General features: G+C 32.3%; 6 protein-coding genes across 10 annotated transcripts; 4 read left to right on the forward strand and 2 right to left on the reverse strand.

The window, feature by feature from the left end:
- The first annotated feature begins 20,141 nt into the window (after positions 1-20,141).
- On the forward strand, positions 20,142-24,195 carry LOC129883050 (aspartic proteinase-like). 2 transcript variants are annotated; one of them, XM_055957597.1, is made up of 14 exons: positions 20,142-20,228; positions 20,785-21,144; positions 21,224-21,284; positions 21,382-21,476; positions 21,553-21,665; positions 21,747-21,915; positions 22,004-22,043; positions 22,128-22,192; positions 22,277-22,390; positions 22,467-22,531; positions 22,619-22,757; positions 22,857-22,973; positions 23,548-23,633; positions 23,832-24,195. In XM_055957597.1, the coding sequence occupies exons 2-14, from the start codon at positions 20,809-20,811 to the stop codon at positions 23,914-23,916; spliced, it is 1,485 nt and encodes a 494-aa protein (XP_055813572.1). In that variant the 5' UTR covers positions 20,142-20,228; positions 20,785-20,808; the 3' UTR covers positions 23,917-24,195. The 2 variants fall into 2 exon arrangements, with proteins under 2 accessions (XP_055813572.1, XP_055813573.1); XM_055957598.1 differs by having other exon boundaries at positions 20,149-20,228; positions 20,789-21,144.
- A 6,263-nt stretch (positions 24,196-30,458) lies between these two features.
- On the forward strand, positions 30,459-34,800 carry LOC129883051 (transmembrane emp24 domain-containing protein p24beta3). The gene is made up of 4 exons (XM_055957599.1): positions 30,459-30,825; positions 33,062-33,248; positions 33,567-33,674; positions 34,504-34,800. Exons 1-4 carry the CDS (start codon positions 30,598-30,600, stop codon positions 34,635-34,637), a joined length of 657 nt encoding a protein of 218 aa, XP_055813574.1. The 5' UTR covers positions 30,459-30,597; the 3' UTR covers positions 34,638-34,800.
- A 4,337-nt stretch (positions 34,801-39,137) lies between these two features.
- LOC129883053 (stem-specific protein TSJT1-like) lies at positions 39,138-42,190 on the forward strand. Its single transcript, XM_055957603.1, has 4 exons — positions 39,138-39,423; positions 40,627-40,867; positions 40,983-41,103; positions 41,744-42,190. Exons 1-4 carry the CDS (start codon positions 39,221-39,223, stop codon positions 41,932-41,934), a joined length of 756 nt encoding a protein of 251 aa, XP_055813578.1. The 5' UTR covers positions 39,138-39,220; the 3' UTR covers positions 41,935-42,190.
- Positions 42,191-42,594: 404 nt separating this feature from the next.
- LOC129883052 (meiotic recombination protein DMC1 homolog) lies at positions 42,595-46,520 on the reverse strand. Of its 3 annotated transcripts, XM_055957602.1 has the most exons (15): positions 46,438-46,520; positions 46,264-46,340; positions 45,092-45,183; positions 44,915-44,986; positions 44,785-44,823; positions 44,504-44,561; positions 44,357-44,402; positions 44,221-44,266; positions 44,018-44,079; positions 43,810-43,876; positions 43,604-43,696; positions 43,453-43,521; positions 43,235-43,313; positions 42,790-42,974; positions 42,595-42,648 (listed from the first exon to the last, which is right to left on the reverse strand). In XM_055957602.1, exons 1-15 carry the CDS (start codon positions 46,449-46,451, stop codon positions 42,595-42,597), a joined length of 1,053 nt encoding a protein of 350 aa, XP_055813577.1. In that variant the 5' UTR covers positions 46,452-46,520. The 3 variants fall into 3 exon arrangements, with proteins under 3 accessions (XP_055813577.1, XP_055813575.1, XP_055813576.1); XM_055957600.1 differs by lacking the exon at positions 42,595-42,648 and having other exon boundaries at positions 42,728-42,974; XM_055957601.1 differs by lacking the exons at positions 42,595-42,648; positions 46,264-46,340; positions 46,438-46,520 and adding an exon at positions 45,458-45,548 and having other exon boundaries at positions 42,728-42,974.
- Positions 46,521-54,426: 7,906 nt separating this feature from the next.
- LOC129883054 (uncharacterized) lies at positions 54,427-63,297 on the forward strand. Its single transcript, XM_055957604.1, has 11 exons — positions 54,427-55,138; positions 57,239-57,503; positions 57,748-57,907; positions 58,067-58,766; positions 58,874-59,303; positions 59,397-59,578; positions 59,820-59,976; positions 60,529-60,756; positions 60,899-61,249; positions 62,229-62,330; positions 62,682-63,297. Exons 1-11 carry the CDS (start codon positions 54,624-54,626, stop codon positions 62,940-62,942), a joined length of 3,351 nt encoding a protein of 1,116 aa, XP_055813579.1. The 5' UTR covers positions 54,427-54,623; the 3' UTR covers positions 62,943-63,297.
- A 27,875-nt stretch (positions 63,298-91,172) lies between these two features.
- Positions 91,173-99,569, reverse strand: LOC129883057 (protein argonaute 10-like). 2 transcript variants are annotated; one of them, XM_055957605.1, is made up of 22 exons: positions 99,366-99,552; positions 97,769-98,377; positions 97,083-97,279; positions 96,304-96,453; positions 96,088-96,221; positions 95,850-95,959; positions 95,613-95,719; positions 95,397-95,535; positions 95,191-95,307; positions 94,880-94,987; positions 94,717-94,788; positions 94,218-94,340; positions 93,946-94,105; positions 93,734-93,855; positions 93,510-93,647; positions 93,275-93,417; positions 93,115-93,177; positions 92,734-92,797; positions 92,511-92,646; positions 92,354-92,427; positions 91,940-92,066; positions 91,173-91,662 (listed from the first exon to the last, which is right to left on the reverse strand). In XM_055957605.1, the coding sequence occupies exons 2-22, from the start codon at positions 98,231-98,233 to the stop codon at positions 91,481-91,483; spliced, it is 2,931 nt and encodes a 976-aa protein (XP_055813580.1). In that variant the 5' UTR covers positions 98,234-98,377; positions 99,366-99,552; the 3' UTR covers positions 91,173-91,480. The 2 variants fall into 2 exon arrangements, 1 of the variants encoding a protein (XP_055813580.1); XR_008765870.1 differs by lacking the exons at positions 91,173-91,662; positions 91,940-92,066; positions 92,354-92,427 and having other exon boundaries at positions 92,576-92,646; positions 93,038-93,177; positions 99,366-99,569.
- Between the last annotated feature and the right edge of the window lie 44,610 nt (positions 99,570-144,179).

Below are 144,179 nucleotides of genomic sequence, written 5' to 3' on the forward strand. Positions count from 1 at the left end.
TCCGTGTCATATATACTAGGGAGTAATAAAAATTGGACTGGATTATTGACTATATGATTGACCTAAAAAAAAATGGAGATGAGGGGTAGAAAAATGGTGATCTAATGACATGTATTGGTGGAATTGATATGTTATGATTGTGGATTTATTTTGGACATGTGAAATGACTATGTTGATGTGAGATTGTGAAAAATTATGGTTGTTGTCATATTATTATCGTGAATTATATGAACATGAATTGATTGCATTGGTTCTGACATATTGTGTTGAGATTGAAAATGATATGAAACAAAGGGGTCGGGCCACACGCTCCGTGGCAGGTATTATGAAACAAAGGGGTCGGGCCACACGCTCCGTGGCAGGTATTATGAAATAAAGGGGTCGGGCCACACGCTCCGTGGCAGGTATTATGAAACAAAGGGGTCGGGCCACACGCTCCGTGGCAGGTATTATGAAATAAAGGGGTCGGGCCACACGCTCCGTGGCAGGATATATGTATTGAGGGGTCGGGCCACACGCTCCGTGGCAGGTTACATGGACAGAAATGTCCCCCATGGGTTCCGGACTGTGATTCAGCGGATGTGTACCGATAGGACAGACATGCATTATTTTATTGCACTGCATTGCACCTTTCTGATATTTGTGACTTTGTGCTTACCCCCATATTGCTCTGTGTGCTGAACTTGACTTGATATGATTCATTGACGAGACTATTGATGAGTATTTGTGGACTATATTACTGTTGTTATTGTACAAGTGTAGAGTTGGGCTGATTTTATGCAGGTTGTTAGTTAAGGAGGTTCGGTTGGGAGGACAGGAGTACTTGTATCTATTAAGCTTTGCTTAGTTTTAGTTATCCACTTGCTGAGTACCGTGTTGTTTGGTACTCACCCCTTGCTTCCACACTTGTGTAGGTTGTGAGGCCGGACTTGTTTGATCTCCTAATGTTTCCACCACATCTGAGGCTATAATTTCGAGTGTTGAGGTAGCTGTTACATCCATCTAGCGGACACCTCTTACTCTTTTATTATGTTTTAGTCCTACTCTAGTGACAAAGACATTATGACTGTATTTTCTTTCGTACTTCGGTAATTTATTAGTGGCTTGTATACGTAACAACCAGTCTTGGGGGATTTTGAGATTATTTATTTATTTTTGACTAAGTTAAACCTTGCTTTATCTCAATTACTTCTGCATTTAATTTCCGTTGGTTATTAGGCTGACTTATCTCGGTGGGTTGAGATGAGTGCCATCACACCCAGATTCGGGTCGTGACAAAGATGGTATCAGAGCCCCGGGTTCATAGGTCTCACGTGTATACAAGCCGAGTCTATGTAGAGTTTTGAGGATCGGTACGGAGACGTCTGTACTTATCTTTGAGAGGCTATGAAGACTTTTAGGAAATATCTTCACTTTTTGATTCTATGTGCGTGTAGTTTAAATACCATCACGTGGTCTAGATCTAATTTGGAAGTGGAAGTAATAAACTTATGAAAAGGGTGTATGGTGAAACTTGTAATGCACGGTGATTTTAAAAGAGTAAGTAAGGTTATGGTTCAATAATGTAATTTGAGGATATGGTATAGGAAGAGGAACAATGGTATGGAGGATTATATGAGTCTTATATTTCTGGATAGTGGTTAAGAATTGAGAATGATGCTTGTTTGGCCTACCTGATATTTGAAGTGGTTCTACAATTGAGAATGGAACCTGACCTCAACATTCAAACCTGGACACAACTCCGATGATCGATCCAAGATTCGATCTTGACATTCCACTAGTGACCTGACCCCCGACTCTCGACTCTGACCTCAACACTGACATCCGATCAAGATTTGATCCGAACACCCAACTCGGAATCTGAGATCCTACACTCGAACTAAGATCCGACTTTCGAACCAAGACCCGATCTCGGAATTTGACCCCAACTCCCAAACCAAGATCCGACCCGACTCCTGACACGAGATCCGACTTCTGACTATAGATCCAACCCTGACATTCACCTAGATTCGAAAATCGACATTCAAACTAGGACCTCGACCCCGATTCGGGATAGAATATTCGATCCAAGACCTAACCTCGACATCTGAATTTGGACATGGTTGACCAACAACCAAAATAGCCTAACAATCAACAATTGATGTGGGATTCAACTTTCAAATTGGGACTCGACTCAACTTGACTTTCAATCTAAGATTTGAACTAGGATCTGATTACACCCGACTTGAAACCTATTTTTCAAATTGGGATTTGAATTATTTTTTAAAAAAAATAAATTTTAAATTATTTTTGTATGTGGGTGAGGGGGGCTGGTGCTGGGGCTGGTTTGGAAATAGGAAGGTAAAAATATGAATTTTTTAAAATTTGTCATACTTGGACATGATTATGTAAAGAGATGATAAGTGAGGACATGAATTCCATTTAGAGTTGAGGAGTCATTTTCTTGGCAGTGAAGTGGTGATTGATTCCAGTTGGACTATTGCTCTTACTATTCACAATTAATTAATTTGGTTGGAGTTAGAAAGTGAATCTATATATAATATAAAGCTAAATGTAGATAAGGTGATGTGGCACCTTTTTAAGACCATTGTTTATATTTATTTATTTTTCTTCTTTGTTTTTCGATATTTTTCTCTATTTTTAATTATTTTTTAATTAAAGAATTAATCATATTCTATCCTATTTATGAAGTTTCATTAAATTTTTTAACAATCATATTAGTTAATTGTGTATAAGTTATTATATAAATTATTGAATAATTGAAAAGGCCACTCCATGTCTTGTCCTTTCCTAATTTCTTTCAACTCTTTTTTAATTTTCCACTTTCTATTTTAATTTTTGTGATCTATATACTAAAATTAAAAAAAATAAAAGTGATGTGATATTTTTTTAGATCAAGAAATTTATTTTATTTTATTGGGCTTCTTCTAATTATAAATTGACAATTTTTTATATTTTAATTATTATTTTTTATTTAAATGTATTTATAAGGAGTAATTAAGGCTGCGTACAATAGACCATTGTGGTCGAGCCCTCTCCGGACCCTGCACATAGCGAGAGCTTTAGTGCACCGGACTGCCCTTTTTTTATAAGGAGTAACCACTCATAACTCATAGCTTTCAATTTCTACTCTTAATTATATTCATAACTCCCATAACTTTCATAGTCATAACCCCTAAAATTTAATTTGTAATATCTTATGGTATTTCTTTATTATGCCTATATAAACTCATATTTTGTTTCATGAAGACTCCCATTCAAAGTTACTCTTTCTCTTCTCCATCAATTTGCTTCTGAATTATAACATGTAGCGAGAAATGAGTATATGAAAACAAAAAAATATTCATTCTCAAGTCTTTCTTTTCATTTTAATGTATTTGGTTGTGCTTTCTTAATTTTAGAATAGATTTATTTACATATTTGTTATCCTCCTCCAAGCAAGTATATACTTTAATTTGTAATAAAGCAAAGGAGTAAAATATTTCATTCTCAAGTCTTTCTTTTCATTTTTATGTATTTAGTTGTGCTTTCTTAATTTTAGAATATATTTATTTACATATTTGTTATTCTCCTCCAAGCAAGTATATATATATGATCAAAAAAATCTTCACGATAATCATACTAAGGTAATTTTGATAGCGGTGATATTTTTAATGCATCATTTTTGTGTGGTTAGTCGAAAATTCAATTTTCGTCTAACACTAATTTAATAATTATAAAGTGTAACGATTATAATATTTGTTAGATTTCAAGAGATTATGATTTTGAATTGTTCGTACAATCGATTTTTATTTTTATTTTGCATATGTGTTAGATAGTTTAAATTTCTTTCCTCTTTTTGATTTAATTATTTTTGAATTGGTATGATTGAAATATAAATATTATAAATATGATACATAGTGCAATATCATATTAATAATTGTATATATTCTATTGTGTTTTATGTTATTATAATTAAATATTTTATTTTATTTATTCATAATTATGTTTTAAAAAATTCTTTAAGGACTTTGGTATAAATTTAGGGAGCGGAACATGGTGATGTATCTACTTGCAAGTTGCAAAGGAAGGCCTAGAAGGAAGCTTTTTAAAGCATAATTAAAAATTATTCTTGCTAGAGATTTTTTTGCTTTGGCTTGTAATAGTAATATAGCTATACATATGAACAACACTATTTTTTTTAGTTCTCAACGATCCTATTTTTATTATGAATCATAATTTATATAATTATCTTATCTCAACTAAAAGAATTATGATGATCAGTTTTATATTTATTTTTCTAACAAATAAAATTAAAGATGAAATAATTTATTCTAATATCATTGTGTATTCTTTTATGTATGTAACAATTTATTTTGCAGCCATTCTCTTCTTGGTTGAAATGTATTTATAATTTTATTTGTTTTCTTTTTATTACATTATGAATGTAATAGTATAGATTGTTTTTTTTATGTCTTAACTACATAACTATAAAATCTCTGTCTATATATTATTTAATTGTGATTTTTGTAGCCATGTAACACATCTCTTATGCAGCCAAATCGTTTATCTTTTTATTTATTTATTTATTTAATTTCCTCCCTTATTTTTGTTGTTCATATTTATTTTTACAAAAAAAATTGATGCATAATAATTAATGTGTTTAATGTTTAATAATATTATTCATTCAAATTGTTAGTAATTAATATCTCTTTAACTTCTTTATAACTTCTACTCTTAAATATTATTCATAACTCCTATTTGTTGCATTTTCATAAATTTTAAAAATATTTATTTAATGTGCAAAAGACTATAGTAAACATATGTAATAATAAAGTCACAATATAAAAGTTCAATTTTTTTTTACAGAAATCAGTGTTTGCATAAAGGATCGCACTCCTACAAAAGATAAAAAAAAATTAAAACAAAAAATAATATTTTCAACTTAATAAAGTAGATTATTATTTCAAAATATGACCTCTAATTATTTCATTTACTTCACTACTCATATATTCTAATTTTTTATTTTATTATGTACATATGAAAGGTTTGTACTTAAAAAAAATCAAAAAAATTCTATTTTACATATTAAAGAAAAATGAATGAACTATCATAACCAGAATGAAGACAAAGATCTATATTGTATTCTCTGCCATTATATATATATATATATATATATATATATATATATATATATATATATAAATAGTGAAATGTAATAATTTATTATTTTTTCTTATAACCGCTCGAAGCGCGGATAGTTTCACTAATTATTAATATATTAAAATTAGCATAATTAATATTTTTTCATTGCATGATCATTTTGGTTGAAAAACATTAGGAAAATTTCAGAAAAATATAATTTTTTAATTTATATTACAAAAATATAGTTTAAAATTTACATCGTAATCTTTAGCCCAAAGCATAATACCTTATTCTCGATAAGAAAAATGTTTTGGCAGCTATTTAGGTAGCCAGATTTTTTTTAATTTATGTCACATAGCCACCATTTTTCTAAACTATATTTAAAATTTTAATATACAACGTTATACATTCTGTGTACAATAATATATCTATAATCGGTATACAACAATATGCAAAACTTTCAGAAAAGTTTAACAATGACTAAAATTTGATATTCAATATTATACTAAATTATAAGAAATGTTTATCATATACTATACGATATTATATACTATTATATAAAAAAATAAATTCTTCTTCTTCCTTGAATCAAAGGACCAAATCCATCCAAAACACCTCAAAAATTACACCAAATCACCCTAAATTTCCTTTCCAATGCGTTTTTACAATTCAATTTAAATTATTTTTTAAAGCAATATGATTTTAGCATCTTTTGCAACAAAATGAAAATATGATTTCTTTCCACAAATTAAACGCTCACAAAATATGTGTGATTCACAAAATACTCTCTAATCTTAGTTTTAGAGAAGCCGCCCCAAATGAGTATTCTCTCCAACATATAGCAACGGGCCTGGTTCACTTATCCCAACGTGACAATCGCAATTGATAAACATCACGTGAAATTAGTGGATCAAATTATGAAAAGATATAGGCACTCAAAAATCCACAAACACAAATTTAAATTTATAAAAGTGTTTCTATCCTATTCTGATTTTAATGAACATTATAAAAATGGCTCGGCATTGCACTTCATAATGACGTAAAAGAGGTAGAGTATGACCAACATGAGTAACTTTCTAAATGTTCACCATACATTTTCTCTATTTTCATAGTCATGCCAGTAAAATCTTTAAGAATATTGGTTCTCAGTAATTGTTATCTTCCGACCTTACCTACTAGTTATAGTCATGATGATATCATCAAGTGCCATTCTTTAAGAAAACTTACTCTACTTCATGTTACTCTTGTTACTTTAGATGACAAGATGCTTCACACTCTACTTTCTAGTTGTCTCTTGATTGTCAATTTCATGATGGAGTATTGTATTGGGTTTACAAAGATTGAGCTGCGGAATCTTCAAAATATCGAATCAGTTTACATTAGCATACTGTCAACCGAGCGTGTTGTCATCCAAATAGCACCAACTCTAGAATGTTTTAACTTATATCGGAATTATACGAATATCTCATATGTTGGACAATTTTAAATGTCAGAATTTGAAATCTTTAACTCTAGTATGTCTAGCATGGATTTCTCGAGTACCTTCTTTCTATATCTCAATTCCTTGAGAGTTTGATGCTAGAGAGCGTGTTGGGAAGGTATAACATTTGCGGGAGTAAGTCCTTAAAGTTTTTCATTATTCGGTATTGTGAGGCAGCATTAAGGAGATTGATGTTCCAAATTTACTAACACTTGAGTATATAGGGGATGAGCAAATTTCACAACTTCAATTAGCAAACGCTTTCATGAAACACTTGATACTTGTTGTTCCTAGCTCCTACCACGATTCAAATTATGCATGGTATGATAAGTTGAGAAAATTTCTATCAAAGTCGACCTCTTGATCTGAGACTTCATTGATCATATACTGTATATGAAAAATTCAAGGAAAAAGGAGTCTTAAGAAGATAGACAACATCCTCTTTTTATTAGATTGGTGATGCAGCTAACTAATTTATCTCTATTGCAAATTGAATGTACACAATTCATTTTAAAATTTTATTAACATTATTTTCATAGTTAAAAAAAAATGCTCACAAATCTTTCAAAATAGAGGAGAGGGAGAAGTATAGATTCTTTCTCAGATAAAAAAACGGGTTTGAGAGAATGGAATTGAATGAAGAAGAAAAGGATTTGAGAGAATGGAAGAGGAAAAAAGGAATTAATTAGGAGAAAAGGGATTTCAAAAGTCGTGGGGTCCTAGTTATACGTGGCCAGTGCATGTAAACAAACATTTTTATTTATCTGATATATGTGGACACATCAGCGTATAAGAGTCACTAAATAAAGAAAATAAAAGGTTCAGGGGGTCATAGGACTCCCGTGAAGATAAAGTATGTAGTTAAAAATCCAACTATACATTGAGGGATATTTGGCTATTTTCTCTAAGTTACAACTAAAAAATATAATCCAACAGGTAATATTTTTTCCATTTGAAAAGAAAAGGAGAGCCTTATGTTAGCAGACAAATGCTGCTAAAATAACACCATAGATGATAAACGATCTTTAGTCCAATGTTCAAAAACATCATATGACATTATTGACTTCTAAAAGCTCAAAAACAAACCAGTCATGTGAAATTGCGAATTGTTCAATAAACTAAAAACCATTTTGCTCTAACATAATGACCCTTCAAAAGGTCCATTATGATCTAGCTAGGCTAATGGCGCTTCGTAACGATTTGTCTGAATATTCCAACGATCTTCTAAGATTTTGATGTACTCATATCTGTCTTCGACATTTTCTCATCAACGGTCTTCACAGGAATAGGATCACTATCAGACACATATTCTGGAGACTTTTCACATCCTAAACTATGCTTCAAATACTCAACAAACCCTTCTGCTTCATCACAAGTAGCTTTGAAGGATTCCAAATGTTTTTCGAGACTTTCAAGATATGGATCCACACCTTCTGGTTTTTCTCCACCATTAGCCTCTCTTGTCTCTAGCAGAATGGTTAGTGCTGTTAAAAATTCTTCATATGCCTTCTCCAATGAGTCCACAATGGCATCCATTATCTCTCTGCAAAAGTTATGAAAGGAGTGTGGAAGATTAAGCAAACATATCACAAAAAGGGCACAAAGCATCTCGTGTTTACAAAGCATATCGTGTTTATTCAGGATCTTAGAAAGAAGCACATTCTAAGGAGTGTGATGCTGACAGTATTAAGCAAACATATCACAAAAAGGGCACAAAGCATCTCGTGTTTACAAAGCATCTCGTGTTTATTCAGGATCTTAGAAAGAAGCACATTCTAAGGAATGTGATGCTGACAATCTATTCTAAGCAGACATATCACTAAAATATAAATAACAATTTAATGGCAATGCGTCCTTTTTTTCTTAAAAAAAATGAAGTGATTATGAATTTTGTCGTTAGATAGATCGTGACTAACATATTGTTTTAATAATTCATTGCTAATCCATCATTAAATAGGATTGACAACAAATATTCATTGTTTAGGGATGAAAACTATCTGTCCCAATTTATGTTCTTTTGGTAGTATTCCTAGCTAACCCAAAAACAATTACCATCATTTTTAAAGAGGAATGAGTTGCATTTCTTTTTAATAATCGACAACGACAAATTGTCAAGGGTCAGATAGCACACAATTAGAAAATTAATGACTAATGGGCATCTATCTATGGGTATGATATTTATAAAGTCAAATTTTTTTATAACAATATCATCTGTCTCGATATCTTTTGGTTGCTATAGCGAAATATTGTTATTTAGAACATAGTTATAATATATCGTGATATGAAATATCAATTCAATAAAAAACATAAATATTATAGTGAATATCATTATAGAAATTTCTGATTGTATCTAAATTCATGTTCAAAATTCATGACTATTCTACTTTATGGAGCATACATGAATAATTAAGCTATTTTGTATCTTGTTTTTCTATTTGTATAATCTAGGTATATAAAAAGATGATTGTCTCAAAATTACAAGTTCGTTCAACCCTAATATTAAAACCTAGGTCAAGATTATCTATAAAAAAAATCACTGGGAAAGATTGACCACAAAATTGATTGATATATTGAATTCATGGACATGACATGTTTCTTAATTAAATTTATATAAAAAAAAAGAGCAAAAAAGAGTTTCCCCAAAAACTTTATATTCAATTTCAAAATTAAATTGAACATGGTTAATAAAGAAAATTATACATTGAAACCAATTTCATATCACGCAAATTACCAACCCTAATTATACATTTATCAATGAAGAATTCCAAAAGGAAAAAAATCAACAAAAAGAATCAAGTTTTACCAACAAAATCCCCTCTTTTAATTGATGAACTCAAATTTCTAATCAGTTATATAATTGAATGTTTTGTTGGAAAAAAAGGAAGAAAAAACTTACACGATGATACTGCAGGCTACACAAGAAAAGATTTACAGTTTTTATTTTATTTGTTAACAAATAAATGGATATAATTCTATTTATAGTGAATATTTTTTTATCAAATACATATTAGATTTTGTTAATACAAATCTAGTCAGTAAATGCATTTAATTAAATTTATTTTCTTTTTTAATTTGTCATTTCTGCTTTCAATTGTAAGGTATGTAGTATGCACTCATAATAAACGAGAATCACTGCATAGATGAAAAACATGATTAATTATTTTCACTCTTTTATAGTTTGCACTCTATTTTATTAATTACTAGGTAAATTGTCCGTGCTTCACACGGTGATAGATGTATTTCTTAATTTATGAGTGATCTTTTTCAATATTCAAATATAAAGTACCTGTTTCTTTTTTAAGGGTAATGCCAAATCTTAATTTTGTTTCTTTCAATCAAAATTCTAAGTAATTGAAGTGCGCAAGTAGAGAGACTCAGAGGCATAAGATATATGAGTAAACAAAGAGATTCAAAGCATTTCTAACCAACATTAGGGATTGAAAGGCTTTATACTTCCTTTTTCGATAAAGTAATTAAACTATTATTGTCAGTATCAAGAGACGTACAATACAAAGCCGCAAAATTTATAACTATTAACTTAGAGAATTCAACTTTCTCTTGACCTCATGTTGCTTTCAAGTCGTGTATTTCAAATGATGCACGTGGTAATAGTCTTCCAGATTAGTTTGCCTCTGCTGTTCACCATCTGTCCCACCAACATAATTAAAGTTGCTTGGTATTTGATTGAATTTGATAGCTTACACAAACCAAATACAAGACGAAAGACAAACAGTCAAGTGAACCCGCTATGCAAAAAATATATGGTTGTAGTTAACCACCAAATTACCTCCAAAGAAACATTTGTTGCACAGTGGAAGCATGGAACTTCAGGTGGAAAATTTGACTTCAAGATTTATTTTCATGGCTATTCATCTCCCTACCTCCAACCTGATTGAAAAATAATTTATCTCACTCTTAACAGGTTAAAATCAACGCTTTCTTGCTAAAAATATCTTAGAATCGATCCTATTTTTATTCAATATCACATATTATAAAGTTTTCAGTGAAATATTTATCTAGGAGCAACCTATATAGCAATTTTGTTGATAACACACTGAAATAATATTATAATATAAAAAATTCTTCACAAAACTTAGTGTTCATGAAAAAACATCAAATCCAATGTGCCAGACAACGAATTCCACATGTTCGGTTGTGAAATAACATCCTATTGACTGGAAATCAAACATTCATGTTAATATGTTCACCAATTATACGGTAGACTGTATCACAGTAATAAAAAGGTCTGTATCAAATTGTCATATTTTTGGTAACTAACTTTCTTATATTAATCACCAAAGTACTGATTTACATATCAGTAGCTTGTTACATCACAACAATATCTCAAAATATGAACCAAAGAGCTATCTAAATGCAAAAAAAAATATCTAAAAAACATAACTATGTACTTCATTCTGCATTTTGGGAGGTGCTCTAACACATATGACACACACAATCTTCTTTGCTATTGCTTTTTCTGTGCGACTCTTCTTCTCAAATATTCTTTCCTTTCAGTCCATATAGCATGTGTAACTTCAGAATATACCATGGTAAACATGAGCTTGAATTGTCTTGCCCTTAGCCTTTTGAATGCCCATTGCAAGTGTTGGTCCCAACTGAGCAGGCCATATTGTGACCTTCGCATCCACTGTCATATTCTATCCCACAAGACTTTAGAAAAAGAACATTATACAAATAAATGTTCTCAATTCTCTAGTTTCATCATGCACTTGACATAGAGTACATTTAGTATCTATCATCATCCCCCATTTCACTAACCTATCAGCAGTTAATAACTTCCTTTCAGTTGCAGCCAAATAGTAAACATTGCTTTTGGTCTAGCGTGGTTCAAAAACACGAGGCTTTTCCATTTTACCTTCTGTTGATCTCCAAGTAGTCGACAAATTGTCATTTTCGCTGAGCAGTTTTACTTAATAGCCAATACAACAATAGTTCTAGTTGTGTCATAACTTGTTAGTATCAATTATTCTTTCCTTGCTGTAACTGAAGCAGCAGCAACAACAACAATAACGTACCCAGTGAAATCCCACAAGTGAGTTGTGAGAAGGGTAGAATGTACACAGGCCTTACCACTACCTCGTGGAGGGCGAAAAAACCATTATCCAAAGTTCAATTAAAGATAGACAAAACCTTAGATATTTAAAAATTTGACTTCATTATTTTAATTCATTTGATATTTAATAGTCAAAATGCTAGTAGGTCTATCAGACAATGCAGGGTAGGCCATAAAAACTGTAAAAGAAGCAACGAACACTGCCAACTATAGGCCATTAGCTTCTCTTTGACTTTGTAATCATGAATGAAAGAGCGATATGGTATTCTTATCAACATAACACATATTTTAACTCATAATTCTAATCACCTCAAAACTTCTCTCATGACTCCACACAATCAGTAAAAAAAGATACGTCAAATAATTTTTTTCAAGTATTAGAAAGGTGCCTAACTTACTTGGGTTGGAGCAGTATTTCTAGCCAGTTGTTTAGAAATTTCTCATGGATTTGTTGAAGCAAATTTGTTGCACCTTCTTTTTTCTGTGCAAAACTCTAGGTAGGAATATCCCTGACGAAATTTTTTTAAAGAACGTTCGAGGAAGGATCTAGATCTTCTTTAAGCTTTTCTTTCACATTTTTCATTCTGCTTCTTTAAGCTTTTCTTTAGAACATTCAAAAAAGGATCAAGATCTCCCTTGCTTTACACCAAAGCTCATTTATAAAATTAAACTCAAATATAACTCTCATGAAGTGGTGAAGAAAATTTAAACTATTGACATTGCCGAATCTGAATATGTTCAATCTTACCGGAGAACATATAGAAAACTTTTGACTCTTTGGTTTGCCTGTAATACCTGTACACTACCTAAGTACTATTGTTCTGCACAAAAAATAATAAACAATGTTAAATTTTAAATAGTACAATAAAGTAACAATTTTCAATAAAAAGTTTGAGAACAAGTAGAAAATTCAAATGAAGCATATACACATGAACAACTAAAAAAAAGGAAGAAATGAGTGTACGAACCTATGTTGCTTGAATTATTCAAAAATATCGATGGGTGCGTGTCGGATACTCCAAAAGTAGTGTATTTTGAAGAATCTGACACCGGTACAGCAACAATATTGGAGAGTCCAAACGACATAGGTTATAAGCAAACATATCTTCTGGTTGATTACTTATTAAAAAGAAAGATGAACGAATAAACAGAGGAGCGATCAATTCTTCAAGAGCTTCACAGAAGGTTTATATGCTAATAGTTGCAGAATAGCTAACATCATAAGTAGATTCATGAAGTTCCCATTTTAAATCAGTTTCGCTTTTAAGGATAAAGAGGATTATCAAAAGGTCTCTTACTATCCTCAAAACACAACGTAGCATAATAGCAAGCAGGTACCTAATAAAGTAGTTGTTTTGCATAGCTTATGAATTCAAGAGGTCCTTTAAATTTTGAATTTTAGATCATCGATCATACGTATTCTACTTTAAATCTTGCAACTTTGAAGTATAAAGGAGATAGTTTACTTCACTTAGACCGAAGAATGCTATAAAGAAATAACTTTCATAATGTAGGTTAAGGTAACAAAGAATGTAACTAATTTTTTTAGCAAAGCATAAGATGAACAGAAACTTTCTTCAAGAAAGCTAAGTTATTCTTCTTTGTTTGTTGCCCTTGCTTCTCCTGAAGTATGTCTTGAGAGTAACAAGATTCACGTAGACAGCAAGGAAAAATATATCACATAATACCAATTGTGGAATCATCACATTACATAGCAGAATAGGTTTTTTTTCCAAATTGGACCAGTAAAATCTGAAAAAAGTATGGAACAAAAAGCAAAATAACAACAGATAAGACAATTTCTCTTCAATTTTGATGAACAAATTCTAATAGATGTGGCGAGAGAAAAAGAGATGAGCACTCACCCTTGTGGCAAAAATAATCAATCTCACTATCCAATAGCATAACCAAAGATCCACAACAACAATTATAAATTTGGAGAGAAATGTAATGTAAGTTGCAATCTCCCTGGTGAATTTTTTTTTTATCTTAAATTACCCTATTATTCTGCACTTATTTTCAAAAAGCCAAAGTTAGAAAAGCAAATATGATCGAAAAAAATAGGTAAAAAATTCAAATGAAGTTTATGCACATACACAATTTAAAAACCTGGAAGAAATAAGAATGAAGATATAAAGAGACATATGTTATGATGAGAATAATGTGAATGCCTCGCCTTTCTTGATCACTGTGGAACTGGAGCTATACTTGGAATGTATTTATAATTGAGAGATAACGTTCATGTGACAGAACTACATCTTTAAAAGGAAAAAGATTTCTTTTTTGAACATACAAAGCGTTTATCATAACTGATAAGCATCCTACAAAAAAGTAATTCTTTGAACACACGTAGACCTATCTATCAAGAGTGAGCAGTGGCTTGTTGGTACTTGAAGTATATGAAAGAACCAATTTTATTTACATAAGTTGGTACTTGAAGTTGTAGATGAACAAATTATATACAACGCTAGAAGAAAAAACACATCAAATCTATAATATTGGGCCATGAAGTTGGCCAATATATTTCAAAAAATTAGCACTCACGTTTTTTTTAAAAAAAGAGCCAAGAGGCGTTGACAGTAAACTATTTGTCAAGGTTTCTGTAATGACCCGTTTGGTCATTTTAAGAATGAGTATCTCTGTTCCACAAAATACTCTCTCTACAAAATTTAAATTAGAAATTTGGACTATTCGATAACCATGGTTATTTAATGGAGGGGTGAAATCAGATAACTCATGTAATTAATGGACTGAAGTGATGATATATTTAACATCCTGTACCACTTATCCCATATTTATTAAATTAGAGTTAGTAGATTTATATCACTTTTAGTAATTAATTAATTAGAAAAGAGAAGAAAAAGAGAAAAGGAACACAGCGAAAAAAAAGAAGAAGAAAAAAAAAACCCTACCTACACGTCGAAGCGGCAACACCTTCAGGTAATGGCTTCAAGATTATCTTATTTCCTTTCATATTGATTGTAGAGTGGGTGTAGTTTAATTATTATTTCATGATGTTGAAAGCATTAGTTAACAATAGTTTATTATTCACAGTGAATACCAAAGTTTTCCAAACCACGGGTAAAAGAAAAAAAAATCCATTAATAGTAATGATTTGTAGGGTAGGTTTTGGATTAGAAAAGAATAAAGAAATCAAATTATTTATTAGAAATTCTTGGTTGCCGCAACATGCACTTTTGAGGGCATTATATGTTAGTGATTGGTTAGGAGAACCAATCATACAGTAATGAGTGGCACATCATTATAAATTATGATGCAATATGGAAAGAAACCGAAAATTGTGAAAGATTTACTATTTGGTTTAAATTTTCTTTTGGCTTCTGTCAAGATTTTAGCAGCTATTGAATATTAGGTGTATTATATTATATGAATATCATTAGATTTATTCTATTTGGAGGGATTAAGATATAACTCTAGACTTGAAATTGGAAAAAAATATGAGAGTGAGATGTTATTTGACTTCAACATTAGGAACTTGATTACAGATTTGAGTCTAGGCTAGATATATGGTAATATGGGTGTTTTTAGTTCCAAAATCTTATTGTGATTATTTATTTGACTAGATTACATTGATTTGGAGGCTCAACGAAAAGGGAAGGCCCAAGTCTCGGAGTGATTTCTTGATTAATTAAGGCAAGTGAATTTCTAAACCTCAGTTTAAGCTTATAGATGCTTGTATTTCCGTGTCATATATACTAGGGAGTAATAAAAATTGGACTGGATTATTGACTATATGATTGACCTAAAAAAAAATGGAGATGAGGGGTAGAAAAATGGTGATCTAATGACATGTATTGGTGGAATTGATATGTTATGATTGTGGATTTATTTTGGACATGTGAAATGACTATGTTGATGTGAGATTGTGAAAAATTATGGTTGTTGTCATATTATTATCGTGAATTATATGAACATGAATTGATTGCATTGGTTCTGACATATTGTGTTGAGATTGAAAATGATATGAAACAAAGGGGTCGGGCCACACGCTCCGTGGCAGGTATTATGAAACAAAGGGGTCGGGCCACACGCTCCGTGGCAGGTATTATGAAATAAAGGGGTCGGGCCACACGCTCCGTGGCAGGTATTATGAAACAAAGGGGTCGGGCCACACGCTCCGTGGCAGGTATTATGAAATAAAGGGGTCGGGCCACACGCTCCGTGGCAGGATATATGTATTGAGGGGTCGGGCCACACGCTCCGTGGCAGGTTACATGGACAGAAATGTCCCCCATGGGTTCCGGACTGTGATTCAGCGGATGTGTACCGATAGGACAGACATGCATTATTTTATTGCACTGCATTGCACCTTTCTGATATTTGTGACTTTGTGCTTACCCCCATATTGCTCTGTGTGCTGAACTTGACTTGATATGATTCATTGACGAGACTATTGATGAGTATTTGTGGACTATATTACTGTTGTTATTGTACAAGTGTAGAGTTGGGCTGATTTTATGCAGGTTGTTAGTTAAGGAGGTTCGGTTGGGAGGACAGGAGTACTTGTATCTATTAAGCTTTGCTTAGTTTTAGTTATCCACTTGCTGAGTACCGTGTTGTTTGGTACTCACCCCTTGCTTCCACACTTGTGTAGGTTGTGAGGCCGGACTTGTTTGATCTCCTAATGTTTCCACCACATCTGAGGCTATAATTTCGAGTGTTGAGGTAGTTGTTACATCCATCTAGCGGACACCTCTTACTCTTTTATTATGTTTTAGTCCTACTCTAGTGACAAAGACATTATGACTGTATTTTCTTTCGTACTTCGGTAATTTATTAGTGGCTTGTATACGTAACAACCAGTCTTGGGGGATTTTGAGATTATTTATTTATTTTTGACTAAGTTAAACCTTGCTTTATCTCAATTACTTCCGCATTTAATTTCCGTTGGTTATTAGGCTGACTTATCTCGGTGGGTTGAGATGAGTGCCATCACACCCAGATTCGGGTCGTGACAGTTTCAGGCTAAAATCAAAAAGAAGATACAGAATACGCGCTCACAAGATGCATTCAATTAACATAAATTCACTTTTTCAGCATTTAAAGGGGTTCAACTACTTGAAGAGGTAGATTGAAGTATTACAAAATTAATAACATTATCTAATGTATATAAATTAAATTCAAGACATAGTATAATATGTGAGAGAACCACTGTAAGAACCTTAATTAGTTGTATAAATACTCGCTATTTTGTTCAACATCGTCTTTATTAGTAATTCTAGTTTGGTGAGATCAATGCAGTAAATAACTTGTTATCATTGATTAAAATACACTTATAATAAGAAAAGTCCTTCACACTATTACTTTATTTGAGTTAAATCGAAATCGTAGCTAAGAATACTCACTTTCCTTTTGTTCCATATTGAAATTCTGAAAAGCTTCTCTCATGAATGTTCTTAATATAAACATACCTAAAAATGTTTGGGGATATGCAGAGGACAAAACAAATTTAGATAGTAAAAGTAGAGACAATACAAAAACAACGACAACATGAATCTGCGACGACAAAAAAAATTGCAACTATGTATATGGTATTTTTGGTATTTCTAAGATAGGAGACCTCCAGGTATCTAATAAATAAGGTGAACTTAAAAGTTCAAAAATTCTAAAATATTAATACTACCAAATTAAACAGTCTGGAATAAGAAAAGCCTGAAGTTTCGTACTTGAATACATGAAACTAAACGCATACAACATGATTTTTTGTACCTTTGAATTTTTCTAACAGGTGATACACTTATTTTCCTGTATTGATTTCTTCTATGCCTTTGCTTCTATTAGAATTGAAAATCTTAAAGTTTTGATTTGAAACTACGCAACAGATGGGTGGAAGTCTTCTTCTCTAAGGCGCATGAATTTGGAACTGCGGGATGTCGCCGCTTTTGTGGGGAAACTATTAGTTTAAGAGAGAAAAAATCATAAAGATCAACTGGATGAATGGAAGATTTGTTGTAAGGGAGAAGAACCGGAGAAAGAATAGGGTGAAACGAAGAGGGGTATGGACAAAGGAAACGCCTGTCTACAGTTTGCCGAAGGGTTTCTAACTAAACATTTAAATTTGTTAATTAATATGGCAAAACAAATATTAAAAATAAATAAATAAATAGTTATCATGATCTTAGAAAGTGCCACATATATATATATATATATATATATATATATATATATATATATATATATGATATATGATTATTTTTATAATATGCACGGCAATCTTTTGGTATAGGGTAAAAATAGAAGTTAAAGATAATTTGGGTGAATCAAAAAATGATACATGACACACAAAATAAGTCAAAGTAACTCGTCAAAAATAATACTTAATGCTATTTTCAAAATGTGATCGATACAGATAATTAAATAATTTTATTCATGAAAGATTAGAGTCAAAGACAATTAGAGTAGATGTTATACCAACAAAGCCCACCCAGTTTCAAAAGTATGAGGTCCATGTTTGATTTCACTGTATTTCATACTCATTGTTAATCCATGTTTACTTTAATTAAAGCTAGTTATACTATTTAAATTGCATATTATTAATTAGTCACCTCAAATTCACGTGTCCTTGAGCGCACGTCTACAAGTTCAATTGTACCTATGTTAGGGTTAAATACTCTTAGTTAAGACATAATTTTGGATAGGATAATACGAAGATGTAGAATTAAGGTAGAAGATTAGTAGGCAGTCGAACGTTATTTCGATTTTTTATTAATATAAGGGGTAAGATTGCGTATACATCACTCTTACCAGATACATGACTTATATGATTATATTGTGTATGTTATTGTTGTACTTTCCTATTATCTTATTCTTCGTATTTTTTTCATTACTTGTTATTTTTATTATCTTTTACTTTGTTTATCATATTATTTGTTATTGTTAGTGTTCTTTTCTCCATTAGTTTCAACATGGCTTATTGTATTTCCTTTTCATTTTGTTGTTTATATGCATCATGTTTGAGCTGGTTCCATCTAAAACAACCTTTCTACCTTCACAAGGTACGGGTAAGACTGCACACACATTACTTTCGGGTAGTGACAGATCCAGAATTTTCACTAAGAGGGTTCAAATTAAAATATCAAAAGTAAACATATGAAGAAGTCAAATGGGTTCCACATCTACTATATACACATAATTTTTTTTGTAACCATGTATAAATAATACACTTTTCAGTTGAAGGGGGTTCAAATAAATGTACCTGGCTCCAACTCTGCTTGTGGGTTTACACTGAGTACATTGTTGTTGTTGCACCACAATCTCTTCGTTTTATTGCGAAATTCCTATTTTTAAAATTATTTAAGAGGGTAAATTAGGAAAAATAAAATTAAGAAAAAACAAAAAAATATGGTTTAATTTATAATTACTCTTATATTGCTCATCCTATTATATGTTTGTTCCAACGCAATGAATACTATTTACCAAATAAAAAAAAGTATATAAGTAAGTAATTAAATTTGTTACATCATAATTATTTTATTTTAATAATAAATAAATTAAGGGAGTTAATTGTAATATCTTAAATTATTGAAATTATTCTCAAATATAAATGTTAATTATGTGCTTTGAGTGGGAATTGCGAAATTTCTTCTCCCAAATCCAAAAATTAGGAAAACACGTATGTTGGCCCAATAATGTTGTTTTTTCTCGGGGATAATAAACAGCGATTTGTTTTTACTTAAGTATAACAAAAAAGTTTAAAACTATTTTTTAGAATCAATAAGTATTGCTTCGTAATGTATTATATTGTGTTGTATTATATCGAATTGTATTATTTTAATGAAAATAACATTTGGATAGATTGTATCATTCCCCGTCATCATATAATGTTACACATCAACACTTTGAGTGATAGATGTACATAAAAAAAAGTAGAGTACGGGGTAGAACTACAATGAAAAAATGTAAGGTAAAGGGTAAAATAAGATTATTAAATAATAGGTATAGACAAAATGAGAAGAAAATATAAAGATGACTCCATGATCATACCAAATCGGTCGTTACACAAAATGGAACTTTTCTTCATTACCTAACGAGATGAATTTAAATGATACGATATAATAAAATTTAAATAACAATAAAAACAAAAAATATTTCTAAACAATACAATACAACGAGTAACAACCATCCAAACAAAGGTGTAAGTTACTCAACTAGAGTTATCAAGAAAAAATAAATGAGACTAATTGTATGATACTCAAGTCATTATTTTCACTTTATACTCTACACAGACTAGACTATAGTTAAATGGAAAAAAGGGTGGGAAGAATAAGTAACCTTTGCTAATCACTATGTAATGGTGCAAATAATATAATGTGTACTTTTTGTTGTGCTTATATCATGAAGTTCAGTAGAAGCTGCAAGGTGGTTTCCTCAAAATTTGGACTCATTTGTTACCTATGATGACTTCTGTTACACTTGTGAGTTCTTGAGCTCCATATATATATATAAAAAACTTTGCGAATTTTGGAATGGGCTTCTGTCTTTGCCTTCCTCTATTTTACATGAATTTTGGAGTTTGTCAATTTCAGTCAGGTACTTGGTTAAAATTTGCTGTTGTGATATTACATTACTTGGTTTTGTATATGCAGTTTTTAGAATTTAAAAGTTGATATTAAATTTTAGTTGTTGTGTTACACTTGCCTCGAGCTGAGGGTCCTTAGAAAATAACCTCTCTACCTCCCCGAGGCAGTGGTAAGGTTTGCGTACACTCTACCCTCCCCAGAGTAGGATTTCACAGAGTATATTGTTGTTGTTGTTATTGTTGTGTTACACTTGCATTTGATCCGGTCCGGTATTTGTCATAACTTCTTTAAATCTTAGTTATATATATTCTGGAAAGAAATTGACCTGAATAGAGTAAAATGGATAAAAAGGAATATATAGTCGACCCCAACTAATTCGAGATTGAGGTCTATTTGATAAATTGATAGGATTAGAAATTATCTTTTACTATACTTCCAACCATTAACATACACTTTTGATTGAAGTGAACCAGATGGACTTGTTTGTTGAAGGATATATAAACACAATACTCGAAAAGAGTTAAAGATTTTATCTTCTTCCTAATTGTTTTGCATGCTATGTGAAGCCAGAGAGCTAGGTTGTTAACAGAATGGAGATCAAAGTTCTTCTTGTAGCAATTATGATATGGGAAATAACCCGCGGTTTAGGCTTCAATGTATACGCTGATAATATGGTTAGGATTGACCTAAAAAGGCAATCTTTGGACCTTAATAACATAAGGGATGCAAGAATCTATGTTAAAGATTTGAGAGGTTCCAATAGAAACTTGGATTCTTCCGATGAGCAGATAATTTACCTAAAAACTTATCGAGATGTCCAGTACTTCGCGGAGATTGGTATTGGTTCACCACCTCAACACTTCACTGTTGTGTTTGATACTGGAAGTTCCAATCTTTGGGTTCCATCTTCGAGATGCTTCTTCTCGGTTAGTCTTGTGAAGTAGTTGTGGATTTACTCATTTCAAAACATGAAACTACCTTTTCGAATGATCACTTTCTATGCAGATTGCTTGTTATCTTCGTTCCAGGTACAAATCAAGACTATCAAATACATATACGAAAATTGGTAGCTACTCAATGGACCTCAAAACTTTCATTTTGGTTAAATGCCTCATTGATTTAATAGTTCAAGGGAAATCCTGAACGTGTGCTTTTTATGACAGGGAAATCTTGCAAAATCCCTTTTGGAACTGGATCAGTGCGAGGATTCTTTAGCCAAGACGATACGAAAGTTGGAGGTGCTGTCATAAAGCAACAGGTACCATCTCGTTTCTTTGCAGCTAAAGTTCTAGATATGTTTTCAAGTTACACGTTGAATAAATCTATTTGAACAGGTTTTCACTGAGGTAACTCGAGAGGGATATTTCACATTCTTGAATGCACGATTCGATGGAGTACTAGGACTTGGATTCCAGGGCTCGGATTCAAAGAATGTCACACCAGTATGGTAAGTAATATCTGTTCATATTATAATTTTTGGACATAGTAGCTTATGCTTCCGGACATTAACTTAGTACGACAATTTCAGGCATAACATGTTGCTTCAGAAAATAATTTCAAAGTCAATCTTCTCATTCTGGCTAAATCGAGATCCTACGTCTAGGATAGCTGGTGAAATTCTCTTTGGAGGCATGGATTGGACTCATTTCAGGGGTATACATACATTTGTCCCCGTTGCTAAAAATGGTTATTGGGAGGTAACCTATTGTTCTTGTTTTATAGTATTACTTTATTTGTATCGTCTACTTTCTTCCTGAACAAACTGACCTTTTTCGAACGTTCCAGGTTGAGATAGGGGATCTTTTTATAGGAAACAATTCAACAGGTAATATCACTTACAATTTATATAAATATATATATAATGCATCTTATACATCTCTACTGTAATTTTTGTTCTTTCCCCTCACAGGCCTTTGTGAGGATGGTTGTCCAGCTATTGTGGATACTGGAACATCTTTTATCGCTGGTCCAACTGTATGTATTTAGACCTATCTTCATTTTACTTCTTATTTTCAAGAATCTGTTTCTGCTCAACCAGTTTTACTAACTCCATTTCAGACCATTTTAACTCAAATAAATCATGCGATTGGAGCGGAAGGAATTGTCAGTTCGAAATGCAAAAATGTTGTCTCGGATTATGGGAATTTGATTTGGGAACGCTTGATATCAGGGGTAAGCTCTGTCCACCCAAAAGGACAGGTATTTTAGGTGTGTCTTCTTTTGATCTCATCCTTTTTTTCTCCTGCAGTCACATCCTGATAAAGTTTGCCAGAGAATTGGTGTCTGTACATCTAATCAGACATTAGGTGTAAGGTTAGAATCTTCAGATTCTTTTGTTTCATCTCGACTACTGTCTGATCAAGAACGATGATCTAAACCGTTTGATCTAAATATATTCAGTAATGAACCCCGAAGTTCAAAGTCCCAGAAGCGAGAAAATGATGTTTTTTGCAATTTTTGTGAGATGGTAGTGTTTTGGATACAAGTAGAGATTAGAAAAGAGAGATCACAAGAATTGGCATTTCATTATGCTAATCAGGTAAGATTTTTCTTTAACAGTGTGACAGTTCTGTTATTTCCGAATTCTTCTTAGTTTATAAGCAGATGTTTTCACTAATACATCTAATTTGTGCTGAAGCTATGTGAGAAGCTACCAAATCCTGGGGGGAAATCATTTATCAATTGTGATGTCTTGTCCCTGCCACATATAACATTTACCATTGGGAACAAATCTTTCCCCCTTTCTCCGGATCAGGTTCGTTCTTATCCTAAACTGTTCCTTCCTTGTCAAGATGGTTTTGCAACATAGAGCAGTTAAAGGCATATTTCTGTGTTATTCCACATTAATGTATGATGTTGTGTTAGTTTTAAAAATATCTAAAGTTGTGAAGATGACATAATGAGACGATGGACGATATCAACAAAATAGTGGAGGATAATATAATTTGGAGAAAGAACTCATAAACCTTAGATCAGATTTTATGCCATATGTTAACATACTATAGTTTTGAGGGTCATCAGTTACTTCTTCATAGGCTCTTGGGAGTTCAAGACAGTCTGCTTCGATGAAATTGGTACACTAAACGGACTCTTTTAAATGAATTGTTCTAATTGCAATTTTGAATAAGAATTTATTTCTCTGTTATTTGGGTGAGTATAGAACACCAACATGGGATTGATGCTAAACACAATAAAGCCAACTGCTGGTGAAATACCAAATGACTCCTAGGTGCATAAGAAAAACAATGTTAACTTCTTATTAAACACTAGTTGCTAGTACTTTTTTTCTTTCACTTAATACTATTTTTCTCTGTGAATTTCTATAACAGTATGTTATCAGAGTTGATGACAGCCAAGGTGTTCACTGTCTCAGTGGATTTACAGCGTTAAATGTGCATCCGCGACGTCCCCTCTGGTAAGATTATTGTTAGTTTTCACAAATTAGTATCTGCTTTGATATGCTTTTTCTTAAGCCGAGGGTCTATCGAAAATAACTTCTCTAATTCTCAAGGTAGGGGTAAGGTCTGTTTACTCGGTATATTGTTGTTGATTTTCATATCCCTTGCCACATAACATCCACGTGTATGACATGTTCAATATTCTACTTTTGCAGGGTTCTTGGAGATGCATTCTTGAGAGCCTACCACACAGTTTACGATTTTGACAATTTACAAATTGGATTTGCAGAAAGTGCCTAGATTGGTTTCAAGAGTTATGAGGAAATTTCTCAAAATTTGTTTGGTTTTGCAACTTGGTTTTTCTTTCGAGGTCAGATGAAAGTCTAGTGTTGTGAATAAAACTGCTACTCTACATTTCTACCCTTTGCCCTTTTCTGGACGTGGTGCATAGCAGGAACTTAATGTACTGGACAATCGTTCTTCTTCAGTCATTTGTCAATTTGTATTTCTAATTCAATTTCCTTCGTGTTGATGAACGCTGGACAAAGAAAATTTGTTTTGGTAATATATAATTCAAATTGGCCTTTATTTATTCTTTGGCATGATCAAGACACTAACACGTAACGATATCTTAATAAGTCATTAAAGATAAAGTACACATCTCACACTATAAATATCAAGGACAAGAGAAAATTGTATTGTTTTTTTCAATTTTACCTATACTTTAATAATTATGATTAGAGAGGGGTATGATATGATAAATATCGAATTATCATAATAACTAGAAATTTTCGATATCATAGTTTCAGTATTATAGTATTTGGTGTCGTGTTTGGTATACATTTTAAGTTTTTTTTTTGGTATTTGATATTGTATTTGATTTTTATAAATAATATACTGAATACCATACTGAGGTATCTATTTGCATATATAATTCATACTAGTTTTTGAAAATGTGCGTTGCACGTATATCCTAAAATACTTAATATAAATTTTGAATGATAAATTTTAAATTGTACATTTATTATTGGACTTTCTTTGTGCTATAAAATAAATATAAAAATAAAAAAACATACCAAAAAAAACAATTCGTGTAAGTTGAGATTAGTAAATCTTGCAAACTTGACGCTATATAAACTTTGCTTCGACTCAAACACATGAATATCAAGAAATAAAAAAAGTAAAAAGAAAAGAAAATGATTGAATAGTAATTATTGCAAAGCCTAAAAACGAAAATACAATATCGAGCATGAAAATATTAGACCTAAATATATGGAAGAATAAACTATCAATTATTATGCTTCATGAAGTATTGAAACTGAAGATGATGGAGACAAAGAAGTGAGTTAAAGAATCGGATGAAAGGAGCAAACAAGGGAAAATTATAACACTGCATATGCAAACCAAAAAAACAACAGACATGATTAGCAGATACCTACAGCTTAGATAAATAGCAAATTTATAAGCTCATCAAAATGGATTCAAGGTAATCAATGGTGATGAACCCTTCAGGTTCTGTAATTGTGTCATTTTAATTTACAAAACAATAAAATTGTAATAGTAAGTGTTAAAATTGACAAGATTTTAGATAGTTTTAATGTAGCAACTTGGTAGGTGAAAGTTTGGTAAACTTTGACATCTTGACAAAATGTGATGTCATGAATGACATATAAATAGGTAGCTCTTGATTCATTTAAAACACATCTCAAAAACATTTCCCTCTTGTCTTCTCATATTTTAAGGCATTTGCAAAATACATTAAAAGAGTAGAGAATTAATAGAGCAATTCTCTTAGTTGTATTTGAGATTTCTCTCATTTCTTTGTTAATATAAAGACAGTTACTATTTGATGGACGTAGGATCATTCTGATCCGAACCACTTTAAATGTTGTTATTCTTCCTTATTCTTTATATTTTTACATTTTCGCTGACAGTAAGAATTTTTTTCGGATATATACCTCTTAGAAAGGAGGAAAAAAATATTGATATGCATTAACTTTTAATTTATTAGAAGATAAAATGAGAATGACTTTTAAACTTTCTATAATAAAGTAAAAGGCAAAATAAGAAATGAAGAGATAGAAAACAAATTTAATCCATATTATTCCCTTTTGGGGGGGGGGGGCAGAGGCTATCTCTTAATTAGACCATGACTTTACAAATAATACTTCTAGTTACTTCTTTAATTAGTTAATTGATATTATTATTAAATTTATAAAAATTAGTTTTGGTCATTTAAGTATAAACATTATAGAATAGAAAATGGAATAGAGGTGTAGTAATTGACCCATTAGTTGGAATAGATGTTATTCCAATTGGAAGATGTAGTGGCTAAGGTGCAGCAGTAAATGAAATTTGTATTACTTCTCTAAAATATTGAAAGTTCCATTTCTCAATTACCCGTTCAATGTATGCATACATTTGTTTATCATTTACTGGGATGTAAATTTAATTTTTGAAGAGAACTATAATTAATGATTTATTATTTAAAATTTAATAATTAGTTATTTTATAATATTTGTATTTAGTGTAGAGGCAAAATGATAATCTAACTTTAGAGGTTCACTTTTATAAAATATAATATAATAATGATACATTATTATAGTACTAACAAATATATACACTACTAGTATTAGTACAAAATTAATTCCTTAAATGTTGAAATTTTGACTAATCTATGTTGATTGAAATATCTTTTTGTTTAATTGATTAGCAAAGGAAGTTGCTTGTACTTTCTTGTTTTGACATGTGTATGATGTTAGTATGATATAATTGAGATAATTTTTTAAAAGTCGAAATCATAAGTCTCTATTATAAGAGTATATCCAAATTGAAGTCGAACAAACTATGATTATCGATTTATCGTACCACATAATGTCGTTTTGAACTTAAAATTACCGAACCACACCGAACTGATTTGATATGGTAATGGAATAATATTTTTATAAATCAAAACTATTGAATGAAGTTTCAAATGTTGTATCACATCATACCATATCCACCCCTAAAAATGATGAAAGCAAGATGTGATCATAGTGATATACATGGGTGTTCAAAATCGAACCGTAACTGATAAGTCAATCGCAAAATTGGTTTATTGGCTTATTGGTATTAAATTATTAAATAAACTGTTGGGGAATGAATTAAATTTTTTATAATTAACGGCTTATTGGTGTGGGAGCGAATTATCAAATTTTCTTATCAGATAAACCATTAACCCGTTAAGAATTACCATATGCTTACACTTCTTTTTTGGTCTGTAGCCAATTGACATGAGTCTTTTGCTTGTGTACAATTCTGTAAAAATATGAGTCATCAAATTGAAGTCAACGTATCCTTGACTTTTGCTTGTATGGTATATCTTCTCTTCAATCAGCTCCACCTTTTAAATATCAATTTAAGTTCTTTCTCGTTGTCAAATAGTCTACGAACGTATTATAGGTTATTCGATATATCGCCCAATAACCGTCCTGTCACGCCCCGGAAGGGTACCCTAGACGTAACCGGCACCCGAAGGCCATTTCTGACCTCCAAGCGAACCACTTGGTACAGTCACTCATTCATTCAAGCACATTCTCTTAGCGGAAAACTCAATTAAAGAAATACTTTTTATAATATAAGGGCCCAAGGCCAAGCAATTACAATCAAAAAAAGACAATAGCATAAGACTCTTCAAAATCACAACTCGACCTCTCCACACTCCAGTCTATGAAGCCTCTATTCAAGTCTAAGAGGTGCCAATGACAAGCCCATGGCTACCGACAATCTAAATAAAGAAAAGACAATCAAAAACTGTACAAGAAGGCCCAATATTCTCTCGGAACTAGGAGGACTCACCGACTGGCTGGGAGTGAAAGTGGATCTTCAACGGGGCGCCGGTTGACGATCTCTAGTACCTGTCTCTGCATCACGAAACGATGCAGGCCAAATGGCGTCAGTACATAGAATGTACGAGTATGTAAAATGGCCGAATACAACGAATATCAAGGAAGAATCAATCAACTCGGGAACTCAACTCAAAAGGGATGACAACTCAATCAAATGTCCTAAGTCTAAACAAGGATATGATTTAGACGGGACCAATCATATACAAATCGACTCAATCCGACTCAGAGTACTATCAACACCTATTTGGGAGTTTCTCTTAACCGACAACCATCACTTATGAGCCAGTGAAAGTACAACAAACCGACGTTGTTGCCGCGTCCGTTCATACCTTGCCAGGGCATGGACGAATCAACAAGTCATGGATCCAATCCAACCAGGTCCTATAATGTCAGGACAAATCTCTCGGGGAAGCATCCGACTTTAACGGTTCCATCCCCCCTACGTTTGGCGACGCAGTTATTAGGTTCGAGTATGGACTATACTCTTGCCCAATTCGGTGCTCGATACTTCTCCCAAGACTCAATGCTCATAAAACTCCATCCAATCAACTTAATCAAATCACATCGACAAGTCTCATTACAACCTTGTCAACTCATCAACTCTATCACAATCAAATCTCAATCTCAATGCTCAATCTCAATCATATCTTCAAGGAAGTGTTAAATGCACATATATACATCATCTAGATATAAAATCAATCATTACCTCCATCTATTTGAGAAAAATCTTTGTGACTCATCACATCTTCAAGACTTCAAATCGACATTCTTATAATAGGCAACATTTTTAAGGGATAACATCCTTTATCAACTCTACATAATTAAGAAAACCAACAAGACATATTTAACAACTCATTTCTCCATCATCTCATACTCACATAAGGGCTCATTTTAGGAACCTCTTAGCTCAACAACATTGGCACATTAATAATTAAATAAAATGGAAACAAAACTCATTCAAACGTGTACCATACCAAGAAACTCCATTTTTATGAATATCTAACCTCAAAACAAGAATAGGGCACATGGGTGGACTCAACCCATGTTTTGGATAGCCTTACATACCTTAGTGAAGAGTTGGAGAAAACCTTGAGGTTGGGTCTTCAATGGAGGACTCTAATTTTGAAGCTTCTTGGACTCCTTTTTGGTTAGAAGTGGAGAAGAAGAGAAGAGAGAGAAGCTAGGGCTTTTAGAGAGAGGGAGGGCTGAAGAAATATGGTCCCAAATATCTAAGGTTGTGTATATATAATTTGGGGCAATTCCCAAATTGCCCTTCCTCCAAATTCTGAAAATTAGGCCAAAACGCCCTTGGCGCGATAGTGGCGCGTCGCGCCCTTACAACGCCAAGGCCAATTACGCCTAAAACCTGCACAACTTTTAGTGGCGCGTCGCGCCAGGGACCAAACTACTGAGGCATGTTTCTGGCGCGATAGTGGTGCGTCGCACCCTTACAGCACCAAGCCTATTGTTCTAAATTTTGGGAATTTGGCCTGAAAAACCTTGCACACTTTTTAGTGGTGCGTCGCGCCAAGGACCAAACTACTGAGGCATATTTCTGGCGTGATAGTGGCGCGTCGCGCCCTTACAGCGCCAAGGCCATTTCCCCAGCAGTTGTAGCCCAAGTCAAAATGAAATCCCTGTCGTACTAGTTCGTCTTCGGATCGTCATATCTTTTGACTCTGAACTCCAAAATTTACGTTCTTGGTGGCGTTGGAAAGAAGACTCGACGACCTTTAATTTGATAGGTTGTGGTCCACCCGGATTGACATCTTTCAAAAGAGAGGGTTGTTAAAAGTCGACCCTTACATGAACTCGTCCTAAACTTAGCCACGACGGATCTTTTGGACTTAGCTCGGACCTAGGGGTCCTCAATGACCCCACATCACCTCCAACGCTCTTAAATTTATCAGGGACTCATCTTAACTCAAGCACGTGCTTCGAAATAAATACGATGGGCCCCACACGTGTACAAAGAAGGCCCGAATCTTAGGAAAAAATTTGAGGGGTGTTACACGTCCGATAATTGATAATCTGTTACCGAACCAACTAATATCTTATAAGTTCGCTAGCAGATTAGTAAATTTAAAAATCGATATCCGATAAGCTAAACCGTTAAAGTAAAATTATCTGCCCAATCCGTCCGATAAGTAGCCCTAGTAATAAATTGAGAGTCAAAAACAAAAGAAAAACTACATAATTAGATAGACATATCTACTAAATCACACTATTCTTTAAAATAATTACATAATCTCTCTCTCCTCTCCTCTCCTCTCCTCTCCTCTCCTCTCCTTTCTCTCGCTCGCTCCCCCTCCCCCTCCCAACCCCTCCTCCTCGCTCTCTCCCTCTCTTCCCTCTTACTCTCGCTCTCTCCACTTTTCTCTCTCTCTCTCTCCTCTCTTTCTACTCAATGGTGATGACACGTATAGACATTTAATATGCATATTTTGATATCAGATACATGTATCTATTCATAGATTCATTAGATATTTGATATCAGATATACTGACAAAATTGATATCGAATACACTGATTAAATTAATTTAGTATACGCATTTACATAAAATTGATATTAGATACATAGATACACAAAATTATGAAACTCAAATACATTGTGAAATATAGAGATATTATAAAAATAGATACAAAGAAATAGAGGGACGGGAGAGGTGAGCGAGAGGTGAAAAACGAGATAACTCGAATAAGATAGTGTAACTATTAAAACTATCAAAATACGTTGATTAATTGTTACATACCCATACTATTGTACTCTACTCAAATTGCTCAAAAACAAACAAGGATAATTTAATTTACTAATACTATACTATTTTTGTAAAAGGATGTTGCACAAAGACAGACGGACCAACCGAGATTAGTAGAAAAAGAAGTAAATAAACAAATAACGAATCCAACAAAAACGACGTCGGTTTGCATGGTAGAGATAAGAGAAAAACTAGGCACAACACGTCACCTACCAATCCCCCGCACGCCACCCACCCCTCGCGGCTCTCTCTTACAAAATCTGCCCCAAAATCTCCGAAAACGAATTTTTACAATTCCTCACTGAAAGAACTGAGAATCATCGTCGGCGCCGGAGATGGGAACGAGAACCGGTGACGGAACTAGAAGGTCAAAGGTCTTCGCTTTGGTAGCGATTTTGCTATTCAGTTTCGTGAACGACATATCGGCGTTGTCGGTAACAGTGAACGACGAGGAATGCGTATACGAGTACGTTCTCTATGAAAATGACACGATTTCTGGAAACTTTGTCGTCGTCGATCATGACATCTTCTGGAGCTCCGATCATCCAGGCATCGATTTCATTGTAAGAATTTTTTTTTCTTCTATGCTCAATTGTATGATATTTCAGTATCGATTTACGCATTACCTGTGAGCAATTTTATCGATCCACTTTTTGAAATTTGCTTTTAGATGTGCGTTATTTTTTCTCGTCTCTCTTTAAGATTTTGCTCTTTGCAATTTTGTATAGATTTGATAGATAACAATGATAAGAACTCTTGCATGTATAATTCTTCATAGAAAATGGTTATACTGTTTCTCTTGATAAAATTGCTGTTGAAATTTGTTTATCTGAAAAGGAATTACTCTTAAAATTCATACAAACTTTTTTAAATGTGAATTAAGGTTAAAAACTGAATTTATCTTTTAAGTGAACATCTGTAAGAGAATAGTTTTCTACAAAAATTATTTTCCTTATTCAAGTGTAGTAAAATAGCATATTCCCTCCTTAGTATGATGCTTTAAAAACCTTGAGATGGCCTGAATGGTGTGCTTCAATGACTGGATCTTTAGCTACGTACTACCATCTCTTGTTTTCTAAAGAAATTAGCCACACTTCTGCTTCTCATTATTGTCACTCGCTAATTATCCCACAGTACAAGAAACTACCTTTCAACTATTTTAACTTAGACGAAATAGTGAAAAATCAATCAACCAACCACCCCTCAATTCCATTTCCACAGAGGATTGGCTATATGATCTTCTATATGGATTTCGCTTTTTGGGGTTGATGTCGCTCCAGTACTAATTGATTTTCCCTTTTAAGGCAAATAGTGAAAAATACTGAGAAAATTGTTTTACCTCATTAAAGTTTCATGATTTCCAAATTTCTCCTCTCCTAGCTATGATCTTAACACTGACTAGCTTGATAGTACCTTTGGCTAACCAATGAGCATAGATGATATGCCTGATTCTGAATCCTAAATTCATTACAGAGCTATCTCGTTTGGTACGAGAAGCCAAACAAATTTAAGCTTCAGAGAATTAGCCAAGCACTTGGATTAGCTCTTTCAATCTTCATATAATCTTCTTGTTCAAATCTGTATATAATCTTTTCTGAATGAACCAGCCACTTCCTTCTGTCTATATCAAGTAACAGAATTGACCCTCTTGCCCTTGCTGTTGTAGAGATACCCTTTGTATTCTCATCTTACATGCATCATTTCATTCATCATCTATATATTGGAGCTTCCATTATACTGAGGCATTTTACTCCACAGACTTGATTTTGCTCAACTTGGGGTTTGAGTAGTCCATGTAGTCTCCTGGAGAAATTTCACCAACAGCTTGCTTCAGAGCACCTCTCCTCTGTTATCTTCAATGGCTGAACCTCACTTGACTTGGAGATATCTTATTAAAGTAACTTCTTTCGTTCCGGTTCTTGGCCAGATTCATTGTCATAATGAGAATTCTCATTCATAAACCTAAAATCTCTGTTTCAAATACCACAGACCGCCATTCATAACTTCTAAAACTATCCTTCAATTTATGCATTAGCCTAAAATCTCTGTTTCAAATACCACAGATTGCCATTCATAACTTCTTAAACTATCCTCCAATGATACAACTCTTGCATCCTTCTACCTGTCCTTTTTCCCCCTCTTCTCTTGCATCCATTTTAACATGCATGAATAACCACTAGCTCTTTCCTTTGCAAACTCGCGTTTAATCCCCCATTCTATTCAATCAGCCCTGTCACTGAAGCAGTATTGCGAAGGCTTGCTTAACGCACACTTAAAAGCAAGGTGCAAAATACACTATGTGCCTCGTTTCGCTTAGGTGGTGCATCAGTGCTGGTACCAATGCTAAGCTGTGCACCTCATCCTGATGAGGTCGGTCTGGAAGAGCGTGTCAGTGTCAGTAAACGATAATGTTTATTCTAGTTATGATTTTTTTTTCAATTTTTATGTGATTGGTTTTAAGTTATATTCTTGAACTACATATTTATATTTTATCTTTTCCTTCATGGGCGCCTCTGGGTAAAGTATAAAAGAGATGCTCCATCACCAGAAATTTTGGTCTTTGTTTGGTGGTGATGATGAGTAATCCAGCACATCTTAATGTCAAACTTTTTATTGTACAATAAACAGACTGCTTCCGCCTCTTTGCTATGTCCGTAATTGACATGACTACTAATGGAGTTCACTGAGTAAAGATGTAACTCGTTGTTAGTATGTTCTCATTCGCTTACTTTCTCTGAAACCTCTTGGTGAAAAAGAAATGGTGAATGTTTCTTATCAAGTCTTGTTTCTCTCATGCAGGTGACAGCACCTGGAGAAAATGTTGTACACACAATGAAGGGAACATCTGGGAATAAATTTGAGTTCAAGGCCCCTCGTAGTGGGATGTACAAGTTCTGTTTTAAGAATCCTTATTCAACACCAGAAACTGTCTCTTTCTACATACATATTGGACACATTCCTAGTGAGCATGACCTTGCCAAAGATGGTTAGTCTTATTTGCAGTATTAATGCCTTTTCATTAATATTTTAGAAATATTAATTTCTGCTTTTTACATAAATTTGGTTCCATTAGTAAGATGAGACATAGATTCCTTATATATACCTGTAGCTGTGGAGGCTGTTATGCACTATTTTAGTTGTCTGATATGTTCTTATATGTATTGTTGGGATAGTGGTATATTATTTATTAGTACGTTTCTTGACTGATCTGTTCTTTATGTATTGCTAGGACTAGCTACAGATTATTATGTTTCCTGCACGTCCCTTCTCTTTCTTCATTTAACATTTACTAACCTTTGCCCAGAACATTTGGACCCCATTAATGTCAAAATTGCTGAACTAAGAGAGGCATTGGAGTCAGTTACTTCAGAACAGAAGTACCTTAGAGCACGTGATACCCGTCATCGTCATAGTAAGATTCCATTCCTTTCCCTCAATACGAACTTTATGTTCTCTTATTAGAAACAGATATAACTGGAATGGTTTTCCTTTCTCCTACGATGTGGTTAATGCTTTGCTGGCATTGATAGCAGCTTGTTTATAAAACCTGGATTGGTGGATTTACTTTTAAATGATTTACTGCCACAAGTAGGCAGCTGTTTATTTTACATTTGAACCAACTAATGCTAATTGTTTAAGATGGTTGCCCCAAAAGATGGACCTTGTGGCGTTGTGGTGACTTAACAACAATGGATTTCTTAGTGAGACATATCATTCTCTGAAGACATAATGCAATAACAGACATCAAACTGATTTGAGCTCATTATAGGCTTCATTAAATATTGCAAGGTGTATTCGTGGAGACTTTTAGCTATAATTGTAGTATTTAGACAGGTTAATAGCTTTAAAATGCTACTGCAAGTAAAGTAAATTTCAGCTGCACTCTATGTGTCCTTAATCTAATTCCAAAGTATTTTTGTACTCTTTCCTATGAATCTTCATTTCTTATGAGATATGGAAACACAATGAGAAGTGGAGGCGTAAAATTTTATTCAACACCTTGTCTGCAAATAGTTAAGTGAAGTTCTCTTATTTATACAAACTATCAAAATTTTCCATTGGTACAAAAGCTTTTTGGGGCTATATTCACTTCCTTATTATGATGGACGTAAAATCTCCCTGCAGCTTCTTTCTGTTTGCATTTTAGTCATTGCCGATGAGGTTCTGAGTCTTGAATAAATAAGAGTTATTCCCTCATCATGCCAACTACTGCATGTCTGATGTGTGTTAATCTGGTGCAGCTAACGAGAGCACACGGAATCGTGTTATATTTTACACTATTGGAGAGTATCTGCTGCTTATATTAGCAAGTGGGCTTCAGGTTGTGTACATTAGACGTCTGTTCAGCAAGTCAGTTGGCTATAACCGGGTTTGACAAATTCAGGAAGCAGCTAGTTTTTTTTTTCTTTTTTTTGCCTATGTTATACTGGAACTTAAAAGAGTTATTTTGATTAGCAGTTGAAATTTAGAAAAAAAAAACATATCCTTCTGTAGCATGTGATTCTAAATTATTTGAAAAGGATTTTCTCCATTCTCAAGAGCTGGTTTAACTTTCTGAGATTGATGCATAAAATTGATTATTATTTCAAGGTAGACTGATTTCAGATAGTGATTTATGAAACATCCTCTTGAAAATGAATGTTACTGTCACAGTAACTTGTTCAAAACTGTCATATTATTTGACGAATGGAGTGTTTTCTTTTTCATGTTCCATATTCTTTGGACATAAATTCTATTTACTGGAAATCAATGTTTATAGGGAGAAGGGTTAAATTTACCCCTCAACTTTCGTTTAATAGTTAGATTTTATCTTTCATTTTACTATGTGGCTTTGCAAACTTGTCACCCGTACCTCTAATTTGATGGAAGCCCCAAATCAAATGAAATTATCCGGAAAAAGAAAACCTAGTCTAACCTGCATCCAACCCAACCAAATACACCCCTCTCAATCTAGCCTAATCTGGATCTTGTTTTCCCTCTGCTTCGACCCAGCAATCTCTCTTCTTGAAGAGAATGAAAAATAACTCATCTTCAAGTTCCAAGAAAGTTGGTGTTTCTAAAAAAATTTCTATCTTTTAACTTTTTTTTTGTGTTTTGATTATCATACTATTTTGTTGTTGTTATTGTTTTGTTCTTGTAGACTTTACAATGTTTTTCTTATTAACTGCTATGTTTTCTTCTTTTATCACTTGAGTTTGATACACTTGAGTCGAGAGTCTTTCGGAAACAGCTTCTCTAGCTCTATGAGGTAGTAGTACTCCCACCTTGTGCGATTTCACTGGGTATGTTGTTCTTGTAACTTTTCTTCAATTTTCGGATAATTTCGCTTGATTTGAGGCTTTTCATCAAAAGAGGGGTATGAATGAAAAGTTTGCAGAGGACGGGGACATGATTAGCCTCATAGTATAATGAGTGATAAACTTAACAATTAAACAACAGTTAAAGGGAAATTTTGACCCTTCTCCCCTGTTTATATAATTATATCTTGTCCAGATAGAAAGCCTTGTAACACCAAGATAATAGCAAGTGGCTCCGAACTAGAGTTTGCTTTTTATCTTCCAAAACTTCCAAACTACTTTTCTCAACTTAAATTGTAAGTCCTCTTTTTAACTTTTCAACCACCCAAATATTGTCCAAAGGGTCAAGACAGCCCTAGTACGCCACTTAACAGGGACAAGGGGAGGAAAGAGTCATAGCTAATGAATTATACAATGGATTGGGGTGGACGGTGGTGTATCCTCCGATGTGTATACATGAAATGATGAAAAGTCAAATTCTAAATTTATTTAGGTGACAAGTACAATTGATTGGCGTTGAACGTTTCTACAATCTTTAAAAATTCCTATTACACGTTATGCTTGATTTTCGTGCATATTACAACTCTTTGAGGATTATTTTGACTTCATTTAGTTGAAAAAATCCTATTACATGATCATATTTGTGCAAATGTTTAAGGATAATTTCCATAAATCTCGTAATATTAAGAGCTAATTATATTAATTTCCTATTTTTTTCCAAATTAGAAAAATTCTTTAAGATTTATGAATTTCAGATACATCACTGAATTTTTGGATATATCAACAGACATTCATATACATAGGGCTAGGGCTAGGGGAGGGATGGATCAGAGAAGAGATAGGGCATGTGAGTATATAGGGGAGGGATGTATTCGAAAGAGGGGTGATGTATCAGAAGAGAAGAGAGAGATGTATCTGAGAGGGGAATAATGATGTATCAGCGAGTGAGAATGATATATCTAAGAGGGAATTTTTGCATTTTTTTTAAAGTGATAGAGAAATTTAAAGATTATGATAAAATAAGAGGTATATATAGATAATTTTTTTAATTTAACCCTTCTAACAAAACACTCCATTCTCTTCTAGAATGGTCCACCTCATCCTTTTGGATTGGATAAGTGGGCCACGAAATTGTTGAGCCCACCCACTCATTGTGGCCCTTTTAAAATAATTTGGACTCCACCAAGGTAAAGACATATTTCCTACTTTTTGCGCACGGAATAAGCATCTTGTCCTGATAATTCTTGTAATGTAGCAGTGTTTTCATAAAAAATAAATGAATTTCTTACTATGGAATCAGGAGAGTTTGGTAGCTGATTTGGAGATGAGCTACGCAAATATTCTTTATATAGCTGATTAGAAGGTAAACTCATATATATAATTAACATGGTATGTAACTTGTATTTTGAAAACACGCATAACTAATACATATATAAAGTATAAAGTGATATATATTACTATACATAAAGTAATACATAAACTTTTTCATAATTAATCAACGTATTAATAATACATATACTACTCAAGTAAATTATTAGATGAACCATTATTTTTTGGGTGTGTGATACATTATCAAAAAATATTTATATATAATTTAGATAAGAATTATGAAAGGTGGTGAGTGAGTGGTTGTATTTTCCTTACTTCCACTAAAATGGTCATTTTTTATTAAAAAAATTCCCAAAACTTTAAATCAAGCAAACATAAAAAAAAAATCAAAAAAATGAAAACTTTTTTTTTTTCAAAATTTCCCACACCTCGAAAGAGAAATGGCTCCCCATATTAGGTGCCACGTCACACTTATATTGGTTCTAGGAAATTGAACTTTGAAAAACGAATGTCATTAATATAATCCAAAATTAACATAAATAGTACTTCTCTCATTTAGTGATTTTTCGAGTAATTTTTCATTATTTAAAATAATTAAATTATTTAAAATTCAAGATAGATATTTGAAATTTTTTTATATTTGTCCTTTTATTTATTGAAATTTAATATTTTCTAGGAGATAAATCATACTACTTGCAAAGTTATATTTATAATTTTATAAAAAATAATAGTAAAAAATACAATTTAAATTATTTTTTTTAATATGTGTGCATTACCTCATAAATTTAATTAATATAGAACGGATGGGATATACTAAGATTTTTAATATTTTGTCAGTAACTCTCATGTCTACGTAATTAGTGCTCCTTTGGGGTAAGCTCCTTCATCTGTATAAACTTGAAGTTACGAAAATACCCTTATAATATTTGTTGATAAAGTATTGACTGTTGACTAGTCACATTTTCAACTTCCTTACGTGCTCGTGAGTAGGACATTTTTAAAAAATAATTCCCACTTTTAGGATTAATTATTATAATGTATTAAGGATTACGAGCTCATGGTGGTTCATTCATTTGACCAAAAATTAAGATCACTTTTAATTTTGCAATATTTTTTTTATTAATCACTTCAAATTTAAAGAAAAATTCCTCTTTTTTCTCTTCGATTGACATAGAGTCTTGAATACGCTAGCAATTGACACATAACGAAATGGTTGTCCGGATGAATAAGAATTGAAATATAGCTTGCATTAATCGAAGATACACGAAAGGAAGAATTGTTCTATTTCCAAACTTCACCAAAAAAAAAGATTAACACCGATATTAATGTTGTTGGATTTAATTTTTTTCGACATGCTCATCAAAAAATGGTAATCAAAGAATAATATTCAAATTTAGGATAAACTTTCCAAAATTATCATATTTTGGTTTGAGATTAATAAATATATTATTTAACTAAAGTTATTTAATTTAATCGTATCTGTATAATCGATTGAACTAGTTCAAATAAAACTCAATTTCATAGTAAATTTTAACTTATTATATACTTTTACAACTTAGAAAAACAAAAAGGATAAATGTTAATTGAGTTGGCCATATAAACGGAACTAAAATTTTAAATTGAGGGGGGGGGGGTTGAAAGAGGTTTTTAATATATATATATATATATATATATATATATAATTTTAATTATGTATAAATAGTGTACTCGGTCTTATCTGGCTTCGATAGTTGTAAACCACCAACGGATGTGATGTGGTGCATGGAATTGCTTCTCCATTAATTAAAAATCTCAATTTCGAGCCTTCTATATGAGAAATGAGCACGCCCTCAAATGGATCTATCCAACACAAATTCGAATTAATTAAATTTTAATACAAATATTGAATACCAAATAGGAAATCAAAAAAAAAAATTGACCATATAAATTCTCAGTTTTCTTCTCAAATTTTGAAAAAAAGAAGAGGATTCCCCTTCAAATTTACAAATATCTAGATTATTCCATATTATTCCATTTTTGCTTTCACACTTCTCAGTAGTATCTAACCTCTTTTTAAGTTTCTATTGAGTCGAGAGTATTTCGAAAACAATCATCCTATTTTGATAGGAGTAAGGTATGCGTATACTTTACCCTTCTCAGATCCCACGTTGTGAATTTCACTGGATTGTTGTTGTTGTCAAGAAAGGACATTTATGTCATTTCAGAAAAACAAAGAAGAAAAAGACCTTCACTGCAGCTATTTCAACCCCCATTTTGTTGTTCATTTTTCAGAACCATTTTCTCATCTCTCACAAACCAAAAATTTCACTAAAACTTTTCCGATCATCCAATAATGCTTGCAGTTTTTGACAAATCTGTGGCTAAAAGCCCAGAAGCCCTTCAAAGCCCTAACAATGACGGTGCAGTTTCTGCACTGAAAGATGGTTTCTTGGCACAGCGTTTCTCCTCTTCCCATTCTGGTTCAGTTACCATCAACCTTGGTTCTTCTGGATTCTTGGCTTATTCCTCTGAACGCCAAAACCCTCTTCTTCCCAGGTTCTAATTTTCTCAAATCTAGTTAATCCCATTTTTTTCCTTTGATCTGAAATTTGTGAGTTGATTCTTGTCGTTACATTTGTGTGAACAAGATCTACTTTATTTTATGTTCATCGACTATTTCATCGAGTACATGTGTAGATATTAATTGATTTGCCTGTTCTAACTAATTTGGCGTTAAAGATTTTAGTTGATTGTTACTCATTTTCTGGAATCTGCTTTTGTCTAACCCCACTTTTTGATGGTCAACAGTTGATTTTGTGTTCTTTTGTTGCTCTGATCTCTGATTTTTTTTTCTGGAAGTTCTTTTTTTTTTGGTCAACAGTTGATTTTGGAATTCGAATGTGCGAATCTGGTCATATGCTACAAATTTTGTTAAGCTCTCTGTTTATCTGCTAGTTATGCATACTGGATTTGTGATTTGTGTTTTTGTAAGTTTTGGTTTGGATCGCGAACGATGGTGTTTATGGGGTTTAGTTTTAGGAGAACCAAGAGTTGCTTGTATGATGGACAGAAATTTTCTGTTGTTTAATCTTTTTTCTATTTATTTTATAATCATCATTCAAACTGTTTGGAAATGCATTATTTAAGCCGAGTGTCTATCAGAAACAACCTCTCTATGTTTATGAGATAGGGGCAAGGTCTCCTTACACTGGGTATGTTGTTGTCCTTGTTGTCATAATCATCATTGAGTGCCTCAGAATAATGACATTCTAGTTGACTATCAGACTTCGTTTGATAGTAAAGTTATCCAACCAATCACTATATAAATTTTACAAGTGCTATTCGGGGTTGATGATGTTTCTGGCTACAGAAGAAAAGCCACAACTAAAGGTTGTTGAGGCTGGCGTTGGTCCTTTAATGGAAGGGGAAATTACAGGAGTCGAGCATACGAATGGCTTTGCTTGTACTTCATTTTCTTGGTTCAGTTAAGAATATTTGCCTTCATTTTAGACAGAAACCTTGAAGCAGCTTTAGCTTAAATACAATGTGGAAACATTCTAGTCAAGTAGCGTATTTTCTTATGCGTTGTTTCATTTTTGGGAGATAATGAAGAGGGGGAACATTCTTGGGACCTAAAACAGTCTAGCAACTTTGTTAAGTGGTTTTGCATGTCATATATATCGAATTTTTGAATTTGTAAAACAGATAAAGTTAATTGGATGATCGCACACTGATATTATCTCTGCTCTGTTCTTGTAGGTTGTTCGCTGTTGTGGATGACATTTTCTGCATGTTTCAAGGCCACATCGAGAATGTAGCACATCTTAAGCAACAGTATGGGTTAAACAAGACAGCAAACGAAGTGATCATTGTTATTGAGGCTTACAGGACTTTGAGGGATAGAGGTCCTTATCCTCCAGATCAGGTTGTGAAAGATATTCATGGAAAGTTTGCATTTGTTCTTTATGATAGCTCTTCGAAGAGTACTTTTCTAGCTTCTGTAAGTTTTCTTTATCAACTTATCTTGATCTTGACTTATCTATGATATTCTCCATCTTCGTGACTTATCTATGATATTTCCATCTTGGCTAAATGTACAAGTTTCGTTGTTATAGGATGTTGATGGAAGTGTGCCTTTCTTCTGGGGTACTGATTCTGAAGGCCACCTGGTTCTCTCAGATGATGCTGACATTGTGAAGCAAGGCTGTGGAAAATCCTTTGCACCATTTCCCAAAGGTAATGTCAATGGTCTTCTTGCTTTGAAGGGAAAGGTCCTGGAACCTAATAATTGTACAGTGTATTTCTTTTTATTTTTCGATAAGTAATCAGTAAGAGAACTTCCATTGACAAGGAAAAACAAGGGGCACCTCATCTATAGGGTGATTGAAATTGAAAAACATGCTCTTTGCAAACCAAGGCCCATATTGAAATCGAATGATTTGATGTTTGTCAGATCCACCGAGACTACTTCTATTTGTGTGGAATAACTATCTTTGTATAACTTTTCATTTCCTTTTATCTGGTTGACTAAGAATGTAAATTAGGGAGAGCTAGGCGAGTTCATTTGGCAAGACTGAGATATGCTTATTCATAAATTAATCAAATGGGATGGGATTCATAAACTCAGGTTGACACAGGACATACTACCTCTGTTTTGGTTCTATGTGTCATATGCTTCTCATACTCTACCACCTTCCCGAAATTTATTTTTCCCGTTCACCCTTAAGTAGCATTTCTGGATTTAATTCTACAACAGCATGTGTTTTATGTTTATTGTTTCGTTTCTTTTTCAAGATTCTTGATGTCAATTGATTTACTTTAAAATAAAATCTTTTACAGAATACTGAAGGTCGATTTGTCTTGTTTACTACCTCAGGGTGCTTTTTCACATCTTCTGGTGGATTGAGGAGCTATGAACACCCCCGTAATGAGTTGAAACCAGTCCCTAGGGTGGACAGCTCAGGCGAGGTGTGCGGTGCGAATTTTAAGGTGGACGCAGAGTCTAAGAAAGTGGATTCAGGCATGCCCAGAGTGGGTAGTGCTGCTAACTGGTCCCAACACTACTAAGCTGACTGCTGTTTTCATCACCATGAAGGCTTCGTTATTAGTTGGCCTTCCATATGTTATTGCCAACTCATTCTATGATAACTTCTCTATTGCAATGAGCTTTATGGGTTGTAGAGAAGTGTTAAAAAGTGAGGAAAGATATTTCATGACTTCCAATGCATCATGTGATTTTCTATGTCGTACACTGAACTAAGCCATTTTCTTGGCTGGAAGACACCTACTTCAAAATAACAGTCTGATACAGGGGCTTTGCTTATCTTGTATGTGTATTTGGTGGTTCCATTTCCTTTACCCTTGCATTTTCCATTTTTTCAAATGGTTATAGCTAATCTTGGCATGTTACACATACATGCTGGCAGGCAAATGTTTCTTGCTAATAAGAACTAAATATTGCATGCTAACGAGACTGCCAACATAAGCATATTTCTGTTATTGCTATTGCATGTCATCATTTTGTGAAACATCTGTGATAATACAAGAGAACTAGACTCTGACTATATTAGTGATAACACCGCACCCAACTAATATAAGTGTAAGAAAACATAGTCTTACAAACTCATTTATGCTAAACTGATATGTATAGCTAACATTAAAAAGTAAGCATCAAAATATGAAAGTAGATAACAATAGCGGCTCTCTGTTGCAAGTCCTAGCTGATTTTCAGTCTTTAGCATCAGCAATTCCTCCTGCTGTTATCTGGAAAACGTGTTTTTCGTCAAGGAACTTAATTCACTGCACTAGTCTCGACTCAGTGGAAAGAAGAGATGGCACCAATCACAGCTATAGAGGGCGGGTTTTCTTTTTTTAAAATCTCTGTAAAGTATAATCTCAGTAAGATGTGATAGAAAAACTAATACAATAGGAAAAGGATATAGCTTCGGCCTCTGGAAGATTTGGTGCATCAAACACCTTGCAGACACGCTGTTCTCCTTTGCCCTTCCTGAACATTAGTCTTATGGTTGCTGCGTGAGCAAGGACATGACCTCCTGCTGGTTTCTTTGGATCTGATATGAACACACCACCGCCTGGATCAGCTATAACTGCATTTACCAATCCAAGTACTTGTGTCAGCATGGGTAGAGTTCAAATAGAGAAAAGCAATCAATATACAGTAAGACAAAAGGAGTTCATCTAGCTGTTTGAAAATTGTCATGCAAAGAGTGTTAAATAGGAAGGTTTGGAGTCAAATCGATTTACATGGACACTTAGGAAGTAGCAGTGTATCTACAGACTTGTTCCTTCTACTTTAACTCTAAACATATCAACATTTTGTACAGCTGCGCAAGGTTGGGTTGCCTACCTTGATTGGTCATGTAAACAGCAACATTAAATTCCTCAGCTATCTTTATCAATCGGGACAGCATCTGAGCCAACTTTTGCTGGAAATGGCAAGAAAGAGTAGGCATTCAAAAAAAGAAGTGTATCAGAAAGGTGAGTGCAGGTTCTTCTTAAGACGAGTTAAATATCAAGAGATGGGAGCTTAACAAATCAAACATCATGCTATACACTTCATTATACCTGACGATCTGCAAGCTCTCCTCTTCCAGTGAAATCCACTCGAAATAAAGCAATCACAGAGTCAACAATCTGCAAGTAAAATTTCAGTATCTGAGACAACTGCCATCAGTAATGATCTTATTCAGGATAAACCAGAAGTTGCGGCTTTCACCAGAAGTCTGAAAGGCTCTTCAGCCATTTTTGCTGCCAGACCAAGAAGCAGGTTGTATTGATGTTCGTATGTGTATGCACGAGCATAAATGATCTGACGAATTCACACGATAAGGAAAGGAAGGATAAGAAAATCAGCTGAGAAATCAGTATGCTAAACAAAGAGCAATAGATGATGATTAAATGAGGGTATAAAAGACAATTCACATTGTCAAGAACTGCCCCCGCGTCCATTCCAAATCTTTCAGCAATGGGCACAACACGATCTGGCCGACTATAGTACACTAGGTTGAGGAAAAAATATGAAATGGAAGGGAAGCATTCTCTTTTCTGCAGCTGCTACTTACTGAAGAGACTAATAGAAGCGAGTTTGAATTTTCATGATATATGAGTAGCGAAATATTAGCAAGGATACAATGTTCCCTCGGTGTCAATGTAAGCCACCTTTCCATTTCCTCCTTTCATACTAGTAGGAAGCTGCAATGAATCAGACAAATCAATTGGCAATCTTGTTAAATTCTGGATGATACCATGATTAAGCATAAAGCATATAAAGGATCAGGAGTAATCTAGACGGTAAAGATGTTTCACTGCTTCTGACTAAGATCAGAGGTGAACCTGAGTAGAGACACAGAGAGTATGAGCAAGTTGTGTCTTTCCAGATCTGAATAAATAGTTCATTCAGCAGAGTTAGATGAAATATTCTACAAATGCTTCTACTGCAAAGCTAAAATAATAGTTAGTTGATCCTTACCTGAATTCCCCAAAAGCTTCAGTTATTGCTGAAGTTTCTATTCCTCCTTCAGAAGTTCAAGAAAAAAAAACAGAATCAGAATCAGGAGTCCTTTCTGTATAAAGAAAAAGCATTCAGGATTCAATCATATAGGAGCAAAAAGTTTACCTCCTAAGAGTTCATCCAGTGCCTGGCTTCCAGTTGTGATGCGAACTACTGCCTTCCTCTGTAACAAACATTTAATAATAACTATTCAGTTCTTTTTTAATGCTGGCACACATAGGACTTTGCACTTTCTTATGCCACACAAGCAGAAGAATGAAAGTGGACGGCTAGGAAAATAAATATAGTGATTTTATTCCATACGAGTATGATCCTATTTAATTATTGAGTGACTTCAATTGATTAATAACGTATAATAGAACGGAAAGGGAGAAGAAAATGTATACTTTGAGCAGAGCATCACTCCCAGTAATGTAACCGAAGTTCTGTAAGGATTACAAAAACAGAAAGTAAGTAGCAGAAGAAACAGATGGGATAATCAACAGGAATATGACTATCAGAATATAAATCATTAACCACTATCTTCTCAGCTGCTTCACAGATCTTTTCAACTTTCGCCTCGGATAACCCTTTGATCCCAGTCAAGTTCTGGAAACAAGAAAAAGTTAGGATACTTATTAGAAGGAAGAGTGACAAACGGAAGTATAAAGCAGCACTTTGTGGATAATAACACGAGTTGCTTTTTCCTTTCACCTTCTTCGTGTGCATCATCAAGCCATTGCAGGTGTAGATACCTGCGTCTTGCAGCTTCTTCACGTCCCCAGCATTGATTCCATGAGAGATCACTGCATAAATGACCAACCATTATAAACAACTTGCTGATTCTACACCTGCTGGGGACGTGAAGAAGCTGCAAGACGCAGGTATCTATTATAAACAACTTGCTGATTCTACTTTTAATCCTTAGAGAAGTTCATCAGGATTACATGAATTTATATTTGATGTTGAAAACAGAGAATATAGCTTCATCCTTCCAGTTTAAGATCTGCTTTGTATTTTACTTTCAATTATATAAGTTCGAGGAGATAGCCATCTATTAAAGACTACTCCGTGACATACCTTAAAGTAGATATCAGGAGGAGCATAATACTACTAATTTGAGTTCGTACTCTCCTAAAACAGTCATTGAGATCCCCAATACATTCCTAACATTTCAAAAGGATCGTGATACATATGATGAACGATGAAAATATCAAAAACAAAAGAGAAACTCGAAACCGTGCAAAAACCAGTTACTAAGATATATGCACATCATGTAATCAGCCGATTTGGAGCCAGAATTTTATAAGTTAAACAAAGAGAAATACGGAGAGCAATGAATTTCCTAAAATTAAACTAAGTTCCTTGAATAGACTATAAAAGAAGAATTGAAACCGGAAACAGGGACAATTCTCCACAAACATCAGATCAACAAACACACAAACACAACTAGCATTGATTGAATATTTGAACAAGTAACTTGAATGATGATGAGCAAACAACGACTATGTACATAAACGATATGTACTAACCTACTCCAGAGAAAAACATAATGTATCACAGCAAACCAAATCAGATCCAGATCTACAGTAAAATTAAATGAATTTTGAAGCTAAATAAAGTTGCTAGTGTTTTTCTCAGGTGAAATTTACATATCGCACTCCAGAACCCAGTGTATTGAGTCAAACTGAAAAAACAGAGTACTAAGAACTAATGCAGAGCCATGACTTCCATCAACTAACAAATAAAATCAAGCAGTAGAGAATAATGAATATTCGACAACGCTACAGTTAAATTTTGAACGAAAACGAGAATACGGTGTTGACTGACCAAAGCTGAAAAATGATAATCATAAGAATTTCGCGACGGAAAAGAAATGATATTACGTTTATCAATAGCTTCAAACAATTCTTCTTCATCTTCGATATCTTCTCTCTCAACGATCTGTAACTGTTCTTCAGGCCTGAAATCAATCAATCAACACATCAGAATACTATCACAGTCAGAACAGAACGATAAGAAAATCGTAAAGAGATGGAGATACAGGAACCGAAGATTACTTGAATGCAAGCATTTTCAGAGAGATTGAGAGGCTAACGGTGATCGGAAATTTGAAAATTTGCTGAAAGGAAATAGAAATGGTGGTGTTTCGCGTGAGTTTGAAAATATGAATTTTGTTACTCGTTTATATATGTAACTAGCGGAACCCGGGAAGTTCTGTGGATTGGAATTTATTTTCGTGTTTGGGTTCCGATTGCATGTGGTCGCGTACAGTTTACTCTGGTGGAGCCTTTTTTTAAATTTCTTTGAAGAGTTAGTGATATAACTTTTTTATATATATATATATATATATAAAAGAGAATCTCATGTAGCGCCGTATAGGATTTCTATTTATTTATTTGTCCCATTTTTTCTATCTTTTTCCTTATTTATCTTTTTAGAACCTTTTCTTTTTTCCGATTGCAACTATTCACTTCTTTTCTTTTTCTCCTTCCCCGAGTAGTCGCTTTTTTTTGTTTTCCCCTTTCCCGAGTAGTCGTTTCTTTTTGTTTTCTTCTCAACAGTTACTTTCTTAACTTGTCTTTCATTAATGTCCCGCTCCTTCACCTCTCTTGGTGTTTGGTTTGGTTGAAAAAATTTCTACAAAAAACTATAAAAACATCTTTAATTTTCTCAACTCTTCTTTTTTTCCAAATAAGTCTCTATCGTCTGACCATTTCAATTTTAATCATTTTGAATTCTAAATCATAAATTTATTTGCCCCATATGGAATTACTGATCAACGAACCCATCAAATCTATTAAGATATGGACCTGTCTTTTTGACCACTCATATATCCATTGCTGTCAATCTGGTTCTGATGTCGCTGCGGTCGTCGTCATCACCTCTATCTTTATTGCTTTCATCTTCATCATCATTAACATCTACCATTATCTTCAAGTTATCATCCACAATACTTTATTATTTTCACGTTTTATCCTAAAAACTTGACAATACATGGTATATATGGTAAAGAAGATTATTTTTCACATAAGTTGATTGTATTTGAGTCGTAAGGGAATTATCCTAGACATTGGACGTGAAATACCATTCTGATTCTGGTTTAAGTTTAAGCTTATACCATTTCACGTATTGATGTGAAATATCATGTTGATTCTGGATTTTAACCAAACTTTGTTGGTCTTTCTATACTCCATGTTGTTTTCAATTGAAAAATTAAAAGTCATTGAATTTTACGTACATACATTGGAGTGAAAGACAATAGAACTACAGAACGGCGTGATGACTGACTCGGCTAACAAGGTACTTAATGTATTTGAGTATTATAGTTTCTAAAAATTAATTACTTTCGCACCAAATTATAATTTTTTCTATCAAAAATTCGTGGGATAAACACATATATATACAAGATTGATGTGGTCAAAGCTTTGCATCAAATTACAAGTTAGATAGTACTAATATTGAAATGTTTATTTATTCCAATTTAAATGCAGAATTTAAAATCATGTTTGAATATTTTAGTTTAGTTGAGGGCTCAATTTTTTGAATATTAAGTGAAAGTGAAGATTGTTTAGTACTTAAATTTTGAAATGTTACATGATTTAACTCAGAAGACTTGTGCTTTTAAGGTGCCGCATATGGAAGCTAAATTGGTCATTTTATATTTCTTTATATGAATTAGGTCACTCATAAAGATTGATTGAAGAGAGTAAAATTTTCTTTTTTACCTTTTAGTAATGGAGAATAGTAACGAACAATTTTATTGTAAATTATTGATGAAGCAATGGCGGGACTGTTCCATCTTAACCAGAGGTCTCGAGTTTGAGCATTCAGTATGGGTAAAATCCTGTTGAAAGCATCACCCTCAGATAAACTTGTAATGCGTGACCCAAATTTAGTCAGGGCACTAATACGAATACCAGATGAAAAATCAAAAACAAAAAAATTACAATAGCACATGAGTATGGAAATTTATATAATAATTTAAAGATTAACAAATTTACAAGAGACAAAAGCTTCATAATATTATGACTATAATCAACAAAAAGTTGTCATACATATACATGTACATATATATATATATATTATGCATAATATCGTGTAATATAATATCATTGTTTCCCCTTTCGAAATTCTCTTTTTGGTGAAACTACTGATATGAGAATTGTTAGAGCTAATCGAAAAAAAACAATATATTACTATTAATTTGATTTATAGAATTACAATTATTATAAAGAGAACGTTTTAAAATTTATTTATCTATGCGCGGTAATTTTTACTAGTTGTTTGTAAATGGAAATCACACATGCTAAGGAAAGGTATTTTTTGTATAATATTTTGAAAAATAGTAGTAGTAGTAACTTATGGTTAGTTTAACACTCAAGATTTATTAAAGCGTGGATAATATAACATGAAAAACTCAACATTAAGTAAGTTAAACATAGGGGTCTACAACTCTTCGGCTGATACCATGTCAAATATCATTCCATATGCAAATAATTGAAACTAACTTATCTAATTTTTGCTTTGCTGATGATTTAATGATATCTTGTGAAGTTGATATAGGTTATGTGTCAAGAGTTATAGAGGCCCTTTCACACTTCAGCAAAACATCAAGTTTGATTGCTAATATGGAGAAGTCTACATTCATACTCATTACACAAATTATTATACTGATGATGTATATAACTTAAACTCATAAATGAACATAGAATGAAAAGAAGTATGCAAACAACTAAGGTAGTAGTTGGTGAACTATAGAGCCAGGAGAGGAGCCGAAAGGTCTTGACGTACAATATGGAGAGGGCAACTTCTTGTTCCTGCTCCTCTTTCTTTGCTTTGAAAAGCTAAGGGCGTTTTCAATATTGATAGCAGCTTCCGCTGACGCAATTGCAAGAGCTTCTGCACCAATTAATTTATTTTTGGGAAAGACATCGTCTGTACTGAATTCATTGATACTGAGCGGATTCTAACCACTCGCTTAAAAAGACAAAAATGAATATACAGTAAGGAAGTATTTTTTTTAGGTATGATAACAAATCTCCCCCCCCCCCCCTAAATTATTTTGTGCTACGAATAAAATTCCTGCTCCAATTTCTATTATAGATACTCCTTCTCTGCTATATGAAGATTTGTCATTGCCTAGTTATTAAAAAATGCTTATTACAAAAGGCAAAATAGACATAGCATTAACAAAATTACTAGTTGTTAGTGTGAGCATTTTAACATTTTATTAAATTGCAATTTTAGCAATTGTCCATTGATGACATTTAATGTCATCTTTATTATTCTTTCTTTAGTGCATAAAAATGTCTTTCATTATCATCTTTATTTAGTGCAAGACTAAATCATTCCATTATGTATTTTTAATCTAATTATCACTAATAAGTGGTGCACTAAATCATATTATTATGTATTTTTAATCTAATTATCACTAATAAGTGGTGCACTAAATCATAATGGTGCACTAAATCATAATGGTACACTAAATGATGATAATGATGGCATTCTATTATTTTTTCATCTTTGTATGATTTTCTCTCCTATAAATAGAGAGGTCTTCTTTGTTTTGAAATGTAAGATAAGAGAAGAAAAAATTGAGAGAGTTAAGTTTATATAAAAAAGAGAGTTCTTATTAGTTGAAGGGAGGTGTTCTTTGTGTAGAGCTTTAAACTCAACTCTTGTCCAGAGTTTGTTGAGTTACATTTTTGTGATAAGGTTGTTGTATCCTGGAGGGGACAAGTCAAGAGGACTACTGTTGGACCAGTGAAACGATTTACTGCAGTGGGCTTGAATCTCCTTAAAGAGAGCGAGATATCCGCGCCTCAGCCAAGAAGTGAAGTTAATTTCTTCATTTTATTTTTCAATTGTAATTTGTAATCTTATAATTTCACCAGCACTATTCAATGACTATCTTGAAAACTGGGGCAACGGATCCACAGTTTCTATTACGAGTTCAAGTGAACTTAGTAATTTTTTTTATTATTATATATATTAATTTGATGTTGTTATAAGAATTCATAAATTTTAAATTCTATTTGACTTCGCTATAGAATTCATAAACTTCAAATCATAGATAGAAGTATAAGTTGAGAAATAACTACACCCCAAAAACTAGTTCAAAGGAAGGAGGATTGTCCAAGCCTTATAAGGAGTCCACCCATCTTATTAACCACCAATGTGGAGCTTTTGTTATTCTTCAACTCCCCACTTCACGCCCAGTGCTTAGCATCTGGTGTGTGGGCAATTTTAATTTCGGAGGTTTAACATTGGGTGAGACGACTCTTGCTCTGATGCCATGTTAAATTAGGTGTTAGGCCTAACTCACGCCCCAAAAGCTAGCTCAAAGGGAGAATGATTATCCAAGCTTTATAAGAAATCCATCAATCTCATTAACCACCAACGTGGAACATTTGTCATTCCTTAACATATTTCCCTTCCCCTCCTTATCTCTTTCTTTATTTACCCATTATATATCTTTCATCATTTCGAGCTTTTTTATATAATTGATATCAATTAATTTGAAAATATATTATATCATATTAATACGTTTGCCTATATTTTAAAGAAATCTTTTACCATTAATTAGCAGGGATTTTTTGCCCATGAAAAATATAGAGAAGTTTTAGTACAAGAGAAAACAATATTTGTGACACATAATCGGTACTCCATCGCAAAAAGGTTTGTAATTGAAGAATAAAACAGTTATTAATTACTCAGTCGCAAAAATTTGTTCGCATTATTGAATTTTGTCTAATTGTCGCATATAGATGCAAGGCATCTCCAGTCATTAATTGTTTCTTATTTTCGGTATTAATGTTCTAATATGCGAGGCTTTTAAGAAGTGGCGGAACCAAAATATTCACTAAAAAAGTTTAAAATATAAAAAAAATAAACACACAAAAAATAAAGAAAATTCAACATCTATTGTGTATGAGCGCACCACGTATATTTGCAAAACCAAGAAATTTGCTTTAGCAATCGATATTCTTGAGAAACCAAAAAAAAATTACTAAAGGAAAGGAATGCAATTCTCTCCTAATCAATAATAATGTGCAAGTCAAAAATTTTACATGGTGATGAATCGAAGAAACAATAGGACTTGCCGACTTGTATATTGTTGATGTATACTTTTTATCGTTGAAAAAAGTAAAAAAATATCGTTAATCCTACATCCCTCTAGCGTTGAAAATGCATATTACTATAATCTTAAATATTTAAATATTTTTAGTGAACATGTACTTTATAAACTTTGTGCATATGAGTAAGTATTAACTCTAGTTTGTTGTAAATATTGTCGAGCATATGATAGAAGAGTTAAATGCAAAATATTAGATGTAACGCTATAAGTTATAACTTCGCTTGGACGAGTTGCAAATCAAATAAATATTTTTTTGTCAAATCATATGATATTGTAATGAAATATCTTTAATTGATATTTAGTACAAATTAAAGAGTGTGACACGATCAACTTTGACTAATACTAATTTCAAATTTGAGTGAACGAGGATAAGTAGTAAGCATCGAGGTGGTATTTGCTTTAAAATTTGAAAAACTCATTTTAATTTTTTTTTAGTGAAAATTTGAACTGAAAATCTTTATTCCGTGAGTGTTTCATGTTTGGCAATAAATATAAATTGTAGTTATTTCTAAATTTTTATAATTAATTTGGAATGAAAAAAGTGAAAATACCTTTCTGTTGTTTTTTAAAATTTTTGATATTCCAAAATTCAACTTCAAGTTGAATTACGGAATTTTATAGCCAAATATGTTTTTTAGAATTCAACTCCAGAAAAGTGAAAAATTTTAGGAAAAATTATGCGAAATGATAAACATTTAGGGGCCGTTTGGTTGTTAGTTAGAGTTATGCAGGTATTAGTAATACATGTATTAATAATGTAGGGTTTAGTTATGTAGGTATTAGTTATGCAAGTTTAAATTATGCCGGATTTAATAATTTCTTTGGGTGTTATGCTAAAAATTAATAAATATTATATACTTCTTAAAAATTAATTATTTATTATCATTATATTCTTGAATCACAAAATTTCATAAGGTCCAGATGTTTGATCATTGGTCCATATATTTGATCATTCGTCTCTCAACAGATTAACTTGAGGAAAATCAACATTTTCTTGAGAAGTCTAAAAAATTGAAATTCTCAACTTTAGAATTGATATAGAAACGGTGTTTTCTGTGCATACGAAAAGCTTCTTCGCATCATTTGAGAATGCCGGCTGTGAAGAAATCAAACTTCTTCCGCCTGTAATCATCTTGAGAGCTCTTATGCATAAAGAAGAACAATGGCTTTTTTTTTTTTTTTATGTGAGTTAGGTTTGCTTATAATTACCCTAAAGAAGGATAACGTTGTCAATTTGTATTTTTATTCGTCTATTAGTTATTTAAGTATAGCTTATTCCATATTCTATCCACATTAAATAATACATAGATTGATTCATAACTTATACATGTATTACTTATGTGATTTTCTAATTTTCTAATCAAACATAGTATTATGTTTGTTGAATTTTATACCTTACACAAAAATGCTACCAAACATTGTAAAGCTTATCCAATTTTTTGTACTTGAATAACTCAACTCTTATCCAGTAACCAAACAACCCCTTAATGGTTATTATATATTTAAGCTATAATTTCGATTAACTATAATTTAATTAATTTTGCTATTTAATTCGGGACCCAGTAACTGATTTGTATAATTCGGTTCCTAATTATATAAATTCAAATTTTTTATATGCTTACCCTAGCTATTTGTATACTATTTGTTAATACATTTGATTTGTATAAATTACGAAAATTTTATAACCGTATAAATTTAGAATTTGTATATAACTATTTTGTTTATATATAATTTGTTGATACATTTGATTTGTATAAGTTCTGAAAAATTATTAAATATATAAATACATAATTTGTATATACTTGTCTTATTTGTATATTGACAAACGAAATATATAAAATTTTAAAATTTTTTTAAATATATAAATACAGAATTTATATATACTTATCCTTTTATGTATTGACAAATAAAATATACAAATAAAAATACTCATAACAAATAAAACTATAATTATGAAAAAATAATTAAATAAATTATAGCAAAACAACATAATTAAAATACTTATAATAGCTATTCGTGAAACACCAACTGTGGTGTTTGCAACTTTTTTATACTCGAAACTAGGAGTGCTCACGGTTCGGTTTGGATCGGTTTTTATTTAAAAAATAACCAAACCAATTGAGTCGGTTATTCAAATTGTCAAACCAAACCAAACCAAACTATATCGGTTTTTACTATTCGGTTTTTGTCGGTTTTTATCGGTTTTTTCGGTTTTTGTCGGTTTTTAAAACACCTTGTAGACACTAGTCATTATTTGAATTTAAACTTATTTGAAATAGTATTGCCAAGAATAGTCACTCCTAAAACTAAACTCAGGAGCATAATTATTCTTAGCAATGATGATATGAAGTCCACATTTTGTTTACTTTTACTTTGGGTCCAACCATGCAAGATGGACTCATTTCATTAGAAGTCCATCAAAATATTTTGACCCAATCTAGTATAATTCAAAAGCATGGCCAAGATCAAGAATATAAAAATTCAATATAAATTGTATTTTTTTCATAAAAAAATTAAAATACACACACATATATATATACAAATTTAATTTTTAAAATATGTATATATAAAGTCGGTTTGGTTCGGTTTTTTTCGGTTTTTTTTAGACTTGAAACCAAAACCAAACCAAATATAGTCGGTTTTTAAATTTAAAAACCAAACCAAATCAAACCAAATAAATGTCGGGTTTTTTTCCCGGTTTGGTTTGGTTATCGATTTGGTTTGATTTTTCGATTTTTCGTGTTCAGCCCTACTCGAAACTTGTTCAAAACTTCGAAGCAAGCGCTCATCTCACCTTCTTGGAAAATAAAAATAAAAATCAGAGTATCAATTAGCATTACCTTTATATTTAGGGGTCCAAACAGTTAATTTAAAAACTTCTTAGCGTCAAAGGGAGTGCATGGTTTTTGAATTTTCAGTCAAAGCCCACTTTAATAATTTACACTTCTTTAGTCCCTTTTCTTCTTCAAGAATCTAGGGTTTCTCTTCTCCACCGACGGGAGGCGTTCCTTTCCTCCTCTGCTTCAATTTCTTCTCAAATTTCCTCTTTATATAAGCGGGTTTCTCGTTCTTGATCCTTTTTGTTTCTAATTTTATCTGTTTCGTATGGGTGAAAACGATTCAGATGGTCCTGAAAGTGCCAAATCCAAGAATGTATCTGAAAATTCCGACGGAGGTGATGAATTGACGGGTTTAGAGGAGAATAAGAGCAAGATGGTTTCTGGGTTTGATTCAAGTTTTGATATTTCTGGGAAAAGTTTGGATTTTCCATTGTTGGAAGGGGTAGAAGGTGGGGTTGAGGGTTTGTATATGTACAAGAATGTATTTAATTTGATTCCTAAGGCAATTGGTGCACTTGGGAAGGTTAAGATACTTAAATTTTTTGGGAATGAGGTTAACTTGTTTCCAACTGGAGAGTTAAGGAATTTCGTTGAACTGGAAAGTTTGCAAGTGAAGGTGTCATTGCCAGGGATGAGTGGATTGGATTTGCAGAAATTAAAGAATTTGAAAGAATTGGAGCTATGTAAAGTTCCCTCTAGACCTTCAGCTTTTCCACTTTTAAGAGATATAGCTGGTCTTAAGCGCCTGACTAAGCTCTCTGTCTGTCATTTTTCTATCAGGTTAGATCTGTTTCTTCTTGCAGTTATTCTGTCAAAGTTTATTTACACTAAACTCATGTTTTACTATAGACAATTAATTACCTGTAGTTGGCTGTCAGTTAACCTGATAACATGAAAATTCTGACTTTGTTAATGTATAAATATTAAACCGATTCGATGATGTTTCTCTGTGAACTTGACTATATTGTAGCACCGAAATCCATATGCAGGTTGCAGTTCAATATGCTTTTGGTGTTATTGGAAGATTAGGTTGCATCTGCACTTTTTCGGTTTTGCTGCATTCCGTAAAGTAATTTGAATTTAATAGAACAAGGTAATTGCTAAAACTAGAGTTTTTACAAGTGCTAGCTACTGCAACTATAAGCCCCAAGTTAAATAGTATTAAGCAGGGTAAATGATCACACAAACTTCCATTAATACAAGGGCAACTAGGTAGGTGGAGCATCCTACCAGGATGTTTTTTCGTGTCCCGCTTTTCTGAGGTAAAGACAGGGAAAAAGTAATTGCAGGATAAAATGGTTAGTTTCAGTTTTCGGCTACAAAATTTTCCTGCTAGTTCAAACTTGTTTTGTATAGACTTACATAACCTAGCAAAACAATTTTATGCATGACTAGTTTCCCAAGAAATTTTGGGATGTGGTTACTCAGCTGGACCATAAAAGAAAATAAAGACTGTTTTTCTGCTTAGATGCTTCAAATTGAAGTTAGTTAATCAGAACTAAAAGATATGCACAAAGGTTGTAAGTTGTTTGTTAGGAGTTTAGCACTCTTCAAAGGGTATCAGTTTCTACTCTAGGACCACACTAGGTTTAACAGGATATGATACGATATTGGGATTAGTTGATATGACATAGCATAACTAGTCCTTGGTGAAGGGTCATAAAGAGTGTTATTTATCTATTTCCTTGTGATTCCTTTAATTGTAATTTTTTTTTTGTTTTTGGGATTTCTTATCCTATAGTGCATCTTGGATAGGTTAAAATTATCTTTTTATTTTTACCTCATGTAATTTGACAGCTGAAGAGGTTATATGGCTTGCCCTTATAATGGATAAATTTTTATTATTTTGAGGTTGGCAATATGCAGCCACCAGAAGACTTTTCCCTTTATCTCCACCGCCTTGTTCCTCATGTAATTTGATAGCTGAAGAGGTTATATGGCTTGCCCTTATAATGGATAAATTTTTTATTTTGAGGTTGGCAATATGCAGCCACCAGAAGACTTTTCCCTTTATTTCCGTATTGTTGTTCTTTGCAACTACAATGAGTTAAAGATTTTGAGACATTAAAAATCTGGCTGGTTAATCAATTTGCTGCATATTGGTTGCTGTGATGTCCTGGCAATACCCTCTCAAGGTCCCCATTTTATTTGGGAATTATTTTTCCCAAAGACATGATTCTACTTTTGACTAGCAGGTGTTGTGGAAAGCCTATGCATGAGTACACCACATAATTTTAAAGTTATAGATGTTTTAAATCTCACAGGGCTCCAATAGGACAAACAGAAAAGGGAAGTATGTGAAGTGACTGCTTGGAGTATGGAATATAGAATAGGCTGCCTCAAGGGGTTTGGGGTGCAAAAGGTGTCCATACACTTCCCATTTCAGAAGTGAAAGCCTGTTGCTGTCACCTCTTTCCATCACAGTAGTATGTACAATAGCTAATAGAAGATTAAGTGAACTTTTGCTTAGTATGCGTGATTTATCAGTTGTATGTAGTCACTTAATGTTGGTATTACTGGAAATTAGTCTTCTTTGCAGTTGGATGGAGGATTCATATTGGAAATAAGTGTTAGGATTTATATTTTATTGTCTTCCTTCTATTGGGTGCAGTTACACCAGAGTCTTGACTCTTGACACTTGATACATTTTGTTAGATGAGGTCTAATATCTAAAGATATCTTTCATTTTATTGTTTTGATATCTGAAAGGCTAAATCTTTATTTGGCTGACACGTTTGTAAGCAGTGCTTTACTTTTGGTCGCTAGAGGTTGAAAGTTGTGAACCATAAACTTTTTGATTCAGTTCACATATATAAACCATTTAACCTTTTTCATCTTTGTACTCCATTATAATACCATTGTTCCTTGCTGTTCTTGCAGATACCTACCTCCTGAAATTGCCTGTCTCACTAAATTGGAGTGCCTCGATCTTTCATTCAATAAGATGAGGAATTTGCCTGTTGAGATAACTCATCTTAACTCCTTACTGTCACTTAGGGTTGCTAATAATAAACTGATTGAAGTACCTCCGGGGTTGTCTTCTCTGCAAAGATTAGAGAGTTTGGATTTCTCTAACAATAGATTAACATCCTTGGAGACCCTTGATCTCCTTTCAATGTATAATCTGCAGAGTCTCAATCTTCAGGTATGTGTTACTGAAATTACAGTTTCTTTCCAGACTTATTGCTTTTAGGCTTTTCTCTAGTTTCTTTTCCTTTTCCGATAAGTGTATATAACATGAGAGACATCTACTCTTAATGTGGATAAATTTCTTGCATCCCACTGGAAAAAAACCCGAAATGTGTTTGTCTCAATTGTCTAGTCAAGTAACTTGATATATTATAATTACCTTATCCTGACCCATATATCTTCATTGAAATTCCCTGAAGAACAATAAGCTTCTTAGGTGTTGTTCCATTCCTTCATGGGTATGCTGCAATTTGGAGGGGAATTTCATAGATTTGTCCAAGGATGACTTCACCAGTTCATCTTCAGAAATGGACGTGCTTGAAGGTGATGAACAGGAAACCTCTGAGTATACCCAAAATGGTGAGTTCCTCGAAATCTTTTGTCTCCCCTCCTTATATATCTTATGCTCTTTCTGCACATTCTGGTTCCTTGGCATCTTGTATGTTACCCTTCTAAGAAGTCTTGTTCGGAAGGGTAGTACCTTTGAGAAGTCTGATGTGTGAACTATTAATTGTGTAGGAGCATCTATCACATTGTCGGGTCATTTATGTGGCTCATCACCCAGTCATCGATGTTTCCGGCCTGGAAAATCCAAGAGATGGAAGCGGCAGTACTATTTGCAACAGAGGGCTCGTCAAGAGCGATTAAATAACAGCAGGAAATGTGTTTCCTGCAAACATTCTGAGCGAATTGACGATTCTCTGGTGGAAGGCTCATCAAGCATAGTGGATGATGATACAAATGATAAAGAACTGTTTACTGAAGATGCTGAGTGCAAAGACTCTTTAGCTAGTGTTGTTGATGAACATATCAGATTAAAGGAGGACCATTACATAGAAAGATCATCATGTGTTGCTTCTGACTCCATTAAAACATGCACAGATATTCAGAATTGTAAAACATGTGATGCTTCAGTAGGTTCTCTTTCTGATGCTGCTGATGTGGTTGAGGAAAGCTCGTCTTCTGAGGTGTCGAATAGTCCTCCAAAATCAAAAAGGCACCTGGATGGGGTCATTGATAATCCAAAACCATGCAAAACCCGCAGACCAACGGATCATTCAGAGGTATCCTGCAAATACAGCATGATGTCTTTCTGTGGTATTGATGATTATTTACCAGATGGCTTTTATGATGCTGGGCGAGATCGGCCATTTATGTCGCTGAGGAGTTATGAGCAGAATTTGCATCTTGATTCACGGGAAGTCATTTTAGTTGACAGGTAACTTCCATGTTTGCATGCCATTAATAGTTATGGACTTCAACTACAAACTTCAGGAAATGCTTTTGCCTTTCTACTCATTTTGATTACTTATTTAATCTGTTCAGGCAAAGAGATGAAATGCTGGATGCCATTGCTCTACGTGCTCAAGCTCTGATCTTTCATTTTAATCAGATAGATGGTCTTTTGAAAGATAGAGAACATGTTGCTGTAGACAGCTTGCAAATTGCATCACTACTTGCACTTTTAGTGTCAGATCATTTTGGTGGAAGTGACAAAAGTAAAATTGTACAGAGGGCAAGGAAAGATGTATCTGGGTCGAAATATAGCAAGCCTTTTGTCTGCACATGCCCGACCGGAAATGATGACACTACCAGCATGATCACAAAAGAGAGTCCGAGCAGCTTAGGGGATATACTTTTTCTTGATCTTTGTGAGAAAGCACTTCACTCCATAAAATCAAGGCAAAATTCTATTGTTGTTCCTATTGGGAGTTTGCAGTTTGGTGTATGTAGGCATAGGGCCTTGCTTATGAAGGTATTTTGTCATCAGAGATGTCTCTAATTAGATATGGTGGTTCTGAATTTAGTTTTTTATTCTGAACTGCTAAATTTCATTTGTCTTCTGCAGTACCTGTGTGACCGAATAGAACCTCGAATATCTTGTGAGCTTGTTAGAGGTTATTTGGATTTTTCACCGCATGCGTGGAATGTGATTGTGGTAAAGAGGGGTGAATCATGGGTTCGAATGATAGTTGATGCATGTCATCCCCTTGATATCAGAGAAGAGACAGATCCAGAATACTTTTGCAGGTCAATAATTTTCCAATTTTGTGTTACTTTCTTCATGACTGATTTCCTGGTGAAGCATTTGTATAAATACGTGTGTTTGAGGATATTGCATTTTCGATTTAGCAAGTGTGATTGTTGGTTATTTTTGGGATGAAAATGGACAGCTTCTTGAGTAGTTTTTGAGTTAATAAAAACTCTAGTTTCTCCCAAGTTATTTCGGAAATGAAAATGGCCAGATCACTGATCTTGCTGTTTCTTTCAGGTATATTCCACTGAACCGGATAAATGTTCCTGTTGTGCCAGATGCTAGTCGTGGTCAAGTTAGTTCTTTTCCTTCTCTATCCGGTGCTGATAAAATTCATAAAGCTCCCTCAAACCTCGTCCAGTGTAAATTGGGATCCCTTGAGACTCTGGCAAAGGTGTGATTCCTGATTGCTTTTAACTTCTGCATTTATTATTATGCAAATATAGTTAAGTTCTTATTCCAATCTCCAAATTACTTGAATTAAATATATTTTATTCTTAGAGTGGCTGAATTCTAGCATGTATATAACAATTAGAAAATGTTTTTTCTGGCTTTTTTGTACTTTCCATTATTGACTGGAATATACCAGTCTATCTGGTCTTATGCTTTTTTGATTTGTTTCGGAAATCCGAAATAGATAAGAAGCGAACCAATCCTTTTTTGACTTATTCTGTTATTCAGCTGGAATCCATTATTTATCAGGTTTATGCTTTTCATTTTGCAAATTCTTCATTTATCTGCTGATAAAAGTTGATTAGTGACACTTATTATACCAGTAACTGTGGGAATTTTTCTCGGCTAGCATCTTTATTAACGAGGCATAGTTAAATTCTTTTTATTGATTCTGCTCAAGTAACCTGAATTGAGCGGAATGAATATAAAAGATTCATATGACTAGTTCAGGATTGAGGTTTAGATGATTGAATGAACATTTTTGCCACTGCAGGTGCGAACTCTAGAGATACCCAAATCCACGGCAGACGAGATTAAGAATTTTGAGTTTAGCTGTATTGGAGAAGTTAGGGTGTTGGGTGTCTTAAACAGTTCATGCATTGTCAAATATTATGGTCATCAAATATCTTCAAGATGGGTTCCTTCATCAGATGGCAGTTCAGAAAGTCGTACTTTGCAGTCTGCCATTTTGATGGAGCACATTAAAGGGGGTTCACTAAAGGTATATGTTTCCTAGAACTCTTCTCTCGTATCTGACTGTCCTCTCTTTTATTTCCCTTCCCTTTTGGGGTGGGAAGGGTATAAATAACACCTGATTGCCTTTTGTATTCAGCTCATTTTGTTTTCTTGTCCTTAACTGGCAGAAACATGTAGATAAGCTATCTAATGCTGGTGAGAAGCGTCTTCCCATTGAGCTGTCGGTATTTATTGCCCGAGATGTAGCAAGTGCATTGACAGAGCTGCATTCTAGGCATATCATACATCGTGATATAAAAAGTGAAAACATCCTGATAGATCTGGATAAGAAGAGAGCTGATGGTACCCCTACAGTAAAGCTATGTGACTTCGATATGGCGATTCCCCTTCGTTCATACTTACATACTTGCTGCATTGCCCATGCTGGAATTCCTCCACCGGATGTATGTGTTGGTACACCTCGTTGGATGGCTCCTGAGGTCTTTCAGGCGATGAATAAGCGCAATATCTATGGGTTGGTAAGTCATCTGTCCTTGAAGTTAGAATCATAATCATTGAATTCTCTACTAACAAGTACCTATTTTATGCCACCGGGTGCGTTGATTTGCTAAAATAATGTGGTTCTTTCTGATTTGCCAATTTGTAACCCTTGGGTGAAATCAATTCAACACAATCAAGAACTTTCCACCTTCAAAAGGCACACAGTTTCTACTAAAAACTGATATATCACTCATTCCTCTATCAGAATTCAGCTTTATCTTGTCAATTATTAACTTCAAATCGCTTTAAGCTAGAAAAGAAAGCATATTTTGTCTGCTCCATTGCTGCACTGCTACAGATTAAAGAGCAATAAATATGTACTCATTGACAAATTCAAATTTTCACCTGAATTTCTTGGTAATTTGTTTGTTTAAATTTCCTCATTTTTGATGCTTGAATCTATTTTGGAGATGAGGATAATTTTATTTGTTTTTGAGAGACTATTTTTATATGACGGCTAATCTCAAAGGATGTATCCTGTGGCAGAAGGGGTTGGGGGAATATTTTCTCTTCTTTGAAGTTGAAAAAGTCTTCAACTCTGGGTTACAGATGAGTTGCTTCGAGCTAAAAAGGCTTTTCTTGCTTTGACTTTGCAGGTTCCCCTTTTTAGTAGTTAGATTGAGGAGCTATCTGGTTATATGGTTGAAAAGTTAGGACCTAGGACTAGAATAAGTCAAATCTTGGAGCTATGGCCAAAAAATATTAGTAGGGGGCGAGGGTGGGTGGATTATTTCACCCTTCCCCCAAATTCTATCGATGGGTAAATTGTCTAGAATGGGTTGTAGGCGCTCATTTTCTGTTTAATCTTTCACCTTTTGAATATGAACATTTGAGTTTAATTGCTTTGAGTTGGTGACTTGAAAAGTGTTTTTTTTTGTCACGTCTAACTGCAATTCTAGCTTAATATATTCAAAGGTTTTCCGAACTAGGTTTTTACTTGTCTTTCTTTGTATGTAGGGTGCTGATATTTGGTCCTTTGGGTGCGTCCTTCTGGAATTGTTAACGCTGCAACTTCCTTACTCAGAGTCATCCGAGTTAGATATCCACAATTCTCTTCAGGTATTTCTTGATCTCTAACCTTTTATGTAGTAATGCTCTAAATACCTTGATGAGTACCTAATGTGCTGGAAAGACCATTGTGTGACGAGGACTTTAGAAGTTCCAAAGTCCCCTTTTGGACAATATTTGTTATGGCTGCCCTTGGAGGCTATACCTTAAAGGCTAATGGTTCAAGTATCTCAATCGTTGGATATTTCGGAGCTGTCATGGTTTTCTTCCTTCTATTCCTTTCGATCATAAGAACTGCCTGCATAAGTACACTTGTCGCATGCACATTTTTTCTTAAAGTTGTTTGTTTGAATTGCTTTAGTTGGTGGAAAACAATGTAATTCATGTTTATAACACATGCAGGCGGGTAAACGGCCACAACTAACCGAAGAACTAGAGGCAATGGCTGCATCCAAAGCAGAGCTAGAGGATCTAGCAAAGTCTTGTTCTGGCTCAGACCTTGACAAGAAACAATCTGAATCTCATGTCCTGAGATTTCTCGTTTCTATTTATCATTGGTGTACTGAGAAGGATCCAGACGACCGTCCCACAGCAGAGAACCTCTACAATCTCTTGCTTACCTGTGCTAATTCCCTCCCTTCACAAAGTCGAGAAGATTCTTGATCTTCCTCAAATTTTGGTAGCCTTAGGATGTTGTAGATTAGCATTAGATTATTAAGCAGGAGTTACAGACCCAATATTTGGGTCTGTTGACCCCTCATTGAGCAATGTAACATGTTCTTTAGCCTTATTTGAATTGGAAAACCATACGGACGTATTCGCGTCCATAGGACATTTGTGATGGTTTTATTGTGTGTGTCTTGTATCATTTTCTTTAGTCCTTTTCCAGTTTCTTGTTCTATACATTTGTACCCATCTAATGTATTCATCTCCTTAAATTCCAATTGATAATAATTATGAATGTGGGGGTTAGGTCTGTATACATTTTACCCTCCCCAGACCCCACATGGTGGGACTATACTGGGTTTGTTGTTGTTGTTGTTGTTATAATAATTATGAATGTATTCTGAGTTTCTAAGACTTCTGGATGTGCTATTGAAATTTCTGGATTATCGTCTTGTTAACTCTTGTTTTTCTTTTGAGGCCTCTACTTCTACTCTTTATCAAATGGGATTATAAATCTTATGATTGCGTTTATTATTATTTTGTATTGCTTGGTCTTTTCAAAAATGTTGTTGGACAAGTGTAGTATCTTTGGAGAGTCCGAGCAAACATAATTGAATCTTGTCTATTTGGGAATTAGAGTTGTATATTTTCTATATCCTTAAAGGCGTCCTTTGATAGCTAGTAAAAAAACCACTTATTCATGTATTAATTTTTGTATAAGTTATACAATATTTTACTTACTAATCAGCTACCGAACGACTCCTAAAGTTATTCCCTTCAAATTCCTTTGGGAAATTCCAATCAAGTCATGTCTTTTTGGACATGTTGGAAATTCCACCAATGATTTTGTGGTATTTTACTTAAATCTTATAGTGAAAAAGTTCAATTATAATTTATCTTGATTTTTTTTGGTAATTATCCGAATTTTCTCTTTTTTCCAGATTTCTGATACATACGAATGACGCTGATACATCGCGATTTGATACATAAGTCCTTTTCATGATACATCGCTAGTTGATACAAACCAAATAATGTAATATCAATAAAACTTATGAATCATCTTATAACACCTAATATATCATGAACACAACAAAAATAGCAATAAAACTTATGTTTTACTAGTACATTTTGTGTTTGGTTTGTATCAACTAACGATATATCATGAAAATGACTTATGTATTAAATCGCGATGTATCAGCATCATTCCTATGTATCATAAGAGGGATTTTTGAAATTTTTACAAATAATAGAGAATAATTGAAAATATAAAAATATAAGATGTGTAATTTGATAAGTTTTTCATTGTTTTGTGATGTTGAAGCCCAGTAGTCATTTCCATTCCATCATTTGCCTTTAAAAAAAGTTAGTTGGCTCGTGCTTATTCTTTTTATCTTTTACTTTTTCTTTCAACATTTGTTAAGTAATTGTTTGCTTGGGTAAAACAATTAGTTGCATTTTTTATTTTATTGTTGTACCACATAATAGTGAAAAAAATGAATGTTCAAAACAAAACAAAAAAAAAAGTTAAACAGCATATGTACTATTATAAATAAATTTAGTCAAATAGAAGCAAAAAGCCTCCAAAGTAAAAGATTATCATCCTTTTTTTTTTGAGCATGCATGGACGTAATAATAACCCTTTCTTCTAGGCTTTGCCAAAAGAGAAATATATATATATAAAAGAGTTGAAAATCCTTTTCTTAATTTTTAAACTTAAAAATGTTTTCACTGTTGGAGAAAAGGAAAGGCATAAAGCAAATAAATAAATAAAAATGAAGAAGAGTATTTTGTCAAATTGTTTGTTACACTGACTGTCGGTATAAATAAACAGAACTTTGATATTTTAAAGGAGAAACAACCTGATCGCACGAGCAATCCTACAATATTTACTAATTCTCCTTATAGTTTAAAATAATTATATTTTATATCACTAATTAATAATTTCATATCAGATTTCAAGTCAGATACTTTTAAATACATATTTTTTGCACAGATATACTGAAATAGGGAGAGAGGCGATCGAGATGGTCTATGTATCCCAGATACATGTGAATCACACTAGATATATGCATGTATCTGGATGGATCTAGTGTGATTCACATGTTTCCATCCAGATACATGCATATATCTAGTGAGATAGAGTGACGAGCAAGATGAGAGGGAGGCGAGTGAGATTTTTCTATGTATTCCAAATACATGGGGATCCACTTGGATACAGTGTACCTAGAACAAATTACACTTAATTTTGACTCATATATCCCATGATACATGTATCTGAACGCACCAAAATTTGATAAGATTCGTAATATTGCAAACTAGCAAACTAGTGAGATTTTTACAAGTTACCCTATTTTAAAACCAAAATACAATCAAATGTTAAGTTAAATAAAGGATTTTCCATGTTCTAATGGAATAATAATCAACAGATGAATGATTATGGACCTAAAATTAGGCAGTTCAAAATCAAATCGAAATCGATAATCAAATCACAAAAATGTTAGTTATTTATTGATAATAGCTTATTGGTTTAAGGATTCGATAACAGTTCTGATTGAAATGTGTAGGTGTTATTTAGTTTTAATAGGTTCCACTGATTATTTTAATAAAAAATTCTTAGTGCAGCTTACTTTTATTTTAGATTTTCATTAATGGTAAAATCAATAACCATACCATCAACTATGAACAAGCAATATTTTAAACAATTCTATAATAATTTAGCATATTTATCAACCAATATTCAATAATATTTAAAATCGAATCGAATCGCACCCATGAGCACCTTAAGATGAAGTATTGCAAGACTAGTGATATACCCTTTTCCTAAAAAGCCCAGTCCTTTAATTGAAGGGAAAAAAGAAGAAAGGTACACAATTTTTATTATTTAAGTGCACAACTTTTATTATTTTACACAAAATGCACGAATATCCTTTAGTTTGTGCCTCTTTTTAACCTTTTTTTTTTCTTTTTCATGGATACTCAATTGAAGTTTTATATAGCTCAAGTTTAGGTATATTTGAAATAAGTTTAATCATTTTTATCTCATTTTAACTGCTTTCTTGAACTTCATTCATATCAAATCAATTATATATGACTGAATTAAGTTGAGTCATTTTTGTTTGAGCTTCAACTATATGTACATGAATTTTAGATAAAAATAACTAAATTCAAACAAAATGAATGAACTCCGGACAAAATAATTAAACTTTAACCATATATAACTCCAAGTCTCCAACATTATATCTGAAGTTTGATTTTGTCAAATCTAACTTCAGATTCCACAGGTCTGAAGTGGATAGATATGTAAAAAATTTAAAAAGGCGAGTATATATCAATTGATAGTAGTGTCAAAACAGGTTGTCCTGTGAAATATTTAATCAATGAGTCTGTTAATAGGTTATTTTGGCTGAGATCGATTAAACAATGAGATATAGCATAATGTAATACCTCAAATATTTCTACGTCAAGACTCGAACCATTCTTCGTGTGCGTATAGGCTTGAACTCGTAGACTTCAAATTGTATATATGAGTTAGGATCAATTCCTAAGTATTTGAAGTGTATTAGAGGTGTTTTAGGGTCATAAGGGATCCCTAACACCAAGCCGAGTCTAAAGAATTTCTACCGGCTAAGTTTTCTGATGAGTCCGTATAAAGGTCAATTTTAAATGACCATATATCCTAAAATATAATGAATTGGATGTCCCACAACCTATAAAATTAAAGGTATTTGAGTCTTCTTTCCAACGCCACTAATTTTGCCTCATTTGGAGTTTGGAGTAAAAAGTTATGACCATTTTATTGGAGACGCTCTATCCTGGCAGAAGTCCGCGATGGATCCGCGACGCGGAGAGGACACGGACTCCACTGCCTAAGACGAATGACGCCCCCTTTATTTTTTAAGGGTATTTTTGTCCTATAACCCTTTGGAAAGCTATTCTAATATCCCTAAACTTGTAGAAAATAGTTTTCCTCATTAAAAATCCTCTCATTCACTTCTAAACATCAATGCTCAAGAATTTTCAAGAAAGCATCAAGTTAGGGTTCTTTTTCAAGATTCTTCAACAAGGTAATTCCTTCATAGATTTCAATCTTTCCAAAACAAACTTCTTCATCTATTCATGAATCGCTAAGAGAAATCTTAAATTCTAAACATAGGGTTTTCAAGAAAACAAATCCAAGAATTTCAAGAAAGGGTCTCTTGATTGTTATTCTTCAAGTTAAGATTTTTCATCAAGATTTATGGAGATTTTAAGGTATGTAAGGCTAACCTAAAATATGAATTGAGTTCTTTCATATGCCCATAGATGTGTTGGATGGAAATTGTGGAAGACTTGAACCCTCCATAAACATTTTCTTGAATTTTTCTAAAATCCTAGAATATCTTTACATACTATTAATTGATTGATGATCTTCATTACTTGAATTCTTGAACAAATTACTTTTCATATGATATTTCATAAACTGTAGCCATATATTTATTAATTGTAAATGATTATGTATATGTATTGATGAAAAGCATGAATTGGGATAGCTAGGAATGTGAATGGCATAAAATAGGAACATAACTTATTCTTTTCATACAAGTATATCTAACTACTCTTGAAAGATGTGATTGAGACTAATTGGATAGTATGATTTATTGAAAGGTTTGATTGTGATAAAATTGATAAATTGATAAGGGTCCACATGAGACTTGTCAATATGATTAGATTAAACTGATTTGGTAGAGTTTTATGAGCATTGAATCTTGGGAGGAGTATCGAGCACCGAATTGGGTAAGAGTAAGTAATAACTCAAATCCAATAACTACGTCGCCAAACGTAGGAAGGGATTGGACCGTTAAAGTCAGATGTTTCCTAAATTACTGTCCTGATATAATAGGACTTGATTGGGTAAGGATCCATGATTTGTTGATTCGTTCTTACCCTAGTAAGGTATGAACGGACGTGGAAACAACGTCGGCTTGTTGTACTATCACTGACTCATAAGTGATGGCTGTCGGATAAAAGAAACTCCCATACATGTCTTGATAGTACTCTAAGTCAGATTGGGATGGATTGGGTTGGATTGTATGTGATTGGTCCTGTCTAAATTATATTTTGTTTAGACTCAGAACATCTTGATTGAGTTGTACCTTCTTCTGAGTTGATTTGATCTTACCTTGATGTCTGTTTCATTCGTCCATTTTACATACTCGTACATTTCACGTACTGACGCTATTTGGCCTGCATCGTTTCATGATGCAGAGACAGGTACTAGAGATCATCAACAGGCGCACCGTTGAAGATCTATTCACTTCCAGCTAGTTGGTGAGTCCTCCTTGTTTCCGAAGGATACCGCAGTTATCTTTTCAGCTTTGAGTTAGTTTTTCTTTATTTTGATTTGTGGTAGCCATGAATCTGTCATTGACACCTCTTATATTGTTGATAGAGGCTTCATAGACTAGAGTGTGGATGATGCTGAATTGTTTTGTTGTGACTAGTTTTATTTTTTTCTAGTTGTTGAATGGAGATGTGGTTGGCCTTTGACCTTATTATGAATAGTATTCTTATGATTTGAGTCTTCCGCTGATAGAATGTAGCTGAATGAAAGTGTGATTGGACCAAGTGGTTCGCTTGAAGGCCAAAAATAGTTTTCGAATACCGACCACGTCTAGGGTACCCTCCCGAGGCGTGACACATAACCTGTTCAACTCTTATCAAATATAATTTTGTTTGTTTTATTATAATTTAGTTAATTATCTAATAATTCCCTCTCTCTTTATTATGGCTAATATACAAAATTACAAAGTATCCGAAGAAAAAAAGAGTTTATTTTACAAATGAGTTAATTTGAGCTACCAAATGAATCCAACTTTTAGATGAACTGAATTCAGTGGATCAAAATAAACTAAATTAATAGTAGGAAAAATTATTAGGAAAAATATTTTTTAATAAATAATTACTGATTTTAATATATTATACTTGTTTGGTAAGAAATTGACACAATGTATTATAATTGTATTAAAGTATGTGATAAATATATTATCCATGAATAAAACTTGTATTATATGAGTTTTATAAATTATTCTTGCTAATATGTATTAAAATTGTATTATAAGTGTTTAGTAAAAAAAATATTATTGCTATAAATGGTAAATATTTTCTTAATTAGTACATTTATGTAAATTCCCCTTAATAGTAATAAATAAGCAGGCCATTAATTGTTCAAACTTATACAAATTAGGAGAATCATATCTATTTTCATTAGCTAATTTTATCTCCCTTAACTATAAAAGAAAAAAAAAACATCTGAATGTAAAAAAATAAAATAGTGAATTCATTTTATATCAAGTTTTGAACCGTGCACCAATACCTATAGAGATTTTTCATTAATTTTTTTAAAAGAAAATAAGTATGTGGACCATTCTTGCAAAACAACAAACAAAATATTTACAATATAAAAGCAGAAAGCAAATGAGATTTTGATTAAATAGGTTCAAATATGAGCTATCTTTAATTTGTCTGGCTTTTCTTTTAATAGCAACAGAAACAGACTCATAAATGAATATTAATTTCCCGCCTGCAAATGCTAATTTTTTTTTCCTTGCATTTCTTTTGTCACCCTTTTTCATGACTGTCATTTATTTACTCAAAATGGATAATACATCTGTCCCTTGACAATGAAATGTTCATGCACCAACCAATAAATAAATAAATAATATACTCCATCGTCTTAAAATACTCGTCGTGGTTTTCCCTTACAAAAAATTACTTAGGAGGATATTTAATAATTTTTTATTTATTTACACATATAATTTATCATCATTGAATATTTACTCTATTTATGTGTCATAATTAAGGTGTTTATAGTCTTTAAAAATAAGTACTATTAGAAATACTAATTTTATCTTAAATTTCTAAAATAATAAGTATTTTGAGACATAAACTTTAGTAAGGACGACAAATATTTTGAAATGAAGGGAATATTAATGTGTATCCTATGGTTGATTTCATACGGTAATGAAGATTTTGCGTCTCCATATATCATATATTCTATCCACTATATTCTGTGGATAAGTTCGTTTGTTATATCTAGTCTCACCCTTAGTAATATATATATATATATATATATTCGTTACACTAGCTATTAACAAAAAAACTTACCTGTTTTAAATGTCAATGGATGGAATTATGCTTTTTCCATAACAATATTTTGTACGCAAACAATAAATATTGTGTTATATCACAAACCTTGTAATCGAAATTTACTCAAGTTAAAAGAATATACACGGACTATTCTACATGAAAATATTGAGTGCGTCTATAAATTAAAAAAAATTCATTTATTTTCTAAAAAAATATTTTTCATATTGTATTTTATCGTCATCACAGAGAGAGGAAGGAAGGGAGAGAGATGAAACAATCAAACATTTTTATATATAACAATTATTTTGTATAATAACATTTCATTATAGCATTCATATTTTCTGTTTTACCGTTCTTTCATGTTGTATATGTAAATATTATTTGTTCTCTCTAGTATCTCCCCATATATAGCAACCAAAACAATCCATACAAACCACGCCGTTATGAAAAGGGTTGCTACTTGCTTGTATCTACATTATTTAAAAATGCTATTATCTATCATTATTTTAGAATAAATATTCATCTTTAAGCGCATAATTGAAAGTATATATCTGAACACAAATTCCAATAGTAACATTCTTTCGATTTTTTTGAATCCTCTTGTTAGAATTTCAAACATCGCCATCCACCGGAGTGGGTGAGGGAGAATAATAATATTTACATAGGAAAGAAGAACCGTTAAGAGGACCACCCTACTAGTATCAGTCTACTCCTAGTCTATATATATATATATATATATGTATATATATATAACAACCTTCTCTGTGTTGTGCCAGCCATTTTGTTATCAGTTTAGGACCACCCATATATGGCCTGGCTCCCTCATGTGTACTCAGTTCATATACATACATATATATATACTATAATTATATTCATATTTATGTTAACTTTTTTATGTGTTGTATATATGTATATATTTATGTATAGCTAGGGTTTTAGGGGTCTTAGCCTGTTAGGTGCTAATGGAGACACCAATGCTAACTCTAGTGGATTTACCATCAAAAGTTGTGGTGGGGTGATAAAAATATTCCTCTATTCTTAATAAATGTTCCTCTATTCTTAATAAATGGGGGTTCAAGCCCTAAAAATGAAATAGAGCTCTTTACTCGTCAAAGTGAGACTTGCCGATCCAAATTAAATTTGGATTAGTTAGGGGCCCAGTGGCGGAGCCACCTTAAGGTTAGGGAGTTCATCCGAACCCCCTTCTACAAAAAAATATACTATTTATACATAGTTAAAATAATTTTTTATGTATATATAGTAGATGTCGAACCTCATTCGACTAGTTCGTATGTCTACTTCTTCAGATTTGAACCCCTTAGTCAAAATTCTTACTCCACCAGTGAGTTAGGCAGTGGTGGAGCCACCTTGTGGTTAGGGGGTTCATTCGAAACTCCTTTGGCAGAAAAATTATACTATTTATACACGGTTAAAATAATTTTTTATGTATATATAGTAGATGTCGAACCCCTTTTGACTAATTCGTATATCTACTTCTTTAAATTTTGAACCCCTTAGTCAAAATCCTGGCTCTCCCGGTGAGTTAGGCATATATAGTAAAAAACTCTAGGTCTAGTGGCTTTGCTTTTACAGTCAAACCATAAATAAAATTTTGAAAAGTATGGCTAGTTGTTCTTTATTTAATTTTGCTTATTAGTTGGTGATTCTTTTTACAGCTCAAACTGATCTTTTTCTAAGGGTTGTTTAAATGTAGTAGTTAATAACCTCTTTTTTGGGGGGTGGGGTGGCGTGGGGGGGAGGGATTACTAGTCCATTCACTTCTTAAAAAGTCAAAATATATATCATTTAATTATAATTAAGTGATATATATATATATATATATTTTTCATTAAGTATTGAAAATAAATTCTCATCTTTATATATTTGGTTAAAAAAAAATAAAGATTTTAGATCTTAGTTTCATGAGGAGACTTTCCAGAGAAAGAGTAGCAGAAGCAATTGTGTAATCCTAACAAAAGCCTCTCATGAATTGGATCATCTCACCGCTAGAAACAAAGATTTTTTCATCTGTAAATTAATAAAAAAATTGTATATAAAACATGATTTTATCATCAATATCTTACCGAACCAACTCACTAAAAAAATACGTGGTAGAAAATGAATTCTTACTGAAATACCTAGAAACTTCCTAATTTTTATATTTGTGTGAATAACCTTTAAGTGAGAAATTTCAATGGAAAAATAGTAATTTTTCAGTTGTATCGAATGTGACCTATAGCTTTTTAAAAAAGAATTATTATCTTACAAATTTTGATTTTTTTTTTTTAATTTATCATATTAGTCCCAGTTACTTGAAACAATTAAACTTCATAAATATATCGAGACAAACCAAAAGAATTAGTTAGTCGACATTATTTGATCTACTGGGGCTATACACTATATTAGTAGAGTGTAGACATTCTCTCCACTCTTAACGAAGGTTTCGAGTTCGAGCTCCTAAGAACATAAATTTTTTTTTGTTGGAAGCGTCGCCTCCAAAAATAGATTCTATAATGTATGAATTCAAATTTAATCGAGTCTTTAACACGACTAACGAGTAGGAACCCAAAAAAATAGACACATGGTTAGTTTTTTGAAGTAGTCCTGCAAAAAGTGTAATTCTATAAGGAGTCCAGCCCTTTGATGATCACTATGTAATGCATAACCAAAATTTATATATATATTTTTGTAAGTTTAGTCATTTCACAACTAACTTCATGCTCACAGGTTTGAAATTGAGAAAATATGAGATTTGGTGTTGCAATTCCAAATTCTAGACATACGAGTCTAATGTTGAAAAATCAAAAATTGAAGTTTGGCTTGATCCCAAACTTCAAATAAAATGTCTTAAAGTCTAGATCCAGAAGTAATTGCGCTTGATATTCCGTAACTTCAGTTTTGTATGTGTCTAGTAACAACAATATTTTAAAAAAACTAAATATAGCTTAAATAGCAGGGTGAAAATTGTCCATCACATAAAATATTATACGGAGGAATTACAGAAATTTCATAGTGTTAAAAACTAATTACATCTTATCCCTACTCTTTTTCAAATTACAAAAATTTCTTAAATTTGGTAGAATCCGGATGCATCCCAAAACGTCCTAAAGTGATGTATCTGACCGATACATCATGTAATGTGATGTATCCGACGTTCTGATTTCGTGATGTATCCGATTGATACATTGCATAAATTGATGTATTTAATCGATACATCACGTAAAATGATGTATCCGACGTCTCGATACATCAAGTAAAATGATGTATCCAATCGATACATTGCTTAAAGTGATGTATCCGCGAATAGAAAAGAGTAGAGATTTTTATAATTTTTCAATGGTAGAAAATTTTAAAAAATATAATAAAATAACTTGTGTATTTGGGTAATTTCTCCCTGTAGCAACAAGACCTTAGGATAAAATCTAATGGGCCAAATGTGCTACTAAAAAATCTAACTTTGACGAAATTAGAATAATAAAATGAAATTACAGATCGAGTATGTGTGAATCGTAACCAATGAGATTTTGGATCAACACAATATTTAACTTTTCCTATCTGGAAGGCCATATAAAAGAAGTGAAAGTAACATCCAACAGTTTATTTGAATACTAAAAGTAAAATCTATCTTAATTATTTTGGGTTCGGTATATAAACAAAATAAATTATTTTTAAATTATTTGTATATAGAATCTAGACACATATTGTGGGAGCTTTTTATGTATGGGTTTCAAAAATTCAGTAGCTTTTGTTCGTATTCTATATATATGTATTTAAAAATTCCATTAAGAGTTTATAAATATTTGATTGTAAATTTAATTGTCATTATAATTAATTAAGATTACTCTAGGAACTTATAAACTTTATATTCGAAATCCGCCTTTGATTGCGGTAGGGGTGTGGTGTGGTGTGAAGATTATGTGTGTTAGAGAATCAAGAGGACACAATCAATATAAATTATTTTAATAATTTAGATTTGTAAATAAACTGAACACATTATTCAACATAATAGCTAGGCATATAGAGTTCTCTAATGACTTTAATTGCTTCGAAGAGTATAAACTACAAATTAAAGCTCTCATTTTTGCAATGATTTAAATAGAAAACTTCCAAGCAATTAAAAAAGTGCCAATATTTAGGAGATATATATAGATCAAAATTATAATGAATAATACTAAGGATTAACACGTTTTTCAAGACAATTATTGGATATGAATTATGATGATGCAAGTTTCTTTTGAAGATAGTTAGGCAAATTAGCACATTATGATTATTGATGTACCAGTTTGATAAGACCCCAAGTCTCGTTGTTTTTCGTTTTCTTAGGTCATGTTTTAACCTTCTAAAAAGTGATTTGGCTAATTGCTCCTAAAATTATCTTTTCTTTTTTCTTTTATACTTTGATTAAACGAAATTATATGAAAATCATGCCGGTGGTCCTCTATAAAATTTAGTCACTACACCTATCAATTCTTCGCCCCTCTTGGCCATATATATTCTCCTTATTTTGGGTTTGAAATATAAATTTAAAGAGATTAATGGTGAAGCTAAAATAAATATAATAAAAGTGATTCATATAATTTTTTTTCTTTTTCCATATAACTTGTTGTTGTGATATGAAGGTGTAGTTGAAGGTAGTTAAGTTGTTAAAATGTAGTTAAGGGTAGATTAGTCTTTCACACAAAGTTAGTTGTAACAACTTTCAGAAAGTTAATTTGTTAATAACTAACTAAGAATGTAGGCTATAAATAGCACCTCTATTCATTGTAATCATAAGTTGTTTTAGTTGAATCAATGAGAGTCCTCTCAAATTAGCTTAGCTTTCATCTTCATTACTTCTTCTTCACTCTTCGAGTTTACCTTCATGGTATCAGAGCTTCAATCACAGTCAATACTGTGAGAAGCGATCTAACTGTAGAATCAAACAATCAAGTTTCTCATTCATAAATTCATCAAGTTTTGAGTTTGATTCACAGATCATAGCTACGACTGTGAAGTTATTGATTCAACAACAAAGGATCAAGGAAATTGTTTGATTTGCTTCCGCAATACAAGTTTGTGAGATTCAACAATGACTATTGGAAATGAAGCAGGAGAGATACCTAGCAATGGTAACAACACTGGTTCACCTTCCTTAAATGGTAATTCCACGACAGCAGGTCAAGGTATTGACTACAATCATCCTCTTTTTCTTAGCCCTACAGATATAAGTGGAATAAGTGGAATAAGTATCATCTCATTTCAGTTGCTTGAAATTGAAAATTATACATTGTGGAATCGATCTATTAGGCTAGCTTTGTTGGGAAGAAATAAGCTAGGTCTAGTTGATAGATCATGTAGAAAAGAGTTGTATAGTGAAAAATTATGGGGACAATGAAAAAGAGTAAATGCTATTGTACTGTCATGATTAATGAACTCACTATCAAAAAATCTATTAAGTGGAATTACTTTTGCATCTACTGCTTTAAATGTATGGAGTGATTTGAAAGAGAGATTCGATCAAGTGGATGGATCTAGAACATATAGTTTACACAAAAAAATTACTTATTTACAACAAGAAACAACTTCTGTTTCTGCATACTATACTAGGCTGAACACTTTGTGGGATGAGTTTGAAGTATTAGTGCCAGCTCCTTGTTGTAATTATGATAAATCCAATGGCTTATGCATTAATTGTAAGAGATGAAAGTCAGAAGTCAATTGTTACCAGTACTAGTAGTTTAGGGCTGAATGTTGTGAGCAACAATATAGGGTTGAACTCAGCAGGTATAGAATCTAGTGCTATGTATTCAAAAATGGGTAAAAGTTCTATAGTATCTCAGAAATTCAAGAAGAATTTTCCATTGGTGTGTGATTTCTGTAAGTGTAAAGGCCACATCAAGAAATTCTACTACAAGATAATAGGTTATCCACCTGAATTTAAGTCCAAAAGAAAAGTTCTCAATGCCAATTCAAACTTTGCTACAAATGACACTAGTTCTCCTGCTAATAGTCAATCTGATGAAGTCAATTTTTGTTATGAAATGAATACAAGTGTTCCTATGCGTAGGTGGAAAGATAAAGAACAACTTGATACTCAAAGTACTGTAGTGTCAGTTGAGACAATTGGATCTTCTAATAGCAGACAAGTGGAGAATGAAGTGAAACAATTACTTTAGAGGTGCACCTTTTCAAAGGAACAATATGATAACATAGTACAAATGCTTAATCAAAAGACAAAGTCTACTACTGCTGCAAACACTACAGGTAAAGCTTTACTTGTATCTGAAAAATTATGAGGTTTGGATAATAGATACTAGCGCAACAAATCACATGATGTCTAGACTGGATATGCTGACTAAAGGCTCAATCACAAAACTTAATACTCCTAAGGATGTAGGCTTGCTAAATGGTGATATCACGTAGGTTACTCATATTGGTTCTTGTAGTTTATCACCTGGAAGTGTTATTACAAATGTATTCCACTTACTAGAGTTTAAACACAATCTGATGTTTGTGAGTAAACTCACAAAAGAATTAGGCTGCTCAGTCTCTTTCTTTTCTGATTTTTGTGTGTTTCAAGAGCTCCTCAGTGAGAAGGTGAAGAAAGTTGATAAAGAAGAAAGAGGTCTGTATTTGTGAAGTATACTACTTCAGAAGGCTGATAATACTAAAAATGAGGCTGCACTGGTTGTTGATAAAGTTCACTCCAATATTCAAGAACAAGATATAGAATTGTGGCATCAAATATTGGGTCATGTGTCTTCTATAATTCTTGGTAGGCTATTTGATATAAACAAGCATAGTATGTGCAAAGTGTCTAAGTGTCTAGTATGTCCCTATGCTAAACAAACAAGACTTCAGTTTTTTTCTAGCATTATTAAAAGCTGTGAGTACTTTGATCTAGTTCATGTTGATTTGTGGAGTCCAAATAATACACCTAGTGTTTATGGGAACAAATATTTTCTTACAATAGTGGATGATTTTTCAAGGATGACTTGATTGTTTCTGCTTAAGCAAAAATCTCATGCATGTGTTTCTCTGAAAATGTTCATTTAGTATGTTAAAAATCAATTTAAGAAACTTATCAAAGTAATAAGATCTGATAATGGAACTAAATTTGTTAATTTAGTTTGTGACTGTATGTTTAAGGAACTAGGGATTAATTCACCAAAGGTTTTGTTCATATACTCCTCAACAAAATGGGGTACTGAAAGGAAGCATAGGCACCTGCTTGAAATGACAAGAGCTTTGATATCGCACAAATACCTTTGAGGTTTTGGAGACATTGTGTGTTAGCTGCAACATATCTTATTAATAGCTTGCCTAGCAGAGTTATTAACTATCAAACTCCTTATGAGAGACTCTGTGGTTTCAAACCAAGCTTAGTACATTTAAGGACTATTGGATGTTTGTGCTTTGCCAAAAAGATGTCCAGATCAAGATCAGCAGTTAATATGGGGTATTTTGAGGTACAAAAGGGATATGTGTTGTTTGACGTGACTGATAGGTCTTTCTTTGTTAGCAGGGATGTTATTTTTAGAGAAGACTTGTTCCCTTTCCCTCAGCTAATGCATCTCAAACACAACCTATGGTTATTGACATATTGCAAGGGTCAGAGGTAATATTTCAAGACTTTCCTCAACCAGCCTCTGAGGTTACAAGGTATATTGGCACAAAATATTCAGTAGAACAACATCTGAGACTAATAGAGGACCATTAGAGAATGACTGGATTGCAGATGCACTCTTACCAAATACTTCTGAGTCTGGTACTTTAATAGATGAACCAGTTCATGACACTCAAGAGGAGCCTACTTCAACTATTATCAGAAGGTCTACAAGGCCCAAACAAACTCCCACTTGGTTGAAAATTTTTGTTTCTCTAAGCATTCACAAGAAAGTTAAATATCCAATGGCAAACTACATGAGCTATGATCATCTATCTCCTACTTATCAGTATTATATTGCAGTCACTTCTATTATTAAAAAATCTGCTAATTATGCAGAAGTAGTAAAGGATAAGATATGGGTGGATGTTATGCAAGCTGATATCCAAGCCCTTAACAAGAACAAAACTTGGGAGATCACTGAGTTACCACAAAGAAAGAAGCCTCCTAGCTATATATGGATCTATAAAGTAAAATACAAGTCCATAGGAGAAATAGAAAGATTCAAAGCAAGGTTGGTTGTTAAAGGCTACAGTTAACACAAAGGCATAGATTACAATGAAACATTCTCATCATTTGTTAAAATGGTTACAGTGAGAGTTGTAGTTGCACTCGTAGCTTCTAGGAACTGGCATATTCATCAAATGGATGTGTTTAATGCATTTCTCCAGGGCGATTTAGAGGATAAAATCTACATGCAACTTTCATAAGATTTTGTCAATCAAAGGGAGAAAATGTGTAAACTGACAAAGTCTTTATATGGACTTAAACAGGCACCAAGGTAATGGAACCATAAGCTCATTGAAGCCCTCATCAAACTCAAATTTCGACAAAGCCAATATGATTACTCTTTATTCATCAATAAATTAGATAAATGCATCATTATTGTACTTGTATATGTAAATGATATGTTGGTGACTGACAGTAGCGTGAAACTGATAGAAGAGACAAAAAAAGCTCTACAACATGCATTTAAAATGAAAGACTTAGGTGACTTAATGTACTTTCTGGGGATTGAATTTACTAGATCAGCAGAGGTCATATTAATGAATTAAAGGAAGTAATCTTTGAAACTCATAGCTAAAGTTAGAATAGGAGAAGCTAAGCCGACAGGAACTCCAATTGACACTAATGTCAAATTGACATCTAAACAGTATGATGAGCATGTGAACAAAACAAAAGATATCACAGATGACCCACTAATAAATCAGACAATGTAGTAAAGGTTGATAGGTGACAAGACCAAATATCTCCTTAAGTACTCAAACATTGATCCAATTCTTACAAAAACCTAAGAAGTCTCACTTGAATGCTGTATTGAGAGTAGTTAGATACTTGAAAAGACAACCTGGATAAGAACTATTACTATTAAGCTCTTCAGATAGAGAGGTTACTACCTTCAGTGTTGCTGATCGGGCTTTCTGCCCACTTACAAAAAGATCTGTAACAGGATACATGATAAAGATTGGAGGTTCTATAGTATCTTGGAAAACAAAGAAACAGACCACTGTTTTAAGGAGTTTAGCAGAGGCTGAATATATGATTCTTGCCTCTACTGTATCTGAATTGGTGTGGCTGTTGGGAATGCTAAAAGAAGTGGATGCTGAAGTACAAGTACCAGTTCAGGTTTACTGTGATAGCAAGGCTGCCATCCAGACGATTGCATAAATTCGGTATACCATGAGAAGACTAAACACATAGAAATTGATTATCACTTCATAAGGAAAAGACTACAACAAAGTTTAATCAAAGTAAACTACATTCTTACTGCAAAATAACTAGCTGACATTTTAACAAAAGGGTTGACAAAGTCGCAACATGATTATGTTCTGTCCAAACTAGGAGTTTTGAATATTTTTGCACCACCTAGTTTGAAGGGGAGTGTTGTGATATGAAGGTGTAGTTGAAGGTAGTTAAGTTGTTAAAATATAGTTAAGGTTAGATTAGTCTTTCACACAAAGTTAGTTGTAACAACTTTCAGGAAGTTAGTTTGTTAGTAACTAACTAAGAGAGTAGGCTATAAATATCACCTCTATTCATTGTAATCATAAGTTGTTTTAATTGAATCAATAAGAGTCCTCTCAAATTAGCTTAGCTTTCATCTTCATTACTTCATGCTTCTGTATTTATCATATCAAAACCATTGAATTTCATAGAGTCCAATCATGTTTAGCCATTTATGTTCTCTCTTTATTGTGACCTCTTTGAGTTAAATTCCCAGTCTTTTCTATATTATTATATCTTTAAGATGCAAGAGTTATATTCGAAATTGCTAATTATGTTTTAGTAGAGCCTTTAATTAGTGTGTGAATAAAGTCTCATATTCATGATTGAAAAGAAAAGTAATTATCTATCAAATATTTGATATTCGTAATGCTGTGAGGTCTTTTAAGAAAAAATCGCACGAACTTAGTTTAAAACAAACAATATCATACTATGTTAAAAGTATATTTGATTGTTTTAGCCTTACAATCAATATCAAAGCTATTGATTTAGCAACATGAGTATGTAGATGTCAGAGTGATTGATGGAGACGGCCCTACATAATGCATTACCCATTTATGGACCGATTTGTTACCTTTACTCGTAGTTTTAAGGACGAATACATAAAAAAGAATCGATGTGCTTTTGTTGTCATATATACTTGATTGATGTGGGTGACACATCATTAGTCTCATATTGGTAGCTGATAAGACAAGTAAGCTATTTATAGTCACCCCTAATCAGAGGTCTCGGATTCTAGTACTGGGTATGGAAAAATATTTGTTGGGAGCGCCACCCCTAATGGGCCTTGTAATGCGCGATTCGGATTTAGTCGGGGCTCCACAAACTTTGGACACCGGGTGGTAAACCAAGAAAAGAAAAGCTATTTATAAGGTTTGAATAATCTTAACAATGTAAGCTTTTTCTTTTTTGAAAAAATTGTGCAAACAATATTACATCATATTAAAAGTATTTTGGCCGGTTATGTCTTAGCCCAATAATTAGTAATTTCTCTTCTGACCCCAACAAATTAAAAACCTAATTAATTGATCATCTTATACTATCTTCTCCCTTGAAAATTCACCAAAGATTCATAGTTTTTTCTCCTCAAGATAAAGTTTAATTTCAAATATTGGGTTAAACCAATAATGCATGTACACATACCCCCTAGGGAATCATAGAATATAATCAATTAATCATTGAATCAAACTGTTTAATTGACACATTAAATTTATCTACTTTAATTTCTTAAGTGTTTATATGTTATTGGACTTTAACATAATAAAATTAGGTACTAAGGAACATCACAACCAATGGAATATATTCCAGGAATTGAAAAGAAAACCTATAGTAAAAAATGTGAAAGAGAAAAGAAAGATAAAATAAATTAAAGAAAAAGAGATTTTTTGTTGTAAAAGATGATTTTCCTTCTGGAAGCTTTTAGCATCATACACATAAATCTTAGAACTTTAGGCAAATGTGATTAACATTATTTAGAGGAATAGTCCTGCTTATTTCTCTCCTAATTCCCCTTTCATCACCATAATTCTTACCGTTTAAGTTCTACGTATTGACTATAACATTATTTACAGCTTTACACAATTATGTCACGTTTAGTAGGTAATTATGGGTTAATTTATTAGTAAAAACTAATTGATAATTTGTGAAAAATAGTAAACTAATCCGTTATCACAACCCAAGTTACTAATAATATATTTTTATTTATTCTATCAATATACATAATTTAAATCCTAATTATAGTGAGTGTATGTGGTGTCTTTGGCATATATCCTCGTAATAATCTAAGTCTAGGTCTCTAGGTAGCTAGACTCTATACAAAAGGAACAAAATAACATAAAAGAACAATTAATTAATTAATTAATATTAGTGTTGAATTGCATGATCCACCTTATTTAAAAGCTTAATTAATCGAGGAGATCCATTTTTATTTATTTATTTAGGGTTAGAACAATAACTTTTTTATTTTTAAAGATTTTATAGATATCTAATTCCAAGGAGGTATAAATAATTTTTACTACTTTTACAGTTTAATTACAACACACAAGTCATTTTCTTGATTGTCTGCATCAGGTCATATTTATTTTTATTAATTAGAAAAAGCCATAAATTAAACCAGCTGTCACCAATGTATATCGATCTATATATGTATATATTATGAGCAGTAAATAATCAACAAATGGCAATTCTGGAGGAAAGTGCCACTGAAACTCAACAGAAGAGAAACAGCTAATGAGGAATGTCTTTTTAATTGGTTTCTCATTCGAGAGACGATATTTATATTGGGTTCAATTAAATTCGAGTTCGCGTATTGCAGATTTTATTTTTGAAGGCAATATTTTTTTTTCCATTCTTATGTCCTTGAATTTCAAATCTTTAATTAAGGATAAAGCAATTTCAATTTCCAGTCATTTCACCATAATTCATATGGCGAGCAATGTCTTAAATGCACATTACTTTTGATTAATACTAATCTTGTCTGGTTAAGATGCTCCTTCCATTTCTTAATCTTTTCCTTGATCATCAAAACATGGAATAATATGGGAATTCCATATGGATAACATAAACTTGTTCGTAACAAATATTTACATAAAATTAATTATTGTATAATATATATTTGTTTATAAAAACAATTCACGTAACTATGATTATTGAATATACATAATATTATTGTATAAAATTATTTAACTATGATAAATTAATTAGTATGATTTAGTGTAAATATTTAATGCGAATTTGTTAAAGTTGATTTTTGCTGATGTACTTAGTGTTGATGATGTGTACTATGACGTTGTTAATTACTATTGTTGTGTTTTAGTTAGTGGGCAAACCGTTCCTCTACATACGTGTTTATAAGGAGAAAATGTTGTGAAATATTGGGTGGGGAGATGGAAGTTATCAGTTGAGATAGAAATTCTGCTAAAAGAATTTCAAAATATAAAATCTAAAGCAAGTTTAGAGTTATCTTTGCTACTACAATCAAAAGTAATTTTTTTGGGTTAAGCTATCATTCAGTAGTGTAAGTTATATTTCAATAATAAGTTGTAATGACGAAGGCTAGATCTGACCTCGAAATATAATAATTGACTGAAAAATCATACATGATGCCATTCAAAGAGCAAAAAAATAGGGTTTGTTGTTGACTCAATTGAAAATTTTGTGCAATAATTTTATGACAAACAAGAGATGCAATTGAACTGCCTTCAGATCATTTAGCTCCGCCCTTGAAGGCAATCCACAATTGCATAAGCTTCGGCCTCGATCGATTATTACTAAAAGATGTAGAGGTTGTACGATAGACGTGTCATATATATTGCATTCAATTTGAACTATATATACATAATTGAAATATTTTTCAAAAAAAAAAATTGCAGCTACACTACTTTTTCACATATTGCTAGTAAAACAGAAAATGAAAACCATGGTTGCATGAATACTTAAAAATATTGGAAAAAAATTATTAAATAGATAAATGTGTATTATCATCAATAATTTAAATTTTATTTAGATGAGAAGATCATACTTAGAGAAAAGTAAATAAAAGTAGTGGATTTGATTTTCACCACCATACATTTTAGAAAAAACAAACAGAAATTTACACACTTTATTCGTAAAAAAAAATAAAAAGAATCAAACGCACATATAATTTTTCCCTAAGGTAAGAGGTGTGCATAAAAGGGTCCCCACCTTCCAACCCTAAAGTTAATAAATACTCTTACAAAATATAGAAACTCACACTGACCTATCTGCATTCTGCATGGTGGCTAGTCTTGGCGTGACAATATTCAATTTGCATCACTTGGCTTTGGGACCACCCTTTACATCTCTCTATATATATATATATACTCTCACCATCGTTATTTTTACTTGTCAACTATATTAAAAATAAATATTATTTATTTTTTTATTCATTATATACTAAAATTAAATATTTAATTTAAAAAATTAAGACATAATTTATCATTTTATACTTATTTTATTTTATTTATTAAATACCATTCATTCTCAAAAAGTTGAAACGGAGGGAGTAATTAATATGTGTGATATAATAAAATTATTTTTTTATTTATTATCAGGTCAAATATGAACAAATAAAGATGAATGGATGAAGTATCATTTATTTATTGAGACACCCTTTTCCTTTCACCAATATTTATTAATTTCTCTTATATCTTTATTACATATCCCCCACCAAAATAATAAATTAAAAAAACAACTTCTTTAAGTGATAATTCCCCTTTATTTTTCTTCCTCACACTCCTATTTATACCCCTAGCCCTCTTTGTTGAGAAAGTCATATAAACTTAGGTCTCTTCTTCTTCTTCAACAATATTAGGGTTTTGTTATATTGATAGCGTAGACCACTATCAGTTGAAGCTGCCAGCATGATCTAAACTTACCTACAAAATTAAATTAAGGCAAGATCAGATCATGTGGTTGCTTCACCCGTTAGTTGGTACTACGAAAAAAAATATTACACCTTATTATATATGCAGATTAATTCCATTATGAAGGAAGAAATTAAATTAAAGGGTAATGTTATCTACTCTCTAGTTTCTTAGATTTGCTTCCTTTTTATTGAGTTTCATTCGAATTCGATTTTTCATTTCAATTTTCACTTTTACACCAATAACATATTCAGTGTAAATCTGGTACTGTGTATCCTTGGCTCAATCTAATTTTCTATCTTCGCTTTTGAAAAATTGTATATACCTGCTAATTCGATGTCCATCTATTGATGCAATTTTTCATAATATACCTAACAAATCGAGAGGTATTATTGATTCTTATTTTTTTTCTCTACATCCTAATTATGTTTTTTTGTATTTTTTGAGTTTTGATTTTTGAGTTAACAAACTCATGATTATTTTGAAGATTCGTTAATATGCTTTGAGAAGTGAGCCTTATCAATAAAACCAAGATTTTCTCCGTACTGCTTTTTTTTCCTGCAAATTTGTTGCAGCAGAAAATGGACCAAATCTTGATAAGTTCAAATTTTATTTTATTTTTTGAGGTTGTCGTTGACCCTGTTCTGTTTTTTCTTTTTTTAGAAATAAAATAAAATGAAATAAAATTTTACCTAAGGTTGTTTCGTTGCTTTAAAAACTAATGTTCTATAGTAAAGAAAATTATGGATCTTGATTTGATTTTTTTTTCTTCCAGTAATCATTAACATATATACATTAAAGTCAAGAATTATCATTATGTTTTTCTCATCCTACATTCACATAGGGTCTTGAGAAGGAGAGGGTAATTGTTGCTTTCATGGATCAAACTCGTGACCTATATATCACACGAAGACAATTTTCAAGGCTCCACCCTTTCATGGTTTTTCTCAACTATGAAATGAAATCATTTTATTCTACATTCTTTATAATGTGGAAGAGACAAAGAGACCTTTAATTATGTTCAATTAGTTCGGTATAACATCACACAAAAAAAAGCCATTTAATGATCATGTAATCCTCTTTAAGGTTTATTATTTCTTTAATTAGGACCAAATGATGCTAAACCATTACAATGACTAAGTGCAATGGACACCTTAACTTGGAAGTAAAGAAAAAAACCAAAAAAAGAGGGAAAGAAATATATACACCTATTGAACATTAATAATCTATGTATTTACTTAATACACTGAATTTTTTTTTCTCATACAGAAAATATAAAGGCTTGATGGGAAATTTTATTCGTCTGATGTTAAGATAGAAATTGCGTTTACTGACTACTTCTCAATTTTATTTTTAGAAAATAGTCATTATGAATTTTGAAATTTTAGGGCAATGATTGTTTTTTAATTACAAGAGCTAAAACATAACTACATGTGTGAATTTTTGTGGCATAGACTCTTTTTGAAATGACTCTTTAAGTATTACTAGCTAATTTGTCATTATTTATTATTCTCCCTTTGACCAGAAAAAAAAAAAGAAATTAGGGAGAAGGAATGAACTGTTTTTTTTTATTAAAAAATAATAATAATTGTGGATCAGAAATATATATTTGTTTTTTCCAAAGATTCACTTCATCCCATATGTGTTGTTACAAAGTGTTTGTCTTATGTTCCTACATTGTGAGATCATATAATAATAAATAAAACCACAAAAAGAGAGGACTATTTCATTAAAACTCCCACTGGATGTGGATCTGAGTGAGTACAAAAATGAAACAACAGACTTTGTCTTATGTAAAGATTCTATTGTCCTCTGCATTTTATCAATAAAGAACGATTGCCCCACATTTTTATGACACCAACTCCATAATTTAGCCGTCTCAAAATTAACTTCAGATATACTAATCTAAAGTTTAAAATTGAACTTTGTCAAATAAAGTCTAACTTCAAACTCCAGATTTGAATTTGAAATAAAGTTTTATTAAATTCAAATTTGAGATTTGAAGTTAGGCTTAATTTGATAGAGCCAACTTCAGACTCGTTCGTCTTTATGCTTAACTTTAGATCCATAGCTCTAAAAGAAGCAGCATCAACAATATATTCAGTATGAAGTCTGTCAAAATTAACTAAATATTATTTTATATATATAGTTTTTAAAATTGGATACGTTTTAAAATAAATATGCACATTAACAAAAAGTTAAATCTTTACTGGCATTAGTTAATTGTCATTGAATTCAATGTCGCTATAAGCTTTAGAAACATTTACAAAGAGTGTTAATTGTCTTTAAAAACTATATTGAACGGCAATTAAACAATTATTGTTAATTAATTGTGGCTAAAGATATTTTTAATATAGTGCTAGTTTTTTGTGAAACTAACAAATCCCCCAACCACGCACACATCATACACTTTTGTTTAAATATTATGTCTCGGATTTTCAGCACAAGATTAACTAGCTAACTAGGCTATTCTGTTTGGTTAGATATAGTGAAACATGAAATTATGTAAGAAAAAAAATAAAAGTTAATAGTAACAAAACACAATTTTGTATTACACGATCACCTTTTCGCGAGTTTCATACCTCGAATATATATCCATCTCTTTGTATTAAAGCACACCTCGATTTTGAATTGACCTACACGTGTCTGTTGTTGATTAAGAACAAATATTTGTCTAACTAAGCATCAAAGTGTGTTTTAAAATAAAAAAAAGTGATGGTTTAGGTAGGTGAAGAGAATAACAGATAATTATGGTATGAAACTCGCAAAAAAGTGATAATTTAATTATTTTTTTAACATTAACTTAAAAAATAATGAAAATAAAATTACAATTTTGTTACAAAGATGTCTATACGTTTCCTTCAAGATCTTCTTTATGTGGAATCATAGTAGACAGGTTGGAATGCATCATTTTTCCATTAAAAAACAGATAATGCATGTGAAACCACAGAATATATACAACCCACAATTTATTTATTTTTTATTTTTTTCTTCTAATGTGATGTTGATATGAAACTGCTTTGTATACATATGCATATGCAAATTTCAGTTGAGCATGACTTTTAATTTTGTCTTGTTTTTCTAGTTAGGAAGGTTCATATATGGGGCAAGAATCTTGAGACTTTTCTTATACTTAGTATAAAAAAAAGGATATGCATATAAAAGTTATTTGATTCTTTGCAATATTTTGTTCAAAGTGACTCATGGGGTTTTGTTATTTATTTACTTTTCATGGAAATAAGAGGAAAATATCAGTTTACTTGTAGGAATTTGTTGCATTCTACAAATGGTCAATGGTCCCATGAAGTGACATCCAGCAAGGAATTTCAATTCTCCAAGAGACATAGTGAAGAAAATGTTCATATAGTTGAGGCTGAAGAAATGGGGGAATATTAAAGAACCATAACACGAATAGTGTAGGATGAGTAAGCTCTATAATTTTTATTCTAAGATGTTGAGTTATAGTTGTTTAATGTTGGGTTTACATGTAATTTATTAGGGTGCGTTCATGGAAATTATTTTTTCGAAAGTGTTGTTATAGGAAAATAATAATGATTTTAATTCACAGAGTAAATATTTTAAAATGTCAGTAAACTATAAAGAATTATGTATCAAAATTATTTAACTTTATTTTGTATCAATAAAATTACTCCACTGAAAGTTTTTTTTCATATAAGATCACTCAAAATCAAATTTGTCATTAAAAAAAAATTCAATTTACCCCCTTTAACACTTTGAGTTTGGGAAGTAATACCTCCTTCACATTTTGAATGGAGCAATAAACCACCTTAATCTTAAATCAATGGCTTGAATTGATTTGGATTATTACATATATTTTTAAAATGTCAAAAACGATTCCAAGGCTAAGTAATACAAAAGATGAACGACATTATTTCTAATCTCCAAATTTTAGACTTGTATATTATAGAATATTTTTTGTATTAATTTTTATGACAAATTTGGTTGAATGATGTCATAAGAGAATAACCCTAATTTGAATGACCTTATTGATACAAAGCAAAGATAAATAATTTTGCTACATAAATTCTCATAATTGTTCGGTGACCTTTTGAAATATCTACTCAATTTTGTTACTTATTTTCTTGTGTTTGATACTTAATAAATAAAATGTTATCCTAAAATTATTTGTATGTAATCTAGATAAAACACTATGGTAGGTGGAGTACTGGAGTAGGGTGAGGATGGGGGCTAGAGTGTAAAGATGAGGTGTATTGGAAGGAGTGACACATTGGAATGTCATATATGAAATTCATTTTTTATATTTCCACTAAAAAGTTATTTTTCTTATTTTTTAAGAAACTTATTTTCCTAGAGAAAATATTTTTTTCAAAATTTGATCAATTAAACATGAAAATATTTTTCTTCGTACCGAACACACTTTTAATACGGGTAGTTCTCAGCGCTCTATGACATAGATATGCTTTAGATTTTGCATAATCCCGATAAACTCCAATTTAATGCCTCGTCTCTCTCAATAATGCCTACGCCTTCAACTAGTTCTACAAATTGCGGGGCGTATCGACGAAAAAGAAATTGCACGTGTCGAATGGATCAGAGAAGGCAGGTCCAAGTACCCCGAGCCCTCTGTCCCACACATCTATCTAGAAGCAAGTGTAGATTTAGATTGTTTTCGAACGTTTAAATGATTGTGTAGCATGTTATAAGATCAAAATAGAACATATTAAATGATTCACTATTTCAAGTTAATATAGCGGATACCAATCACGGTTCAATAAAAAATACTCTATCCGTTCCATATTAATTATTCAAATTCAAGGAAATTTGTGACCTGAACAATTATTTTTAATAATGTGGACAACTAATATGAAACAAAGAGAGTAATTAATTAACTAGTACTTGATTATTTTTAATCTTCTAAAGGTAATTCGTACGACAAGGAAATTATCAAACTAAAGTGATGAGCATGTAAACTTCCTAATCAAATTAAATGGTAAAATTAGTCTTAACATATTTCATAATTGTGTGAATATATTGATGAGTAGATTATAAATGGACCCCCTTCTTCTCTAGTTACTTGAACCGTAGTGTTAAACAATAAGCAATTAGTTTTTGTGTGTGTGAAAAGAGAAAGAGCAAAATGTATAAAACTATAAATAATAAACTTGTCAAAAAAAATTCAGTAATAAACTTTTCAATTGATTTCTCGACTCATGTACATAAAGCTTAAATCCGATTTAATATTGTGTTAAAAAAACTCTTAATTGCACTCGATATTTGTACAAAGTAAGTTTATCACTTGAACCGTAAACTTTAGCTAGTGTAGTAAGTTTATCACTTGAACCGTGAACTTTAGCTAGCGTTGGACATATATTTGATTAAAACTTGAAAAAAAAAGTTTTAAAGATATGATAAAAAATGATTTTTACAGTTAAATTTGCATTTGAACATGCATTTTACATTGAAGTTCTCTTAAAAAACTAATCTAAATCACTTTTTGAAACTTGAAAATTTTATCTTCATCATAAACTTCCCAAAAACTGCTCACTCTTTATTACCAAACAATATTCTCAGAATAATTAAAAAAAAATTAAAAAGGGTGTAACATGGAATCGTTGGTACTATAGATAGCCCAAATTCTCCACTTTTGAAGTGTAACTATTTCACCTTATGAGAACTAAACTGGAAAAAGTTTAATTTGAATACAGTATTAGCGGGTTTACCATTCAAAAATAACTAGAAATGCTTTTCCTCTACCTATCGAATTGCCTTACACTTCTACTCTCATAATCGATAATTAAGAATGAGGCGGACCTAGCATTTGAAGACAACGAAGTTATCAAACGTGAGCTATCGTGAATTCATACTTCCGTGTTGCTGAAAATAGAAGTGTTTGGATAAGTGTTGGGCCAAACCTTATCAGCCCAAATGAGGGGGGAAAAGGGGGGAAGCACTGTTCGACCTCCAAATAGGCTAGTTTTTAATTTTGGCTTTTCAAAAATAAACTTATGCCTAGAGGGGCATAAGTTTTTTATAGGCATAAGTTTATTAAGAACGTGAAGAATAACTTGTATGATATTATGATGCAAAATATAAATTTTTGCCCCCCAAAAAAATTAGAGACCAACACAAAATAGAGATAAAAGTGTAAATGACCCCTTAATTTATCACTAATAGGCTAATGGCCCCAAGTTAACTATTTCCTAAAAAGAAATCATTGAATCCAAGCCCATTTCAGTAACGTGAACTTCTGATATAGATTTTTTTTCCGACCAACTTCTGATATAGATAAAGGGCATAATAAATCAATTATCATTCCCCCGCCCCTCCCCTCAATCCTGATTCCTGCATAATGGAATTTTCCAATTTCTTGACCGGGTCTTGAAAACTCGGATGATGCCATAAAAAAAAGCAAAAAAATTCATTATTAGTGCTGTCCTTTATTCGATTGATTCCAAAAATATGCAAGCATATGTCCAATCTTATGCCTGTATTTTGGCTGGCTTTTAATTTTTATCTCTCAAATCTGTATCTTTATTTTTTACCCTTGCTGCGGTGCTGTCCATACAATAGAAAATTGTGGTTCAAAAGTATCCTTGACTATGACCTAGTTTCCAAAGACAAGTTCAGATAACCTAGTATCTAATTTTTTAGATATAACTTTAGAAAAGCTTATCCTTCTCTGGCAATTTTTTTGTAGCAATAGGTTATGCATCTTAAGGCATAACTTTGTGGGTTCTAAAACTAAACTTATGCTTCTATCCGTATAAATTTTGTAGAATATAAGTTATATATTGTAAAGGCATAACTTGATGAGCTTCTTAAAGTACAACTTATTGAAACTGATCTTAAGCCTTTTATCAAGAAAAGTTCTATAGGAATTAAGCTTACATAACATCAATAATATTATGGCTTTTGCCTTATTTTTATCATTTTAGCTTATAATCAAAAGCAAGCACTTTTTAAAATTATCCAAACACTCCAAAAGTACTTAGAAGCTATTCTGACTTAAAAACACTTAAAATAAACCAATCCAAGCAAGCTCTAACTTTGACTTTGATTTAACAGAGAAATAATACTCCATAAAAAAAATTAAACAAAAACAGTATACCACTATTATTTAGGATTAGGAAAGAGTTATTGCTACTTGGACTTGATTAAACATTGGGGATTAATCTGGCTACAATGCTAACTAATTACCATTAATTGAAAATAAAGCCGCTTTACATCATTAAAACTAACATGAAAATTAACCTAAGGATGATGACATGATGAACATACATATACAAACAAAGATCCATGTGGTCTGAAAAATATCTACTAGCTAGTAGCTACTACTCCCCTCTCTTAACCTACTATTTGTTACATTTGATCTCCTCCTTGTTAATTGCTTCTTTCTAACAATAAAACATTACTCTCTTCACATTTTCTTTTAGTGCGGGTAATGGTCTAACACCCATCTCTCGTATAGCCTTGCTGCCACCTTGATGAGGGCTGCCTGAACCATTTTCCGGCATGTCTGGTTCCATGTAGAATCTGGCTCGAAATGCAGCTAAATGTGCATAATATGCTGGAGGAACTGCAAAGAACCAATCTTTTTAGCTCATCTAAGTTTATAAACGTTGAAACATACAATGATATTATGCATAAGCAAATTAATTAAGCAGGTAATATGGCAGGGACAATAGTCAAAAGCAGGGCAGCCCAGTGCCCAAAGCATCCTGCGTTAGCAGGGTCAACGGAAGGGTCACACCTCAAGGGGTGTAACGTAGACAGGCAAGAAATCATCCTTTTCATGACCTTTATATTTTCTTAGTACTATAGCCCCACTTTTTATTTACATTTTTCACACTTACCCACAGAGACAGAACGCGTGCACCTTGCATATGTATAGCAAAGATTGTTAGTCAACGACTGGATTCCGTCTGCTGTGAAATTGTTCTCATCCCACAGAACATGGTAATGTGCAGGCCGACTTGTACCCTGCCAAGATGTAGTAGTGCATCAATAATATTGTGCAACACCTAATTTGTGATAGAACAAATTTAAGTGCGTCCACGTATCAATATATACAGGCTTGCCTCTATTTAACACATAGGATTAGATAACAAAAGTTCATGCTTTTAGCATTTGTAGATAAGGATTCCTACAGAAAATTTTCCTTTTGGTATCAGTTTTCCCTCTTGCCAATTTCAATCTGAAAGCAACAAGCACTGCATATTCTGTTCATTTTATTTTAGTCAAGGAAAATGATTGTTTCCGTTATATACCTGAATGCCAGCGTGGCTACAAAGATAGAAGTCGAATTCTGTTGGATGACAGATTTTTGTGTCAACCACAGTACCTGAAAGAAGCAAAAGATGGTACTCAGCATTCATGATACATGACCATATCTCTGAAGTGTGTCTAAGACTAAGGATGGTTTACCAGGCAATATGTTTCCACTCCTATCAATGCTGCTCCTGTCCTTGTGATTATTAGCAAATAGTCGGGTGTGATGCCGTTTCTGTACCACGATAAATGTCACTGGCGGTTGGTAATTTGGCTCTAATGATGCACAAGCCTGCACCAAAAAACTTTTCATCAGACTAAAATCATATATGGTGAAGTAGAAACCAGAGGAAGAGCCATTGACAGGAATAGCACCAACCTTCCTGATTGCATCCAACTCGAAAAGCAGTACTTGGTAAAATTGTCCTTCACTCACTCCATCCCTGCGCACAAGATACTCTAATAAGACCGGGGAAATTAAGCAAATCACAAGAATAAACGAAAGAAGTCATCAATTACAGAACCAGAGAGAATGTCCTAGTGTCAATAGATGGGAACCGACAAAGGAAATGTTTATGCTAGTCTCTGTGTAGGGTCATCTATAAAAATTGGTATCATGAAGTTACCATAAATAGGTGGGCTTATTGGTACAAGTCACTACTTAAAGATTTATAGAAACAAACCGTAGCTAGTGAAAGGCCACAGCAGATATAACATGTGCAACTTCCAGTACATTAACCATTTAGAGTGAGGGACTTGCCGATAAAAGATTATCCTTTGTGGCTTTTGGCCTGTGGCCTTTCTGAAGGATATTAGGAGATCCCTGCAAAATAGATAAAGTACAACCAGCGTAAACTATCTTTCATCAAACGACAACAAATACATTGGAAATTAAGAAATAGAACTCATAGAAGGATTACCTTATCATGCCACCACTAACTGTTCCACGTGCAGGATCATGCCATGTCTTGTATAAATCTTGTATAAGCTCTTGTCTATGAGCTTGAGCACAAACAAGACCAGCATATTTTGTCACCTCAGGCCAATCTTGAGAAGCTACTACCTGCATCCAGAATAGGAATTTGAGGTTCCTCCTACACCCAAAGTATCGGAAAAGAGGAGATTAAGGAGCATGGACTCAAATAAGGAACTTACAGCAGCAATTGAAGGGCTAGAGTCTTCTCCATTTTCTGGGTGAGTCACATCTGCTCCAAATATGATGGTAGGTATATCACTTACTAACGGTATTCTACAGCTAATAGCATCCAATAGGACGGTATTTCGACCACCCATCTGCTACCACAGCACAAAGTTTATGTAAGAACGCACATTTAGAAATAAAAGGACATAATGCATGTTAAAAGCTAATTTGGATGCACCTTGACGTTGATCTTCAAGGAGACATTTGCCAAGTATTGTTTGCTGATCTTGAATACATGCTTTGTCAGACAGCATTGAGTTATTAAACCAAGATCAGTCTCACATATCCGCTTTATGTCACCTACAAGATGAGGGTGTAAGAAATTTTAAGAAGGTGACAATCTTCAAAGGTATATCAACAATTCAACAGATGAAATTTATTTCACCATACCATAGAGGGACCCATTGTTATCTGGTAGAATGACCAATAAAAGCTCAAGTTCTTTTCCTTTTAGCTTGTTTACACATGAATGATAAACATGCTTCAAGGCTTTCTCTACTTGATCTGGCCTGGCCATGTATACTGGAATTATTGGTTCCGGATTGAACTCCTGTCAGCAAAAACCACAGGAGCAAAGGTCAATCACTTTGAGTCTACAAACAAAAATGAACTGAAAGAGAAATGGACAAGTAACAAAGAGAAAGAGTTTTCAAAACAACTACCATTCCAGATACTTGACACATCTGAGCCAGTTCGTTACAGAAGCCACGAGCAACACTCTCTTGGACACTTCGTGAAAAGTTGATACATGCCCAACGGCTAACGGTCATCCCATTTATCATTTTCTGTGCACAATCAAGCTCAGGTATTAACAAAATGCAAAGCAACAATAGACAATACATCAAGCTCAGGTATTAGCAAAATGCAAAGCAAAAATAGACAATGCATAGTAACTGAGAAACCACAGAGAAGAACATTGTTACGATACTAGGAAGAATAAGAAAGACAAAGTTGAGTATGATTTAATATACAAAGAATGAGATATTGGATCTTTTTCTTTTTTGCCACCATGCAAAACAAAAAATGCACTCATGATGTTAATGCATGAATGGTGTAACATAGAAGTAGTAAGTAAACTGATGATTCTCTAGTTGTAAGTTGTAACAACTAAAAGAAAGAAAACGAGTAGAAAGGGAACTAAGAAACAAGCGGAAAAAGGACCTTGTTCATCATATTCCACTGTCCAACTTGAGGTAGACAATCCTTCTCCTTCCCCGTCTCATGATATTTTAGCTGTGGAGAAATGAGAGAAGTAGATGTTGAAGGATAAAGCATTCAGGTTAAATAAGACTGAAGAATAAAAGCTCGTGTGTAGTGTTTTTACCCAAGGAGCAGGCAGCACGCGGGCTTCCACCGATGCTTGCTTTTCACTGATTTTGATTCCAAACTCCTTTGCATATGGGTCCTCATTATAATCATTGTGTTGAACAGTCTATATTTTAAAAGACAGTAAAGTACCGTTCTGAAGCATATTGGCATAACAAAAACAAGGAGACTCTAAACATAAAGGGTCTGTAACATTTGAAAATCCAATTAGCTGGTTTTGACTAGTTCGAACAGTAGAGGTATCATTGACAAGCTAAACATATTAAAATTCTGAAAGAAAGCATTAAAGGTACAAATCTAACAGCATACCTGCAAAATTGAGTTCTCACGATCTCGTGGTCTTTGGCATGTAACCTTCAAAAGAGAAGTAATTTGCTTCTCACTCAACCTCTTGGTGTATCGTTGTCCCTCAACAATTTTACACGCCTAGAAAAGGATAACATAGAATTGTTCAGGACTGTTGGAAAGAGACCTGAAGGCTTCAAGCTATACCACATTTCAAGTAATATTCTCACCTCCATTGGTAAATAGTTGGCTTTCTTCTGGTTCCCTACTTGAAGGCATGGAAGATGTGTATTCTTTATAGTAAAACCATACATTTCTTGAAAGTATTCAACTACTGACTTCATGGTTAAATTGTCATCAACAGGAAATCTGAGCAAAGTAAAAATGAGCTAATGTATTATAAGGTTAAAAGTAGCAAATACAAAGGCATAAGGAAAAAAGAATACACTAGTTCTCTTGTGGGCTGAGATGTTAGTCCTGAAACGCGATACTTTCTCCGGACATTGCCCCTGTGTGTCACTTCTACTTTCACTCCTCTAAGAGCCTTCTTAATCTAGATGGCATTTGTAGGCAAAACAAAAAGGTTAATCTAAGAGTAAAGGGGCCAAAGCATAAGGCAATGCAGCAAGCTTAACAGCATTAACTCAACAAGGGAATCACTCAAGTCCAGTTAGATTTCTTACCTTTACACGATCAGAGTCAGATAAGGGTCTTGACGACACATCTTTTCCAAGAAGCTGGGCTACAAACTCTATCACTGGTAGAGCTTCAATAAATGCAGCTGAAGCCATATCTGTTATTCGGAATCCAAAGATTTAATACAGTTAGGAATGATCAACTACATGAACGACAATCATAGAACTTTTTGGAAATTTCACAACAATCATATCGTATTTAATCTGAATATTGACAATAAATCACCAATGTTAAGCGACAAGCCCATTTGGGTCGGTCTAATGCTCTGGTAGAATCCACACCACGCTTCTAAACCATCACCAAGAGGCTGAGGCTTCCGGATATCAGGTGAAAAGAAAGATCTTCCAACGGGACAATATCTATACAGAAATGTGCATTATCAGACAAAAAATCAACCTAACAGAAACCAAATGCAGGTCCAAATACTGAAGGAGTATCTACCTCTTGATCGACAGCTCTCTCAAAACAATGTCCAGAATTTGAAGAGCTTCTTTTGGACCATCAGCGCGCTTACCAGCAAGAAATTCGCTCAGATGATGTAGATTCGCTCTTGCAACAAACTTAATCACCACTTTATATTCCCTTTCTCTCCTAAAAATATTTTACAATTCACAAGAGAGAACAAATACAATTATTTAGTATTGGAATGAAATAGGCCTAACCAGAGATGAATCTGTTTTAGATAATCTGCGTAGCCTGACCTCAACTACTTCAGGATTAAGGCATATTTTATTGATTGATTCCACAAGAAAACAAGGAACATCTTTCTAACTCCCGTTTGGCCATTAAATTTCGGGAGTAAATTTTCAAGAAATATTGTACAACATTGTTTTTTCATGAAAATTGGTTAGTTTTTTTGAAAATTTTATCTTCAAAATTTCACTTCCATTCACAAAACTTCAAAAATTTTCCAAGTAAAATGCATGTCCAAAAGCAACTTCAGTTCTAAAAACTATTTTTCAACACAACTTCAAAAACTTCTTTTTTCAAGTTTCAACTAAATCTATGGCCAAAAGATAGCTAATTAATCTAGACTGAACCAGATTAAAAAAGTAATTGAGATAATGACATCTTATTTATTTGTGTTTTAATATTTTGGCAAGACTTCAGAAGCTTAGGAGTGAAAAGATTTTCTACATTTAAAGCTATCTAGTGGTAAATTCTTAATTGAACTACGAAACAATCCAAAGTGAATGAGGACAAAAGCAATAAAGTCTTACTTTGGACCATTGATCACATCATCTTCATCAACAAGCTTAATGGTAAACTCCTTCCACTTAAAAGGAAGTTCACCAGCAGTGTAAAGACTCTTCCTGCCATCATAAGCTGGTAATCTCATCCCTAGGTACAGTTTCACCAGTTCTGCCATGATAGCTCTGTTTACAGTTCTTGATGACACTTCAGGGATTACAGTAACCTGCAAGCAACAGCAAAAAGTTGGTTTTCTAAAGGGGAATACATACAAAAAAATACAAAGAGAATTATCACAACAGTTCTGACCAAAATTCAGAGTCATTAATGCTAAGGGCAAAAGCAAAGTAAAAACAAGTAAAATAAGAAGGGTAAAAAAATTCAAAGGGGATGTCAGATTAAGGGCCCCAAAAAGCAATACACCAAATTTACTTTAGTTCTTGAAAGATGCTCAAAGAAACCCTATTTAAAAATGTATAAAATACATCAAAACAGAAAATACTTACTCCGTTCGTTTGTCTTACTTTCCTTCTTTAGTCCAATTCAAAAACAATCTTCAATTCTAACTTTCCACGTGACATGGTATTAAAGATTAAACAACATTTTGATCCTTTTTTGCATATCTTTAGTTTAAGATCACAACATTAAATAGTTTTTTCTACTTTCTTAAACTAAACCAGACAAACAAATTGAAATAAAAGGACTAGCAACTTACATCATACTGGTTCAACTCTTTGTCTGGTAAATCAGCCAAAAAATGGTTTGCTTTTACAATGCATTTTGTCCCTAGTTGGCCATAACCTGGTCTTGGGGCAAAACACAGAGACTTACTTGAAGAAGGAAACCCTGAGCTGCTTCCATTATTCTCAACTCCTGACACATTTGTTGCTTCAACACAAGCTGCTATAACTGGCTTGCTTGCTGCTGTACAAGGCCTTGAACTAGGCCTCATAAATGTCTCACCTTGATCTGACTTTCTGCCTCCTCTTCCCCTTCTTCTTCCTCTGTTTCGTGAAGGGGGTGAAATCTGGTTATGGATTTTGTTGTTTGGGGGTTCTTGGGGCCGTTTGCCATTTTGAGGAGTCTTGGGGGTTTTCTGAACTGGATTCATGGTGTTCTGCAAATGGGGTTTGATCACAATGTGTTGTTCTGAACTTTCCTTCATCTGCCTTATAGGCATGATGATGCTATTTTTTTATTTTTTTTTGCTTTTCTTGATAAGCACAAGAAAACTGTTCAGAAGTAATAATGTCCTTCTCTAGATGGCACAGTCCAATATAGTTCTCTAAACTCAAAATGGCCTCAAGATTTGAAGATTATTGTACTGAAAATACCAAAAACAGAAAGAGTAACACATGTCAGCAAGATGATGATATTTGGCAGGAAGCTAAGTGATAAAAAAAGCTTTGAACTTTCACACACATAATGGAAATTTTCTTGATTTTGAATAATACAGACACCACCATTTAATCCAAACATTTTCACATTTCCTTCAACATATAAAACCAAAAACATTACACAATAGCAGCTAGACATTAAAAAAGATTACACCTTTTAGATCAAAATAATGGAATTTTGCAATTGTAAATTGTCACAGGTCTTGTCACTGCAGACTAGACTATCAAAGAAAAAAAATAGTAGTAAAATGATGATAAACTGCAAAAGATATAGAATGAATAGATATCTAACTACCTTAATATAAATGCATACACAGAAAAACAAGCATACAGGAGTACTAAAAAACTTTTTAACACTATTTCTCCTTCTGCATGAACACCAGTTATGTAAGAAGAAAAAAAACACCCAGTCAAAGACAAATAAAAAATTTCCTCAGAAGCCAAAACCCTCTTAAGATGTTTCTGTTGGAAACCCAATATCCATGAATCAAGGTAAAAAAATAATGTTTTTTTTTTACCAATTTGTGGAATAGGCAGAAGAAAGAAGCATTCCCTTGAGCAAAGCCAAAAACTTTGTACTAGAAAACCCAGAGAGAAGGAAGAATGAATAATACATCCAAAGAAAATGAGACAAAGAAAGGCTTATATGATAATGTACAAGCATTAGTAAATGTGAAAAACCATATATGACTGCTCAAGAAGAGAATAAAAACACCTTGAAACAATCAAAAAGCAACCAAGTAAGTGTATAATAAAAAAATAATATTACTCAAAAACAAGAAAAAGGAATAATCTTAGAAACCCCAAATTTCATTTACACCTCCCAAGACTTACAATCAACAGAACAGAAGAAATTTTTATTTTTTCTGGAAAAAAAAATGAAATCTTTAAAGGGTTTATAGAAGAATCAATCACCAAATGAATGAAACCATGAAAGACCAAGTCTTTTGAAAAGATGTGTGTAGCTTAGCTTGCTTGATTCCAAGAATATTACAGCAACAGGAGGGTTTTAGTAATAATGGGAACAAAGACTAAAAAGAAAGAAAGAGAGAGAGTGAGGACTGAGGAGATGGAAAAGATGGGATTATTATGAAGTTTTCAAACATATATAGAGAGAGAGAGAAAGAAAAATAATAATGACGATGATGGTGAATCTTTTAATTTATTTTTTTTACATGTAGGCATGCAAATTAAGGTGTTTTTCTTTATCACATGTAAAAGCATTTGTTAGGGATCTGCTTCTACACACCCTTTCTCTTCTTCTCTCAAAACACACTTTTGCTTTTTTCACAAACACATTATAGTGCTGCTGTTTCTAGCCACACTTTTTCTGTGTCCATCCTCCTTAGTGCCCCCTGATCAGTCTTTCTTTAATTTCTACAAGTGATTTGAGTTTATTATGAATTAATAGTCTGTTTGGTTAAGTTTTTGAGAGGTTAAAATTATTTATTAAAAAATAAAAAAAAAGTTGATGGGTGAAGATTTGGGAGAAAATAAATGTTTTTGTGAAGTAGCACCAGTAGAAAAGGATTTTTAAAAATTTGATCAAATACTATTTATTGCTCATAAGTGTTTTTTTAAAAGTTTATTGATTAAACATAAATTAATTTTTTAAATCAAAAATACTTTTAAAAAAACATATTTAAAAAAATATATTTTTCAAAATAGGTCAAACAGACTACTAAAAAACATAGTTCTTAATTAGTTTCATATTTATAAAACTAGGGGAAACAGTTACGAAATTAAAGAAAGAAATATTTATCTTGTCCATTTTAAATATTTTGAACTTATAAATTCTAGATAGAAAGGCACCTTATAAGGATTGTTTGATATAGTGTATAATAATAGTGTTGAATAAGAAGTATTAGTAATGCTAACATTAATAATGATAATATTAATTATGGTGTAATTATTTCTCATATTTGTTGTACTAAAAATAACATGTATTGTATAATTTCTAAAAAATAATATTATTTGTTTATAAAACTATCCTCCACAAGTACGGTAGAAAGGATTTGAAAAAGGTTTTGAGAGACAATTGTGTCCTTAACAATGTTAATTCATGCATTAATTTTTTTTGCATTGTTAATAATGTGATTTGTCATCTATTAGCTATACATAACATAATATCAAATAGAGTGTTCATTAGGGATTGTTTGGTAGACGAATAAGAAATAAGTTATTTATGTATTAATTTTGATATAACTTGTACGATGTTTGATAGGTAAATAAAAAATAATTTATTCATGTATAAAATTAGGCACCCGCATAATTAATACATGTATAAGTTATAAGGTAGTCTATGTATTAATTTATGTGGGATAGAAAATGGAATAACTAATATATGTATAACTAATAAGGAGTTGTTTGGTAGCTAGTTAGAATTTTGCAGTTATTAGTAATGTACGAATTCTTTATGAGTTAATCTATGTATTATTTATGCATGTATTAGTTATGCAGAAATTAGTTATACATGTATTAGTTATATATATACATTAGTTATTCCATCTTCTAACCTACATAAAATAATACATAGACTTCATCACAACTTATACATGTAATAGTTATGCGGGTTTCTAAAATGTCAATCAAACGTCGTATTAATTCTATGCATGAATAATTTATTTTCTATACCTATCAAATATCATATAAGTTATACAAAAATTAATAAATGGATAACTTGTTTCTTATCAAGCTACCAAATGGCCTCTAAATGAATAATTAATCCCTACATAACTAATATTTGCATAAATAATACATAAATTCATCCATAACTAATTCCTACATTACGAATACTTGAATAATTCTAATCGATTACCAAACGACCGATAAGATATTAATAGTACACAAAATTAATGCATATACTATTTTTTTCTAATGCATCATGTCAAATGACCCCTAAATGAATCTCTTAGAATAAATACATGTTTTAAGTCAAAGTTTAATGATGATTGCCGAACTCGTAGCACAGAGCTTTGTCCTCGTCTTTTAAGATTTTGGCACATCGAGAAATTGTCATGATTTAATTTTGAAAATGTCGAATTGATAATTTCGATCTTAAGAAAAATAAGTTCTAGACACCTCCGCCCTTGCAATTGCATATTCGCTCAAAAGGGATTTTTTAAAAATGTTCTATCATATTGAAGTTAATATAATTTGATTTTAAGTTTGATTTTAATTTATGCGGTATAGTAAATTGGTCACACAATTTATATTCAAATTTGATTTACATATATAACATGATGAATTATGACTTTTGACGATAATGGGAACTCTCTCAAACCGGAAATAAATGAAAAGTCGTAGTGTTTGATTGAAAACAACACACATATTTGAGTATATAATTATTTGTGATTAAGTATTTAGTTTATAGTTTTTATTAGTGAATGTAAGAATCTTTTAGTATGAAGGATTTTATAACTTCATGTATTTTATTAATTTAATTTAAACTAAAAAAATTATTATCTATGTTATATGTATATATATGAATAGTATATGTAATTAAGTATTTTGGTACGATATTCAAATTTTGTTAATGTTTTCTTTTCATAAATTCCATATCTTATAATTTTTCTACATACTAAATATCGAAATTGAAGTCTCAGAAAAATCGATCAGATATTTTTTTGTTATTTATCAAAGTATACACACCGCATATCCTTCAAGAGAAAGAATCAGAAGCATTAATTAAAAGAGGTTATTTTACTAAACTATCCTTTATATATTCTTAACCATCGAAATATTTTTATTAAGAAAGCTGTATAGTAAAAAAAATAACTAATGTTATCCTAATTTGTTAAAATGATATTTATTAAATTTCAAAAACTAAAAAAAAAAATCTATCACAAGATATATAATAAAATGATAAAAATGTGTTCACCTTTAATTAAAAATTTTAATTTCGAACTCGAGGAATAAAATCTCTTCCAATAAAGAAGTCTAAAATCCTCTCCTAATAGATTTTCTATATACCACACAAATTTAAATAGTAGTTTACTGAATTTTGAACATCAAATAATTAAATAAAATTAGAGTTTCATAAGGCCTATTTAGTATTAATGTAAATTAATCAGATCAACACATTTCAAAGACTAAATAATTTAATAGAAAAACTATACCACAAAAGGTATGATGATATGATAAAGGTCTACGACACACCACTGAATTTCAAGCATTGAATAATCAATAGATAAAATCAGTGTACATATTTGCATAGTCTTCTTTCTTCATGTTCTTTCTTAGGCATTTGGACATAAATTTGAAATCGTATTTTCAAATTAATGATTTAGGTGAAGATTAATTTAAAGTTGAAATTGTATTTCATCATAAGATTTGCAAATAAAGATTTGAAATCAAACTGTACTTCTCTCATAATTATGAAAAAATAATATTTTGTAAAATCTCATTTTTATGTATTCTTACCAATTGAGCAGCATCAATAACAATAATACGGAGTCTGAGGATAGTGGTATATGTGCAGCCTTATTTCTATCTTGTGAAGGTAAAGATGTTGTTTTCAATATATCTGTGGCTCAAGTAAGTGTTTATCCACAAAATCAAGCAAATAAAACAAATACAATAGCGAAGAAGTCTGCTAATAACATTTTAAAAAATCAAATAGCAACAACAAAATATACGATAGGTAAACAACAAGTAACACTAAAAGAAAAGAATGAAACAACAAAATGTACGATTACTAAGTAAGAAAAACATGTAACACTAAAATCGAACAATAAACAAGAAAAGAGTAATAATAACAACATTGATAGATGAACTAGAAAATCTTGTACAGTAATTCTCAACCTCCATTTCTTCATATTTAGGGTCCTACGACACAATTGAGCAAGTCCACCTACATTGATAATTAGATAACATTAACTATAAAATCATGATATGAAATCAAATGGCGAAAGTGCACCTTAGGACTCTTATATAATGTCCAAAAACTCTTATGTACCTCAAGCAGCAAAGCTTCGGTAAGCTGTAACGGTCGGTTCAATCTCTTTCGGATGTGGACCTTATTTTTTTCTTGTCTTTTCCACTTTTTGAATATATAGACCTACAAAATGAATTAAAATCTACACTTTACTCATTAGAATACAAAAAATAAATAAAAAAAATTTAACAACAACATAAGATACAAAATACAATTAGCAGAAATGTTGTTTATTGATAAGACTTTCAAAATCTACTTACTTTTAAAAAAAATATTTTATTAAAAATACATAATAATTTATATTTGGTTAATCAATTTAACAAACACTTTTATTAATGAGCAATAATTTGTATTTGATCAAAGTTTCAAAAGTTCTTTAGGGAAAAATATTTCTTTAACTTTTGAAATATAACTTTTATTTACTACCTAAAAGTATTTATTTTTCACTAAAAACTTGATCAAATATTTTAATTCATTTTTTAAAAAATAAATAAATAATATTTTTGACTTCTCAAAAAAAATGGCCAAGTAAACTATCATGATTAAAAATTAGTGTAAACATTAGATATGAATATCTTTTATTTATAAGAAATGAAAGAGTCATTTTGAAAATCAATTAATTATACATCGGGGGAAAGGGAAGGGGAAATAAGCGAGGAATGACAATACGAAGAATCAAATGTTCACCAATAATGTGAAAATCCAGCTAGATACTAAGATATTCCTATCAAGAAAATAATAGTAAGTATTGTAATTTTGAGACAAAATGTAGGAGTATTTCACGTTTGATAGAATCTTTACTATCGAGGATTCTAGATCAATAATCTCGGAATTGCTTAATAATTATTATTTTTGTAGAACACTTTACATGAATAACAATTCCAGATTACAAAATGACATATTCGTCCTTCTCAAAAGTTTTTGTTCCAAAGTCTTTTTAGATTGTCAAAATTAAAAATACAATAATTTTTTTCCACGTTTGTTTAATTTAAATAAAACATATTTTGTACTGTCCCGTAACTACATTTTTATTATTGTTTAATTCTTGTATTTAATTTTCTGTATAAATCATCACCATTATGACATTAGGAATTAAATAATTAATTAATTAATTAATTAGAGTATGATTCACAATGGATCTAATAAGTATTAAGGAGTGTTCTTGATTGGGATGATGATGGCTAGTGGGAACAGAAGTATGGGTCCATAATCAACATATATTGTTAGAAACATAAGATTATATTAGAATTCGATTGAAATTGAATTTTACATAATGTATTTTTAAAAACGACATATTCAACATAATCTTTTCTATTTTTAAAAGTTCAAATACAATTTTTTTTTATAAGTATGAAAAAATCTCAATCATTCTTTCACCATGAAATAATGGACCTTAGTTGATTTGTTGTATACATGATGGTATCTATGGACTTTTTAGAGTGAGAATAAGTGGTCTATGTGTGTGTTGGAGACAGAATCAAGTAAGCTAGTGTATATTTTTTTGTAACACATATGATGACATCCAAGACCTGGGGAACTACAATGGGTCCTATTTTATATAGGCAACAAAATGAGAAGGGAAAATTAATCTCCCCTACTCATCAAATTCTTTGGATGATTGTGAGGTGTCAATACCAATTTATTTTTTTAAAATTTTTTATTTGTGTTTTAGTAACTGCATTGAAATTTGATTATATTTGAATTTATGCTGAAAAATTCTATATTGGGATAAAATGCTCTCTAACAATGGTAACTTCGTACTTAGAGAAAATTTGAATTTGAAACATCTGATTAAAGATGAAAAAATATTTATCATTCTACTATAAATACATGTCTGTACCAATTGCTTATGACTATATTGTTGTTGCCCATTTATTTTTTTTCCTGTTGGGACAACTGCTTGCAATGTTGTGTGTTTTTTTGGTACTTCTTTAGGTTTACATAGGATTTCATTTTTTTGTTTTTTTTCCATCTTAAATACAATACTACTTCTCTTCAACATAATCAGAAGTTCTAGTTTTAAGTAAATCAAAATTTCACCCCCCAAAAATAAAATTACTCTTTGAATTCATGTTTTTGTATTCAAATTGTTTTTTGAATGTGACAAAATAAGTGATTCAGTAAAATTGTGGATTATGGGAGACCAGAGTACCTTTTTATGTTGCCTAAATCCACTGGCTCTCGTTTAAATGACTCTTTTTATTCTTTTTTTAGTTTTTTATTATGATGGTAGGTATTCATATTAGGAATTATATTAAATTTAAATTTGCATCAAAAAGTTTTATAATGGAGAATAAAGTATTCCCTAACAAAACAATTTCATAGTCAGAGAAATTCAAACCTGAAATCCAACAACAATTACTCTTTACATTCAAAAAAAGACAATGCGATATATAGACAGTGGAAAAAAATCTGAACAATATTTGGTTTAGTAACACAATATAATCTCATTTTGCATTTTAGTAAAATATTGTTTTTACCAATTAAACTCATAACCTCTTGATCATACCGCAATTCATGTTGCTGCTCTAAAATTTCCTTTCATTTCACTTTTATCATAGGTTTACTTAGATTTTTTTAAAAATTGTTGGATTTTAGTGTTGGAAACGAATGCAAAATGGAGGAAAAGTAAAAGTTACTCCACTTTTTGGGAAGTATTTGGTGGGAAAAAGAACTTTCAAATACTTATTTGAAACATTTCAAGAAAGACACGCTTCGCACCGTCATCGCTAGTTCGATTCGACTGCGACTTTGATTTCTCAAGTGTAAACTGCACATGTAACACACATTGAAGAGTTGATCTCTTTAGTGCATTCCTTTGGGAGTGTGATAGATGTTTGAACTGCACTTGAGCATGTACGGACCACACATGAACCGCACAACCCAACCAATGAAGTTTCCAACTTCCTCTTGGCTATAAATGTATGATTCTTGCTCATATATTGAGTATACTAATCTTCTCTATCACAATTGACTTTTTAGTTTATTTAAAAAAAATTATATTTTTAAAATTAAAAATAACTTAATTTTAAAATTATCTTTTATTTTGATAAAGTTATTCATAGTTAAACAAATATTTAAATTTAATATTAAAACAAATCTTTTTCAAAATAAAATTCATATCAAATAAAACGGTGTCAGGTAGGAACGATAAAAAAAAAAAGTAAAGTACCTTTTATATCTCTTTTTTTTTCTGTTGTATAGAAATAATTTAGTTTGAACCACTATTTGTGTTTACCATAGAGCATGGCTATTCATTTGATTTGTCAGAGACAAGCAAGAAAGCAGCAAAGATCCAACTGTAAATGTAAAAAATTCAATAGTAATGATGACATTTTTCAAGATTCATGAACAGAACCAGAATAGTCAAGAGATGATAGTGAAATGGATCCAATTTCATCATTAGTAGGATCTTCCCCTATTGAGGTGTGAAGGGAGACAATTTGCTGCACATCAAAACAAACATCATTAAAATAGAATGTACCTTCTCTTGTTTGGTTTTTGGTGTCACCAACAATACACTCCACATACAATAAATGCACCATATCATTACTTACAATTAAATAAAGAGAAAAAAATGGTGTTTTTTTTTCATTCTTCTTTTTCTTAAGCTTTTTTTTTTTTTTGGTGGGGGTGGGTATGGGGATTTCTTGTTTTCATGCAAAAATGACATATCAAAGTTTGAATTTTACTACTCCATCCATTCCATTTTACATGATTTTTTTTTCTTTTTAAATCTATTTAAAAAATATTATTTTATTATAATTAGAAATAATTTAACTTTAAAATTTTATTTTTATCCTTAATGAACAACCACATATATCTAAAAATTATTTTAATCTACAAATTTTAAGATTTTTTTAATAATATGTTAAATTAAGTGATGCCACGTAAAATGAGAAGAGGGGAGTACAATCAAATTGCTACAAAAGAAAAAGATTTGGTACCTAAAGAAGATGGATATGAGATTTTAAAGTACTAATTGTGAATTACGATTTCATTCACTGCTTAGTAATAAGGTTTTCTAAAAATAAATATGTATATTTTGAATTGTATTTTTTTTTTTGTTAATATGATTGTGGTTGAAGTAGTACAATAATCACGTAATCACTTATTGCCATTTCTAGGTCATATCTTAGAAAGATAACCACATTTATAGAATTTCAAATTTCATAAGTAAAGTAAAACTTTAAAAATTCTGTAACAATGGATATTTTTCAATTATAAAAGCTGAAATATGGCTAGTTGTGATTGTTACCCCATAACTACTAGGTTCAACTATACCAAGGACGATTCGTGTTGATGGGATTTTTTAGCGTTATCATTTAAATTTTGACCTCGCTTATAAAAAAGACTTTACAAGAATAGGTCCGTGGCAAAAAAAAAAAAAAGAAGAAGGGTTTCCCTAACATGTTGTGTATAAATTTTAACATGCTTTTTCCTCTAAAATTGATCCAAATCAACACAAATAACTCTAATATGATATCGACCCTTCTAACACAAATCCTACTAATTTTTTATTACTCCCTTTGTTCTTTTTTATTTGTCAAAATTTTTTTAATTTGATTTTCTTTTTTATTTGTCAAATTTAACAAATTAAGAAAGTATAATTTTTTTTTATCTATTATACCCTCAATTTATTGAGAGAGTTAATATATCTTTGGTATCAAAATATTTTGGAATTTGGATTATGACTTTAGTGATTAATAAGGATAAAATGATAATTCACTATATCAATAATTGATTTCTTAATAGATGTGCCAAATCAAAAATTGACGAGTAAAAGGGAATGGAGAGAGTATTAGGTTCAACTGATAAAATCAATAAACTCACTTTGCTTTCTTCAACAATCAAGCTGCTCAATTAATAAGTAAGTGTTTGACCCAAGTAGTTGTTGAAAAAAACTTTAAAAAATCTGGGAACTAGTGTTTGTTTATATAATTTATTATTACTTGACGATTATATTTGGCAAAAATTCTAAGTTCCCAAGTTCTAGAAAAAACTATTTTTAGAACTTGGGAACTTGGAAAGTTTTAAAAATTTAAAAATTACCCTAACTTTTATATTTTATAAAAACATCCATCATTTATTAATTCTAACTAAATATTTATCTACTAACTTACTTCATTTCTTCGTCTTCTCGGTCATCTAATCTAGAAATGAAAGCTTGTGAGGAAGAGATTGTTCGTACAATGTGAGAAGATTTTATAAAAGAATAATTTATTATTTCCTCCTCCGAAAAAGAATAGTTTGAGTGACAAGATTGGAAAAAAAGAATAATTTGTTTTTATTCGATTAATGTAGTACTCTTACACATATTATTATTTTGTTGTTGATTGTTATCAATTATATTATAAGTTTTTTTAACGGAACATGTTCATTATAAAATGATAACACAAACTTAAGAATATTTTTAATAATTTTTAAAACTTATCGGTGCAAAATATTTTTTTTTTAACTTCACCAAAACTTGAAAAAAATTATGGTCCAATGCATAATAAAACTTCACCGAATAATTCACCAAAGTATTCTCCAAACTTTTTTTCAACCAAAATCAATTCAACGTAACCATAAACAAATAATGAGCGTTCAATTTTCTACCATATGTATAATAAAAAAAAGGAAGAGGAGAAATTACTAGTGGATAATTAAATTACACAATTTTCCTCAACAAAGTCAAAAATTAAGCATCAACTTTTTCAAAAGATGTAAAAATCCGTATAACCTAATCTTTTTGATTCTAGATATATACAAATTTAAATTCTAAATCTGGTAATTGCGTTCGTAACATATAGAGATACATTAAGCCACGTCTAAAGGGAATCCATTAAACACCAAATAAGGTTAAAAAGGATGTTGAAAGGGTAGATGGGCTGTTTTTGTTTTTGTTAATTTTAATATTGGGTGCGTTTAGATAAGACCAAAGAATATAGGGAAAGCACATTGTGCTTGTGGACAAAGGGGAGGGATATTTGAGAAGTCTTAGTGTTTAGTGGGGTTGCCATGGTGGAGTTTCCCTAAGTTAGTGTCGTGCGTGTGGTGGGCCCTTTATAGCTTAGAGAATTTCGTAAATAGCATTATTTGTTATCGAATACATAATATTTGTCCACATAATAAGTATATTCATGTGTGTGTAAAACCATAATACATTGTATTTGCATGTGTAACAAATAGGATACATTAGGTTTGCGCTTTTAACAAATGTGTCCACACTGTTTGCAACAAATTTAAAGTAATGAAAAGTAAACTATAATTACAAATAATATACCCTTTTTTATTTTATATTAACTAAATTTTTGGGGATTTTTTAAATTATTTAAAATAATTAAATATTTGGTTTTTTTTATTTTATATATTTACCTTTTTATTTAATAAAGTTTGACATTTTTAGGAGATAAATTACATTATTTATAAAATTATATTTACGATTTGACAAAGGACAATAGTGAAAAATATGGTTTAAATTATGTTCTTGAATGTTTTTCGCCTCACAAATTCAGTTAATATGAAATAGAGGGAGTATGATAAAACATAAATTTTATTGATGAATATTTGTGAGTATAATTTTGTTTCTCCCTTGATTTTTTCTCTCTAAATTTTCTCAATGATTCGAGGTTTGTTAGTAGCAAATTTCTCGAATGTAGGATGATTTTGAACCTCCTTGCGATGTATTTGATCGCTGAGAACTACGCAGATGGTGGCTTTGTCAAGGATAGTATTTAATATCTTGATCTCTTTATGAATATTTCAAGAATGTCTATGATATTGAGATGGTCTTCAAGGGATTATGTGACCCTTTGTATAAGTATGAGTTATGGTTTACATAGAGTAGTCTTCAAGAATTCTAATGAAGATTAGACTCGTCTTGTAGCGTCACTTTTGTAACGAAAAATATACCAACTCTAAATCGCATAATGACTATATCAGGCTTTTTTCCTTTTTTCCTTTTTCCATTTATATAAATATTTACTTTTCCATATATGTTTTAAATGCACAATCAACTCAAATTCTATGATTTGTAGCATAGCATGTCTATGCTAAAGGTACCAGTCCAACAATTGCATTCACTTTTTGGTGTCGCACTTGAAATTGGATCAAGTGTGTACTTGTTTATTGACATTGAAGGAGAAAAGTGACTGATGTACTTAAATATTCTTATTTAATATCCTAAATGGCCAACTTTTTTGAAAGTTAAAAATTCTTTTTTTATTTTTAAAATATATTTATTTTAAACAATTTAGGTATTTGATCAAGTTTTTAAGAAAAAAAATGAGTGTTTTTAGTTAATAGCAGAATAAAAAATTACTATTTTTTTCTATGAAGCATTTTCAAAATTTTGGTCAAACACAAAATTGATGCTCTAATATTGGTATAAATATATATTTTAAATTGATTAGTCAAATTTAAATTGCTATTTTCAAAAAATATTTTAGCCAATTGAAGTAATTTATTGCCTTGATCAGTCTTATTTAGACACACCAATGAAAGATGTTTCATGTGAAATGTTTTTCTCCTTAAAACGAACAACATGATTAGAAAATATAAGAAATAGTAGAGTTGCACTATTAATTAAGTACAAATGTAGACAAACATTGTAGCAGCTAATTTGGAAACTTTAGATTTTGAGCTTAAATTATATATAGCATCGTCGTATTAAGAGATTTAACTATACATCTCACAAGGAGACCATTACTCATTTTTTGTCACTATTTGAGATCATATATTAATAGTTTACTAGTTCCATGTATTTATTTTTTGACATAATACATAAATATGACCCTTAACTTTACTTCAGCTGACAACTATAACCTCTAACTTTATTAGTGCACTTTAACTATCAAAAAATTTGAACAAATAGACACATTCGTCCTACATAACATCCTATATGACAATTTTGTGTCATACATACTTGTTAAATTTTATGCAAATATAATTGTCTACTTATGCACATCAAAAGTTAGAGGCATAAATATGAAATGAGACCAAATTAATAGATATATTTATGTATTATGCCTTATTTTTTTTAATCAACAAATGGCAAGCACTGATTATATATAGTTGATGTTTTAAAGATCATATATTATATTAACTTATTTTATAACTATTCCTTATGTTTTTGAATAGTACATGTTGTTTTATGGGGCAGTAATGCATGCGTGTAGATATTAATTTTCAAATATAAATTGAAGTAATAAAGTAATTAATATAATTTTACTACTAAAATGTAAGAAAGTTTTTGGAAGGGTATGTTTGTCGGCATGCTCTCTAGACATTCTTTCATTGTCAGAATTTGACTAGGGATAGCCGCCTCATTCTCTTTATTCTTCCAATATTCCATGCCTTCACTTCTCAAGTTTTTTATCTTTATTTGTCCAGTATATTAAATTTTTCCCTAAATTTATATTTATATTTTCTAATTTTAAATATATAAAAATATATATTTGAATTTATATAAAATTAAATAAGTAAATACACACGTCTTATATGACACAATACAAAAACACCACATAGTATATGAATTGTCACGTAGGACGCACATGACTATTTGTTCAATTATATACAAATTTAAGTGTCTATTTATGCACATTAGTTGAAACGAAGTTAAAGTTATTAAAAATAGTTGTTCAACTTTATTTATTTAATTTGAAAAAGCAAGAGAAATTTTATCATTTTGTGTCAATTTCACTTTATTATTAAATGAGAGAAGTATTGAAAGCATCGCTAAATTTGGCGCGAATTATTAGTTTCATCTTCGAACTATAATTAATAGGAATAATATAATAAAACTATCCTTTATTTATTGTTTCTTACTCCCTCCATTCCAATATAATTGAATTGTTAGAGTATTTTTTAGTGTTCAAAATAATTGAATTGTTCACTATTCAAGATAGATGTTAGAAACTTTTTTCAATTTTACCCTTCATTAATTAAATTTCAAGGTTGAGTTCCAAGAATGAATTAAATGGGTATTGAGTTTGAAAAGGGCAAAAATGAAAAAATATGACTAATTTATGTCTTTATTTTTTTCTTAAGATGTGTGCTATACTTCAATAATTCAATTATTTTGAAATGGAGGGAGTATCAAACATAATGGACAAGTAAAGATGAGGGAGTATATATTACGATTCTTTGTTTCAAGTCGTTGTCTGATTTTAACTTGACAGAAAATTTAAAAATTATTTTTTAATTATTATTTTAAAATAAAAATATGTGAAATGCATCAAAATATCTTTGAATATTGTGGTCTTAACTATATTGTGTGAAAAAAACTATAACTAAAAAATTACTCTAAAAAAGACATTAATTTTTAAAACAAACTAAAAAAATAAGAAAAATAAATTAAAATAGATCCATATAGTATATCTTTTCTTTTCCAACATGCTAGTATATATATATATATTATATCTTGTTTCTCTTTCTTTTTAATTTTTCAACATGCTACATCTACTACTTACATGAGTCAATATAAGTATGATTACTTTCTTGAAAGTGACAAAGCACCCCCTTCATGTTCTTTGTGGACATTTATTTTAAATTTTTTTCCTAGTCTAATTAATAATCCTTCCCCCTCCTGCCCCCCCCCCCCCAGCGGTAATATTCTTCCACAAAGTCTCCTATTCAATCCAGTCAAAGATAACAATCAACGTCAAGAGTAAATATATTACAGATTTCCGAATCTAATTAACACCCTAATAATTGAGATTTGAACTTGGGAAGCTTGGATGATTGAACAATAATATATTCCCTTTTTTTTTACTAGTTCGATTATTTGTATTCTCCTTAAAAAATTAGTTAGTATTAAACATTTATTTCATCAAGATAAATATATAAACTATGTAAGAAAATCTAAATTTAATTATATAATTTGGAAAATAATTATTTAATGTTTTATATATATATATATATATATATTAATTATTAAAATAGACAAGTAAAAAATTTAATTTATATTTAATATATTGGCTAGTAAAAAGGCGTGGATGGGTAAATGTTTCTTTTATGCCGTGGTTGTTGTTGTGTTGGAATGATGGAATAGTTTAGGCTACAATTAGTATAATGTCAAGGATCTAGCGACTTTAATTAGTAGAGTACTAGAGTGTAATCGTGCAGTTTAGTGATTCTCTTTAATACAGTGGTGACTATAATCAATGCAGCTCAATTAATTTAATTTAGATATTGGTTGGAGTTATATATATTGTTTCATTCAAGAAATTTATTACTCTCTAATTCTTATTAACTGAATTTCTAGAGTTTTTTCATTGTTTAAAATAGTTGAATTGTTCAAAGTTTAAGATAAATATTTGAATGTTTTTTCATGTTTACCCTTTCCATTAATGAAGTTTTGTAATTTTCTAGGAGTTAAACTACACTACTTACAAAGTTATACTTCAATAAGAGACTATTTGTATTTATGATTTCACATTTAATCATCTTTATGAGGTTGATTAAACAAAAGGGTAATAGAGGAAAATGATTCAAATTTTATCTTTGAATGCCTTTTCTTAATATGTGTGCATTACCTTAAAAAATTAATTAATATGGAATAGAGGGAGCTAGTACTTCTTTTATCTCAATTTATGTGATACTTTTCATTTTTTCAAATGAAATCTTCAAATTTTTTGAAATGGAATTTACATATTTCTAAACTACGTAAAAAGTACTATACGTTACAGTAATTGACAAATCAAAATATTTAAAAGATATATGAAAAAATTATAGTCAAAGATAAACTTGTTTGAATCTCGAAATACGAAAGGTGCCACATAAATTGAGACGGAGGGTAGTATTATTTTAGCCTTTATCAGCTATAGAACGTAGTAGGAATAGAATGAAATCTTTATTAACTATATTAATGGTCTTTATAATTTAGCATTACATTTACATATTTACAAGATGACTTCTATTTATAACATGGGCTTAGACTAATAAGTTTATAGTCTAACAACATCCCCCCTCATTAATTCGTCTTGGACTGAAAAGGAGGGATCCAGCCGTGTCATAGTTAAGTATTTTGTTAATAAATGGACAAGTCATTAATTCGTCTAAATTCCAACAAATTGGATGAATCGTATTATTATGGGATACTTGTGCTCCCCTAAAATATATGGACAACAAATACAATTCATATGTAAATTACCTCTTATATTACTCCTCATTATAGTAAATATCAAAAGGCAATAATCCACTTGGAGAAGGTAAAAGCAATATCAAAATAAAATCCAAAGATAGGAAGATATATAGATTCATTCATAAAAAGCTGATAATATATTACCACTCACTAAACATCAGAAGAATGCTTTTTTCTATCATGAAAAAAAGAAGAGAATCTATAAGCTAAAAGAAAAGTTTCAGTAAGTACTCTTAAAGTCACTTTGTGATTTATCAGATAAGAAGAAAAGCTTCTATTTCAATCTCATCTCTATGAGAAAGTGAATATGCACTTTTTAACATTTTGATACACTAAAGTTTCACATGTGTCTTACTTTCTCCCCAAATAATTAAAGTCCTTAATTTGCTTTTTCTTATGGATATACTTTTTTTGGTTTTTTAAAAAAGGATGATTTTGTTAGGACACTATCACTTTTTTTCATGGTTGCTAATGGTTAGAAAATGCAATTAGATTTGTCCACTCGTAGAGGGTGCTAACTAATTAGTCTATTAGTTTGTTTTTCTCCTAAATTCTAGTTACTTATTGAACAAACAATTTGAAGGATTATTAAATTTATTTAACTAGTCTAATAATGCAATCACATATATATAAATACGAATTACATCAAAAAATCACAATTTATGAATTGTATCTTATCATAATGTTGTTTCAGCGCTTTTTGGAGAAGAAAATCTTCATAAGAAATTTACAAGAATTATATTGGAGAAGGAAAAAAGACTAATAGTCTATCGTTTTATTATTTTTTAAGCACATGAATACTCTTCCTATTTAACAAACAAAAGACAATGGTTCGGATGGAGTATTAATCGGTGTGTCCTTTCATTCTTTAATTCAAATTAAATATCTATTAATTTATTATTTGTATTGATCCGAGTTGTCCCATATGAGTAACTCAAATTTAATTCTTTCACTTATAATACATATAAATATAAATACAAGATTATATATGCTTGTTGAAAAAAATATATTTTTCCACCAAGATATGACGTCTAGAGTTTGCAAAGAGAGAAAATTATCTACATTTTAATAAAGGATATTTAGGTTGCGAACATAAAAAAGTTCACCATGACAAGTAATTGAGTCGTAATTGCTGCAAAAGTCCTTTGCTTGGTCTTAAAGGGCGCAAATTGAATTCAGTTTACAGTACTGAAAATTAAAAGATTTGATCTTTATACTTAAGAATTCATTGATAGATTTTAGGTAAGAAGAATCTACATATATAGATCTGCATGATCAATCAAGAAAAGTTTATTTATTTGTGATATATCATATAGATCTTCTCTTTTTTTTCTTTTTCTTTTTTTGCACTTGAGCAAAAGTGAGAAAAAATTACTGATTTACAGAAAAGAAATTTCTAAAGAGCCCCCCCCCCCCCCCCCCCCAAAAAAAAAGTACCACTTTCTGAAAAAGAAAAGATATTTGTTGGTCATGGTTCTTTTTGTCAGCCTTACCTAAAAGGGTAAAATAGCTGCAGTTGTGTAGAGTTGCTTGCCCACTCTTTTGGGGTACTCCAAAACTTTTAAAAAGTAAAAATGAATAACGTCTATAAATTTGCCACGTTTCACTTTATGTGCCAAATTGGATTTTGCCACTAATTAAACAGGATTATGATATCCCAATTTGAGTGATTAAAGTCATCTAAACAGGAAGAAAATCATCAATAAAAAGGGGGAAGATTGGTTTCAAATTTATATGGTTTGATGATCATATTCTACTTAAACAAATGCATCGGTTCATACGTAGGGGTGCCAAAGTTAACTAATAAAAATTAATAATTTTTTAAGAGATCCAGATACAAGACAAGATGTTTTACTTAATACAGAAGGAGACATAAGTATCAAGATGTTGTACTTAAGCTTTGTGGATTTTAAATTCTTAATATTTTACAAATTAATATAATAGAAATAATTAAAAAAAAAGAAGATAAAATTTGTAATATATATAAAGTAATCGTACTGAAAAAATTAGTAAAAATATTACAAATTTAAAGAAGTACAAGCAAAGACGCGAGAAGGAAAAAAATATTCTCTAAACAATGGAGAAGTGGGCCAAAAAAAAAAAGAAGTTGATTATAAGTTTATCAATAAAATTGAGTGTCGGGGATGAAGTAAATCAATGGTGGTTGAAGACAAGTGCTTCAACGATTAAAAGTTGGTAACAAGTATATAGCAACAATAAAAATAAAAGAAATTGAAAGTCGGAGACAAATACTTCGACAATTGGGAACTTTTGACAAAGTTCATCAATAAAATTGATATGTGATGATAAGTGCATCAATAATTGGATATATAACTTTGAAATGTGTGGAAGTGTTTGGAAGAATAATTCAATTGAATTAGCAAACTAAATTTATCGTGGATTTGAGTATTTATTTAATTCATGTTTTTTTTTAAAAATCTGAACAATATTAGAACAATTATTTTAATTCCCAGTTAAATAAGATTTTACATTATTATAAATCAGAATATTGCTAGCTATTAGCAAGGTAGTATAGTAGAGTAGTACAGAATGGTAGAACATCAAGTAATTATTGAGTTAACTAATAAATTACTTTTCTTCTGAGTATCTAGGTGATACTAACTAATTAGAATTATGGGTTAATCTTTATTAGCGCACATATACGTTAGATCACATTTGATATGAGTCTCTTTTATTTCTCTTTTTATTTACATATTACTATATGGCAATGAACAAAAGTGTGGGATTTAGAAAACTCATAATTCTAGAGAACCTTTAGTTTGTCTTAAAAATTGATTAGCCCAAGTACTGGTCCAAAGTGTAACAAAATAGATGTTGAAAATTGATTCAACATGATTAACCAACTAGTTTAAATTCAAATTAAAATTAAGACCTAAATATTGTTGTGATCATTTGTTGGTAAAAATATTGTGTTTTTACATAAGCTTTTAACAATTATCAATGATTAGTTAATAGGCATTCTAATCTAATTAAATCATATAATTATAATACATTTATATAATTTGAGGTAAACACCATAAATTATCGATCCTTCCTCCCCGGAAGGAAAATAAGTACAATTTACCCTTTAATGATATCACCAATCGACATCTTTTCGTGAAATTAAAGGCATTTGGGATCTTTTCTTGGTCTCATAATATGTCAATTTCATGAAGCTTATATCTAGATGTACCTAATTATCTAGTTTTTGTTGGGCAACTAACTACAGTTAATCTAATAATTTCTAACTGCTGGACTATACCTAAATAAAAAGACCTTACCTTTTACTGAATATTATGCGTTTATAAAACTTAACTTTTCTCGAAGTATCATGAATTTGTTTTTGAAAGGATGGTATATATCGTTAGTCTAAGAGATCACAATTTGAATCATATTATAAGGGTTTGAATTTCAATGAAGGATTTTCAATGAGGGGGTTGCAATATGGATGAATAAAAGGATAAATATAACGATTCGAACCATCATTACGTAGGAGAGACGAAATCTAGTAAAAATTAAGGCGTCTGGACCGCACCATCCCATCAGAGCAGGCATATTCCCGCTACGCGGCGCCGCCCCAGCGATGGGAGCTGCCAAAGAGGGATAGTCGGGGACAGAACTTAAAGACGTGAAATTTTCCCTAAGTGCCAAAAAGAGGCGAGGGTCTCCCCAAAACCCCCCCAAAAGTTGCTCTAGGCTTGAGAAGGAGAGAGAAGAAGATTCTAGAGCAAGGAAGGTTGCAACCGGCGGAAATCAGGCTTACTTCCACCGTCCCTTTGTCCGGAAGCTAGTATTGAAGCCACAATACCTCTCTACAACTGCTTGGCGCCCAGATAGACTATGTTTTCTTAATTGAATAGCTTTAAACTTGTGTTCATTGCTTAATGTAATGGTAATTAATTGGAGATTTCATGTCTAAGCCTTCAGACATGGAGTATGGACAATTGCATATGTAGTCTTAGTTGTTAAATTTGATGTATACTATGTGGAAAAAAATTGTCAAGTGATTAGGGATGGGTGATGAGTGTTTCCCCCATCTATGTTATTAATGCCTGTTGACTGCCCTATTGAGTATATGCCTGTATGAGAATAGGGAAAAGAGTAACGAACCTAACAAAATGACTAAGCGTGAGAAATTATGTACTATGAACCTGTTAATTGACTGAGTAACTACGTGAGACTGTTCATTGTAATTGTGATTGAGATGTTGTTTATGGTTGCTTGGGATCGGGTGTCACGTTTTGATATATAATTGAATCGGGTGTCACGTTCCGACACATATTAGATCGGATGTCACATTTTGACATATTATTGAATCGGGTGTCACATTTCGAAGTATTATTGAATCGGGTGTCACGTTTTGACATATTATTAGATCAAGTGCCACATTCTGATACATTAATAGTATAGGTATGGGTTCCATGAGAGGATCAAGTTGTGTTAATGGTTGCATGAAAGGACCATTGGGTAAGTGTCATTCTGTAAAATAATGTTATTACATGTGCAAGAAGGATTGACATAACTATAAGTGATTATGCCCATTCTGTAAATTAATTCAAGTTAAGGACTGGAAGTACGTGCAATACTGTCTTTGTGATATGGTTGTGTACCATTTGTTAACTATGGTGTGGTTGTCTGTGGTATTTCATGGAGTCATGTATGAGGTTGCGTGTAGGACGATGAAGAGTACTGAGTAGTGATTGTGTTGTTAATTTGGGGGTTGGTGACTTAGAGTTTGACTATGTGCAATCATGTTATTATAAGTGACAGTGAGGGTTAGAAGCACCTCGTGGGTATGGTGGTGGAGTGATTAGGTTTTACTTTGTGAAGAGTGTTCGGTCTAGAATATATAATTAATGAAGCCTTACTGCGTAGCGAAAAATGGGTTAAGGGCAGTGTTGTTGGCATATGGGTTTGTAAGTGTAGAAGGCTAGCATAGTAGGCTTTGGGCATATGGGCAAGGTGTGTTCTGAGAACTCCTCTACGTGATAGACGATTAGGCCTTGATCGTTATTAGAGTTGGCAGCAGACCAATCTAGAAGAGATAAGTGTTAGGCTTAAAGAACCATGGGAGGTTATTGGGAGATGCAAGAGTTGTGCATTAAGGGTTGGCGGTGTATTTCTTAAGAGCATGTTTCCTTTTTGTTGATTCTTTACATTATTCGGTGGAATTGGATTGACCGATGATGCCTACTAGTACGTGTTGTTTGTACTGATACTACTTTTGCTATGCTACTTGGCATAGTCTGGTACTCTGGTTGCAGGGTTAGTAAAGTTTCATAGGTGAAGATGAAGACGGTCTCCAACATCTTTTACTCTTCCTTCCTTGTGGTGAAAGTTGTGTCATGCTCTATTTATTACATATTGTATCTTAGTAGCTCTTGTACCTGTTTAGACTAGATCCTTGGTGGTGTTAATTATTTTATAAATTCAGATCTTGATTTTGTTTTAACTCAATGTCTCATAATTCACGGGTTTCCTGTTTAAAATTCTTGTTTTTCGTAATTGTCTGCATAATTTAATCAGTTGGAAATTGAGGGTTCTCCTACTTAGGTATTAGAGTGGGTGCACGCACGCTCGGTTGGTTGGGTCCTGACACTAAAGTGCACAAATACCTGCTTTTGAGGTTATTATTTTAACTCATTCTGATTTATAATTTTTTTACAAGTTATTTCTTTTGGGGAGCAATTCAGACATACACGACCAAGGTTAAAAAATTACATCTGAAATATATGTATAAATTGTCTTAAGTCTCACTCGTTTGTAAAAAATAAATAAATTCAACTATGATAAGTAAATCAGGACAAACTAACCGGACCGTTTCTTATAAAAATAAAATAGAAAATTCTCATGAATGAGGGTATCCTTTTAATGCACTTGGTATTATGAACAGTGACAAAGCTAAATTTTTTTTGCTATCGATGTTTCAAACATTAGTTTATATCTCTACAATTATTTTTGATCTATATACATATATAATATTATTTTTTATTTGCACAATATAAATTTTTGATAAAAGATATTTGAGTGACCATTCTGAGATCAATATAGCTACGCCCAAGACTATAAGCTAATTAAAGTTGCATTGAAGATGGTTGGTGTGTCTAAATATATAGTATAAGTTGTATATAATGATAGAAGCACGCATGCATACATAGAGAAAGATATTATAGTTGGACAACAAGGATTTTTTCATAAAAATGGGAGACAATGAATACTTATAAGTAAGTGAAATGATGATTTTAGTACCTTTTGATAATGATGCATCGAGAATGGTTTCAATCATGTTAAGTGAAAGGCTAATGTAACATCATTTTCTTCCAAAGTGCCTCTGTCAAAAAGAGAAAAATAAAGGGCTCTCTACTACTTTCACTACTTCTTTTTTTCAAACTATTTATTGGAGATGACAAAAGGGTATTTTTTGTTGGGGACCATTGGGCCACGAGAAAGAACACCTTGTTTTATTATAAAAAAGGATAATTATATATAAGTTAAATGATTCTACAAAGATTTAATGTGTTTTATTTGACGATTTCATATGTTATATTTTACCGATCTCTTCTTGTAAAAATGTTCATATAACTAAAAGAATATTTGTATATTTATAATCTCAATTATATTATTTCTATATAGTTTTTGTAGTATGCAACAAAATATTCCGAGGTGTTGCTTCATAAAGTGATACATAGATAATAAGATATTGCATTTGTTTTGCTTTGTGTAAAGCTTTTGAAAGAGGGAGAGATTGTATAACATTATTTCTTTTGTTTATTGTAACGACCCATTAGGTCGTTTTGAGTACTAGGGCTTTTATTCATAAAAGACTCACCCAGTAAATTTTTAATTGGGTATTTTGGACTTTTCCATAACTATGGTTATTTAATTGAGGGATGAATTTAGATAACTTATTTAGTTAATGGGCTAAAGTGATAATTTATTTAATAACCTATACCTTTTATTTTATATTTAGTAAAATAAGTAGTAGAATTTATTATTTTTAGTACATAATTATCATAGAAAAAAAAAGAACAAAGAGGAGGAAATTAGGTTAAGGAATTCCGGTGGTACGTCGACTGCAAAACGAATATCAATTTTCTTCAGGTAAACATCCCACACCGCCCAATTCTCCTATTATGAATATAGATAGTCATGTATTACTTGTTATTGTATTATATAATTGGAAGGAGAGAATGAAGTGGCAGAAAAAGGATGAACGATGTAGATAATGTTAAGCGGAGTTGCTGTGTTGTTTTTGTTTTCTTTGAATTTGGTGGGGACATGCATTTAATTCTACTTGGCAATTCTTGGCATATAATAGTCATTAGAATATAATGAAATTATTATGCATAGAAAATATAAGATACTAACTAGTAAAATTTAGGCATATAGGTGAGTGTACACAGAAATTTTGGTGGGTAATTAAGTGTGTTCATGGTTTAAGTACTGTTTTGTGTAGTTAAGTCCTAGTTATCACATTATAATTCAAGTTTTGATATATTAAGATAGGTAATTAAATATTAGTTGTATTGTATAATATGAAAATGATTAGAATTAAATTATTTGTAGAAATTAAAACTTAACCTTACACTTAGATTTAGAAAATTGATTATAGTAATATGAGTGTCTACGGACTAGTTTACTTATGAATATTATATATTTGATAGATCGGAAACGTTTTGAGGCATTGAAGAAAGGAAAGACGTTGGTGGATTAGCTTGCTTTACTTCGGTTCTTCGGTTGAGGTATGTTATGGTTTTTATTCTATATCATAGATAGACTCTGAATAGTGATTGATATTAATTGAGTAATATGTGTGAAGTTTACTACGCATTTAATTGTTGTGGTTTGGATGGTTGATATGTTGTTGTGATTGGTCTAAAATTCTGAGGCCATGAAATCCATAATCTTGAACTTGCCCTATCAAAAATGGTGCCTTGAATAAAAAAAGACTTGATAAAATATTGTTAATGAAGTGGAATGTAATCATAAGGAATGATAAATTAATTATATTTGGATCGGGTGTCACGTTCCGACATGGTATATTTGGATCGGGTGTCACGTTCCGACACGATATATTTGGATCGGGTGTCACGTTCCGTCACGGTAATATTAAAGGGAAATAAATTAAAATTACTTAATACTACCCAATCTCCAAAAACTCATATTTCAAAAGAGTGTGATGTGGAGGCTTGAGTCCTTATGTGTGATCTTGATATTATTGACTGGTTATGTAATTGTTCATTGATTGCCACCTGTTAAGTGTTGTTGTTGATTTTTCACTATTATTTTATGTATATTAATTTCTATTTTGAGTTGGCCGATGATACCTACTCAGTACATGTTGTCCTGTACTGACCCCTACTTGTATCTTTTCTTGTTTAATTTTGTAGAGTGCAGCGAGTGTTCCACAGACTTCGACTCGACCTCAGCTCTAGTCAGTCTCAAGATCATCGGATTTTAGGGTGAGCTATCCTTCTAGCTCGTGATGGATTCTCTCGGTTATGGCATAGTGTCTTTAGTTTTCGGACACATTTTGTTATTTATTCATTTTGGTGCTTGATGTTTCCAGACTTAGTTTTAGAATTTAGATGTCCTTGATGTGATGACTTTCAGATTTTGGGGAACGTGATGTAGTAAACTCTTGTGGATTGTTAATTCTTACTTTATAAGTTTGAGCTACCGTGTTGTTGTTATACATTATAAGTTGGGGTTTACATCGTTGGTTCTCCCACCTAAGAGGTTAAGGGTGGGTGCCACTCATGACCCATTTTGGGTCGTGACATTTATTTACTTTACTTTCTTTTCTTCTATTTCTTGGGTATACAATAGTAAATATGTGAACTTAATTCTTTAACTTTTTTGAGTTTAAATTCCATGTAACGAGCAATATAACAAATGTTTAAATAAGTAGATCATTTATTTATAAAATAATTACAAGTAAATTGATATATTAATTAATAATATGCTAAAAATGATAAATAATCAACTATCATACATGAAATTGCATTTTACATACAACTATCAGTGTATATAACCTGAATTTGTATCATTTTTTTCTGAGGCTTAATTGGAACAAATCATAACTTTAAGCGTTTGGTAAAATTTACGGATAAATTTAAAAAGCTATAAATGTATTCAATCATATATTATATATATTATGGTTTACGAATCTTAACAACCCACCAGCAGAAATTATTACTGTAGGTTACTTGCAGAAAAAGTAGAGAAACATTATCAAGTGGATCATATTGCATGGAGAAACTGTAGATTGATATTTTTTGGTTTTATTTTATGACAATGTTTTAATGTTCCGATTTAGGTTGGCAAAAAAGTAACAACTATTTGTTTTTCTCATTTACTAACACTGTATGTTGGGACGTAGTTAACGCGAGTTGATACTATATAAGAATTTCACATTGAAGATAAATAATTGCAATAATTTATTCTTATAAGAATTTCATGAATTACGTTGAAGATAATCAAATTGTTATAATCAATATACTTTTTTGATTCTCATGAATATTAGGGGGTGGGGGTGGGGCAAGATTACTCATCAATTCGTTCAAGTTTTGGCGTATCATTAATCCGCCCACTAGTCGTTTAATTTCAACCTATTTTGATATGTTCAATTCAGCTTATTTCAATTATTATACTAATATGCAACTCAAATTGACCCATAAAATTTTTATTGAAAATATTAAAAATACTTTTTTGTTTGATACGTTATACATAAACATAATAAGAAAATAGAGTTTTATTATTTATTTAAAAAATTATAAGATCAGAATAAATATATAAAATTAAATCTTAATAAGAATTGAGCGGGTAGAATTATGATTACTTTCTTTAGTCCAATTCATTTCAGCTTAACTTCTGGGTGAGTCATTATTAACTTAGCGCATTTTGATCCATCCAAATTCAGGAAAACTTGTCCATTTGACATTTCTAAGGTTACATTATTCGACTTAAAGCCAAACATTACCCATAAATCTCTTAGAATTGAACCTCATCTTGTTTGAATTGACCCAAAAAGGAAAAGGTGGACAAGGAGAAAAGGGTGTGGGAATTCATGATTCATGTCCCTTTTATTTTTTTGGCATTTTGCTGGTTAAGACATAAAGATAGGTAAATAATGTGTTCATGATTATTTTCTTTTGTTATGTGTACTAGTCATATTATGGTCTTAAAAGTGAAAGTGATAAAAGTTTTGATTTGACCATCCTCATTGGAAAAAAGTTAATTGAAAGATTGGCTACCCACCATTGAATACAAAGAATATGCTCATCTTTCTTTACAATGTTCACATTTGTGGAGCCAATCAGAGATAAATCTAGGAATTACTTTCATCCCTCAAAATTATTGGATATAAAGATTCTGATGAGCGTTTTAGAAGTAAATTAAGAAGGAAAAAAAAGAAGTTACAAGGATCAAACTTTGATCATTAAAGTACATAATTAAGAAGATTTTAGGAAAAAATGACCGTCCATTGGTCATCTAGTTTACAAAATATATACACAAAGTATTAATAGTGTATAGTTTATACTAAATATACATAGCTATACACAATATATTCAACTGAAATGTATACTTCGACCATATTGGAAAACTTGACGATCGGAAAATATATTGATGTTCGTTTCCCAAGACCTCTTTCTTTTTTTCACTCTCTCTTTTTGGGTTGGGCTATTATGCATTAAAGGGGCTCAAATTGGGTTGTGTGTATGTTACTATTCAAACATAACTACCAATTTCTTTGTTAAATTCATTTACTGGGCTTAAGGGCTTTTTGTCTCCATGAAAAAACTGAATGAGATTTTGTTTGTCTTTCATTTTTACAGTTTTATACAGGCCCAAAAACTTTGACCAGTCTTTCTAGACGTGAGTGTCCGAGCTATCTCATCTTCTCATTTCGTCAATTGTTACTCGTTCCTGTTTGGCCGAGGTATTTGGTCTTCCCTTGCATGTTCAGGCTTCGCTAACCTTATCAGATGCTAAAAGGAAGAAATTATGAAGGAAAAATAAATGAAGCACAATGTAGATATAAACAAAAGATAAAATGAAAACACGTTTAAATGATGAAGAGTGCTTACCATCTGACAAACCCCTTGGTATGTCAGTATCATTTCAATCTACAAATAATCTATCAAGATAATTCTTCATCATAATTTGACATCAAATCAAAGAGAACAAATAACTTATAATTCAGATTAACTTTTCAATACAAATCACGAGATTATAGCCCATAAACTCAGGGACACTACCATTCAATTACCATTATATAAAGTTATTTTGCACGTTTTATTTTATAGAATATTATTATATTTGACATAGAACTTGAGAAAAAATAAAAAAACTTTTGATACATTCCAAAACTATGGAAAGAACGTAAACATACCATTACATTTCTATGATTATTTAAGCATGTTTGATGTTACAATAGAGTCTCTCTCATATAACAATGACTTTGCAACATGAACTTTTAATAATCTTCTACTTTTTACCTAATATAATGAATGTGGAGATACTATAAATAATGAGGACCTGCTGCAAATATTTTTACTATTTTTATGTCTTTTTTCTTTTTACTACTTTTTATACCTTAAATAGGTGTTACATCAACATTATTATGCATAGAATTTCAGAAAATATTTTGAGTTGATCTCATGTCTCTTCTGGTGTATGAGCAATATAATTATCAGCTTGTACTTAAAATTCATGAAATTCATTCCTCTGAATCTGCTCTCTTCACTAAAGCGAATGTACATAGCAACATCGATCAATAGTTAAGAAAAGACTAAATAATTAGCTTATGAATAATTTATTGAACACATAAATTCAAATTAAAATGATATTGGAGATCGCTAAATAATTACATCATGAATAATTTATTTTAACGCATAAATTCAAATTCAAATAATGTTGGAGTACCCTGAATATATATCAATTTCCCTATAAACTCCAATTAGAATTTGAAATACTTTACTCTTTGAGAATAAAGTTCAAGGCATATAAACTTTGGAAGAATAAACAAAAAACAAATTTCATTATTATACTCGATTCATAACTTTTTCTCATAATTAATTTCATAAAACTTCAAATCATGATATATATATCATGCTACAATTTCATACATTATTCACTAAGGAGTTCTCTTCCATTTAATTAGTTCATCAGTTGCAATATTATATCTAATCGATTCACTTGCAATATGTCTAATCGATACATCATTATTCCATCCAAACATCACACATTTACCTTGGGAGAACATGGATAGTCCATCTTCCTCTATTTTCCATAGACATTCTTCACTAGGAATGTGACAAATATTTGTGTCATTCAAATCAAACAACTTGAAAAATTGCACGTATTTCCCACCTAATTGTAAGGTACAATAAAGTGCGTTAGTACTTCCAGAAACAAGGATTATGTGTCACGATCCAAAATGGGCCATTTTATAAGGTGGAATGGAATTAGGGCACATGCCGGGCTCCAGGTTGATACAAAAATCTATATCCCTATCAGGTGGCATACCAGGTAAGTCTGCGGGGAAAACATCCATAAACTCACGCACTATAGAAATAGACTCAATCGATGGCACTTCAGAAAAACCTGGAGGTAAAGACAATTCATAGACCACCTCTCCAACACGCTTAAGTACTTCAAACGGCCCAATATACCTCGGACTGAGCTTACCCCGCTTACTGAATTTCACCACACCTTTCATGGGTGAAACCTTCAACAACACTTGCTCTCCCTCCATAAACTCCATGTCCCTAACATTTCGGTCTGCATACTCCTTCCGCCTGCTTTGAGCTGCTAGAAGCTTCTCCTGAATAAATTTCACTTTCTCTAGTGATTCCCTCAAAAGATCAGTTCCCCAAGGTCTCACCTCAAATGCATCAAACCAACCAATAGAAAACCTACATTTCCTCTCATATAATGCCTCAAACGGAGCCATATCAATACTCGAGTGATAGCTATTATTATACAAAAATACTGTCAAGGGTAGGAACTGATCCCAATAACCATCAAAATCTATTACGCACGCATGAAGCATATCCTCCATCACTTGAATTGTCTTCTCGGACTGCCCATCGATCTGAGGGTGAAATGAAGTACTAAGATCCAATCTAGTACCTAACTCAGCATGTAAGGTCCTCCAAAAATTAGGAGTAAATTGCATACTTCTATCTGATATAATAGAAACCAGAACTCCATGTAATCGAACAACCTCGCGGATATATGGTTTGGCTAACTTCTCAGCATCATAAGTCACATTGACTGGAATGAAGTGAGTAGACTTAGTTAACCTATCAACAATCACCCATATCGAATCAAACTTATCCAAGGTCTTTGAAAGGCCGACCACAAAATCCATTGCAATCCTTTCCCACTTTCATTTAGGAATGGACATTCTTTGAAGTGTCCCTCCAGGCCTTTGGTGCTCATATTTTACCTGCTGAAAATTTGGACAATGGGCAACAAAATCAACAATGTCACATTTTATTCTGCTCCACCAATAATATTATCTCAGATCGTGATACATCTTGGTTGCACCAGGATGTATAAAGTACCTCGAACTATGAGCCTCTGCAAGAATAGTCTGAATCAAATTATCAATACAGGGTACACATACCCGCCCTTTAATCCTCAAGATGTCTTCCTCATCGATCACAACCTCTTTTGCCTCTCCTTGTAAGACCGTATCACGAATCTGGCTCAGCTTCTCATCATCAAACTTTTTTTCTTTAATTTTGTCAAGGAAAGAAGATCTTGCCTCCACACAGGCCAAGAATCCTCCTTTCTCAGTTACTTCCAGCCTCATAAAGTCATTAGCCAGAGTGATAACCTCTCTAAGTCAATGGACGATTGGAAACCTACAAATGAGCTAAACTTTCCATGCTCCCGACTTTTCTGCTCAAGGCATCGATCACTATATTAGCTTTTACCGGATGATAAAGAATAGCGATATCATAGTCCTTTAGTAATTCTATCCACCTTCTCTGTCTCGAATTCAAGTCTCTCTGAGTGAACACATGTTGTAAACTGCGATGATCTATATACACTTCACATTTTACCCCATATAAATAGTGTCTCTACTGCTTCAATGCAAATATAACCGCATTCAACTCCAAATCGTGAGTGGGGTAATTATGTTTATGCACTTTCAATTGTCTTGAAGCATATGCAATTACATTCTTCTCTTGCATTAGCACTGCGTCTAAACTAGAATATGACGTATCACAATAAATAATGAAATTCTTACCTTTTACTGGCAAGGTAAAAATCGGTGCAGTAGTCAATAAGGTCTTGAGTTTCAAAAAACTCTCTTCACACTCATCCGACCACACAAATGAAACTTTCTGCTTGGTCAGATTGATTAGCTGGAAAGCAATAGAAGCAAATCCCTTGACGAACTGACGATAGTAGCTAGCCAAACCAATAAAGCTCCTTACCTCTAAGACATTAGTGAGCCTCGCCCAACTCTTTACTGCTTTAATCTTTTGGGGATCCACCATCAGTCCATCCTTAGAAACCACGTGCCCTAAAAAGGACACTGAATCAAGCCAGAACTCACACTTGGAGAATTTGGCATATAGTCTTTTCTCCCTTAACAAACCCAGAACAATCCTCAGATGCTCTTCATGTTCTTTTCTGCTCTTAAGTAGATCAATATATCATTAATAAAAACAATAACAAATAAATCTAAATATGACTTAAAGATTCCATTCATCAGACTCATAAAAGCAGAAGGTGCATTTGTAAGTCCAAAAGACATTACCAAGAATTCATAGTCTCCATACCCAGTTTGAAATGCGCTTTTTGGTACATCTGCTGCCTGTATTTTCAACTGATGGTAATCGGACCTTAAATTAATTTTTGAAAAAACAAAAGAACCCTCCAACTGATCGAATAGGTCATCAATACGAGGAAGGAGATACCTATTTTTAATAGTCATCTTGTTCAGCTGCTTGTAGTCTATGCACATATGAAGACTACCATCCTTCTTCTTTAAAAATAAAACTAGAGCACCCCAAGGAGAGGTACTCGGTCTAATAAAACCTTTACCCAAGTTTAATTGTTAGGTATTCTTTTACCCATAATCTTGTCGTTCTTATATCGATCCACTTTCTTGAAACATACGATGAAGTCACTGATCCTTATTTAGAATCTTTGAAATATACTCAACAACCTTAATGTATTAATCGTATCTAAGATCTATTCCTAGAACACATTATACCTATCGAGAAGACCGTACCCAAATGATCCACACCTTCCTACCCATTAAATAACTGCAAAACATTACCAAATTCGACCCATTCTGTCTCTATCCCAAGCGATATACATTCTTTCGTAGGTCAGGTCGCTAGCAAAAGTAACACAATCCATAATCCAACCAAGTAAGCATCGATATCATTGTAGTAGTCATATCCTGACCCTCTTCTATATACACTCAATCTATGAAACTACAGTAGAGATTCTGACCGCAATCCTTTCACAAAATGGCAAAATTCGCTCTTCTAGACTGAAGCAAAGTTGTGTAGCATATTTGGATAAGGTACGAAACCTGGTCTCACAGGCTACAATGAATATCTTCCCTTGCTCTATATTTTGAAACTCATCTCCCCTCTTGCTACAACCCTAATGGCTGGCTCAGGCGATGTTATTATTTTAGTTCTGAACATTTGCGAAAATAGAGTGAAGAAGGTCAAATATCAATTTGTATCACCTAGATACCAATTGGATTCAAGTAATAGCACGAAATAAAGAAGGAATGGAGTTTTCCTAAAGTTCCGTAGCCTTTCAAAGAAAAGTAAAGGCATCCCCGTACCGTTTTGCAAGACTCTACTATACCTGTCCTTGTGTGATGAGATCACCGAACCTAAAGCTCTGATACCAAGTTTTTCACGACCCAAAATGGGCCATGAGTGGCACCCACACTTAACCTCCTAGGTGGGAGAACCAAAGATACAAACCCCAACTAATAAATATAACAATAATGCGGAAGCTCAAATAAATACGTTTTTCCCAAAACTTGAAAGTCATCACAGGAAGGACATCTAAATTCTAAAACTAAGTCTCGAATTATTAAACACCAAATAAATAAATAATATAACTTATCCAAAAATTAAGGACACCATGCCATGACAAGAGATTCCATCGCCAGCTAGAAGGATAGCTCACTCTGAAATCTTATGAACTGGAGACTGACTAGAGCTGAGGTCGAGTCGAAGTCGGTGGAACGCTCGCTGCACTCCACAAAATAAAACAAGAAAAGATACAAGTAGGGATCAGTACATGACAACATGTACTGAGTAGATACCATCGGCCGACTCAAAATAGGAATCAATACGCAATAAGTAATAGCGAGAAATCAACCGTAGCACTTAATAGGTGGCAACCAACAAGATCAAGATCAAGTGACAACACAATGAATAATTTCATAACCAATCAATAATATTAAAATCACGCATGAGGACTCCAGCCTCCATATCACACTCTTTTGGAAAATGAGTTATTGGAGATTGGATAGTATTAAGTCATTTTAATTTGTTTTCCTTTAATATTACCGTGTCGGAACGTGACACTCGATTCAAATATACCATGTTGAAACTTGACACCCGATCTAAATACACCGTGTCAGAACGTGACACCCGATCCAAATATACCGTATCGGTACATGACATCCAATCCAAATATACCGTATCGAAACGTGATACCCAATCCAAATATACCGTGTCGGCTCATGACATCCGATTAAGATATAATTACTTTATCATTATTTATTATTATATTTCAATTCATTAATAATATTTCATCAAGCCTTTTATATTCAAGACACCATTTTTGATAGGGCAAGTTCAAGATTATGGATTTCATGGCCTCTAGATTTCAGACCAATCACAACAACATATCAACAATCCAAATCACAACACTTAAATGTGTAGTAAACTTCTCACATTACTCAATGAATGTCAATCACTATTACGACTCTATCTATGATATAGAATAAAAACCATAACCTACCTCAACCGAAGAACCGAAGTAAAGCAAGCTAATCCACCAATGTCTTTCCTTTTTTCAATGGCTCAGATCAATTTCAATCTATCAAATATATAATATTTATAAGTAAACTAATTCGTAAACACCAATATTATATATATGTTTAACCTAGAGCTAATAACTCACCAAATTCTATAAATACGTTCCTAATCTTGATGCCACTTAACATGTCAACTCCCATATTTTCTGAATTTCAAAACTAGGGTTAAACCTCAGTTAAATTAAATAATCACTTTAAAACTTGAGCCTTTCATAACGCTTCTGAACGATCAAAATCTGTTCAAATATATAATCTTCATAAGAATACGAATCCAATGACACCCATATAGCTATATTTATTTTCGCATAAAAAATTGGGTCAAAAAGTTATCCCGAGTCATTGAAGTCAAATCTGAAATTTTCTTTCTGATTATGTTCATTCATGATAAAATAAACTCACATGTCAAACTTCAGCTAAAACGGATCGTTATTCAACCCCCAAATCAAGATTTTATGTGAAGAACCCTAGAGTCATATTTTCTTATTTCGGCGTTATTTCTCCATCAATATACCCTAAAAATATGTCCATAATCACATAAAAAATTAATGGAAAGGATAAGAATAATTACCTTGACGCTTTGGAATGAAAATTCCTATTTTTCTCTTCTCCTTTATTTTTCTTTTCCCCTTTCTTTTCTTTCTTCTTCCGTATTTTTTTCCAGCTTCTGTTTTCTGTGTTCTGCGTCGCTGTTCTCTTCTCCTTTTTTTTTTCAAACTAATTATGTATAAAAAAATTTATAAACCCTATCATTTTTCTTTAATAATTGGTATATAGTATTAATTAAATTAATATTTTAACCCACTAATTAAATAAGTTATCTAAGTTTTTCCCCCAACTAAATAACCGTAATTATCGAAAAATCCAAAATACCCAATTAAAAATTTACGGAATAAGTTTTTTATGAACTAAAAATTTTTAATACTCAAAACGATCTAATGGGTCGTTAAATTATGGTAATGTGATCAGACGATCCTGGTTTTAGCGTGATCATCTCTCCAAGATTTGAATCTCCTTCTGCGTAACATTTTTCTGTAACCACATGTATTGGACTTTCATTTCTTAAGATCACAACATAAGTATCAGGGGAGCTTTGTGAATTAACAGATAAAAAATTAAGTAGGAATAGGCAAAGGACAAAGTGATGATGTGATGAGGAAGGCATACTGAATTACTGATTTATTTTTTTTGGGTTAATTTTAAGTTTTTGTCGTTATGCTTGTGATTTTCGTCTTGTTAATTGAGGCCACAATTTATAGTGATTTATTGACGTGTGAGATATTGTTTTACATCAACCACTTCATTTAATTTTTACCTATTGTGGTAGCTACATTACGTATCTTATTTTTTGGGTCAATTAAATTCTCTTATAATCATTTTTTAAATATTTTTTTAATTAATAATATAATCAATCAATTTAATCTTTACTCTAAATGTGTCAATTCGCTCTTTTTATATGAAAATATTAATCTTTCTTATAAATAGTAGTTAATATTTTTTTTCTAAAAAAAATCTATAACCTATTACTGCTAAAAAAAATGAGGCTCCTTAAATTTGGGGGCATAAGACACTTGCCTTTTTTCTAACCCTATTGAGCCGCCCTTGTATATAATTAGTATAAATAATTTTTACCATCTCATATTTTTATCTGTTGCTTTAAGGAACATATTTTAATATTTAAGATTTTTAATCTCATATTTTAAGAAGGCTTTTCTATTAAAAAATTCTTTGGATAACCTAATAGTTTACTCTGGAAATGTATAAACTTAAACTCCAATCAATTTTACCTATAATATGATGCGGTAAAATTACAACTTATCGGCAGTACAGCATTCAGTATTTATATCAAGCCAAAGACGCCAATATACTCATAGTATGTGTTTGCACATCGATTTTTAAAACTTAACTATGATTAACTAATTAACATGTACTTTTACCTTATTAAGTAATTTAACTATAGTAAATTTTCGTAATTTAAAGTAAATATCGGGATAAATATCTATCAATTATTGTATAAAAGTCAAACTCTTAAAAAGGAAAAACAATTCTACCAGTTATCCGTATTGGCTTTAACTAAATGTTGCTCTTTATTTAGATTTTAGAGCTAGTACTTATAAAGCTAGGGGAAGGAGTAGAAGTTTACTTTTTCTTGTTCAAATCAAACAAATCATTAAAAGGAAGTAAATTAACTAATTTTCCTAATAAACAATCTTTCACATTGGAAGATCTGCATTTAATTTTTGTTTAACAAAATAAACACCATTTAATTCATTGAGTTTGGGTTAGAAAGCTTCCACTTATTTTTCTTATACTTCCGTTCATTTTTATCTGTCCATCTTCAATATAGATTTTTACTTTTACTCGTCACTTTTAACTTATAAAAAAATATTATATTATTCTCATTATGAATTACTTAGTTTCCAAAATTTAAAACTACACGTAAGTTAATATAAATATTATAATAAATTACTCATATTAATCTTTATTTTTTAAGGCACACACAAATTCAAAATTGACCCGCAAAAAAAGAACGAAGGGATTATATGGTGGACCCAAGTTTCCCACTTCTTAGTTTTGTTAGCATTTGCAAAATAATTAAAAGATAGTCATTATACAATTTTTCTTTTTTTCCTGCTATTTATTAGCAAAATATCAGAGTTAAATTTTGAAATTGAGTTAACTTCAAAATTAATTTCTTTTGTTTTAGCGAAGTGCACAAATCGCCACTTTAGGCTTCTATTTAAAAAAATAAACATATACATTTATAAAATTTAGCCACAAATGTGACTCTAACTTTTCCCCCCTTAGTATCGTATGAAGTCACCACTAGGGAACAGATGAGACGATGACCATGAAAATAATATTACAAGTATGATATTTTTGAAAAAGTTAAAGTGTGATTTTTTAGTTACAAAAACTATTTAGTGAGTTTCTACAATATGTTTGGACTAAAATAAATAACTTTTCACGATATTGTGTTATTGTTAACCTTGCAAGCTACCAAGGTTGAAGAGTGGTTATAATATTGTTATAAGTTGGTAAAAGTAGTTAAGAGGTTGTTAGCAAGTTGTTATGGTTAGTTAAAATGTAGTTAAGAGTCAACTTGTATAAAGGTATAAATACAGTACATATACAATGTGGATGTATATATAAAAGGAGATGTACTGATGAATCAATATACAACTTCATTTTACAAAGATATTTTTCTCTCTCTTCTCTCTCTTCTCTCTATAACTCTCTATTTCTCTGTATGTTCATTCTTCATCTTCTTCCTCTCGTCTTCTTCATCTTCTTCATCTAGCATCTTGCATGCTTGCTCTAACTCCTTTGATGGAGTTATCATGGTATCAGAGCCTACAAAGATCGTAGGGTAGAAGAAGAAGACTACAATCCGCGGTCTAGACTCTAGTAGAAGAAGTCAACCTGTGAGCTAGGGCTTCAGCTGTCAATAGATATGTACACAGCTGAGACTACGTCCGGATCTATGGAAACGGGTGATGCAAACCTAAATGGAGCTCGTGCAACTGCTGGTCCAACCAGCTTTGAATCTCCAACTGTAGGACACAATCATCCTCTATATCTTCATCCGAATGACACTCCAGGTAGTTCTCTAATCTCGCTTCAGTTCATAGGTTCAGAAAACTATGCGGTTTGGAGTAGATCTATGCGCATCGGATTGTTAGGAAAAGGCAAATTAGGCTTTGTTGATGGAAGGTTTCCTAAGTCTCAATTTGCGCCTGAGTTGTTTGATGTCTGGGAAAAGTGTAATGCTGTGGTGTTGTCCTGGATAATGAATGCTGTTACACCTGGACTGTTGAGTAGTATTGTTTATGCCGGTGATGCATACAAGGTCTGGAGTGATCTGAAAGAAAGGTTTGACAAAATTAATGGTGCGCATGTGTTTCAATTGCACAAGGAAATTCATAGTTTTACTCAAGGAACTATGACTATTACAGAATACTACACACATCTAAGAGGGCTGTGGAATGAGTTTGACTCTATCATGCCATGCCCTGGGTGTTCGTGTGCTGAATCAAAGAGGTTCCAAGAACACTTTGAATACCAGAGACTGCTTGAGTTTCTTATGGGACTGAATGAGTCCTATTCAGCTGCTAGAGGTCAGATATTGATGCAAAGTCCAATTCCCAACCTAAACAAAGCTTATTCACTAATAGTAGATCATGAAAGCCAAAGGAACCTAGCAAGTTCATGTCATGAAAGTGTTACTTCTAAAATGGTTGAAAGCACTGCTCTATTCAGTAAAAATAGGGGAAATGGCACTAATCAGAGTGGCAACTTTGGACATCAACCAGGTGGTGATGGCAACCCAGGAAGAGGGCACTATGACAACCAATACAAGCCACAAAAGTTCCAGAAGTCAACTATTGTGTGTGAGGTCTGTGGCTAGAGGGGACACTCTAAGGAACAATGTTTTAAAGTGAAAGGCTATCCAGCTGGATGGAAGTCAAAGAAGAAGAGGGAACCATTTAATTCAAACTCATATGCTAATCAAACTGAGGTTACTCAATGTAGAGATCAAAATTCCACAGGTGACACATCTTCACCTGCAGCCTTCTTCACACAGGATCAGTACAATCAGATTTTGCAGATGCTGGCCAGAGGAGGTGAGAATGGAGGAGAACACTCAGCTAAAGCAGCTACAGCAGGTAGTGCTCTATCATCATCTGAAAGGAGACAAGTAATGTTGCCCACTGGAAATGTTGTGTCAGTCTCACATGTTGGTAGCACAAACATTCTTGGGAATCAATCCATTGGAAATGTTCTGTTTGTACCTGACTGTAAGTGTAATCTTCTTTCTGTATCACAGCTCACCAAAGAACTCAAATGTATGGCAGCTTTCTTCCCTGACTTCTGTGTTTTCCAGGATCTGTTCAGTGGTCAGGTCAAGGGGATTGGTAAAGAGGATCAAGGGCTTTACATTCTGAAGGAAGATGCTTCAAATGCACAAGTCAATTGTTGTGCAACTCAGTTCAAGGGTGTAGCTCCTGCAAACTCCACAAGTAGCAGTGTCATCCCAACTAGCAGACCTGCCACAACTTCTCTATGGCATCTAAGACTAGGCCACATTCCTGTAGATATAATAAAGAAATCATCCAGTATTGAGATACTAGACACTGAACACTCTACTTGTACAGTTTGCCCACTTGCTAAGCAAACTAAACTTCCTTTTCCTTTAAGCTCTCATGTGTCAAATGCTGTGTTTGAACTTGTTTATTGTGACATTTGGGGTCCCTACAGGGTACCCACTCATGATGGAAAGAAATACTTTGTGACTGTAGTTGATGATTACTCCAGGTTTACTTGGATTTTTCTTATAACCTCTAAATCTGACACTATTGTAGTGTTAAGAAATTTTTTCACACAGGTTCACAACTTATTCTCTACAACTGTGAAGACTCTGAGAACTGATAATGGATGTGAGTTTATGAGTGCTGCATTCCAGAATATGCTGTCTACACTTGGCATCCTTCATCAGACCACCTGTGTGTATACTCCTCAACAAAATGGTGTTGCTGAGAGGAAGCATAGAACTATCCTGGAGATGGCCAGGGCACTAAGGTTCCAATCCTATGTCCCTCTGAAATTCTGGGGTGAGTGTGTCACTACTGCAGTCTATCTTCTTAACAGAATTCCCTCCAAGCTCCTTCAGTTCAAAACTCCTTTTGAAATGCTTCATTTACACCCTCCTTCCTTAGCCCACATTAAAGTCTTTGGTTGTCTTTGCTATGCCACAGTCCCACACATTCATGACAAATTCTCTCCTAGAGCCATACCAGCTGTTCTTATGGGATACTCCTCATCAAAAAAGGGGTACCTCATGTATGATCTTCACTCCAAATCCTTATTTGTAAATAGACATGCTATGTTCAAAGAAGATATTTTTCCTTTCAAGGATGCCCAAGTCTCCTCTAATCCTTTATTCCGAGTCCTCACACTTCTAGACACCTCTTACCTCCATCCACAGCCACACTCAGAGCCCATCCAATCTCCTCTATCTCTTGCATCACCTCCTGAGCTACCATCTTAGTCTCCTTCCCTTCTTGTTCCACCCAGAAAATCCTCCAGACCCAGTAAGCCACCATCTTGGCTTCAAGACTTTATCACCACCTCTACAGGCAACACTTGTTCCTATCCTATTGCAGCACACATATCCTACTCTCATGTCTCCCCTACTTACAGCTCTTGTCTAGCTTCTTACTCAGCCATCACTGAACCTACATCCTATAAAACTGCCTCTCTTGATCCTCAATGGGTTCAGGCAATGCAGTTGGAGATTGATGCTTTGGAGGCTAATCATACCTGGTCTCTGGTTGATCTACCCCCTGGCAAGAGACCTATTGGATGTACATGGGTGTACAAAATCAAGTATAAATCCACAGGTGAGGTTGAAAGGCTAAAAGCTAGACTGGTGGCCAAAGGTTTCAACCAACAAGAAGGCCTAGACTACAGTGAAACCTTCAGTCCTGTTGCCAAAATGGTTACTGTCAGAGCTGTTCTGGCCCTTGCTGCATCTAGAGGATGGTTTATTCACCAAATGGATGTTCACAATGCATTTCTCAATGGGGACCTGTTGGAAGAGGTCTATATAACCATCCCTGATGGGTTTGCTAGACAGGGGGAGTCTACTACCAAGGTCTGCAAACTCCACAAGTCCTTGTATGGACTCAAACAAGCTCCAGGCAGTGGAACTTGAAGCTGACTGAGGCCTTACTGAAGCTGGGATTTCATCAAAGCCACTATGACTACTCCTTGTTTACCAGGCAAGTTGACAGTGATATACTTATTGTACTGGTATATGTGGATGACTTACTGATTACAGGTAGCAACACTGGTCTAGTAGAGGACACAAAAAAGGGTCTACAAAAGCAATTCAAAATGAAAGACTTAGGTGAGTTGAAGTTCTTTCTAGGCATTGAATGTGCTAGATCTAGTCAAGGAATTCACATGTCTCAGAGAAAATATGCACTGGAACTGATTGCTGAATGTGGGCTAGGAGGAGCTAAACCTGCAGGAACACCATTAGAACAAAACAAGAAGCTGACATCAGTGAAATATGATGAACTCCTATCACATGAAGGCACAATTGATGATAAACAACTGCAGCACCCTGAAAGGTACCAGAGACTTGTGGGAAGACTCTTATATCTCACTATGACTAGACCTGATATATCTTTCCCAGTCCAGGTGTTGAGTCAATATATGCACAATCCCAAGGAGTCACATATGGAGTCTGCACTGAAAATTGTCAGGTACCTCAAGGAAGCTCCTGGTCTTGGTCTGTTAATGCCATCTCAAAGTACAAATACTTTGACTGCCTACTGTGATTCTGACTGGGGTGCCTGCCTGGAAACAAAAAGATCTGTTACTGGATATCTAGTAAAGTTTGGTGGATCACTAATTTCCTGGAAATCAAAGAAACAAGAGACAGTATCAAGAAGCTCAGCAGAGGCTGAGTTTAGAAGTATGGCCAACTGTGCAGCTGAAGTCACCTGGCTGGTAAGTCTGTTTAAAGAGCTAGGAGTCCATATTGAACTACCTGTTAACATGATCTGTGATAGCAAGGCTGCTATTCAAATTGCTGCAAATCCCATCTTTCATGAGAGAACCAAACATATTGACATAGATTGTCATTTTGTAAGGGAAAGAATCTGTCAAGGATTGCTAAAGACCAAGTTTATACATACAAAAGACCAGCTAGCAGATATACTTACCAAGAGTCTAGGGAAAGCTCAACATCAACAGTTACTAAATCAGCTTGGAGTTATGAACCTCTTCAAACCATAAACTTGAGGAGGAGTGTTAACCTTGCAAGCTACCAAGGTTGAAGAGTGGTTATAATATTGTTATAAGTTGGTAAAAGTAGTTAAGAGGTTGTTAGCAAGTTGTTATGGTTAGTTAAAATGTAGTTAAGAGTCAACTTGTATAAAGGTATAAATACAGTACATATACAATGTGGATGTATATATAAAAGGAGATGTACTGATGAATCAATATACAACTTCATTTTACAAAGATATTTTTCTCTCTCTAAAACTCTCTGCTCTCTCTTCTCTCTATAACTCTCTATTTCTCTGTATGTTCATTCTTCATCTTCTTCCTCTCGTCTTCTTCATCTTCTTCATCTAGCATCTTGCATGCTTGCTCTAACTCCTTTGATGGAGTTATCAGTTATTATGTCATGCGGTACCCAACGTAACTATTTTTTTCCCTTCTTATTCCACTAGTTGAAAATCTACTTGTCATGTTTGGACACGGTCTCCATATATAATCGTATGTATTAAATCACGAATAAGACATTTCTTTCATATCAATATATTAACAACTCTTTCGATTGTTATGGGTAAGCCAATGGTGAAAACATTTGGGTAACAAAACTTTTAGAGTAGTGACTTGAAAATTTTAGATTAAGTTTGTCTCAGACGAAATTTGAGCGAGGTGAAGTCTAGGACAGTCCGAGAAAGAATTGGATAAAATGTCTAAGCAGGAGTTGATTTTTCTACTAGCTAAAACGTTAAGAAATTTGTAAGGCTTTTCATAAGTGAATTCAGATAAGAAGAACTCTTGATATCGAACTTAACGTGAAGGGGTTAGTTTAGAACGTCAAAGTTCAAAAGTGTGTTGCGAAATTGAGATTTTTGGAAGAATTTTACGAGTTTCTATCTTCGTGCGAGCCTCTACAATGGGAAAATAATTCCCACTATAACGGATGATTCCGCTATAGCGCGATTAGTCGTGAATTTTGCTGTGAAAGTTCCAAAACTGCTCATTATTTCTGCAAACACGTTTAAGAAAGAGAAAGGGCAACATAAGGTGAATTTCAACCAATTTTTATCAATTTAATCTGTTATGGTATTGCGATTCTTAGACCTTGCAATCCTTTTTGGGTGACTTTAGGGGAGGGTTTGACTTGAGTTAATGGTAGAAAACCCTAGTTTGATGGAATGATTATGAAACTGTCACGACCCAAAATGGGCCGTGAGTGGCACCCACACTTAACCTCCTAGGTGGGAGAACCAACGATACAAACCCCAACTAATAACAATAACGCGGAAGTTCAAATAAATACATTTTCCCCAAAACCTGAAAGTCATCACATGAAGGACATCTAAATTCTAAAACTAAGTCTCGAATTATCAAACACCAAATAAATAAATAACATAACGTATCCGAAAACTAAGAACACCATGCCATGACAAGAGATTCCATCGCCAGCTAGAAGGATAGCTCACCCTGAAATCTTATGAACTGGAGACTGACTAGAGCTGAGGTCGAGTCGAAGTCGGTGGAACACTCGCTGCACCCCACAAAATAAAACAAAGAAAGATAAACGTAGAGGTCAGTACAGGGCAACATGTACTGAGTAGGTATCATCGGTCGACTCAAAATAGAAATCAATATACATAAAATAATAGTGGGAAATCAACAACAACACTTAGCAGGTGGCAACCAACGAACAATTACATAACCGGTCAACAATATCAAGATCACACATGAGGACTCAAGCCTCCACACCACACTCTTTGAAATATGAGTTTTTGGAGATTGGGTAGCATTAAGTAATTTTAATTTATTTCCCTTTAATATTACCGTGCCGGAACGTGACACTCGATCCAAATATACCGTGTCGGAACGTGACACTCGATCCAAATATACCGTGTCGGAACGTGACACCCGATCCAAATATACCGTGTCGGAACGTGACACCCGATCCAAATGTAATTAATTTATCATTTCTTATGATTATATTCCCCTTCATTAACAATATTTAATCAAGCCTTCTTTATTCAATGCACCATTTTTGATAAGGCAAGTTCAAGATTATGGATTTCATGGCCTCGGGATTTTAGACCAATCACAATAACATATCAACCATCCAAACCACAACAATTAAATGCGTAGTAAACTTCACACATATTACTCCATGAATATCAATCACTATTAAGAGTCTATCTATGATGTAGAATAAAAACCATAACCTACCTCAATCGAAGAACCGAAGTAAAGCAAGCTAATTCACCGGTGATTTCCCTTTCTTCAATGTCTCACGTTTCCAATCTATTAAGTATAAAATATTCGTAAGCAAACAAACCCATAGATACCAATATTATATATATGTTTAACCTAGACTCAATAACCCTTCCAAATCTATAATCAAATTCCTAAATTTTAAATCTAGGGTTAAGCCTCAATTTCTCCAAATAATATAACTTTGATGGATTTCATATAAACACTACACCTAATATTTAATTACATATCTCAATATGTCAAAACTTGATTTATAATATAAAACAATATAGTGATAGTTAAAATTGAGGCCACTGGTTACGAAACCAGTGGCAACAACACGCCAAATCCCTATTGGAGTTCACAGATTACATTCATATTACCTTCATACTTTCATATGATATTAATAATAAAATAATGCTAATATGAACCCCAAAACGGCAACCAACTTTGTCAAAGGAAAACATGTTGTCATAGTTGGATTTCATAAATTAGGAATGGACATCTCCATGGGTGCTCCATAATTAATGATATAGTATTCTAACTTTTCCACTCAACTGCTGCCAAACAAATCTAATATTATGCTTTCACTATTTAATCAATAAATTGAATCAAGTAATATACTAATATATATATATGGGGTCCCTATCTTAACAATTAGAAATCAACTGATTTGCAACCTTAAAGAATAGCTACAGAACCTCAATTTGCAACCTTACCTGAATGCTGTCGCTCGCGTGGACGCCGCAGGTAAGTTTTCTCTTTGTTCTTTCGTTTCTTTTCTTTTACAAATTAGGGTAATTAATTATGAATCAATAAATAAATAATAGTTAAATCCCACAACTTATTTTAATAAATATGGGACAAGTGGTATAATATATTAACTAAATTATCAATTTAGCCCACTAATTAAATTAATTATCTAAACTTACCCCTCAACTAAATACCTGTAGTTATCGAATAGTCTTAAAATTTTGACTTAAATTTACGGAAAGGATATCTTATGAAATAAAAGGTCCTAGTACTCAAAACGACCTAATGGGTCGTTACAGAAACTGGCGTGGGGTTGGGATTAATTTATAATTCGGGTATATTTAGGTCACTGTTCATTGATTATTTTATTTTGTTATTGTTTTAGACCAAGAACAAGCCAAAATTCATAATAAGAGAAAGACTCAGGTTGTAGTGACCTATACCCATTGTTATGGATAGGCAAATGGGGAAAGATTTTGGGTCAGAAAACTTCCGATATAACTTCCAAAAAATTTAGCCTAGGCCAGACTTGGATGAATTCTAAGTCAGGTGAGGTCTAGGGTGACTTTGTGAATGGTGGGGGATCGAATATCTAATTTGATTGAGTAAGCTGATAGCAAGATGATACGGAGCATTTGCGGCTTCGCGAAATCGCATTCGGGCGAGTAAAACTCCCGAAATTGGAGTTGGCAAGAAAAGTATAATTTAATACGTCTTGGAGAGGGGTTGTGTTGTGAAATGGGGGTTTGGAGCTCAATCTTCGAAATCTCTAGTAGGTTATTCACGGTTGGCTCGAATAACAATCCTGGTACGAATATCTTATTGGTTGGCTCGGGTACCACGCCAGTACAAATTTACTAACGGTTGATTCAGGTACCACGCCAGGTATATGTTTGACTATTTTCTTGTGTGTGTTTCTTGAGTGAATCAGGTTGTTTGTGATCACGTGGAACACACTTCATGTAAATGTGTAAGTCAGGAAAGGTGACTAAGAGTCTTGTTGAATTGGTAACTTTGTTGAATTGTTGACTTGGTTGACATGTATGTTGTCTAGTTTGTACTATGTTTTAGTTATGTGTTTATATTTATGTCTTTGGAGCTGATCGATGATACCACCAGTACACTGTGGTTTATATACCGATATTGCACTTACTCTTTCCTTTTTGGTACATAGCATATTCTGGTGACTGCTTTGCGACCTCAACTGCGACCCAAGTGCTATCTGAATTCAAGGGTGAGCTACTTCCTCCGAGCTGCCATGAATTCCTCTTCGACTCTTAGTACATATGTTCAGACTGAGATTTTTAGACTTATATTTTTTTATTTGGGGTTGCATCCCCTTATTCCAGATGTTTTAAAGTTTTTGTACACAACTTTCAAATTTGGAGAATATTCTGCAAGGGTTTTCAAATAATGGCTTTTCGTTATAAAACTTGACCTTATTTGTTTAAACGGTTAGTTTTTGCTGTTTATTGCATGCACATAAGTAGAAAGTTGGTTCTCTCACCCGGGGTTGGGGGAGGGTTAGTATAGGTCGGGTTGGATCGTGATATATATGATACTTTAATTTTCGCTTATAGAACTTAATTTAATCAACTTTAAAAGCTAAATTAAATTTTGATTAATTCAATAGTTTAAAATGAAAATTTTGATATTTAAAAGTTATAAAAAAGTTCTTAAATTTTGAAAAAAGTATTTTATTTCAACATGATGAAAAAACTCCGTTATTTCACATAATTTGAATTTTTGTAATGTAAAAATTGTTAGTACGAATTCCGCGAATTT

This window comes from Solanum dulcamara, chromosome 3 (genome assembly GCF_947179165.1).
Source record: "Solanum dulcamara chromosome 3, daSolDulc1.2, whole genome shotgun sequence".
NCBI lineage: Eukaryota > Viridiplantae > Streptophyta > Magnoliopsida > Solanales > Solanaceae > Solanum > Solanum dulcamara.

Coding starts and splice junctions, on each gene's coding strand:
- LOC129883053 (XM_055957603.1), top strand. CDS start 39,221: ATGCTTGCAGTTTTTGACAAATCTGTGGCTAAAAGCCCAGAAGCCCTT. Junction 39,424..40,626: donor CAAAACCCTCTTCTTCCCAG/GTTCTAATTTTC, acceptor CTGTTCTTGTAG/GTTGTTCGCTGTTGTGGATG. Junction 41,104..41,743: donor CTTTGCACCATTTCCCAAAG/GTAATGTCAATG, acceptor TTACTACCTCAG/GGTGCTTTTTCACATCTTCT.
- LOC129883052 (XM_055957602.1), bottom strand. Junction 44,824..44,914: donor AAGCAGCTGAGAAGATAGTG/GTTAATGATTTA, acceptor TAATCCTTACAG/AACTTCGGTTACATTACTGG. Junction 42,649..42,789: donor CTATATCCTTTTCCTATTGT/ATTAGTTTTTCT, acceptor AAGTTCCTTGAC/GAAAAACACGTTTTCCAGAT.
- LOC129883050 (XM_055957597.1), top strand. CDS start 20,809: ATGGAGATCAAAGTTCTTCTTGTAGCAATTATGATATGGGAAATAACC. Junction 22,044..22,127: donor TATAGGAAACAATTCAACAG/GTAATATCACTT, acceptor TTCCCCTCACAG/GCCTTTGTGAGGATGGTTGT. Junction 22,193..22,276: donor CTTTTATCGCTGGTCCAACT/GTATGTATTTAG, acceptor ACTCCATTTCAG/ACCATTTTAACTCAAATAAA.
- LOC129883057 (XM_055957605.1), bottom strand. CDS start 98,233: ATGCCTATAAGGCAGATGAAGGAAAGTTCAGAACAACACATTGTGATC. Junction 93,856..93,945: donor TAACAATGGGTCCCTCTATG/GTATGGTGAAAT, acceptor CTCATCTTGTAG/GTGACATAAAGCGGATATGT. Junction 92,798..93,114: donor CAAAGGATAATCTTTTATCG/GCAAGTCCCTCA, acceptor TCTTGTGCGCAG/GGATGGAGTGAGTGAAGGAC.
- LOC129883054 (XM_055957604.1), top strand. CDS start 54,624: ATGGGTGAAAACGATTCAGATGGTCCTGAAAGTGCCAAATCCAAGAAT. Junction 59,304..59,396: donor ATAGGGCCTTGCTTATGAAG/GTATTTTGTCAT, acceptor TGTCTTCTGCAG/TACCTGTGTGACCGAATAGA. Junction 59,579..59,819: donor GATCCAGAATACTTTTGCAG/GTCAATAATTTT, acceptor TGTTTCTTTCAG/GTATATTCCACTGAACCGGA.
- LOC129883051 (XM_055957599.1), top strand. CDS start 30,598: ATGGGAACGAGAACCGGTGACGGAACTAGAAGGTCAAAGGTCTTCGCT. Junction 30,826..33,061: donor ATCCAGGCATCGATTTCATT/GTAAGAATTTTT, acceptor TCTCTCATGCAG/GTGACAGCACCTGGAGAAAA. Junction 33,249..33,566: donor GCATGACCTTGCCAAAGATG/GTTAGTCTTATT, acceptor ACCTTTGCCCAG/AACATTTGGACCCCATTAAT.